Raw genomic sequence first — 144179 nt, 5'->3', positions numbered from 1 at the left:
ATTAAAATAAAATGTATGACTAATGTGAGTTTCACAGAAATATCAGCACTTGGAGAAGGTTATTATTTTTTTTTCACATGCTCAATCAATCCTAGTTTTTCTTAGATGTAAGCAGAATGTGTTCTTTCTCCTGGTAACCTTTGATTTGCTTATGGCTATTTTCTGTACCTCCCTCAGATATGGATGGCCACGTGAGCATGGCAGGGCCCAACAGACCACCCTGGGGTCACAGAAATCCCCCTGGTCTCCTTGCTGTCATTTCTTAGTACTAACACCTCTTGCATTCCCCATACCTCCTTCAGTCTAAGATGCAAGTCCATTCTCTTTCCACCCCAGAGGTAATAAGGAGCAAGGCGAGGAGTTACTGGAGCAATGGGAGTAAACTGGGAGGACGGAGTTAATCCCCATGCAGCAATTCTTTGTGCGCTTTCTCTGTATGGCAATGTGTTGCAGTTGATGGATTACTAGACTATGACTGGTAAACTCCATAAAATGATGAATTTATAGTGTGCTTTGGGAGCACAGAGAAAGGAGCAACTATGAAAGGCAGGCTTAGCATGGCTTCAAAGAAGTGATATTTAATCTGGATTTTAAGATTATAATGGTAGGAGAGTCAAGAACATTCCAGGCTGTGTGGATAGCATGTGCAAAGAAAAGTGCAAATACCCTGCTGTGGTTAAAACTGTGTGTGTGTGTGTGTGTGTGTGTGTGTGTGTGTGAATGCACATGTCTGTCTAGAGGTGTGACAAAGGATTGGGGGTCTGATCAGAATGGCAGGCTGTGATTAGGCTGGGAATAGCCCTCAACCCAAGCTATAGAAGTAGTACCTTTATCCGTAAGTTTCAATGGTCTTCAAAAAGTATTTCAATAGCAGTACATGCATAAATTATACAGAATGAGAACAAACATGAGGAGACTAGTTAAAAGCTTACTATAATATCTTTAAACTCTTGGTACATCTTGTAGACTACCCATGTTTCTTAAACAAAACAAAGTAGAGGTGAACCTACAACAGAAGAAAAGGGGCATCAATAGCATCCTGTTTTGGTGACTTAGATTATCAGCGAATCAAAGTGAAATTCTGCCTTTGTTAATGCCCAAACAAATTTAAGACCTAGAACTACATTTTGCTTATTTAAAAGGCCTTTTCATTTAAGGGGTACCTGAGTGGCTCAGTTGGTTAGGCGGCTGCCATCAGCTCAGGTCATGATCCCGGGGTCCTGGGATCAAGCCCCACTTCAGGCTCCCCACTCAGTGCTCTGCCTGCTGGTGCTCTCTCACACTCTGTGTCAAATAAATAAAATCTAAATAAATAAATAAAGGCCTTTTCATTTAAAATAAGCATATTTCATTTGAAAATGGACTTTGCAGCTTAATCTATTGAAAATATTAGTGACCTAGTTCTGCAAAACTAGGATTCTGAAGCCAGTTTCAACGTGATTCCCAGTATGTTCAAGCTACTTAGGGCTCTTATCAGAACTCCGCATCACTGTGAAGGGGTTGCAATTTGGACAATGGGAACTGGCACTGTCTAGAAAGCTGTTGCTATGACCTAACATGAAAAAACAATTATCTTGAAATTTCACTGAATCCATAAAGAAAATTGGGATGTTTGCATTTACAGATTTGTTAATCCCCCAAAAGAGTTCCACTCCCCTCCCTATTCCTTAATCACACCATCTCTCTAATTTTAGACAATTAATAATCAAAGTTTTATTTAACTAGACCATTGCTTCCTCTCAAATCCTAAACTTATTACCAAAACGAGATTCAGGACCCTAAGAAAATTCTCAAGAAATTTTTGCCAAGTGAAGTATTGAGCAGTAAAACAAAATAATTTAAAAGAGAAATTCCGTGCTTTGATCTTCTTGAATCATTAAAATGGACTTGGGGTTAGGTCTTCTCGTTGTCAGACCTGTTCAACAATAATAATAGTTCTCTTCACTTACCAAGAAAACTGACAAAAATCACCATTTATTTCTGTTCCAAATTATGGTTTTATAAAACTTTCATTTTATTATTGGTGAAATACCATGACTAATTAAAAAAAAAAAAGACTCTATGTTTAAATACCACTTTCATTGTAGCAAACATCATCACTTTCTAATGAATAAATCTCATCAATGAAACAAGAACAAAGCAAAATGTCATTCACTTCCAAAACCCTATTCAACCTCCTTTTAAGGACAGAAGTTCTGAGCTCAACACACCTTAACAGTGTCTCCTGGAAGTCCTCCTCCTCCTTTGATCTTTCCTGCAATCTGCATTCCACTGTAGAGGACAGCAGCTCTCTATCCTGAACACAAGATGGAAGCATGAAAGGATGGTGGACTTGGGGCCCAATTCCAGATCTTGGTTCAAATTTAGTCACATACTAGTTCTGTGACCTAAAGCCTGACAATTCTGGCTCAGTTTCCTCAGTGTAAAATGAAGGTAAAAATAACCTACTTCCTACAGGGCATGTAACTGTATATGTGTATTAAGCTATATTCAATAAATACCTTGATCATTTACCTGAAGAAGAAAAGCTCAATGTTCTTACTACACAAAGAGGTCTTGACAACAAAAATCACAAAAGGAGGTGGAAGAAATGGATACAAATATATGTAAGTGAACTCAGCTTCGCAACTATTTTTTCAATGTCACATCTAAAATGAAACTTACAAAAGGAACATCTAAAAAAAAATTAAAATTAAAAATTAGAAAAATTACATGTTAAGCATGTATTAACCAAAAGAAATCCTGTATAGTTACAATAATATCAGATAAAAATAATCTTTAAGGGGAAAAATTATTAGTGGAGAGGGTGTCTATATATTAATAAAAAGTTAGTTCTCCAGAAAGATGTAAAAATACTAAACCTGTATCCATAAAATAAAATACCTTCAAATATAGACAAAAATTATAGAATGAAAAGGAGAAATATACAAATCAACCATCACTGTAGTGAAAGGTTTTTAACATACCTCTCTGTTAATTTAAAGATCAAATAAGCAAAGAGTCAGAAAGTACACAGAATATTTGAAGAACACAAACAATAACCCATGCATTAATGTACATTTATAGAATATAGTTAGAGAATAAACATTCAAGTATACATGGGCTAGCTATGAAAACTGACCACACAAGGAAAGTCTCAATAAATTTCAAAGAATCCTAACATAATCTGCATTCTCTGATCTCAATTATATTAAATTAGAAACCAGGGAGAAGAGGATTTTTTTCAAGCCCACGAATTTAAAATAATTCATGGCTCGATGGAGAAATCATACAAAAAGTCTGAAACAAGGGCATGTGGGTGGCTCAGTTGGTTGGGCGACTGCCTTCAGCTCAGGTCATGATCCTGGAGTCCCTGGACTGAGTCCCGCATCGGGCTCCCAGCTCCACAGGGAGTCTGCTTCTCCCTCTGAACTTCTCTCTCACAGTCTCTCTTTCAAATAAATAAATAAAATCTTTAAAAAACAATCTGAAGCAATAAAAAAAATTACGTACCAAAATTTGAGGAATGCGGTTCAAAGGTAACTGAAGTTAAAACAAATAATCCTTAAACTTGAATGGAACCACAGAAGCCTCAAATAGTCAAAGCAGTCTTGAAAAGGAAGAACAAAACTGGAATTACTGTAATCCTACATTTCAAGATAGTGATCAAAACAGTAGGGTACTGACACAAAAATAGACACGTAGATCAAAATAGTAGAGAGCCCATAAATAAACCCACAATTATATAATCAATTAATCATCAACAAAAGAGGCAAGAATATGCAATGGGAAAAAGATAGTCTCTTCAACAAATGATGTTGGGAAAACTGGACAGCTACATGTGAAAGAATGAAAATGGACACCCTACTTACAAGATACACAAAATAAACAGTATGGAGCTTCCTCAGAAAATTAAAAATAGGAAAAAAAATAAAAATAAAATTACCATATGATCCAGTAATTCCACTAATGGGTATTTACCCAAAGAATACAAAAACATTAATTTGAAAAGATACATCCCTGTATGTTTACAGCATCATTATTTTCAATAGCTAAATTATGGAAGCAGACTAAGTGCCCAGACAGATGAATGTATAAATATACAATGAAATATTACTTAACCATAAAAAAGAATGAAGTCTTGCAACAAATGGATGGAGCTAGAGAGTACAATGTTAAGTGAAATAATTCAGGCAGAGAAAGACAAATACCATATAATTTCACTCATATGTGGACTTTAAGAAACAAAACGAGGGAATAAAGAAAAAGACAAACCAAAAAACAGACTCTTAATGATAGACAACAAAACTGATCATTGCCAGAAAAAGGAGGGTGGGGGGATGGGTGAAATAGATAATGGGGATTAAAGAGTGCACTCATCATGATAAGCACTGAGTAATATACAGAATTGTTGAATCACTGTATTGTACACCTGAAACTAATATAACACTGTATGTTAATTATTACGGAATTAAACAAAAAAGAACAAAGAAAAAAAAGTAATTTAAGTAACCCTTATAGCCATACATGGTTGTTTTTAAAGATTTTATTTATTTGAGAGAGAGAGCACAAACAGGGGGAGCAGCAAAGGGAGAAGGAGAAGCAGGCTCCCCACTGAGCAGGGAGGACACTCATGACCCTGTGATCATGACCTGAGCCAAAGGCAGACTCAACCAACTAAGCCAGCCAAGAGCCAGCCATAAATGTTTTTATTAGAGGAAAGGGGTGAATATAAACAAGAGTCCAACCTAAGAATTTTTTTTAATTAATCTATTAAATATGGAAAAAAAAGAAAATTTAATAGTAAAGATAAAATGAAAGAGGAATAAAATAGGAAATGAAGATATTAATAAAGAGGATCAACTGAACAAAATAATTTTTAATGGAATAGTAAGTTTGACCAATTTCAGCAAGGTTGATCAAGAAAAAATAGAAAAGGCATATTATTAGGAATAAAAGTGGGTCACAATTATTAAGATTATAGTTTTTGGCAATAAATTTGAAAATTTAGGGAAAAATCAAAAAATTCCCTGAGATAGTTAAATTATCAAAACTTACCCAAGAAAAAAAAATCAAGAACTTGAATATACCATACCCATTAAAGAAACTGAATTTGTTTTAACTTTTTTCATAAGAAAACCTCAAGACTAGAGTGCTTCCTGTCCAAGTTCTACCAAATATTTAGTAAGCAACTAATTCCTAAGTCAGTTTCTTCCTGTTATGTTTTGTTCAAGATTTTCAACTAAAACATAAAACCTAAAACCTATTCTGTATTTCCTCAGAAAGTAAACTTCCTTTCCAAGTCTGGCCTATCATACGTAAATGCTTATAACATTTAGAGTTGATTTGTCTATCTTGTCATGTAGGAAATCCAATTTTCTATTTTTTCATATCCACTGCCATTTCTGCCATGTATCAGATTTCCACATATAGGTCTTTTTTTTTTTTTTTAGATTTTATTTATTTATTTGACAGACAGAGATCATGAGTAGGCAAAGAGGCAGGCAGAGACAGAGAGAGAAGGAAGCAGGCTCCCCGCTGAGCTCGATCCCGGGGCCTTGGGATCATGACCTGAGCCGAAGGCAGAGGCTATAACCCACTGAGCCACCCAGGCACCCCGAAAGGAATTTCACTTTTATACACTGAGCTTCATCCAACAACCTTGTTGAACTCTTAAAAATTCTAGTATTTCTCTCTACATTTTATGGGTTTTTCTATAATAATTTCAACCACAAGTAACAAAATTTTTTTCCTGCTTTAATAATATTTACATCTATTATTTATTTTTCCTTATGAGTACTATTCCTGAAATTTTTAATGCAACATTGCACCTAAATTGTCATAGTGGGTATCCTTGTCCTACTACTCTTTTTGAAGGAAAGGCTTTGTGCTTGACATTGAATTAGCTTTTGGTTTACTGTCTGATGTTTGGTATTTTAGATATCCTTTATCAGGTTAAGGAATTCATGTCTATTTCTACTTCCCTAACAGCATTTTACTAAATGCTTTTATATATTTAATATTAAATCTGTTAATGTGGTAAAATAAATTAACTATTTTTCTAATGCTGAACTTTCCTTTTCTGATACAAACCCAACTTGATCATATATTAGCTTTTTGATGGATTCTTGAATTCACTTGCTAATATTTTAGTTGCTACTTTTTCATCTTTGCTCATAAATATACTTAGCCTACAGAGTTTCTTTCTCATACTCTCCTGGTCATGTTTTCATGCCAAGACTTTGCTAGAATAACAATTAGGTTCTGCTGCAAATAAAAGAAACCACTCTAATTATTTTAAGCAGAAAGAAGATTAGGTCCTTATAAATTTGTTAGAAGGGCTGTCAAAACAGGTTTTAGGCTGAGGCTCTAAGACAGACTTCTAGAGAAATCTTGCACAGGTGGTACAAGTTAATTGTTATTTCTGCTACAATAAAAATAACCCACAACAATAGAAGTGATAGTTAAATTTTATGTGTCAACTTGGCAAGGGTTTGGTGCCCAGGTGATTGGTCAAAACTAGTCTAGATGTTGCTGTGAAGTTGTTTTGTAGACATAACAACTACAATCAGCTGACTTTAAGATTACCCTCAGTAATATGGGTGAGCCTGACTCAATCAGTTAAATGCCTTAAGAAGAAACTGAAGCTTTCTAGACACGAATTCCATCTCAACACTGTACCATACATGTCCTGCCCTAGTTTCCAACACATCAAGTCTGCCCTACAGACTTCAGACACAAGATTAACCTCTGTCTGAGTCTCCAGCCTGCTGTCCTGATGTCCTACAAATTTTGGATTTGACAGCCCCAGATACTCACATGAGCTAACTTCTACCAAAAAAAAATACATATCTAATATATATCTAATAAATACTTACATATATCTTTATCATATATGTGTATATATATTATATATCATACATTGCACATATAATACACATATATTACCTTTTACATGTATGCATGCATACATATGTGTGTATATATGGGAATGCAAATGGTATAGTCACTTTGGAAGACATTAGGCAGCTTCTTATAAAACTAAATATACTCTTAGCATATAACACAGAACTGCATTTCTTGGTATTTATCCAAAGGAGTTGAAAACTTAATGTCCACATAAAATCCTATACACAGATGTATATAGCAGCTTTATTCATAGTTGCCCAAACTTGGAATCAACCAAGATGTTCTTCAGTAGGTAAATGGATAAAGAAACTGCGGTACATCCAAACAATGGAATATTATTCAGCACTAAAAAGAAATGAATTATCAAGACAGTAAATGATATGGAATATTTTTGTATTCTTTGGGTAAGCATCTAGTAGTACAATTGCTGGATCATAGGGTAGTTCTATTTTTAACTTTTTGAAGAATCTCCTGCACCCCAATCTTGTAGCAGGATTATCTACAATAGCCAGATTATGGAAACAGCCCGAGTGTCTATCAATTGATGAATGGATAAAGAAGAGTTGGTAGACTCTGGAAAACAGCATGGAGTTCCTCAAAAAGTTGAAAATAGAGCTACCCTATGACCCAGCAATTGCACTACTGGGTATTTACCCGAAAGATGCAAATGTAGTGATCTGAAGGGGCACATGCACCTGAATGTTTATAGCAGCAATGTCCACAATAGCCAAACTATGGAAAGAACCTAGATGTCCATCAACAGATGAATGGATAAAGAAGATGTGGTATATATACAATGGAATACTATGCAGCCATCCAAAGAAATGAAATCTTGCCATTTGTGACGATGTGGATGGGACTAGAGGGTATTATGCTTAGCAAAGTAAGTCAATCAGAGAAAGACAATTATCATATGATCTCCCTGATATGTGGAAGTTGAGAGGCAACATGGGGGGTTTAAGGGGCAGGGAAAGAATAAATGAAACAAGATGGGATTGGGAAGGAGACAAACTATAAGAGACTCTTAATCTCACAAAACAAACTGAGGGTTGCTGGGAGTAGGGGTGTAGGGAGAGGGTGGTGGGGTTATGGACATTGGGGAAGGTATGTGCTATGGTGAATGCTGTGAAGTGTGTTAACCTGGCGATTCACAGACCTGTACCCCTGGGGTTAATAATACATTTTATGTTAATAAAAAATATTTTAAAATTTTTTTAAAAAAAGAAGAGTTCATAGACACACACATACACACAAACACACACACAATGGAGTATTACTCAGCCATAAAAAATAAAATCTTGCCATTTGCAATGACATGGATGGAGCTAGAAAGTATAATACTAAGTGAAATAAGTCAGTCAAAGAAAGACAAATACCATATGATTTTATTCATACGTGGAATTTAAGAAACAAGAACAAATAAGCAAATGGGGGAAAAAAGAGAAAGGTAAACCGAGAAACGGCACTTTACTATAAAGAATAAACTGATGATTACCAGAGGGAGGTGGGTAGGAGGATGTATGAAAGTGTTGAATAGCTATTGAAACCAATATCAGATTATATGTTAACTGGAATTTAAATAAAAACTTAAAGAAAAAGAAAAAGCAATATAGCTTCCACCAAACTCTCCTTTTGGGATACTCACCCTTGAAATATAATTTAATATTATATAATATAATAAATTATAATAAATATAATATAATATATAATATAATAAATTATAATAAATATAATTTAATTATGTGAAATGATTGTATTTTTTCTCTTTTATTTAAATTCTATAGTAAAATTGGTTTCAGTTGTAGAATTTAGTGATTCATCACTTGCATACAACACCCAGTGCTCATCACAAGTGCCTTCCTTAATGCCCATCACCCACTTAGCCCATCCCCCACCCACCTCCTTCCATCAACCCCCAGTTTGTTCTCTATAGTTAAGAGTCTCTTATGGGATCTCCCAGGTGGTTCAATCAGTTGGGGGTCTGCCTTTAGCTCAGATCATAATCCCAGTATCCTGGGATCCTGCTTGTTTAACAACCTGCTTCTCCCTCTCGTTCTGCTGCTCCCCTTGCTTGGGCATGCTCACTCTCTTTCTGTCAAATAATTAAATAAAATCTTTTTTTAAAAAAGTCTCTTGGGGCGCCTGGGTGGCCCAGTGGGTTAAAGCCTCTGCCTTTGGCTCAGGTCATGATCCCAGGGCCCTGGGATTGAGCCCCGCATCAGGTTCTCTGCACAGTGGGGAGCCTGCTTCCTCCTCTCTCTCTCTCTCTCTGTCTACTTGTGATCTCTGTCAAATAAATAAATAAAATCTTAAAAAAAAAAAGTCTCTTAAGGTTTGCTTTCTTCTCTTTTTTTTCTGATATTACATTAATTTTTAATTAATAAATATATTTGCTCATTGCCACCCCCCAAAAAAAGAAGACATGAGGAGTCTTAAATGCATATTACTAAGCAAATGTAGCCAGTCTGAAGAGACTACATACTATGCAATTTCAACTATATGACATTCTGGAAAACTCTTCCACAGAGACAGTAAAAAGATCAGTGGTGCCAGGGATGGCAGGAGACAGAGATGAACAGGCAGAGCTTAGAAGACTTTTAAGGCAATATTCTGTGTGAAATATACTCTATCTGATACCATAACGATGGACAAATATCATCATACATTTGTCCAAACCCACAGAATGTATACCACCAAGAGTGAACTCTGAAGTAAACTCAGAACTTTGAATGATTATGTATCAGTGTAACTTCACTGACTGTAACAAATGTACCATTCTGGAGGTGGGTGTTAAGAGCGGAGGAGACCACGCATGTGAGTGGGGTTATGCATGGGAAATCTCTGTACTTTCCTCCCAGTTCTGCTGTAAACTTGAAAGTGTTCTGAAAAAATTAAGTCTTTAGAAAGAAAAAGAAGTCACAGACTCACCAATCAGGGCAAGAGACTGAATTTTTGTCATAGAAAGGAAAGCCATCTCTCTCATCAGAATGAAGATACGTGATGAGATGAACCAGTAGTATGAACTTGGATAAGACACTTATTCTCTCTAATCCTCGGTTTCTTACTATTTAAAATGAGGACAAATGCACCTAAATCATAAGAATTAATTATATTCAAGCCTCTTGCATTGAACTAATAAAGTGAACTGAACTCAATTAAGCCAAGGTGAAGCTATTCTCAGCAGATAGAGGACCACAGAATTATCCTAGTTGGCATGTTATGTTCTCCTTGTTATTCCTGTACAGGGTCATGAGGCAAGGCTGCTTATACTTCTATGGGACATGCTGCACACATACTACCTCTGGTTAGATTCACTCGATGTCAAGATCAGCCACTATCAGATGCTTCACACAACTGCTGAATGATCAGAAAAGCTAATTTTAAATACACACACCTTTACAGTCTTGTCATGCACTCAGTGATACTCCCTCCTCCAAAGGCTGAGTGCAAAGCCACCATCCCTACCACTTCCTCCACTGGGCCAGCTGACATCTGGAACATCCAGGCAAAATGAGATTCTATGCTATTAAATATTTTCCAAGACAAAAAGCCTTCGGGGCTAGATAAAAACAAAACACAACAAAAAAAGGGAAAAAACAGAATCTAGAAAAAAATACATGAGAAACTGGTTTCTCTCTCTCTCTCTCTCTCTCTCTCTCACACACACACACACCCCTTTAAGCCTTTGGGATTTGGTCACCTTCTCAGCTGTACAGAACCTATTTCTGAATTGAGCACTTTCTCCAATGCTGATCAGAGGCAGATAGCATGCCTTATATCCTGCATATGCCAAGGGCAATGTCAGCACTCAACAAATAAGAAAAATGATGATAAAAAGAGAGGCTAAAACCCTATGCAACCTTTTGCCAATTCTTGCTTTTGAAATTCTAAATTGCATGCTGAACCATATGGTTCCACATACTAGTGGCTTCTCTGGGGAAATGACTCAAGCATACATTTGTCTTTCTGGGGAAGGCTGAGTTTTCTACAAGCCCTCTGTCTTCATAAGCCTACACACTTTTTGTTGAAGGAAAATCTTGTGAAAAGCAGAACATTCAAGAGTCATTAGTAGTCACACTCATAAGCTTTCATACTTACCCACAACCCTCCAAACAGGCCTCCCCGTGGTTACTAAATTTTTCCTCTTGCTGAGATCTCCCAGCATGCCCTAGGTTTATCAAGTAAAGCCAAATATTAAGAGGAAAATCTTGAAAATCCTTCAGTGCCTGGGGTGGAATCAAATCAGACAAGCTCTCCACTCTGGCACCAGCCAGCTGAGCTACAAACACTGACCCAGCCCACGCTGAGAAGACTCATCATGAGTAGAAACCCATAATGTAGCCAGAATACGTTGTAGACTCACAAATGGGGGAAATGAAGTATATAAAACAGTGGGAAAGTTTGCAGAAATAACAGTTAATATTTATTTCAGGCATTCATCTGTACATAGCAAGGTTGAAATGTGTTTTTCCCCCAGCATTTCTTTCTACCCTCAAGGCCTAATACTGGATAAAGATTCCGAAATCCTTAATCATGGCAGCTACACACCATGTCTCAATTTGTAACTAAATGTGCTTTTGCCAAAGTGAGCACTGGACCCAAAAAAACAGTTGACATTAAAAATGAAAAGAAAAAAAGTACTGAGCTGGAGACAAAAATATGGAAGCCCATATTCCTGGTCAAACGAATTTTATTATGCCACGTTTTTAGTGTCTTCTTTATGTATTCTACTTGGTTGCTCAGATTGTGAAGATTACAAAATAAAAATTAAGTGGCTGTGTAATGTCTGACTTGTCAGTTTTTCCACCTGGCATTTCTTTCTTTTGGAGCATTAACCCTGTCTCACAGAGAGGATGCATGAAATATGGAAAGCCACCTATCTATTTAGCTGAATGGGAAGAGTAGAGGGCGGGAAGTTTAGGGGGCTGATTTCTAAGCCCACACCTGCTATTTTATGCTATGTGTCCTTAAGTAAATTGCTATATGACTCCCTGAACCTTACCTGTGTTTAGGCTTTTACAGAAAATGTCATTCTCAATTAAAAAGAAGATTATCTCTGCGATTGCTGTCTCTGAAGGAGAATCTCTGGACATGTCTGCTGAATACCCAAGTCTGAACAAAATGAATGACCACGAGTCTGCCAAATAAAAATGGTGTTCTTGGGAAATGCTGCTAGTTCAGCTCAGAACTCAACCACACAAGTAGGGTTTTGTTTTGTTTTGGTATTTTTGTATGTGACAGAAGGATTTATTTGTACTCCCATGTCATCACAGAAAATGCTAAAACAAGACATGTTGTCAAGAATTAAGATTTAACAAAATAAATAAGTTGGCTTCTTCACCAAAGGTCATTCTTTTCCTAAAAAATCAATTAATTAGCATATAGCATATTATAGGTACAGTTTAGTGATTCATTAGTTGCATGTAATACCATCAAGTGCCCTTCTTAATGCCCATCATCCACTTACCCCATCCCCCCATCCAACTCCCCTCCAGCAACCATCAATTTGTTTCCCCATAGTTACGAGCTTCATATGGTTTGTCTCCCTCTCTGAATTTATCTTATTTTATTTTTCCCTCCCTTCCCCTATGTTCATCTGTTTTGTTCCTTAAATTCCATGATGAGTCTTTCTCTGACTGACTTACCTCACTTCGCATAATACCCTCTAGTTCCATTCACATCATTGCAAATAGCAAGATTTCATATTTTTGATGGCTGAGTAATATTCCATTATTTATATTTAAACACACGCACAACACAAACACACACACACATATACCCACACACACCACATCTTTATGCATTCATCTGTGGATGGACATCTGGGCTCTTTCCCTAGTTTGGCTATTGTGGACATTGCTGCCATAAACATTGGGGTGTGGGTGCCCCTTCAGATCACTACATTTTTATCTTTTGGGTAAATACCTAGTAGTGCATTTGCTGGGTCATAGGGTAATTCTATTTTAAACTTAAGAAACCTCCAAACTATTTTCCAGAATGCTACACGAGCTTACCAACAGTGTAAAAGGATTCCTCTTTCTCCACATCCTTGCCAAAATCTGTTCTTTCCTGATGCCTTTTATTTCTTTTGTTGTTTCTTGGCCATTTGTAGGGCTTCTTTGGAGAAATATCTGTTCCTATCTTCTGCCCATTTCTTGACTAAATTACTTATTTTTGGGGTGTTGAGTTTGATAAGTTCTTAAAGATCTTGGATACCAGTTATTTATCTAATAAGCCCATTTGCAAATATCTTCTCCCATTCTGTAGGTTGTCTTAGTTTTGTTGACTGTTTCCTTTGCTGTGCTGAAACTTTTTATCTCAGTGAAGTCCCTACAGTTTGTTTTTACTTTTGTTTCACTTGCCTTTGGAGGCAGATTCCTGACTCACATTTAGGTCTTTCATCCATTTGAGTCTATCTTTGTGTATGTGTAAGAAAATGGTCCAGTTTCATTCTTCTACATGTGGCTGTCCAGTTTTCCCAGCACCATTTGTTGAAGAGACTGTCTTTTTTCCACCGGACAGTCTTTCCTGCTTTGTTCAAGATGAGTTGACCATAGAGTTGGGCGTCCATTTCTGGGTTCTCTGTTCTGGTTCCAGTGACCCACATGTCTGTTTTTGTGCCAGTACCATACTGTCTTGATGATTACAGCTTTGTAATAGAGCTTGAAGTCCAGAACTGTCATGCCACCTGCTATGATTTTCTTTTTTCAACATTCCTCAGGGTCTTTTCTGGTTCCATACACATTTTAGGATGATGCGTTCCAGCTCTGTAAAAAATGTCAATGATATTTTGATGGGGATTGCTTTGAATGTGTAGATTGCTCTGGGTAGCATAGACACTTTAACAATATTTGTTCTTCCAATTCATGAACATGGATTTCTTTCCCTCAATTTCTTTCATAAGTGTTTTGTAGTGTTCAGAGCATACCTCCTTTACCTCCTTTGTTAGGTTTATTCTTAGGTGTCTTGTGGTTTTTGGTGCAATTGTAAATGGGGTCAATTCCTTGAATTCTCTTTCCTCTGTCTCATTTTTAGTGTATAGAAATGCAACAGACTTCTGTGCATTGATTTTATATCCTGCCACATTGCTGAATTCCTATACAAGTACTAGCAATTTGGGAGTAGAATATTTTTTAAGATTTTATTTATTTAGGGACCCCTGGGTGGCTCAGTTGGTTAAGCAGCTGCCTTCGGCTCAGGTCATGGTCCCAGCGTCCTGGGATCGAGTCCCACATCAGGCTCCTTGCTCGTCAGGGAGCCTGCTTCTCCCTCTGCCTCTGCCTGCCATTCTGTCTGCCTGTGCTCGCTCTCTCTCTCTCTCTCTGATAAATAAATAAAATCTTTTAAAAAAAAGATTTTATTTATTTATTAGACAGACAGAGAGCACAAGTAGGCAGAGCAGTAGGAAGAGGGAGAGAGAGAAGCAGGCTCTCCGCTAAGCAGGGAGCCCAATGCAGGATTTAACTCCAGGACCGTGGGAATCACAAACGAAACTGAAGGCAGATGCTCAACTAAGTGAGCCACCCAGATGCCCCTGGGAGTGGAAACTTTTGGGTTTTCCACATAGAGTATCCTGTCATCTGTGAAGAGTGAAAGTTTGACATCTTCTTTGCCAATCTGGATGCCTTTTATTTCTTTTTGTTGTCTGATTGCTGAGGTTAGGACTTCTAGTACTATGTTGAGCAATAGTTCAGTTCACCAAGGTCATTCTTAAATGAATTTTTTATTTCCCTGCCAGTGCATGTGGATAAAGAATACAATTTGTCCCAGTGCAGCTGATGGTACCCCCTTAATCCACCCTAAATTGTCTGCAGTTTCAACAACCACCACTGCTTCTGTAGTGTCACTGCAAATGTCAACACAGTGAAAGAAGCAAAACTGAAAGTGGTCTGATCTCACAGATCCCCTGGGAGTGTCTCCAGATTACCAAGCATACATGGATAATACTTCGATGTCCACTGTGGTCACATATTAATATAAAGACATGACAACAGCATATTTGGTTTCAGGACAAAGCAGAGAGAAACAAGGAGAGAACAAAAGGGTAGGGATCCATTTTTTAAAACACAAAGTTTCATTCCAGGCCCTAGCATTCAGACATCTGGTTCTATAATATAGATACCTGTATTTTTCCCTTGTTAACAACTTTTTAAAAAATTAGAGTATACTAGCTAATGAAAACATATTACTACATGTCAGTTTCCAAGGGATGATGTAACAAAGAACACCACTGGTATTTCAAAACAACAGACTTATTCTCTAACAGTTCTACAGATCAGACCTCTTAAGTCAAGGTGACAGTAAGACCTTATACCCCCTGAAAGCTCTCAGGAAGAATCCTTCCTTGCCCCTTTCTAGCTTCTGGTAGCTCCCCCAAATCCTTGGTGGTACTTGGCTTGTAACTATATCACTCTAAGCTCTGCCTCTATCTACACATGGCATTCTCTTCTGTGTATTGGTCTGTGCATCCTTTCTTATAAAAACACAATCATTATATGTAAGACCTATCCTAATCCAGTAAAGCCTCATCTGAACTCAGTCACATCTGCAAAGTCCCTTTTTCCAAATAACATCACATTCACAGGTACTGGGGGGTTAGGACTGAATATATTTGGGGGGGGGAGCAAAATGAGCTGTGTGAATTGCTATTAATTTATTATCACTATGTGGTATAATACATTTGTGTCCCTTATTCCCTCTACACTGCATAATAATAATGAATTAACAGCAATTAATGCTTCTCATTTGCTTTTGATCTTCAAACAGAAATATTGGGCAACAGGGCACCTGGGCGGCTCAGTGGGTTAAAGCCTCTGCCTTCGGCTCAGGTTATGATCTCAGGGTCTTGGGATCAAGTTCTGCATCGGGCTCTCTGCTCGGCAGCGAGCCTGCTTCCCCCTTTCTCTCTCTGCTTGTGATCTCTGCCTGTCAGGTAAATAAATAAAATTTTTTAAAAAGTATATTGGGCAAGAAATTTTACCTTTTGAAACCATTTAATTGAGGTATAACTGATATGCAATAAACCACATTTTACAGTGTATAAATTTAGTAAGTTTTGACATATGTATATCCCCAGGAAACTATAACAAGTCAAGATAGTATACATATCCTCACCCTCAAAAGTTGCTATGTGCTCCTCTGTAATTCTTCCCTCTTATCCCTGCCCACCCCTACCTCATGTCTCCAGGCAATAACTGATTCACTTTTTGTCACTATTGCTACTTTGCATTTGTAGAGTTTATGTAACAGAAACATGGAGTATGTACTCTTTTTTTGTTTGTTTGTGGGGCTTTTTAATATTTTTTTAATTTTTATAAACATATCATTTTATCACCAGGGGTACAGGTCTGTGAATCGCCAGGTTTACACACTTCACAGCACTCACCAAAGCACATACCCCCCCAATGCCCATAACCCCACCCCCCTCTCCCAAACCCTCTCCCCCCAGCAACCCTCAGTTTGTTTTGTGAGATTAAGAGTCACTTATGGTTTGTCTCCCTCCCAATCCCATCTTGTTTCATTGATTCTTCTCCTACCCACTTAAGCCCCTATGTTGCATCACCACTTCCTCATATCGGGGAGATCATATGATAGCTGTCTTTCTCCACTTGACTTATTTCGCTAAGCATGATACGCTCTATTTCCATCCACGTTGTTGCAAATGGCAAGATTTCATTTCTTTTGATGGCTGCATAGTATTCCATTATGTATCTATACCACATCTTCTTTATCCATTCATCTGTTGATGGACATCTAGGTTCTTTCCATAGTTTGGCTATTGTGGACATTGCTGCTATAAACATTCGGGTGCACGTGCTTTTTTGGATCACTTCACTTGTATCTTTAGGGTAAATACCCAGTAGTGCAATTGCTGGGTCATAGGGCAGTTCTATTTTCAACAATTTGAGGAACCCCCCATGCTGTTTTCCAGAGTGGTTGCACCAGCTTGCATTCCCATCAACAAGGTAGGAGGGTTCCCCTTTCTCCCCATCCTCACCAGCATCTATCATTTCCTCACTTGTTAATTTTAGCCATTCTGACTGGTGTGAGGTGATATCTCATTGTGGTTTTGATTTGTATTTCCCTGATGCCGAGTGATATGGAGCACTTTTTCATGTGTCTATTGGCCATCCGGATGTCTTCTTTGCAGAAATGTCTGTTCATGTCCTCTGCCCATTTCTTGATTGGATTATTTGTTCTTTGGGTGTTGAGTTTTCTAAGTTCTTTACAGATTGGACACTAGTCCTTATCTGATATGTCGTTTGCAAGTATCTTCTCCCATTTTGTCACTTGTGTTTTGGTTTTGTTAACTGTTTCCTTTGCTGTGCAAAAGCTTTTGATCCTTGATAAAATCCCAATAGTTCATTTTTGCCCTTGCTTCCCTTGTCTTTGGCGATGTTCCTAGGAAGATGTTGCTGTGGTTGAGGTCGAAGAGGTTGCTGCCTGTGTTCTCCTCAAGGATTTTGATGGATTCCTTTCTCACATTGAGGTACTTCATCCATTTTGAGTCTATTTTTGTGTGTGGTGTAAGGAAATGGTCCAATTTCATTTTTCTCCATGTGGCTGTCCAATTTTCCCAACACCATTTATTGAAGAGGCTGTCTTTTTTCCATTGGACATTCTTTCCTGCTTTGTCGAAGATTAGTTGAACATAGAGTTGAGGGTCTATTTCTGGGCTTTCTATTCTGTTCCATTGATCTATGTGTCTGTTTTTGTGCCAGTACCATGCTGTCTTGATGATGACAGCTTTGTAATAGAGTTTGAAGTCCGGAATTGTGATGCCACCAAGGTTGGCTTTCTTTTTCAATATTCCTTTGGCTATTCGAGGTCTTTTCTGGTTCCATATAAATTTCAGGATTATTTGTTCCATTTCTTTGAAAAAGATGGATGGCACTTTGATAGGAATTGCATTAAATGTGTAGATTGCTTAGGTAGCATTACATTTTCACAATATTTATTCTTCCAATCCAGGAGCATGGAACATTTTTCCATTTCTTTGTGTCTTCCTCAATTTCTTTCATGAGTACTTTATAGTTTTCTGAGTATAGATTCTTTGCCTCTTTGGTTAGGTTTATTCCTAGGTATCTTATGGTTTTGGGTGCAATTGTAAATAGGATTGACTCCTTAATTTCTCTTTCTTCTGTCTTGTTGTTGGTGTAGAGAAATGCAACTGATTTCTGTGCACTGATTTCTGTGCACTTTACTGAATTCCTGTACAAGTTCTAGCAGTTTTGGAGTGGAGCCTTTTGGGTTTTCCACATATAGTATCATATCATCTGTGAAGAATGATAGTTTGACTTCTTCTTTGCCGATTTGGATGCCTTTAATTTCCTTTTGTTGTCTGATTGCTGAGGCTAGGACTTCTAGTACTATGTTTAATAGCAGTGGTGATAATGGACATCCCTGCCGTGTTCCTGACCTTAGTGGAAAAGCTTTCAGTTTTTCTCTATTGAGGATGATATTTGCAGTGGGTTTTTCATAAATGGCTTTGATAATATTGAGGTATGTGCCCTCTATCCCTACACTTTGAAGAGTTTTGATCAGGAAGGGATGCTGTACTTTGTCAAATGCTTTCATCTATTGAGAGTATATGGTTCTTGTTCTTTCTTTTATTGATGTGTTGTATCACACTGATTGATTTGCAGATGTTGAACCAACCTTGCAGCCCTGGAATAAATCCCACTTGGTCGTGGTGAATAATCCTTTTAATGTACTGTTGAATCCTATTGGCTAGTATTTTGGTGAGAATTTTCGCATCTGTGTTCATCAAGGATATTGGTCTAGAGCTCTCTTTTTTGATGGGATCCTTGTCTGGTTTGGGGATCAAGGTGATGCTGGCCTCATAAAGCGAGTTTGCAAGTTTTCCTTCCATTTCTATTTTTTGGAACAGTTTCAGGAGAATAGGAATTAGTTCTTCTTTAAATGTTTGATAGAATTCCCCTGGGAAGCCATCTGGCCTTGGGCTTTTGTTTGTTTGGAGATTTTTAATGACTGTTTCAATCTCCTTACTGGTTATGGGTCTGTTCAGGTTTTCTATTTCTTCCTGGTTCAGTTGTGGTAGTTTATGTTTCTAGGAATGCATCCATTTCTTCCAGATTGTCAAATTTGTTGGCATAGAGTTGCTCATAGTATGTTCTTATAATTGTTTGTATTTCTTTGGTGTTAGTTGTGATCTCTCCTCTTTCATTCATGATTTTATTTATTTGGGTCCTTTCTCTTTCCTTTTTAATAAGTCTGGCCAGGGGTTTATCAATTTTATTAATTCTTTCAAAGAACCAGCTCCTAGTTTCGTTGATTTGTTCTATTGTTATTTTAGTTTCAATTTCATTGATTTCTGCTCTGATCTTTATGATTTCTCTTCTCCTGCTGGGTTTAGAGTTTCTTTCTTGTTCTTTCTCCAGCTCCTTTAGGTGTAGGTTTAGGTTGTGTACCTGAGACCTTTCTTGTTTCTTGAGAAAGGCTTGTATCGCTATATATTTTCCTCTCAGGACTGCCTTTGTTGTGTCCCACAGATTTTGAACCGTTGTGTTTTCATTATCATTTGTTTCCATGAGTATGTACTTTTTTTTTTATCTGGCTTCTTTCACTCAGCATAATTATTTTGTTATTTGTCCATGTTGCCACATGTATCTGTGGTTCCTTCCTTTTAAGTGCTAAATGGTATTTCATTGTTGGATGTACCACAATTTGTCTGTTGACCTACTAATATAAATCTGGGTTGCTTCTTGATTTGACTACAAATAAAGCTAAGAAAAGAACTTTCAAATCTCTGAAATGCAGGAATTTTTTTTTTTTTACAATATGCTACGAATTTTATTTATTATGGGTCTAACAAAATATTTGTTGTTCTAAGTAAAACTAAGCCTTTGTGGTTTCCAAGAAGCTTGGGTTTTCCACTGGTATGGACTGGTAAGCCTTTTGTAAAGGAAGGCATGATAAATTAAGAGCCAAAAGAAGCTAATTTTCTCTTTAATAATCCTACTGTTAAGAACTTAGGCTAAAGAATCAATTTAAAAAAGAGAGAAAAAGAAAAGGTAAGCTGATGAAGATAAGTTATTCAGACCTCTCTAGAACAGTAAAACTCAGCAATGATCTAAACATATAATAAGGAAATATTGAAAAAACATGAGAGTGTTTTAAATATAACATCTATTCAAAAAAGCACAATATAAAATTATGTCTGGATTATGATTATAACCATATAAAATTCATATATGTTTGTGGATGAGGGAACTTAAATTATTAATGTGTTATAGTTACATAATTATGAATAATTTTTTACAGTCTTTATTTTTGTCATAAAACTTGTATAATAATAAACATCAGGAGGAAACAGTTGGCTGCTCTTAAATCACTAAACCTATAAGCTTCCTCTCCTTGCTGATATGCAAAGCTGGGTGTATCCATCTGACCCATTCTCTATCATCAGTGAAACAAAGCAGGATATTGTCAGAGGCCCAGTCTAATCTACCTCAGATGTATTGCTACACTCAGACAGAACCGGGAGGCTTGTGTTAGAAAGTCCTCTCTAGGGGCGCCTGGGTGGCTCAGTCCTTAAGCATCTGCCCTCAGCTCAGATCATGATCCCAGGGTCCTGGGATCGAGCCCTACATCAAGCCCCATGTTGGGCTCCCTGCTCGGCGGGAGGCCTGCTTCTCCCTCTCCCATTCCTCCCGCTTGTGTTCTCTCTCTCACTGTGTGTCTCTCTGTCAAATAAATATATAAATTCTTAAAAAAAAAAAAAAGAAAGAAAGAAAGTCTTCTCTACTCTGGGAATCTTTTTTCAACTGAAAGCATATACAGATAAATGAAAAAGATGGAAAATACCAAGTTGTGATGAGGTCTCATCTACCTGCTGGTGGCTGTATGATTTGGTTCTACTGCCTTGGAAAATTGTTTTGCATTTTCTCATAAAGAACCTACTGTATACATTATGGCCATAAATCCCCCTTCTAGGTCTATACCCAACAGAAATGCATATATATGTTCAACAAAGATATGTACTGGTATGTTGACAGCAACAGTATTTGTATAGCCCCAAACTGGAAACTATTCCAGTGCTCATCAACAGAGAGTGGATGAAAAAAATTATGGTAGAGACACACATAAGACACATAAGAATCCCTAATGACAAGTGAATGAACAATTTACAATTACATATATTCATATAACTGAATGTCACAAATGTTGAGAAATAAGCCAGATGCAAAAGTATAAATACTATACAATTCCGTTTAATAAGTACAAAGCCAGGCAAAATTAATCCATGCTTTTAGGAATTAGGATAATAGTTGTCTTTAGAGGTAGAAGGGGAGATACTGAAAGGAGCATAAAGAGACTTCTGGGGTGCTTAGCATGTGCTATTCATTGATCCAAATGCTGATGACATCAAGTGTGTTCAGTTTGTAGAAATTCATCAAGCTATATATTTATATGTACTTTTCTGCAATGTATATTATACTATAATAAAAGTTCTTCTGTAAAGTCAATAAGTATTATCAAAAGCTTTGAGAGTGTTACCAGGAGCTTTCTTTTTTATGTAGACACTGAAAAGAGGCCAGTTGGCAGAGTTAGGATAGTGTTGTGAATTTACAATGAACTAGAATATCAGGGTTATATAGCACAGTGCATCTGGGGAACTTTGTAACCAGCCAGGAATGGTTATTGCTAGTCACAGAGCTGAAAGCTCTCAATAAATTTTGTTTCCTCCATTGCACACTGTCTGATGATTGGCAAAGAAATAAAATATAGAATCAAGGAGGCCAGAATACCCTCTGTGAGAATAAAATCTATTGCCAATATGGCACACAGCTGCACCTCCATCCAAAGTTGTACAGTGCTGATGAGAGGTCCAAGCTGCTATATGAATTGGAAAGCTAGTGTACATCCCTTTGCCAGAAGCACAGTTAGAAAAAGCAAACAGAAAACATGCTTTCACTAAGTTTCCCAAAAGAAGGAAGGAAAACTCTTCTCCAACCAAGAGAGGAGAGGAGGGAGGAAGGGTATCAGCTTCTCATCTGGCTAAAGATCAGCTCCAGGAAGCACAGGAGAAATTGTCTATCTGCTTGAAGAAGTGTTATTTTTCCTTAGTCCTCACTGAATGTCCAAGAACTACTGGGTTCTTGGAAGTTTATATAGGGGAAGTAATGTTGACCACACCTTAAGTTACTGATCAATTTCAGCATCACTTAAAGTAGGCTTACCAATGTTCTATTCTTCCTAATGTGATGCAGCAAGAAGCAGCCCACCACCAGCTGTTTGGTATTCTTACTCCAAGAAATGAACCTGAATCTAGTCAATTCTTTATATTCAAGCATCTGAAGGAAACACAGGGTAGAAAAATGGTGTTAAATGACATTATAAAGATACCGTAAACCAAATCTAGAAGGTGGGAAATTCTACAAGGAAATTAACCTGGTTTTCTCAATAAATAGAGGCATTAAAGGGGAAGGGGAAACTTCCAAATTTAAAAGAGATTTATAAGCCATATCAGGAAAATGTAAGGCTTGGCATTTGAATCCTCATTCAAACAAGCCAACCATAAAAAAGACATCTTTGAGGAAATCAGGGGGATTGACCATAAGCTGAATATAAGGTAAATTTAATGAACTATTATAAATTTTATTTTAAGTGATAATGATTATAACGGTTATGTTTTTTAAACATCTCTATTAGTGACTCATACTAAAGTGTTTATCTGATAAAAAATAACACAAAGTGTAGCTTTCCTTAAAAATATTCCAGCAAGGGGCACCTGGGTGACTCAGTGGATTAAAGACTCTGCCTTTGGCTCAGGTCATGATCCCAGGGTCCTGGGATCGAGCTCCACATTGGGCTCTCTGCTCAGTGGGGAGCCTGCTTTCTCCTCTCTCTCTCTCTCTCTGCCCACTTGTGATCTCTGTCAAATAAAAATTTTTTTAATATTTCAGCAAAAAATAAATGAAACTACTTTAAAGTCAGGCAGAAATATAAAATAAAATAAATTGGCAATAATTGTTGAAGCCAGGTGATGGGCAGTGGAGATTCATTATATTATTTTCTCCATGTTTGTGTATATCTTAAATTTCCCATTTTTAATTTAAAAAATAATAAAGGAATAAATTAGAGTTCTGACAATTGGCCTGGAGCAATTTTCATGATTTCTTATTGAGTGAAAAGAGCAAGAGGAAGTAAACTGCATATAGCAATATAATAAACAACCCATTTCTGGAAAATGATGACCTGTTTTGTAATATATACACATATGTATTTTACATACATGTTATATAAATACACACATAAACACATATGTATATATAAACATATATGTATATATAAACACATATATGTATGTTTACATGTGACTTTATAAGATGAGTACTGAGAATTATTTGCAAGGGCACAAGCTAAATTATAAACATGGAGTAGCTGGGGGTATAGGCTGTTATGGGTTGGGAAAGAGTAGAGAAAGCTAGATGAAGAAAAATACTTCACTTTTTTAAAAAAGGCATTATGGGGGCACCTGGGTGGTTCAGTCATTACATGTCTGCCTTCGGCTCAGGTTATGATTCCAGCGTCCTGGGATTGAGCCCCATATTGGGCCCCCTGCTCAGCAGGGAGCCTGTTTCTCCCTCTGTAGCTCCCTCATGCTTGTGTTCCCACTCTCGTTATCTCTATCACAAATAAGGGGGTGGGATTATGGACATTGGGGAGGGTATGTGATTTGGTGAGTGCTGTGAAGTGTGTAAACCTGGTGATTCACAGACCTGTACCCCTGGGGATAAAAATATATGTTTATAAAAAATAAAAAATTAAAAAAAAAAAAAAAGTCATTATGCAGCATTACCTTGGTACCCAAACCAGACAAAGACCCCACCCAAAAAGAGAATTACAGATATCCCTGATGAACATGGATGCAAAAATTCTCACCAAGACACTAGCCAATAGGATCCAACAGTAATTCAAAGGGATTATTCACCACAACCAGCTGGGATTTATTCCTGGGCTTCAAGGGTGGTTCAATATCTGCAGATCAATCAACATGACACATGACATTCATAAAAGAAAGGACAAGAACCATATGATCCTCTCAATTGATGCAGAAAACCATTTGATAAAATATAACATCCTTTCTTGATTAAAACTCTCTATAGTGTAGGAAGAGAGGGCATATACCTCAATATCATAAAAGTAATCTATGAAAAGCCCATAGTGAATATCATTCCCCATGGGGAAAAACTGAGAGCTTCTCCCCTAAGGTCAGGAGCATAACAGGGATGTCCACTCTCACTGCTGTTTGTTCAACATAGTACTAGAAGTCCTAGCCTCAGCAATCAGATAGCAAAAAGAAATAAAGGCATCCAAACTGGTAAAGAAGAAGTCAACTCTGGCTCTTCACAGATGATATGATCCTCTATGTGCAAAACCCAAAGGATTCCACCCCTATATTGCTAGAACTCATACAGGAATTCATCAATGTGGCAGGATATAAAATCAATGCCCAGAAGTCAGTTGCATTTCTCTACACTAACAATGAGACAGAGGAAAGAGAATTCAAAGAATTGACCCCATTTATAATTTCACCAAAAACCTTAAGACACCTAAGAATAAACCTAACCAAGGAGGTAAAGGATCTATGCTCTGAAAGCTACAAAACACTTATGAAAGAAATTGAGGAAGACACAAAGAAATGGAAAAACATTGCATGCTCATGGATTGGAAGAAAAAATACTGTTAAAATGTCTATGCTACCCAGAGCAATCTACACATTCAAAGCAATCCCCATCAAAATATCATTGACATTTTTTACAGAGCTGGAACACATCATCCTAAAATGTGTATGGAACCAGAAAAGACCCTGAGGAATGTTGAAAAAAGAAAATCATAGCAGGTGGCATGACAGTTCTGGACTTCAAGCTCTATTACAAAGCTGTAATCATCAAGACAGTATGGTACTGACACAAAAACAGACACGTGGGTCACTGGAAGAGAACAGAGAACCCAGAAATGGACGCCCAATTCTATGGTCAACTCATCTTGGACAAAGCTTGGACCGGTGGAAAAAAGACAGTCTCTTCAACAAATGGTTCTGGGAAAACTGGACAGCCACATGCAGAAGAATGAAACTGAACAATTTTCTTACATATACACAAAGATAAACTCAAATGGATGAAAGACTTAAATATGAAAAAGGAATCCATGAAAATCCTAGAGGAGAACACAGGCAACAATGTCTTCGACTTCAGCTGCAGCAACTTCTGGCTAGACATGTATCCAAAGGCAAGCAAAACAATAGCAAAAAAAAGACTTCAAGATAAAAAGCTTCTGCAGAGCAAAGGAAACAGTCAACAAAACTAAAAGACAACCTGCAGAATAGGAGAAGATATTTGCAAATGGGCTTATCAGATAAAGGGCTAGTATCCAAGATCTAAAAAGAACATATCAAACTCAACACCCGAAAAATAAATAATCCAGTCAAGAACTGGAGAGAAGAAAGGAAAAGACTTTTCTCCAAAGAACACATACAAATGGCCAATAGATAATTGAAAAGAATGCTCCACATCACTTGGGATCAAGGAACTACAAATCAAAACCACAATGAGATATAACCTCACACCAGTCAGAATGGCTAAAATGAACAAGTCAGGGAACAACAGATGTTGTTTGTGTGTGTGTGTCTGTTTGTGCACCTCTGTGTGTATATGTATAAAAACACAATGAAGTACTGCTCAACCATTAAAAAGGATGAAATCTTACCATTTACAACAATGTGGATGGAACTGAAGGGCATTATACTGAGCGAAATAATCAGAAAAAGACAATTATCACATGGTTTCACTCATATGTGGAATCTGAGAAACAGCACAGGGATCATAGGGGAAGGGAGGGAAAACAGAATGGGAAGAAATCAGGGAGGGAGACAAACCATGAAAGACTCTTAACTACAGGAAACAAACTGAGGGCTTCTGGAGGGGAGAGGTGTGGGGGGCTGGGGTAACTGGGTGATGGGCATTAAGGAGGGCATGTGATAGAATGAGCACTGGGTGTTTTATGCAACTGATGATTAACTGAACTCTACAGCTGAAAGTAACAATGTACTATATGTTGGCTAACTGAATTTAAATTTAAAAAAGACATTATGCTATGACTCAGTGCATGGGTTTGTATGAAGTAATATAAATGAATGTACTTCTACATGTACAAAGAAAGTTGTTTTTAACTTAAAAAAATACCAAAATCTGCTCACATTTCTGGAACTCAGTTCTGGCACTGGAGCCTAGTGGCTCTAGTGAAACTCTGCAAGTCTGCGTGTAAACTAGGCGAGAACAAACCATGAGCTCTCACGGCGATGTGCAGTGAGCTGAAGAGAAGCAAATAGAAATGGGTGTGTGGTAGGGTGCTTGGGACGGGGGCTGACTGGAAATCAATACTTCAAAAATACACCAAAACACTCACCACTGTGGTGTAGTCATGGATGGCAAGGAAACAAAATGAAATGTCAGTTGAGCATACAAGAGAGAAGGAATATCTTTTTCAGAGCCCAAGTGTCAGGCAGAATGGGCACTAGCATGAGGTAGTATTAGGGCAGAGGGAAAGCACTGCCCTAGGAATCAGAGGCCCATTGTTTACACTTCATCTTGCCTCATACGCATACCAACTACATGACCTTGGAAAAGAAACTTGACTTATTGGCCCAATTTCTACACATGTAAAAATAAGAATAAAAAGAACACCTCACCTGTGATGATCAGATGACAGAATATGCATCTAGTTTACTTTAAAAAGGGCTGTACATTTGGAAGTGCCAAAAAGATTGCTTGCTGCCCCCATACACATATGTACACACCTCACCATTCATACATACATTCCCATAAATATACACAACTGACATATATAAATGCTGTATATATATATATAAGTGTGACAGCAACAAAATGTTCCTCCCCACTTACAGATGGGAAGGCCATGGCTTAAAGGCCTCAAAAAGCTAAAGGTTATGTAGTAACCAATTATAATGCTATTGGGATCTAACATGAGATAATCAGACTTTTTAAGTAGTCTCTTTCATAGTTATTAAATATTATTTCTGATCTGAAAAGGGGTCTGTAATCCTTGACCTGAAAAACTTCTAAACCCAGCTGCTGTGGACTAAATTATGTCCACCCCTAAAATTCCTATGTTGAAGCCCTAACCTACAACATGATGGTATCTGGAGATAGAGCCTTTGGGAGGTAACTGGATTCAGATGAGGTCACGAGGAGGGGGCCCTCATGAGGACTAGTGTCCCCATAAGAAGACAGCCCAGGGAGCTTGCTCTTCCACTCTCTGCTATGTGAGGACACAATGAGAAGGCAGCAATTTGCAAGCCAGAAAGAAAGCCCTCGTGGGGAATGGGAACCCAAACACCTTGATCTTGGACTTGCTAGCCTCCAGAACTCTGAGAAAATAAGGGTCTGTTGTTTAAGCCACACAGGCTGTGCCATTTTGTTACAACAGCCCAAGAAGTCTAAGACACCAGGTCAGGGTTCTCTAAATGAGCCTTTCACAATATTCTGAACTTCCCACATCATGACTCGGTCACATTGTATGGTTAGTGCCACTTCTAGCTGTGTGGCCTTGGGCACGTGACTTAAAGCTTCCTTGTGCATCTGTTTCCTTTTCCGTGGGATAATAATGGAAGCGAGCTCAGAGGACCTTCCCTCGTTGTGTTGTCATGATTCTGTGATAAAATACATGACCTCACCTAAAAAAGTATCTGGCAAGTAGTCAACCCTGAGAAAACATGAGAAACTGTCATTGTTACTGTTATTTTTTATTGTTGCCTGTCTACTTGGCTGAATTAGAAACTTCATAAGGGCCTAGGGACCTTAATTATCTTGCTCTCAATTGTTACCCTAAGAACAAAGATGGTAACTCAGCCATAAATAAAAATTTGCTAAATGAACAACTAAAGAATGAGAAAAGAGAGAATGAGTCAGTGCGAGGGAAAACACTTCCAGGAATTACATACCTATAAATAGAAACAAAAGCCTATTTTCTCAGAGATTTTAAGCAGAAATTTATAAGTTGCAATTTAATTGATTCAACACACAGCCAAAAAGATGAGGAAAGAACAGTATAATATTCTTGTGCATAATAAAATACCCACCACAGAATGGTTGGGGGTGTGCTCTGTCCCAAAGCCCATTAAAGCTGCTTGAACAACTGCCATGTGGATTTTGGTTTTTCATTTAATTTTAATAAAATATTTTACTGGAGGAAGTTTGGGGTATAATAGCAATGAAGTGTGTCTACTGCTTTAGGTGACATTTCATTTCATTTCTGGACACGTATGGAGATGAATGTACTAATCTTAATGCCTGGGAATTTGGGCTGCTGGTTATCTAAAAGTGAAATGTCATGTACAAAAACTTATTTTTTATTGTTTAATATCCAACCGTCTGCCCAGCAAATCAGAATGACAAAAACAATAGCGATTTCAGGACAGAGCCCCCGCATGCATTATACAAAATGCATCTCATTTGGAACTTCGGTCCTACTCTTGATGAAAGATCAATGAAAGTGTGAACTTTAAAATATTCCTCATTGCTTCCTGAACAAGGGTGATTATGAGCCTTTAATTTTGTTTTGACTGAAATCATAAAGCAAAGGCAGGAATATATTGCAGAGCTGAAGCCACACCATCTGCATAAACAAGCCATATCTCTAGGCAAACCTTTTATAGCCTAAATAAGTCTAGAAGACAATGAGAGCAGTAAGTAAGTTAGATTTAAAAGTGAGATGGTGATCTGTGGCTCAAGGAAGTCGGAGCAGACAGCCTGTTCGTTCTATTACCAGGACCATCGTTGACAATTTTTCAACCTTATCACATATCTCAAAACCTCAGAGCATAATTCCCACCCTGGACTAAATTGCTTAAAGAAATTTAGCAACATCACTCTCCTTTGAAGGACAAATAAGTTGCTCAAATGCATAACTTAGTCTCCCCAAAATAAGGAGGGAAGAAAATGCTCTTCTGGCCCATTCTCGATAGCCTTCGATGAGACAGCCAAGATGAAGCTCCCCAGAGATTTCTTACATGACTGTTTATTTTGGACAATACCTACCTGTCATCTCTGTCAGACACCCCCCACCCTGCCCCACACCAATCCTTATGGAAAAGGATAAAAGAACACATTCATGAAATCTTCAAGCACATGTGCTTGGGGAGGTCAAGTCACGTTGGAGGGAGAGTCCCAAAAGTTTATTTCTCCTCCTCTGAAAATCCACAGTGGCTATTCCCTGGTGGTTCCAGTATCAAACTTCTGAGCTAAGCTAATTAGATAACATTTTGATCATTCTGCTTAATTTCCTTATGAAAAGGCACTCCTGCATTTTGCATATATTTGTTCAACAGTATTACCTTGAAGCTCTGGCCATGCCACATTGGGGATCATTTCAAAAGATGTATTACCTTCTCTCTTCTAGTGACACTTCAGGTCTCCCCTTGGTACCACCATTTAGACACCTGGCTTTAAATAATATCTATATGCTGATGACACCAAAATGCATATCTCTCTCCATCCCTGACTTCTGCTTCAGTTCCAGACTTTTATACCAAATTTCCCATTTGATGTCTCCATTAGGATGAAGAGCAGGAATTGCAAACATAAGGAATCACAAACATAAAAACAGCACTCTTGATTTCCATCTTACACTTGTTTCTCTTACAGAAGTCTGCTCACTTGCGTTTAGGATTCATCCTTGATTATGCCTTTCTTTCTCCATCAGCAATCCCTGATAGCTGTTCTCTCCAAAATAAAGAATAAACAAGCAAAACATAAATCAATGTGAATTAACCAAGTGGTAAGTGTCATGAAAGACTAAGAAATAGACTGATATGAGCGGAAGGAGTGAGGTCCTACTTTTGATAGGCAGCAAGGAATACCTTTTAAGGAAGGTGACAATTCCACCATCTGGATTTCTGGTTGCAGATGTGCATGGAAAGATCTCAGGACCAGCCATTCCAGCAGAAAGAAGAATGATACTAAGGCAAGAAGGAAGGCTGGTTTGGCTAAGGGGAAATGGGGAAAGTACCGTGAGCTCTGGAGGCAAAGGGAGATGGGAATCAATTTATATAGGTATTTTAAGCCAAAATCAGAAGTCTGGAGTTATCTAAATCCAGTATCAAGTCATCAGCAGGCTTTAACTTGGAAGGTGACTTGATTTATTTCATTTTTAAAAGATCACCCACGATCCTTGGGCAACATGAACCGAGTTCTTCCTCACCCCTCCACTGCCATTACCACCATAAGAATGCCAAGTATAAGGACAGAACAATAGTACAGAATACATACTCAACTCAGAAGAAGGAAAAAGGAAGGGAAGTGGGAGAAAGAAGGAAGGAAGAGAGCAAAGACAAGAGGAAAACCTTAAGAAAGCAGGATGAAAAGAAAACCCAAAAGCAGAGTAGTAATTGTGACTACTGATTAGAGAAGAGCCCACAGGAGGCTGGGTCTGCAGAGCCCGCCAAGAAGCTATGGGTAGAGGCTTTACCTTACATCGGGAAAAGGAGATAATGTCCTAGGGCAGGGAGAGGCAGGAAGCTAAAGAAAATAAGAATTCTGCATAAAGAAAAGTCCTAGGAAGGACTTCCTTCTCTGGAGAGAGAGGACTAGAAAAATTTTACCCATCAGCTCAATAAAGGGAAAAAAAGCTTACAAATTGCTGGGAATCTGGGTGGAAAACAAACAAAATCTTTCATGAAATTGAAACCCAACACCAGATATGGTATTAGAAGTTATAATGCCCAAGGAATATAATAAATAAAAAGGAGAATATTATCAAAACCACTCTAGTACTAGGGATCCCCTGAAGCCCAAGCAAAAGTAAATGCAAAATTGAGCCACAAGGGAGTACGTGACTTACATGGGAAAAGCAATCCCAGTTTAAAAGAAGCTTGCAGTAAAAATTTACAAAACCCCCCAAGAAATGAAATTACTTGAAGGAGAACAGCAGACACAACCATTAGTAGATTTAACACCACATGTTCTACAGTAGCTGACAAAATACTCTGAAAGAGATCATAAGATCCAAAACTAAACTGGAAGAGCTGAGAACTAAGAAAAAAGAGACAAGTCAAAAACAAACAAAACACATATTACCTTTAACTTAAAAAAAAATAGCTTTCCCAAAACAATCCACAAAACAATGCTAGAGGCCTCAGACTTCCTGAATTCAAAACGTATTACAAAGCCAATAATTGAAATAGTGTGGTAGTGGCATAGAGATGACATACAGACCAATGGAACAGAACGGCCCCTAAACAAACCCACAAATACAAAATGCTAACTGATCTTTGACAAGGGTGCCATCACTATACAATGGGGAACGGACAGTCTCTTCAAAAAATGGCACTAGGAAAACTGGATATCTACAAGCAAAAGAATAAAATTGGATTCTTATCCTATACCATACACAATAATCACTCAAAATGGATTAAAGATTTACATGTAAGGGCCTGAAACTATAAATAAAACTCCTAGAATAAAATACAGGGGAAAACCCCTGGCCCGACTTATCAAAAAGAAAAGAGAAAGGACCCAAATAAATAAAATCATGAATGAAAGAGGAGAGATCACAACTAACACCAAAGAAATACAAACTATTATAAGAACATACTATGAGCAACTCTACGGCAATAAATTTGACAATCTGGAAGAAATGGATGCATTCCTAGAAACATATAAACTACCACAAATGAACCAGGAAGAAATAGAAGGCCTGAACAGACCCATAACCAGTAAGGAGATTGAAACAGTCATTAAAAATCTCCAAACAAACAAAAGCCCAGGGCCAGACGGCTTCCCAGGGGAATTCTGCCAAACATTTAAAGAAGAACTAATTCCTATTCTCCTGAAACTGTTCCAAAAAATAGAAATGGAAGGAAAACTTCCAAACTCATTTTATGAGGCCAGCATCACCTTGATCCCAAAACCAGACAAGGATCCCACCAAAAAAGAGAGCTATAGACCGATATCCTTGATGAACACAGATGTGAAAATACTCAACAAAATACTAGCCAATAGGATTCAACAGTACATTAAAAAGATTATTCACCACGACCAAGTGGGATTTATTCCAGGGCTGCAAGGTTGGTTCAACATCCGCAAATCAGTCAATGTGATACAACACATCAATAAAAGAAAGAACAAGAACCATATGATACTCTCAATAGATGCTGAAAAAGCATTTGACAAAGTACAACATCCCTTCCTGATCAAAACTCTTCAAAGTGTAGGGATAGAGGGCACATACCTCAATATCATCAAAGCCATCTATGAAAAACCCACCGCAAATATCATTCTCAATGGAGAAAAACTGAAAGCTTTTCCGCTAAGGTCAGGAACACGGCAGGGATGTCCATTATCACCACTGCTATTCAACATTGTACTAGAGGTCCTAGCCTCAGCAATCAGACAACAAAAGGAAATTAAAGGCATCCAAATCGGCAAAGAAGAAGTCAAATTATCACTCTTCGCAGATGATATGATACTATATGTGGAAAACCCAAAAGACTCCACTCCAAAACTGCTAGAACTTATACAGGAATTCAGTAAAGTGTCAGGATATAAAATCAATGCACAGAAATCAGTTGCATTTCTCTACACCAACTGCAAGACAGAAGAAAGAGATATTAAGGAGTCAATCCCATTTACAATTGCATCCAAAACCATAAGATACCTAGGAATAAACCTAACCAAAGAGACACAGAATCTATACTCAGAAAACTATAAAGTACTCATGAAAGAAATTGAGGAAGACACAAAGAAATGGAAAAATGTTCCATGCTCCTGGATTGGAAGAATAAATATTGTGAAAATGTCTATGCTACCTAAAGCAATCTACACATTTAATGCAATCCCTATCAAAGTACCATCCATCTTTTTCAAAGAAATGGAACAAATAATGCTAAAATTTATATGGAACCAGAAAAGACCTCGAATAGCCAAAGGGATATTGAAAAAGAAAGCCAACGTTGGTGGCATCACAATTCCGGACTTCAGGCTCTATTACAAAGCTGTCATCATCAAGACAGCATGGTACTGGCACAAAAACAGACACATAGATCAATGGAACAGAATAGAGAGCCCAGAAATAGACCCTCAAATCTATGGTCAACTCATCTTCGACAAAGCAGGAAAGAATGTCCAATGGAAAAAAGACAGCCTTTTCAATAAATGGTGCTGGGAAAATTGGACAGCCACATGCAGAAAAATGAAATTGGACCATTTCCTTACACCACACACAAAAATAGACTCAAAATGGATGAAGGACCTCAATGTACGAAAGGAATCCATCAAAATCCTTGAGGAGAACACGGGCAGCAACCTCTTCGACCTCTGCCGCAGCAACATCTTCCTAGGAACAACGCAAAAGGCAAGGGAAGCAAGGGAAAAAATGAACTACTGGGATTTCATCAAGATCAAAAGCTTTTGCACAGCAAAGGAAACAGTTAACAAAATCAAAAGACAACTGACAGAATGGGAGAAGATATTTGCAAACGACATATCAGATAAAGGACTAGTGTCCAGAATCTATAAAGAACTTAGCAAACTCAACACCCAAAGAACAAATAATCCAATCAAGAAATGGGCAGAAGACATGAACAGACATTTCTGCAAAGAAGACATCCAGATGGCGAACAGACACATGAAAAAGTGCTCCATATCACTCGGCATCAGGGAAATACAAATCAAAACCACAATGAGATATCACCTCACACCAGTCAGAATGGCTAAAATCAACAAGTCAGGAAATGACAGATGCTGGCGAGGATGCGGAGAAAGGGGAACCCTCCTACACTGTTGGTGGGAATGCAAGCTGGTGCAGCCACTCTGGAAAACAGCATGGAGGTTCCTCAAAATGTTGAAAATAGAACTGCCCTATGACCCAGCAATTGCACTATTGGGTATTTACCCTAAAGATACAAATGTAGTGATCCAAAGGGACACATGCACCCGAATGTTTATAGCAGCAATGTCCACAATAGCCAAACTATGGAAAGAACCTAGATGTCCATCAACAGATGAATGGATCAAGAAGATGTGGTATATATACACAATGGAATACTATGCAGCCATCAAAAGAAATGAAATCTTGCCATTTGCAACAACATGGATGGAACTAGAGCGTATCATGCTTAGCGAAATAAGTCAAGCAGAGAAAGACAACTATCATATGATCTCCCTGATATGAGGAAGTGGTGATGCAACATGGAGGCTTAAGTGGGTAGAAGAAGAATAAATGAAACAAGATGGGATTGGGAAGGAGACAAACCATAAGTGACTCTTAATCTCACAAAACAAACTGAGGGTTGCCTGGGGGAGGGGTTTTGGGAGAAGGGGGTGGGATTATGGACATTGGGGAGGGTATGTGATTTGGTGAGTGCTGTGAAGTGTGTAAACCTGGTGATTCACAGACCTGTACCCCTGGGGATAAAAATATATGTTTATAAAAAATAAAAAATTAAAAAAAAAATACAGGGGAAAGCTTTGTAACATTGGTCTTGCCGATGATTTTTTGGATATGACAACAAAAGAACAAATAAACAAGTGGGAATACACAAAGGAAATCACCAACAAAGTAAAAAGGCAACAGCCCACAGAATGGAAGAAAATATGTGTAAGCCACATATATGATAAGGGGCTAATATTAAAAATATATAAGGGACTCCTACAACTCTAGCAAAAAAGACATTAACCCAATTATAAAAATGGATGAAGGACCTGAATAAGCATTTTTCAAAGATGGCCAACAGGTATATGAAAAGATTCTCAACATCACTAACCATCAGGAAAATGCATTCAAAAATCACAATGAGAGTACCTCACATCTGTTAAGATGGCCATTCTCAAAAATCAAAACAGAATAACAAAAAATAACAAGCACTGGTGAGGTTATGGAGAAGTTGGAATTTCTGTGTGCTATTAGAAGAAATGTAAAACAGTACAGCTGCTGTAAAAAACAGTATGGAGGGTCCCCCAAACACTAAAGACAGACCCACTATATGACCCAGCAATCCTATTCCAGGGTATTTATCCAAAGAATTGAAATCAGGATCTCAAAGAGATTATCTGCACTCCCATGTTCATAGCAGCATTATTTATGACATACAAGAGGTGGAAACAACCTAGTGGCTGGGAACAGATGAATGGATAAAGAAAATGTGGTATATACAAAAAAAAAAATGGAGAATTATTCAGCTTTTCAAGAGAAAGAAATCCTGTTATATGCACCAAGGAAGTAGAAACAATCATCAGAAGTTATTATCAACAGTTATATGCCAATAAGCTTAGCAACCTAGATGAAATGGATGCATTCCTGGAAAACTATAAACTCCCAAAATTGAACCAGGAAGAAATCGACAACATGAATAGACCAATATCTAGTAACGAGATTGAAGCAGTGATCAAAAACCTCCCAAAAAACAAGAGCCCAGGACCTAACGGATTCCCTGGGGAATTCTACCAAACTTTCAAGAAGAAATAGCACCTATTTTCCTGAAGCTGTTTCAAAAAATTGAAGCAGAAGAAAAACTTCCAGACTCTTTCTATGAAACCAGCATTACCCTGACCCCAAACCAGGCAAAGACCCTACCAAAAAGGAGAATTTCAGACCAGTATCACTGATGAATATGGATGCTAAGATTCTCAACAAGATCCTAGCAAACAGGATCCAACAGCACATTAAAAAGATTATCCACCATGATCAGGTGGGATTCATCCCTGGGCTGTTACAAGGATGGTTCAACATTTGCAAATCAATCGATGTGATACAACAAATTAATATGAGGAGAGAGAAGAACCACATGGTCCTCTCAATTGATGCAGAAAAAGCATTTGACAAAATCCAGCATCCGTTCCTGATTAAAACGCTTCAAAGTTTAGGGATAGAGGGAACATTCCTGAACCTCATCAAATCTATCTATGAAAGACCCACGGCAAATATCATCCTCAATGGGAAAAAGCTTGCAGCCTTCCCGTTGAGATCAGGAACAAGACAAGGATGCCCACTTTCACCACTCTTGTTCAACATAGTATTAGAAGTCCTAGCAACAGCAATCAGACAACAAAGAGAAATAAAAGGTATGCTTCAAACGGATTAACTCTGAGGACAAAATGCTGAGTGAGATAAGTCAGGCATAGAAGGACAAATACTGCATAATTCTACTTCTAGGAAGTACCTAAAACAGTCAAACTCACAGAAGCAGACAGGAGAATGGTGGTTGCCAGTGGCTGGGGGAGGGAGGAAGGGGGAGTTACCGTTCAGTGGTTATAGCGTTTCAATCATGCAAGATGACAAAGTTCTTGGACGTTTTCCATACAACACTGTGCCCATAACAGACAATATAGTGCTAGGCACTTAAAATTTTGCTAGGAGGGTAGATTTCATGTTACATGTTTTTTAACCACAATAAAAGGTATCAGAGGGAAGTTTACATTTTAATAAGCTGTTGTATTTCAAAAAAAAAGTTACAATTAAAAAACTCTATGAACAGATTATAGCAGATGAGAACCAGCTCAATAGAAAATCAGGAAACCCCAAATATATGAGGAAATGACACAAACTGCAGCACAAATACATAGGAATATAAAATATGCAGGAGGGATTAAGAAACATAGAACATGAGGAAAAGCTGGATATATATCTAGTAAAATAACAAGAGAGAATGGTGAAAAAGCAGTAATTCGATCTGACCAATCACAGAATTCTGTTCTGGACATAAAGTGTGCTCCAAGGGTGAGTACACACTGACAATTCCAAATACTGATAGGGTAGATAGATGAGGTTGGGAGACATCTTTTCAGTGGGCTGCAAGATACAATGTCAGGAGCAGGTACTGTGTGACTTGGGTGGTGGTAGAAGAATGTGCAGCAAAGGATCGCAACCTTTTAACTCCTTAGCTTTTTTCCACACCTATCTTTCTTTATATAAGCAATATGCAGGGCGGGGGAGCTCTAAAACCAAAAGCACACACATAGGAGCACCCACTGTGACCGAGATGCTTTCCTAGGCAGTGGGAATAGAGTGAGTAAGACCTGATCCGTAGAGAATCAGAATGTCAGCGCCTGAAAAGGGCTGGGACCCACGCCTCTTGATGTCTAGTTCAGAGCTCCTTCTGCTCTGTCTTGCTCCCTCATATTTCTGCAGCACTGTGTGCCAGCCATGACAATGATTGAGAGCTAAATAAAGGTATTTTAACCTCCTCTCGACCCTGGTTTGAGTTCCTAAGGAAACGAAATACACCAGCCTCCCTCCGGTAGGGAGGGCAGCACTCATCGCATTCTTTTGGCAGAAGCTTCTCATTTGGAATGGCTTGGGGGTCCCTGGACTCTTTGAAAGGATTGGTGAGGATGAGTGTCTGTGTTTTATGCTTGTTGTGAAAAATCCTCTGCTCACAGCCTAAGGGGAAGTAAGGCTGTGTGCAGAGTGGGGGTCAAACAGTGCAGGCACCTGGGCGTGCTGGACCCTGCTGCCAGGCAGCCCTGGACGGTGGCAGGGCAGCAGACAGAAAGATCACAAAGGGGGTGGCAGAAAATGGAAGGAAACACTGCAAAATAAAGAAGCCCTGCCACCCTCCACCCTCAACAAAAGGCAGAAATAATCTGTGTAAACCCTTCTGCATTTAAGGGAAACCTGAATGAAAATTCAAGCAAATCCGCTCAAAAGATTTCTGATCGGGCAGTTCCCCCTCCAAGGCTGTGAAAAGAAGTCGTCCTTTCTCCTGGCAACCATGCCTTCAGCTCCACTAGAGCCAGGGTAGGTGACTCCCCATGGACTGAGGGACAGCCTTCATTTAGAGCTGCGGTCTGGGATGCTCCCTCTTGCAGCATTTGTGTAGGATCTTGCAAGTGAGTGGTAGTGCTGGTAGCAACAGCAAGAATCATGGTGGCATAAACTAGCCAGAACGGGCTCGGTACACTTCCAGGGGGATGACCCATAGAGGGGGGGGGGGATCCCTCAGAGGCCCTGTCAGGACTGCAGGACTATCCCTGCAGCTGCCCCAGCTGTCAGCCCAAATCAGAATTGCTTCAGATGAAAAGTGGCATCTCAACATGGCCACGTCCTCTTCCCAGGGCCCCATGTCCAGTGACTTGTTTTTGTGGAGAAGGAGAAAGGCCTGGGCCAGCTTCAGAGCTCCCCATGGGGTTGGTCTGCATCGAGGCTGCCTTCTCCTTCCACCCTGCTGCCTCCCTTCCTTCCTCCCCCAGAGCTTGTGGTCTCAAGAGCACTCCCTACAAAGTCTTGCACATCAATCTCCTCCTCAGACGTGGCTTTCTGAGCAGCTCATGGCCTCCAACCAGTGCCATTTGGTGCTTTCACTTTTGACATTAATACATCCGGTGATCCATGAGACACATAGGTAGTGAATGATTAGATCAGAGGGTGCCCAGAGGTAATCTAACTGGCTTCGCCCAGTCTCATCTAGACACCATGTGTGCCAGATTCTGTGATGCCCCAATGCCTCTTTGAGGGAGGACTTGCTTCCCAGATGTGGGCAGCACAAGGAACAGCCAGCCTCTACCTGTCAGCTCCTTCAGGGTCTGCTCAGCTGTAGAGAACAGCTCCCACTGAAGGTCATGCACCTTCCAGGACAGCCCACACTGAGTAAGAAGTGGGTGTGAAAGCCCAGCTACTTGGCCCAACACAAGACACCACTGAGGGGAAGAGCTCTCATCCATCTGGGATGATGATGAGAGAAGATTTGGTGCTGCTGCCTCTGCTGGCCTCTTGATACACCAGCCAGTTATAGGGTGATCCTTGTCTTAATTTGAGAGATGCCTAAAGTCAGCAGGCCATCATTTCAGGGAAGTCAGTGGAAAACCAGGGAAGTTTTAGTCTAGATGTACATGAAATACAGGTAACAGACACAGAGCAGTCCTATCACATATTGTATGGAAACAAATCTAAATGCTCTTGCTACAGTGGTTTTAACATTAATGGTATTTTGTATGCATCTATAATATTAAATTTTGTTATTATTTGGTAACACTTTAAAAAATGGCAACAAATATTTTGGCATTAATTTGTTCAAAAAATCAAAGGGATTATATAATAGAAAATTAAATACTCTACTTGTGAGAAAGTTGATGACAAACCTATCAATTCCAAATGCTGATTGACACTTTTCATCTACTATGGGGCCCACATATCACTGATCCCACAAAAACCAGAAGATGAAAATCTGCTTAAGTATCTGTATTAGCTCCCTAGACTATGCTGGAATACAGTGCAGTTGTGGAAAATAAGCGGGAAAGAGAGATTTTCATTTAGGTCAAATAACTGCTGTTCTAAATCAACTTTATTCTATTAATTACTATCATTAATTTATTGATTTCTATTTACTCTATTAATCAATTTAATAAATTAATTTCATTCTATTTTTCTTGTGCACACACAAAAAGTATAGACAGATATTAACATGCTGGCTCCACGGGCAGAAAATCATTTTAAGTAATTAAATGATGCCATTTTTATATAAATGTAATCAGATGCCACCAACTGAAAAACAGTTATTTTCAATACTGATTCCTTTTTTCACATTTTAATTCATGGTACCAAAGTAAAGCACTTGGGATTTTATTCTGTTGAAGGTAAACATCTGACATTACTAAAAGTGAGATGCCATTATAAATTCAGTTAAATGGGGTGTCTGGGTGGCTCAGTTGGTTAAGTGTCTGACTTCAGCTCACATCATGACCCCAGAATCCTGGTATCAAGCCCCACGTCAGGCACCCCACTTACAGGGAGCCTGCTTCTCCCTCTGTACCTCTCCCTGCTCATGCTCTCTCTCTTTCAAATAATAAAATCTTTAATATAGGAAAAATAAACTCAGTTAAATGAATCCCTGCTGCTGTAAATTCAGTTCTTAGTCCAAACTAAAGATAAGCTCCCCTTGCATAATAATTCAAGCACATTTTTTCTTTTAAGAGAGAACATACACGCATGCATACACAGGGGTAGGAGCAGAAGGAGAGGGAGAGAGAGAATGCTCAAGCAGACTCCTTCTTGCAGAGCATGGAGCCCATCATGGGGTTGGACCCCACATCCCATGAGATCATGACCTGAGCCTAAACCAAGAGCCCGATGCTTAACCAAATGAGCCACCCAGGCACCCCAAGTACAAATTCTGATGGAACACAGTACCATGGTAAAACTACATTTTCTCTAAAAAAAAAAAACAAACAAACAAAAAAAAAACCAACAACTTATGAGGTAGAAATGTGCTCGGAATTGGGTGTAATACAATGTAATCTACACTTGCATTCATTTCAAAAGAGTAGCACTGGCTACAAGAGTCTATAAATATTAGTGTGTGTGTCTACTTAGAATAACTTAACTATACATTTTTTTGTGAAAAGTCTGCTTCTGAATACAAAGCAGTATGTATTTTCTCTTTTGAAAGAGGATTTTTGAAAAATTTGAGCCTTGTCGGTGTTGAACTCTTGTAACTCTCATAACTGATGATGGTGTTGAACGCTTTATAAACGAGCCTTCTAAATTTGGGTCATATTTCTCCAAATCAGTTTTGGAAAATTTGTTATCAACATTTTCAGTGAATGGAAGATCGAACTTCAGTTTCTCAGAATCTCAGCAAACTGGCATTATTGGTAACAAGGTTTAATAACAGCAAGACACTAAAATTAGTTCCCACAAAAGCAAGAAAAGAGTGAACAAATTAAATAATGACAACTCAAATGATGTGTAAGATTCAATTATTAAATTCTGTAATTACATTTGGAATATCCCAATTTGTAGAAAGAATTTTTTTTTTATTAAGTTCCTATCTTTCATTGTACCAGACTAGGATAAAATCAAGAATTAAATTTTTGCAAAATATAAACTTGGCAAAATAGCGACAGCTAACTTGACAAGCTCTGCCTTGCAAAAATATTTTTTGAAAAAAGGTACTCTTAATGAAAGCAAAAGTACCCTTGAAACTACAATAGAATTAAGAATATCACCCACTTAAAATTAATTCTGATCTTATTAAGTATGGTACAGAAAGTACAGTCTCCAACATAATATAGTCTACAGAAAGGTTAATTGAAAGTTGAACTCAAATTTGTTAGCCATAAAATGCAAATTTAAAGAAAAATTCAGGTAATTTTTTTTTGTAGTTTAAATAGCAAGATCATATGGGAGGAAAAAAGCCCACATCTTCAGAAAAATACAGTGCCATGGTATGTGAGATAAATGTGTTTTAAGGAACTAATTTAAAGGGGTGAATAATGATTCTGATTTTTTTATGTTAACTTTTCAATATAAAGCAGTTTTAAAGTTTATTCTAATGTACACACAAAGAGGTTATATATTTCAGGAAAAATTATATTTAAGTAGTTCTTGAATGTAACTTTTACAGTTCCATCAACATAATGAAACCACTTTATCAGTCATTAAATAAACATTTCAAAAATATGTAGTTATTTTTAGTACCTCCTTTCACTCTCAAGAGAGTGTTCTGGTTTGAATGGTAAGTTCTACCGTCACCTTAATTACAAAGACATCAGGCTCTTCACACTTCAAAGAAAATGAGTGTTCTCTAGCTCGCCTTCTAAGGTCTTCTTCTAAGATCAAAGGTTCCCAAGATGTGAAGTCCTCTCAAAAAAAATATTAACTCTCTTCCCTAACGTTTTTAATGTACATAAGGATTTCTTTGGAAACCTATTACAAAGCAGATGCCTGCCCCTGCTCACAAAGCCCAGGATGGAACGCTGGAGTATTTTACCCAAGACCTCCTGTATTTTACCCAAGACCTCCTCATCTCCCCAAAAGATTCCTGGAGATCCAAACCACACTTTGAAAAATATACCTGGCCAATTCTCAAATCAACTTCTAGAAGCTTTTATTGGCTTGGAGTTGAAATCTACTCTCTGAAGTCCCCCCCCCCCGCCACCCCCACTAGTAAGAATAGCCACAGAGAAGGAAAATGGAGCTTTCTTCCTTGTGATGGACCTTCAGATATGGGGAGACAACTATCATCCATTTCTGGACATATCTCTTCTCCAACCTAATTACTTTAGTTATTTCAACTCTTCTTCAAAACATAAAACCTACACAACATAAATTCATATAATGTTATTGAGAATATAAGCTATTCCAAATAATAAAGATAAGGGTGATATGGCTCAAAAATAAAGTGAGTGGAAACAAAGATTTTAGCTAATGGTAAACTCAACAGGAGGCCACTGTATTAATCATTACAAGAAGAAGAAAGAGCAGGAAGATAAATAGGGTGGAAGAAGAAGGAAAAAGAGGAAAAGGAAAAAAAAATCCCTCCCTCTAGCTGTTGGTATCAAATGAAATGATGCTGATTACTCAGACATTCCCCTAACACATTCCAGTTTCTATTTATACTTCTTTGATCAAATATCTCCCACTTCCTGGAATATGAGCTGTATTCCTCCCCCAAAGCAACTATTTTCAAAACCATTCATCTTTCAAAATTCAGCTCATGGATTAGGTCCTCAAGCACCCAAGGAGAATTTACTCCTCCTCCCTCTGTGCACCCACCGTCCCCAAAGAGCCCTACACGTCACCATACCCATCTGTTGACACATCTCTTATGGCATGTATACCTTCGAGTATGCTATATAACTTAGATATTATGTTCATTGCTAGTCATCTGTCTGTACTCTACTATAAGCTTCATGAGGGCATGGCTTTGGTTTTATTTAAAACCCTATCGCCAGTACCTGAAAGAGTGCCAAGCGGACATTGGACCACTTAATATTTGTTGAATAAACAAAGAACTAAATTCATGTTTTTCCCTCTACCTGTAAGAACTATAGGGCAAGAACTATGTCATATTTATCTCCCTAGATAATATAACATAGTATGCACTAAACAAATTTTTATGGAAACAGAAAAGAAAGGAAAAAAAGAATAGATTATTTGACAACTGTAAAATGATGACAACATTAAGTACTTATAGTGCTAAAGAAAGGGATCACATACCAGACAGATAAGCTGGGTCTATCAAAGGCATCCTTGAATGTTCATAAAATACCTACTTATACATGTAATAATGCATTGGATATGGATTAAACTAGGTATTTAGGCCCTTTCTAAATCTGGATTCCATAGTTCCCAGGTGTTAGAATTAACCTATCTCCAGCCAGTTTGCTTTTCTCCCTTTTTCCACCCTCAAAGCTCCCCCTCCTTAGGTGGGTAAACTCACTAGCATGTTTTCTCCAAGCCCTGCACTATAATTCATTCAGAGCCAGAAACCTGGGCTCATTTACAGCCAATGCATGCTTTTGCAGAATCTCTTCATCCATTTTTTTTTAATTTATTTATTTTTTTCAGCGTAACAGTATTCATTGTTTTTGCATGCAATCCATGCCCTCTCTAATACCCACCACCGGGTTCCCCCAACCTCCCACCCCCCCGCCCCTTCAAAACCCTCATATTGTTTTTCAGAGTCCATAGTATCTCATGGTTCACCTCCCCTTCCAATTTCCCTCAACTCCCTTCTCCTCTCCATCTCCCCTTGTCCTCCATGCTATTTGCTATGCTCCTTGGGTTTTAATTCTTCTCTTAACACTGCTCATTCACCCTGCTTAGTCCAAAGACAGCTCTCCTTAACAGAGAAGACAAGAGAAATGGGAGGAAAGGAGTTCTGCTTTCTTCACATTATCCATCAACGTCACACTATTGGCCTGAAGCAACCAGCCTCTTCCTTCTTGTTCTTACTCCAAAGTTAAAAGCCCTCCATTATCTGCCCTTCTCTTTTTTTTCCTCAAAGGCCTCAGAATACTCTGGCCTTTGTTCCTTCTGTTCTCTGTTACTGGATCTTGCCTTTCTTTCACATAATCTTTGGCAACAGGACTCTCTTTCCATTTTTTTCATGCATGCCCTTTCCAAATGTGAGTTTCTCAGAAGAGAGTGCTGCCATGTTAGCTCTAGAGGCCTTCACTTTTCATCCTCAATATGAACAACATGTGTAATTGCAAGGATAGACTATAATTCTGACAGCTCACTCACCCCTTTGAATCCCCCCTTCAATAGAATTATAATCATCTTTTCTTGAATTCATTGAAATCTGCTTTCTCTAGGAGTTTGAGTAGTTGTCTTAGCATTCCAAGCCTTCTTTCTGCTCGGCTAGCAGAAATCCTAAAATGATAGGACTCTTCCTCACAATAGTCCCATCACTTCCACGCTACCACAGGAGGGCGGTATAGGGGGCCAGAAAACCAGGTACTTCTATCTAACAATGGTCTCTTTACAATATACCAAGGGACCAAAGTAGATGGCAGTAAATAAAGTGGATTGCAGTAAACTGAAAGAAAGAGGACAACTACTAAGATACTGTGAAAATATGACAAGTCCTACCAGTAAGTTCTGTGAGGATGAGCAAAGACTATTGAGTCATACAAGAGTTGATGGTATTCTATAGTCAGAGGTGTTCTATAAAATGGTGATTAAGTAGGGAGGAGGAAGAGTCAACATTTTCAAGGAAAGAAGACCAAGAGCATTCCAACTGTTTTAGTGAATGGTAGAGCCCAGTAACCTAGTGGTTCTCCTTCCTTTACAAGATGCTACAGCTGAAGGCATTGCTGGTGATCAGCAGGCATTAAAAGACAGGTTTGACAACATCATTTGCCAGCCATTTGGTTTGTGCCAGCAGCAAGTTTACCTGGTCTATCCTGACTGCTCCGTCCCCTGAGGACAGAAACTATACCACTTATCTCTATGTCTCTACAGACTAGAATATAAATACTGTGTCTAAATTTATTTCTGATTTTTCCCAATTCATAATGTCCAATTTCAAATATCCCTCTTCTCTGTCTCTGTCATCTCAATACTAAAGCACAATTTCCGCTCCATTTTGGCACCATTATGGTTTCTAAAATATAAAAATTAAAATGTCTAACCAGTTCATAATACAGGGTTGACCACTCCTGTAGCATTTTGTAGAGAACAAAACAGTCCTCCCTCTGAGGACTGACTGAAAAATTCCTACAGGTTGGCTGTAGCAGTGTTCTTTGGGGAACAAAAGAAGGGCGGCCCTGAGCACATGCACACAATTCTGAGTGGCAAAGCAAAGGGGTGGTAAGCAGCTTGCTGGGGGATGTGAGTGTTGCAGCACCAGTACCTCTGTATCCTCTGCTCCAGAAACTGGCACAATGACTTGGCAATCAATATAATGAAAATGGTCCTCCATTTGCCCTTATTCGCCTTTAAAAACCCTCACTGTGGAGCATATAATTCTGTGAGGAAAAAAAATATCTTTTTTTTTTTTTTAAATCCCTTTTAAGCTCTACTCTTAAAGGGTGGACTATTCAAAAAGGAAAGGATTCCAACACAGAGCTTCCTCCTGAAAAAATGCCTAACATGTACTTATTCTCCCTGTAATCCTTGTGGTAACTTGAAAGACATAATTTTTCTTCCTCTTGTAAATGTACCAGACTGCATCCCAATCTTATTTCATGCACATCTGTACAAAGCTAGCTTCTATATGCACTAGTTCACAGGGTTAAAAAACAAAAAAATCCATAACCTCTTTATGATTTCCTTCTACCTGCTACGGTTCTAACACAATGCCTGCTACCGCCTTTGGCAACCTCTTCCCTAGGTCCAGCTAATCATCTGTTTAATATCCTGAAAGTTAAAATTAAGCCTCTAGGCACTATCAATATGATTATGGGTTAAACTAAAATCAATACAAATTTTCAGTTAGTTCCCAAAACTTTGAATTTTAACTTAAGGTCTTCGTTGTCTTATAAATGCCAAGAATTTTATTTTGGAAGAATGTATGTCCACATTATACATACAATGTAATTTCCCCCAAGATGTTTTCTGAAAGACAACCAAGCCTTCAAGTTAAAAATAAGCTGACCGAAAAAAAATAAAAATAAAAATAAAAAATAAAAATAAGCTGACCGAATTTTGTAACATCTAACAAAATCAATGTGAAGGAAAAAATGTTGTTAGGTTTTCTACTTCAAGTGTTCAGGGAATATAGGAAAATTCTCGCTACTGGGAAAGTCCATAAAACAAATGTGAGGGTCTATGCTAGGAATGGAATAAATCACCTGCCCCATATCGTCAGTAACCATTCCCGGCAGTTTTCCATTTTCCTAGGATGAGTCACCGGGTGGGCGGCAGCTTTGCGCGTTTTCAAACCTATCCTCACAGAACCTGCTTCTCGGTTCCGGTTCAAGATGGCGGCGAGGAAGAGCCAGCCCTGGCCTCCTCCGCGGAGCACACCACACTACCCCCGCGCAGAGAACCACCGGTCCTGAAGTGGAACGGAGAGCACACGGAACGCCATGGAACAGCCGCAGAGAGAACAGCCCGAGAGATGGAGACCTGGTAAGGAAGGGAACCTCCATTCCCACTCTGCCAGCGGCACTGGGGAGGGAAAGGGGGGGGGGGGGGGGGGGGTGCACAGAGAATCAGGAAAAGAAAAAGCTGGGGTTTAAAAGAACTAGCAGAGAAAAGAGAAAAGCTACATCTCTGCCAAGCGGTGGAGGAGCAATAGGAAAGCCGCTCCAGCTCAGAGGGACCGGAGAAGGACACCATTTACCTTTGTCAACCTACCTTACAAGCCCAGGCCGGAGCAGGTCGGGGACACAGCGAGCAGCCGGTCGGACTTCCCTCTCCCCAGGGTCGGAAGCCCACCCCCGCCTGGTCATGACGCGGCACAGATGAAGACGGCGGGGTTTTAAAGGGCTCAGGAGCTGTTGGAAAGCTCCCTCGCTCTCCACTTTAAAAGCCCGGACCCAAGCAGCATCTGGGTGCTGCAAGGGGTGCCCTCGGGCGCCATAATTAGTGGGTCCCCGTACCATAACTGGCGGGTCAGATCTCTAAAAAAGCTTGCAGCCTTCCGCAAGCCCAGGGTGTGCGGGCCCACACCTGCCCCGGTTGCGCTGTGGCACAGAAAAAAGGCCAGTGTTTAAAAGGGCCAAGGAAGTATGGCAGTGCTCCCCTCTCCCCACCGGAAGAACTCAAGAGTGGAGCTGGGTGTGACCACCATAGAGGGTGGGCCATTATTAGAGGGTCTAGTAGTCCCAGGGACCTTGGCAACTTCAGCAAGTTCAGGGCCCTCAAGCCCATACCAGCTCCGTTGCGCTGGAGCTTGGGGAAAAAGGCCACAGTTTAAAAGGGCTGAAGAACTGTGCAAATATTCTCTCCCCTTCCGACTTAGAGGCCCAGAGCCGAGCAGGATTCAGCTCATTGTGAGCTTGGGACCTCAGTGTGCCCACGGCCCACAAGCCCACACCAGCTTCCCTATGATGCTAGGGCACAAAAAAGCAAGCAGTGATTTTGTTGGGGGGGGGGGGTTAAATTTTACCTTATTTTATTTTACTTTTTAAAGTTTGTCTTTTATTGTTTGGGTATGGGGGGGTGTTCTGGTTCTCTTTCTTCTTTTTTTTTTTTTTCTGTTACTATTTTTTCTTTATTCTTTCTGTTAAAAAGCCACAGTTTAAAAGAGTAAGTAGCGTATACAGTCATAGGTGCAGCCAGGCAGCAAAAATCACAAAGCACGCACAGTCTACAGGGGGGACATCATACACAACATCACTTCTTCACCTGTAAAAGAAGTAGCCATTTTGCCTAGTCCATAGAGCCAAATACAGAAAGTGGAGCAAAATAAGAGGCAGGGTAATATACTCCAAATGGAAGAATAAGGAGGGGGGGAAAACCTCAGAAAAGTAACTAAATGAAACACATAAGCAATATGCCTGATAAACAATTTAAAATGATAATCATAAAGATACTCATTGGGCTGGAGAAAAGAGTGGAAGAACTCCTAGAGACCTTCAGTAAAGAGGTAAAAAATATTTAAAAGAACCAATCAGAATTGAATAACAAATTAAGAAACAAACAAAAAACCACTAGAAAGAATCAGCAGTAGATTAGAGAATGCAGAAGAATGTGTCAGTGATCTGGAAGATAGGGAATTGTAAAGCACACAAGCTGAACAGCAAAAAGAGGAAGGAGGAAAAAGAGGAACACTAAAAATTGAGGACCGATTAAAAAATCTCTTGGACACCATGAAGTGAACAAACATTCACATTACAGGGGTCCCAGAAAAACAAGAGAGAATGGTGTAGAAAAGTCATCTGAAGAAATAATAGCTGAAAACTTCCCAACCTGGGGAAGGAAACAGACACCCAAGTCCAAATATCACATAGTTCCAAACAAGATGAACCCAAGGAAGTCTGCACCATGGCACATCCTAATTAAAATGTCAAAGGTTAAAGATAAAAAGAAAAATCTCAAAAGCAGCAAGAGAGAAAAAGTTACCTACTAGGAAACACCTATAAGACTACTATTAGCTGTTTTTTCAGCAGAAACTTTGCAAACCAGAACACAGTGGTGTGATATCACACCATATATTCAAAGTGCTAAAGGAAAAAAACCTACAACCAAGAATACCTGGCAAGATTATCATTCTAATTGGAAGGAGAGAAGAGTTTCCCAGACAAACAAAAGATATAGGGGTTTATCACCACTAAACCAGCCTTACAGGAAAGGGACTTCTTTAAGTGGAAAAAGAATTGGCCATAATTATAAGAAAAGGGGATATAAAATATGATAACATATGCATAAAATGTGGAGAAGGGAGTAAAAAGGAAGAGAAAGGAAAAAAATTTTTTAACTTTATTTTCTTTTTTTAATGTGTTTGAATTTAAATGACCATCAAACTAATGTGGACTGCTATTTGCTTAGGATGTTATATATAAATTTCATGGTAACCACAAACCCAAAACCTGTGATAGATACACACACACACACACACACACATATACACATATAAGAAAGCGAAACAAAACACTGTAGATACTCATCTGTCACAAAGAAAGAGAATAAGAAAGCGGCAAAGAAGAATCATAGAAACAGAAAACAGGGGCGCCTGGGTGGCTCAGTGGGTTAAGCCTCTGCCTTCGGCTCAGGTCATGATCTCGGGGTCCTGGGATCGAGTCCCGAATCGGGCTCTCTGCTCAGCAGGGAGCCTGCTTCCTCCTCTCTCTCTCTCTCTCTGCCTGCCTCTCTGCCTACTTGTGATCTGTCTGTCAAATAAATAAATAAAGTCTTAAAAAAAAAAAAAAAAGAAACAGAAAACAAATTTTTTAAATGGCAATAAGTATATACCTATCAGTAATTACTTTAAATGTATATGGACTAAAAGCACCAATCAAAAGACACAGAGTGGCAGAATTGGTTAAAAAAAAAAAAAGACCCATCTAAATGGTGCCTACGAGAGACTTACCTAGACCTAAAAATGCATATATCCTGAAAGTGAAAGGATAGGAAAACATTTACCATGTAAGCGGATGTGAGGGGGAAAAAGGCAGGGTAGGAATACTTATGTTAGACAAAATAGACTTTAAAACAAAGACTGTAATAAAAGTCAAAGGGATTACAATGATAAAGGGATCAATCCAACAAGAAATTCTGGAGCACCTAAATATAAAGCACATAAAGCAAATATTAACAGACATAAAGAGAGGAACTGATGGTAATACAATAATGATAGGGAACTTTAACACTCCTCTTACATCAATAAATAGATCATCCAGACAGAAAATCAGTAAGGAAGCAATGTCTTCGACACAATAGCCCAGATGGACATAGAAGATATATATAGAACTTTCCATCCAAAAATGACCAAATATAGATTCAAGTGCACATGAACCATTTTCCAGAATAGATCGCATATTATGCCATAAAACACACCTCAATAAATTGAGACTGAGATCATACCATGCATCTTTTCCAAAAACAACAGTATGAAAATAGAAATAAATCACAAGGAAAAAAACTAGAAAAAAACTAACATGTGGAGACAAAACAATATACTAAACAACCAGTGGGTCATTGAAACAATCACAGAAGGAAAAAAATACATGGAGACAAATGAGAATGAAAATGGTTCAGAATCTCTGGAATAGAGCAAAAGCCATCCTAAGAGGGAGGTATATAGTAATACAGACCTCCCCCAAGAAATAAGAAAAACTTAATCTAATCTTACTCCTAAAGGAACTACAAAAAGAAGAACAAATCCCAAGATAAGTAGAAGAAATAATAAAAATCAGAGCAGATATAAACGACGTAGAGACTAAAAACACAATAGGAAAAAAAAATCAATGAAACCAAGAACTGGTTTTTTAAAAAGATAAAACTGACAAAGCCTGAGCCAGACAAATCAAGAAAAAAAGAGAAAGGCTTATGATAATACTATGAAAAATTATATGCCAACCAAGTGGACAACCTAGAAGAAGTGAGTAAATTCCTAGAAACATACCATCTTCTTCCAAAACTGAACCAAGAAGAAATATAAAATCTGAACAGACTGATTACATGTAACAAAATTGAACTGGTAATTAACTACCAAAAAATAAAATTCCAGGAGTAGAGGGATTTACAAGTGAATTCTACCAGGCATTTAAACAAAAATTAATACCTGTTCTTCCTGGACTATTCTAAAAAGTAAAAGGGAATTCTTCCAAATACATTCTATGAGGCTAGCTTTACACTGATATCAAAATCTAAGACACCACATACACAAACAAAAACCACAGACTAATATCCTTTATGAACATAGATGCAAAAATCCTCAACAATATTAGTAAATCTCATACAACAATACACTAAAAAGATCATTGACCATGATCAGGTAGGATTCATTCCTAGGGTGCAAGGATGGTTCCATGTTCACATATCAACATGATATATCACATTAACAAAACAAATGATAAAAACTATATGATCATCTCAATAGATGCAGAAAAAGCATTTGACCAAATACGACATCCATTCATTATAAAAAAAAACTGTCAACAAAATGGGGTTAGAGGGAACATACCTCAACCTAGTGAAGGCCGTATACAAAAACCACGACTCGGGACACCTGGATGGCTCAGTGGGTTAAAGCCTCTGCCTTCGGCTTAGGTCATGATCTCAGGGTCTTGGGATTAAGCCCCGCATCGCATCGGGCTTTCTGCACAGCAGGGAGCCTGCTTCCCTTCCTCTCTCTCTGCCTGCCTCTCTGCCTACTTGTGATCTCTGCCAAATGAATAACTAAAAAAAATCTTAAAAAAAGAAAAACGCAACTAATGTCATCCTAAATGATGAAAAACTGAGAGCTTTCCCTCTAAGGTCAGGAACAAGGCAAAAATGTACACTCTTCCCACTTTTATTCAGCACAGTACTAGAAGTCCTAACCACAGCAATCAGACAAGAAAAAGAAGAAAAAGAAAAGAATCAGACATATTGCTAAAGAAGTTAAACTCTTTAACATTTGCAAACAACATAATACTATACATAGTATCCTAAAGATTCCACCAAAAAAACTACTAGAGTAATAAATCCATAGAATGACAGGATACAAAATTAATAACTCGAATTCATAGTATGTCTATACATTAACAACAAAGTTGCAGAAAGAAATTTTTTTAAAAACTACTGAAAATTGCACCAAAAATAATAAAATACCTAGGAATAAACTTAACCAAAGAGGTGAAAGAGCTGTTCTCTGAAAACTAGAAAACACTGATGAAAGAAATTGAAGGTGACAAAAGTGGGAAGATATTCCATGCTCAGACTAGAATTAATGTTATCAAAATGTCCATATTACCCAAATCAACCTATAGACTCAGTGAAATCCGTATCAAATACCAATAGCATTTCTTCACAAAACTAGAACAAATAATACTAAAATTTGTATGGAACCACAGAAGACCTTGAATAGCCAAAACAATTTTGCAAAACAAGAACAAAGCTGGAGGTATCATAATTCCACATTTCAAGATATACTACAAAGGTATAGTAATCAAAACAGCATGATACTGGCACAAAAATAAACATATGGACTAATAGAATAGAATGGAGAGCCCAGAAATAAAACCATATTTATATAGCCAATTAATCTCTGATAAAGGAAATAAGAATGCATAATGGGAAGAGACAGTCTTTTTAATAAATGATGCGGCAAAAACTGGATAGCTACATATAGAAGAATGAAACTGGACTACTTTCTAATACCATACACAAAAATACACTCAAAATGGATTAAAGACCTAAACATGAGACCTGAAACCATAAGAATTCTAGAAGAAAACACAGGCAATAATTTCTCTGACAATAGACACAGCAATATTTTTCTAGATCTATCTCCCAAGGCAAGGGAGACAAAAGCGAAAATAAACTATTGGAACTACATCAAAATAAAAAGCTTTTTCATGGTAAGGAAATTACCAGCAAAACAAAAAGACACCTTAATGAATGAGAGAAGATATTTACAGATGACATATCTACTAAGAGGTTAGTATCCAAAACATATAAAGAGCTTATACAATTCAACACCCAAAAAGCAAAACCAGACCAAAACAAAACCAAGCAATCCAATTTAAGAAATGGGCAGAGGACCTGAGGAGATATTTTTCCAAAGCAGATATATAGCTGGTCAACAGATACATGAAAAGATGCTAAGCATTATTCATTATCCAGGAAATGCAAATCAAAAATTAGATACCACCTCACACTTGTTAGAGTGGCTAAAATCAAAACACGGGGCACCTGGGTGGCTCAGTCAGTTAAGCATCTGCCTTCAGCTCAGGTCATGATCCCGGGGCCCTGAGATCGAGCCCTGTGTCAGGCTCCCTGCTCAGGGGGAAGCCTGCTTCTCCCTCTCGTGCTCTCTCAGTCTCTTGTCACATACATACATACATAAATTTTTTTTAAAGATTTTGTTTATTTGTTTGACAGAGAAATCATAGGTAGGGAGAGAGGGGGGAGCAGGCTCCTCACTGAGCAGGGATCCTGAGGCGGGGCTTGATCCCAGGACCCTGAGATCATGACCCGGGCTGAAGGCAGAGGCTTAACCCACTGAGCCACCCAGGTGCCCCCATAAATAAATTCTTTAAAAAATAAAATAAAAATACAAGTAACAACAAGTGTTGGTGAGGATGTAGAGAGAAAGAAATCCTCAAGCAGTGTTGGTCAGAATGTAAATGCAGCAGTCACTGTGGGAAACAGTACCAAGTTTCTTAAAAAAATTAAAAATAGAAATACCATATAATCCAATAATTCCATTATTGGGTATTTACCCAGGGAAAACAGAAACACTAACTTTGAAAGATATTTGTATGTCTGTGTTCACTGCAGCATTATTTACAATAGCCAAGACATGGAAGCTAGCTAAGTGTCCATCAATAGACAAATGGATGAGGAAAATGTGATGTCTATGTGTATACGCACACTATGGAATACACATATATGTACATATACATACATATACTATACAACACACACATACACATACACATACTGTGGGATATTACACAGCTATAAAAAAAGGATGAGATTATGCCATTTGAGAGCAATGATAGACCTAGAGGGTTTTATGTTAAGTGAACGAAGTCAGACTGAGAAAGACAAATACCATATAATTCTACTGATAAATGGAATCTTAAAAAACAAAAGTGAAGGGGGTGCCTAGGTGGCTTGGTTGGTTGGCTGAATGGCTCTTGATTTCAGCTCAGGTCATGACCTCAGGGTCATGGAATCAGACCCCAGATCAGTCTGATCATGGGATCAGACTCCTTGTCTGGCTTCATGCTCAGTGGGGAGTCTGCTTCTCTCTCTTTTCCTCTGCCCCTTCCCCTTCTCACTCTCTCTCTTTCTTAATAAATAAATACATCTTGTTTAAAGAGTGAATCAACAAAAATCAGAATCAGAACTATAAATACAGAGAACTGATGGTTGCCAAAGGATAGGGGTATGGAGTTGGGCAAATGGGTGAAGGGGAGAAGGAGATGCAGGCCTCCAGTAAGGAAACTGAATGTCACTTAAGTTACATTTTTAAAAATTAAAAAAATCTGTCAACATAATACCAAAAGGAAACCACAAAGGACAAAGATTGTTATATCCAAATACATAAATATTTAAAACTCAATACTAAGTTAAATAATGCTGTATTAAAAGGTATATAAAAATTAGAGTATTTACAACATAATATCTTTACATAGACATTTTACAAATCAACTGTACACACACACACACACACACACACACACAAGAAGATAAAGAATGACCAATAAATCTATTAAAAAAAAGAAGGATTAAGCTCTCAAATGACATTTTTCACTTAGCATATAAGCAGTGATTTACAAAGCATGGACAGTATTAAGTATAGGGAATGCTTTTGGTGGTAATAAATATTTGTGCCACCTTTTGGGAAAGTAATTCAACTATATATATATTAAAACCTCTATAAATTCTAATTCAAGGTGTTTGTCCTTATCCAATCATTAGACAAGTAACTATAAGGATTTTTATTGCAGGGATTTTGATATACATACAGATAGAAAAATATCTAGAATGGGTGCCTGGGTGGCTCAGTGGGTTAAAGCCTCTGCCTTTGGCTCGGGTCATGGTCCCAGGGTCCTGGGATCGAGCCCCACGTAGGGCTCTCTGCTCAGTGAGGAGCCTGCTTTCTCCTCTCTCTCTGCCTGCCTCTGCCTACTTGTGATCTCTGTCAAATAAATAAATAAAATCTTTAAAAATATATATTTGAAAGGGTACATACCAAAATAATAACTGTGGTTGACTATAAATAACACCTGAAAAATCGCTGGTTTTGCCTTTTTATTACTCATCTGTATGTCTAAAGTTTCTATAACACCTATTTTGTAAGAATTTGTCTCATGTATATTCTCTTTTTCAGAAGAAGAAAGCACTTCTAAAGCATAGACATTGTGATGGAAACTTTGAGATTCCTATCCAAAGTTATCTACAAGTCAAAATTTTATTCCAGTTGATTCAACAGGACAGATTAAATGTGAAAAGCAAACAGTAGGCTCCCTTACACAGCAACTCTTGCTTCTTTTCTGCATCCTTTCACCCACATAGAGAATTGTTCAAGAAAGATGTTTACAACACCATACATATTCTAGATAATTTTGGCCATAGTCACAATTTTCCATACATGTACAGTGATTTTTTCCCTTTTTTAAAGAGACCAGGTATCTAAACAAAATCTTTGGGGGGACATGGGTGGCTCCTGGGTTAAACCTCTACCTTCGGCTCAGCTCATGATCTCAGGGTCCTGGTCCCACATCAGGCTCTCTGCTCAGCAGGGAGCCTGCTTCCCCCTCTCTCTCTGCTTGCCTCTCTTCCTACTTGTGATCTCTGTGTGTGTGTGTGTGTGTGTGTGTGTGTGTGTAAAATAAATAAATAACTCTTTTAAAAAAATCTTTTTTTGGGGGGGAAGCAGGATATGGTAGGCAGTAGAAGGGAAATTAATGCCCGTTGTCCTGAGATCCACCAATGTAAAAAGACATCCCTTTACCCTTTATCAGCTCCTGATTACACACTGGGAAATAGCAGCAAGTGAGGAATGCTGGGCCTACACACAAAAAAACAGAACATGACTGTGGCCTCTGAGGTAGCCAGAGTGGCAGGTGTAAGGCTGAAATGGCTGCATGCCACAGCAGTAAAATGCCCACAACATTCACACATTTATGATCATTTTGGTGATGCTTCCAATCCAGGCTGAGGGTTTGGAACGAAGATTTCAACAACAAAGATTTCAAATGGACCAAACATATTAGTGTCAACAGCACTAACGCAGCTTCAGCAGGCAGGAGAGAGGAAAACCAAGCGTATCTGCATTTTATTTACTCCAGAGAAGCTAGCTGAGTGCCATCTGTTCTCAGCCACCCACCCCTACCCAATGCAGCCCTATCTGTCCTACACCTTTGTCCTGCTTCTGTGAGCCCCCTCAGTCTCATCCCCAGAACCTAAAGTCCCAAGGCTTCCCTGAATACACATTTGGAAAGTTCACTTCAACAATGACTGGTAACACAGAAGATCTCTTAATGCTGCAAAGTATTGAGTTTAGAGGAGAGTTCCACAAGATGGTGGCATCGCAAGATCCTGACCCCACATTCTCCCAAGGACCCACCAAATATACAGCTACATATGGATTGTTTTTCTCAGAAAAAGATGAGCACTAGATGAACAGCCTCGCTACAACAAGAGATTAGAAGACCAACACTGAGATGGGTAGAAGTAGAGGCACAATCTCAATGAAAACTCCACCCCCAGCTTGAAACACAACATGGATCTCATCAGTCTGGCACTTCTGCTGGAAAGAGAGGTTGGTGCTCATGTCAGTCACCCCAACCCCTGGGACCTGCACCAGAGTGATGAGCTCCCCGCCCCAGCCAACATCTGACTTAGAAAGTCAACAGGGCTGACATCCAAGGGACCCAAAGTGCTGTAGGAACCTGAGACTCTCCTTTCAAAGGACTTGACAGAGTCTCATCTGTCCCAAGACCCAGCAGAAAAGCAGCAGTTTGATAAGCACCTAAACTATATGTAAAGGACATTCATTTACTAATCTAGAAGCATCCACTAGAGGGGTAGAGGACAGCTGAAATTACCCCCTGGAGATGGAGGTACTACCAGATGCCATTTTTGCACACTTCATCTACCCTGCTAGCAGAGGTGGGTGAGCCTGGACACAGAGCCCTCCCACCACTTTGCTATGACAGGGGCCAGGGTAGTAGCACTATCTTGCTGCCTTGCTGAAGCCAGCAGCATAGGTGGCTGTAGCATTCCCCTACTCCCTGACTGAGGCAGGCAAACTTGAACAGTGGCAGCACTTTCCTGCTTCCTAGCTTAAACCTCTGAAGTGTGGAAAGTTGCAACACTTTCCCCATTCCCTGGCTAGGGCTAGCAAGTGTAGCAGTCATGGCATTCTCCATCTCCCAAAATAAAGCTGGTACACTCTGTTGCTGCATTTCTGAAGCTCCTGGGCACTTCCAGTTAAGATATTTTCCTGCTGCTTTACTGAAGCCAGAGAGTATGCCCCACCCCCTATATTTTCTACCTAGCTAAAGCCAATGGGGGCACCCCAGAATGCCCCTTAATCACCTGGCCCTGGTGTCTAAGGAGGCTTGCATTTGTGAGCTTCACAGGAATGTAACAATCAGAAAGACAGTTCTTGGAAGGCCACCAAAGCCCAGGGCACTGTATGGACAGAAGACTAAAAAAAATAAAAAATAAATAAAAAAAAAAAAGACACGACTGTAGTCTTCCAGTGAAAAGGTTTATTTACTTAACCTGGAGCTTCAGCCTGAGGGACAGGCTTCCAAAATAATTTGAGAGAATGTTTCCAAACTCATTTTATGAGGTCAGTATTACCCTGATACCAAAACCAGACAAGGACACCACAAAAAAGCAAAATTACAGACCAACATCCCTGATAAACACAGATGCAAAACTTACCAACAAAGTATTAACAAACCAAATCCAATGATACATTAAAAGGATCATACATCATGATTAACTGGGATTTATTGCAGCATGCAACGGTGGCACAACATCCACAAATAAATTGCAATATACCACATTAATATAAGATTAAAATATGACCATTTCAATAGATGCAGAAAAAACATTTGGTGTAATTCAACATCCATTCATGATAAAAACTGATGAAAGTGGGGACAGAGGGAATATATATAACCATAGCTAATATCAAACTCAATGGGGAAATACTTAGAGCTTTTCCTCTAAGACCCAAGACAGGAAAAAGATGTGTACTCTCCCCACTTTTAGTACTAAAATAATAACTAAAGTCCTGTCCGGAGCAACTAGGCAAGAAAAAGAAAGAAAAGACATCCAAATTGCAAAGGAAAAAGTAAAACTGTTACTAATTTGCAGATGATTTAATACTATAAATGAAAAACCCTAAAGATGTTACCAAAAAAAAAACTATTCTAATACATGAATTCAGTAAAGTTGTAGGATACAAAATTAATACATAAAAATATGTTGCATTTCTGTACACTAATGATGAACTAACTATAAGAGAAATCAAAAAAGCAATTCTGTTTACAATCACATCAAAAAGAATAAAATGCCTAGAAATAAATTTAACCAAGGAGGTAAAAGACCTATACATCGAAAACTATAAGATACTGATGAAAGAAATTGAAGGTGATACAAATAATCAGAAAGATACTCTGTGCTCTCAGCTGAGAAGAATTAATATTATTAAAATGTCATACTACCCAAGAATCTACAGATTCAGTGCAATCCCTGTAAAAATCCCAATGGCATTTTTCACAGAAAACAAATAATTCTAAAATTTATATGGAGCCACAAAAGACTCCAAATAGTTGAAACAATCTTGAGAAAGAACAAGCCAAGAATATCATGCTCCCTGATTTCAATTTATATTACAAAGCTATACTAATCAAAACAGTATGGTATCAGCATTAAAAACAGACACATAGATCAATGGAACAGAATAGAGAACCCAAAAATAAACCCACATATATATGACCAATTAATTTATGACAGAGGAGGTAAGAATACACAATGGGTAAAGGACTGTCTGTTCAATAAATGGTTCTGGGAAAACTGGGGAGCTACGTGCAAAAAAAAAAAAAAAAAGAAAAAAAGAAACCACTATCTTATAGCATACACAAAAATTAACACAAAATCAATTAAAGGCTTGACTATAAAACCTGAAACCACAAAACTCTGAGAAGAAACTTCTTTACAGTAAACTCCTTAACATCAGTCTTAGAGATTTTTTTTTTTTAATCTGACTCCAAAGATAAGGGAAACAAAAGCAAAAATAAATGGGACTGCATCATACTAAAAATCTTCTGAATAGTAAAGGAAACTAACAGAATAAAAATGCAATCTAGTGAATAGGAAAAGATATTGCAAATCATGTATCCAATAAGGGGTTAATACCAATATATATGTAAAGAACTACAAGTCAAAAAAACAGTCAAGTTAAGAAACTAGCAAAAGGGGGCACCTTAGTGGCTCAGTTGGGTAAGTGACTGCTTCAGCTCAGATCATGATCCCAGAGTCCCAGGATCAAGTCCCTCATTGGGTTCCCAGCTCAGCCGGGAGTCTGTTTCTCCCTCTGCCCCTCTCGCCTCTCATGCTGTCTTGCACACTTTCTCTCTTTCAAATAAATAAATACTTTAACAGAAAAAAAAGGAAAAAGTGGGCAAAAGATCTGAAGAGACATTTTTTCAATGAAGATACACAGATGGCTGACAGGCATATGAAAAGAGGCTCAATATCACTAATCATTAGGGACATGCTAATCAAAACAGCAAGAGATAATCACATTACACCCATCAGGCCATTACCAAAAGACCAGAAATTCGCGTTGGCAAGGATGTGAGGAAAAGAGACCTTTGTTGGTAGTAGTGATGTAAATTAGCTCATCCACTATGGAAGACAATGTGGAGTTTCCTCAAAATTTAAAAAATAAAACCACCATATGATCAATTCCACTACAGGGTATCTAACTGAAGAAAACAAAAACGCCAATTTGGAAAGATATAGGTACCCCTCTGTTCATTGCAGTGTTATTCACCATTGCCAAGATATGCAAACAATGCCTAAATGTCCATCAGTGAATGAATGGGCTAAAGACAATGTGGTAGATATGTATAGTGGAATACTACTGAGCCATAAAAAGAATGAAAACTTGCCATTTGTGAAAACATGAATGGAACTTATGGTAGTATTCTAAGAGAAATAAGTCACACAGAGGAAGACAAATACTGCATGGTTTCACTTATATGTGGAATCTAAAAACAAACAAAACCCAAGCACACAGATACAGAAAACAGAATAAGAGTTGCCAGAGAGGTTTTAGAGAAGTAGGGGACTGGGTGAAGGGGATGAAGGAACACAAACTTTCTATTATAAAATGAGTAAGTTATGGGAATATAATGCACAGCATGGGGAATATACCAAGTATTATTATTTTAACTTGCAAGATGATAGATGGTAACTAGGCTTCATTGTGATCTGTTTGCAATGTATACAAATGTCAAATCACTGTGGTATACACCTGAAACTAATATAACATTGCATGTCAGTTAAATGCCATTTTAAATAATAGTATTAAGTTTCTTAGCTGCAAAACTATTTGCTCTTCCAGCCTTCATTCTAAGACTAAATGTAATGCTCTTCTATATAACATGGAGTTGGGACTAGAACATAAAGCATGGGAAAACCAACCTCTTGCACTCTCAGGTCTATAACCAGGTAAGGGCATAAAAGTAGAACAGGAAAGCCTGCTGAATTAGCTATAGGACATAGGGTGCATAGAGAAAAGACAAGTTTCCAAAACACCTAAAAACCACATTGTATCCATATTTCCATTTAGTTGATTTTTATACAAACCATGTCCTTTCAGGCAATTAACTGGCCCACTATGAAAATCCAGAGGAATAGTATTAGTAAGTAAATCAATACCAAAGGCAGATCTAATAGTGACTGCAGTCCTACATTTGATCTACATAGACTATAAAGAATATAAAAATGAGACCCATCAAAAGAGAACAACCCAAGAGCTTTTCATTAAAAATAAAAACCATTTATACAGAAGTATTTCAAAAGGTATTTATGAATGTATTTAAAAGAGTATAAAAGATTTATTTTTTTCTTTTGTTCAAGTTTGTACCCTGGATTAAGTAGAGCTTAATCTAAAAAATGCCAAAGCTTCCCCCAGCGTTATCTGAGAATTACATAAGAATTAGCTGCTTTGAGAGATAAGCATGTAGCACCCATAACTCTTGCAAACCCAAAACTATCAAATTATTCCCTCCTTTTTTATCTTACTAACATTGCTGTAATTAGGCTTCCAATAAGATGTGAAATCAGTGAGAGAAACAGTGTAACATTTCACTGGCAGTAGAAATTACATCTGAGCTCAGCAATCAGATTCTACAAACATGCATCAATAACAACAGGGGAAAACTGGTCATCCCCAATATTTGTTCAGCTGAGTGGATGGGAAACTGAAGTCAAGGTAAAAACAGTGAAGATAAATAAAGGAGTTTTAAGGAAAATCATCAAGTGAGGTCCTTCAAGGTCAGGTGACAAAGGACAGATGAAGTAAATATTTCTCATACATCCTGGAAAAAAAAAAAAAGAACAAAAATGAGTATAAGCAGCAAAACAAATTCAGAGCCTCTATAAGCCTCTATTCATTTTGTAATGAAGTTCCCTCAGAGAACACCCTTTACTATACTGGGCTTAAATGTCTATTTTGTATTTAATGATTTGTCCCAGTTACATGTTTTCATTTTTAAGTCCCATTGCATTTGATTCACAAAATAGTCTCTGTCAACAATGTAATGACTTGTTGAGTGACAGCTCATCAGCTGTGTTCTTAGAGAGAGGTTAACATAGGTCACAAACAATAGTATTCACAAATACTGTCACCTACCTCCATAGTTACAGCAAGGACAGGACAACACAGTGTGAAGCAGAGCAATCTAAATGGAAATGCATGGCGTAGAATGGCATTGTATTATGCAGCAGAAAGGTGACTTCTAAGGGGACCTCCAGGAAGGGAACTAGACTAAATGAGTCCCCTGCACCCCCACCCTGTGCAAAGGGTCAAGAAGTCTCCATCAAACCTCCCAGAATGCTGTGCAACATTACACTTGGGATTCAGACTATTGCTGCTCTAACACTCCAGGAAACTAAAATCTCAGGTTGCCTCATAGGTCATGTTGAAAGTGCAAATGCCCTTGAAGACACAGGATTTAGAGTTTCCACAGCATTTAAGGAGTCTCACCTATTGGTATCAGAGAAAACAGAACTTGAAGTGATTCTTTCAAAGTCCTACCCTAGTTCTATCAAAAAAGAGTAGCAGAGGAGGCTAGAAAACCAAAAAATTTTTAATGTAAAAATAATTTTTAATTATATATAAAGGGATATGCAATTAATGTGATTTAATTTTTAAAAGATTGAAAGATGAAGATCAGTCTGTCTACACAAATACACTTATCAAAGACCTATTTAAGTGTTCATATGATGTTCCAAGAAACAAGGTTTTTTTTTTTCTCTTTGTCTTTCATCATTGTTGTACTTTCTGCCTTCCTCCTTTTCTGCTTCCTCAGCTTTTTACTGATTCCAGTAGTTCCTCCAAGCCCCCTCTGTGAACTCTCTCGTTCCTGGGGGAGCTCAGGTGTCATCTGTCAACTTCTAAATAAATGACACAGTCTAAATACATTCTGTGTATTAAACTTTTGTCCACTTGTTCTTTACAAAACATGTCCAGGGTAAAAATCTTCATATGTGGCTTCTTTCTTTTGTATGGTGTCCTTCATTGAATAGATATTTCATTTTGTATATTTATCATTTCCTTTTGGTTTATACTTTGGATCTTACAAAATCTGCCCTAGCTCAATTTTATAGTCTGTTTTCTTCTAAAATTTGAAAAGTCTTCTTTTCTCCTTATAAGGCTTAATCCACCTGGAGTTGATTGGTTATGATTTCATGTGGGTATTCAACTGTCCCAGTAATATTTGTTGAAGAGTATACTTTCCCCACTGATATGCTTTGCCTTCTGTCATATGTCAGAATTCCAAAAATGGTTGGGTCTGCTTGTGCCAGTTCCAGACTGTATTAAATGTTTAAACAAGTCTCCATACATACTTCTTTATTTTTAGTAGTGAATTGGTTATTCTTGGTTCTTTGATCATAATTTAATGAAATCTGTAGATTATTTGAGAGCTCATTCCTATTCCCATCCCTTAATAAGGTATAACTTCATTCATTTATTCCTTAAGATCTTTCTATAAAACTTTATATATTTTTTAAAGGTCATGGCATTTTTGGTTTTATCTTTTTATTAATTTTTTGTTTATTTGCAATTTATAGAAGTTTTTATATATTGATCCTAAATTTACCAAATTTGTAGTCTTCTTATTTATTCTGATAACATAAATATCAATTCTTTTTGATTTTCTAAGTAGGTTATTGTATCATCTGTGATTTATAAATGTTTCTTTTCCTTTCAGCCTTCACATATGATTTAAAGGAAATGCCTTTAATATATTTCTATTATAAATTTTGCTCCCTTTATTAGCTAAAGAAATGTTTTTTCTATTTCTCCTTTCCAAGTAGCTTTTATTACAAATGAGTACTGAAAATTTTCAAATGTTTTCTCTGTATCTACTGAGATGATCATATGGTGTTTCTCCTATAATTTAGGAGGTAAATCATCTCAGTTTTTTGGTCTTGTTTTGTTTATTCATTTGTGATAAATCAAGCTTCCATCTGAGATAAGTCCAATTTGATAAGGATATATTATGCTTTTTAAAGAAACTTATTATTGAATCTGTCAAAATTTTGTGATTTTTTTTAAGTCTGAATGAGCCTATATTCATAAATTTTTTTTCTGTGTGTGATCATGATTCAGGTTATAGTTACTTGTTTAATTCTTTGGAGATTATTTTCTCTTTTTTCATTTATCTGGAAAGCTTTCTAGACCTCTAGAATAATCTGTTTTTCAAATATTTAGTGAGCTTTTTTCCAGAGATCATGTTTTTTTCTTCCTTGAAGTTCTGTTTTGTTTTTTTTGTTTGTTTGTTTTTTCAAATCTTCTTGGTTGTCTTTGTCACTTGTTTTTGCTCATTGTTTCAAATCCAAAATTTATTACATCATATGTTTTATACATAGCTATTTTAAATTTAGTATCAAAGCATTTCAGTATATCAAATCATTTGGTTCTAAATCTTTGTTGTTTTGCCATCCCTCAGTCACAGCCACCTGTTTCCTTGTGCCTGTGCTAAGATCCAACCACTGTTGTATGCTTGGGATAGATCAATGAATAAAACAATCAAAGGGCCCTGACTGATGCAATATGGAATGTGTATTATACCTTAGAGAGAGATTAAGAGTAAACAGAAAATAATACATACAAGCAAATAATGTTAGAAATGTATGTTAGAAGTTGTGGAGTGCCACAGAAAAAGAAGTGAAGCCCAGAAAAAGGATGGCTAGAGCCAGGGATAAGGGCACAAGTGGCAGCATTAAATAGATGGCCACAGAAATCTCACTGAGGTGAGATTCGAGAAAAATCTCTAGAAAAAAATCATATTAAGAAGTATAGAGGGAGCAACCAGTGCTAAGTCCATAAGGTGAAAGTAGCCAGTTCCTTAAGTTTTCAAAGAGCAGCAAGACAGCTGATGTGGCTGGGAGGAATGAGGAAGAAGGAAGGGCAGTGTGGTAAGAGAACACCAAAGGGATAAAGTGGGGTCTAGATCAAGGAAGCACCTGGTAGGCTACAGTATGGACTTTGGTTTTTACTCCATGTGATTTGAGAGTCACAGGAGCCACCTGAAGACTTTAAGCAAGGAAGTGACAGGATCTGGCTTCTGTTTCAAAGGGATCATTCATATTGAGAATAGGCTGTAGGTGGGTAAGTGTAGAAGCAAGGAAACCATCTAGAAGACTATTTCAAGAATCTAGATGAGCACTAACAGAGATTGGAAGTAGAATAATAGTGGTGGAGGTAGTGAGAAGCTGCTAGTTTGTACATATTTGGAGGAGAAGTCAAGAAGATTTGCTGATGGATGGGTGCCTGGGTGGCTCAGGTGGTTAAGCGACTGCCTTCAGCTCAGGTCATGATCCTGGAGTCCCAGGATCGAGTTCCACGTTAGGCTCCCTGCTCAGTGGGGAGTCTGCTTCTCCCTCTGACCCTCCCCCCTCTCATGCTCTCTGTCTCCCTCTCTCTCAAATAAATAAATGGATAAATAAATTTTAAAAAAGAAGATTTGCTGATGAATCAATTGTGAGTGATATGAGATGGGCTGTACCAATATATAAAAGGATAAAGTGTGGATGGAGCACTCAGGTAGAAGGAATCAAAGGTCAACTTTTAGACATGTTAAGGTTGAGATGTCCATTAGACATGCAAGTAGAGACGTTGAGTGGATAAATGGATATGCAAGTCTAGAGTCAATGAAGAAGTCAAGGCTGGAATTAGAAATGTATGAGTAATAAACATGTAAGTGGAATTTAAATTCATGAGAACAAATGAGGCCACCAAGGTGTTAAGTGAACATAAACTTCAGAAGGTGATCCAAGGTGGATCTCTGAGGTGCTCCAATGTTGAGAGGACAGCAAGATGCAGGGGATTCAGCAAAGGAGAATGAAAAGGAGTAGCCACTGGGATTGGTGGAAACCCAAGAAAGAATAATTCCCCAGAAGCCAAGTAAATATTTTCAGAGAGGAGGAAGTGATTCACCATGACAAATGATGCTGATGGATAACCACTGAACTTTGTAATATGGACATCATTAGTGACCATGACAAGAGCATTATGGTTGGACTGATAAAATCTAGATCACGATTTAAATGAGTTTAAGAGAAATGGGAAGAAAGAAATTACAGACAACTAAAGGATAGAAACCTCTTAAGCTTTGCTTGAAAGAGGAACAAAGAAACAGGACAGTAGCAAGAGGGAAGGGGTATCAATATAATTTATATTTATATTTTATGCTGATGGGAATTTTCTAGTTCAGGTGAATTCAGGAGAGAGAAGAATATCATTAGAACAAAGTCCCCCAGTAGGTAGATAAGAGAGAATCTGGTCCCCAAGGAGAAGCAGACATAGAAGTAAGGATGTCCATAGGGATGTAGAGGTGGGGGCCTGAGGACCTTTAGGTCACTGCTTCTTTCAAGTAAGGGAAGAGCTGATAACCACTTTGGCCAAGACTGTCCTACTAAGGAAACTTTAGCAACCTTCACTCATATCACAAGAAAATGATACTCCTTTCTTTTTATCCATGAAGAATCTAAGCAGAGATTACAGCTCACTCCCATAAGGCCTATCAATAGTCAGGGGTGAACCAGCTTTCCAAACCCTCATTCCCTTAACAGCAGCCCATGTGGTATTCATTTACTCTCTCCCATCATCTTCCCCTCAATCCCAGGTTATTTTTCTAAGTACTCTCTAAATTTTGAGAGTTGGTAAGTAGAGGAGAAAATACACAGTTTCCAAGTCCTGCCCAAAATCCAAGTTTCAATCATGTCTCACAACTTATAAATTCCATGAATGTGGATGTCTTCAAGTCACAATGCCCCATTTTCCACAGGACTCCTACTCATATATTCTTAAGTCAATAATTTATAAATTGTAACTCCTGATACAAAAATCCTGTGTTTTTATTCTTTTCTCTCTCTTACATGTTGTCCCTATTCTGAATTCCATAGTGATACACAAGAGCATACATTATGGATACATATCCAGTAAAATTCTTTGCAAACTTGCCTACATTCAATTATCTTCAATATATATACATTTGTGAGATCTATTCATCAATTTTAACTACTAAATGCCTTTCAAGAAAACATGCATAAGATTTCCAACAGACTTTCTCAAAAATTATCTTTTGCCCATGAAGTATTTATTTAAGGGTGATCTCTAGAGTTTCCAGCAAGCACTTGATTATTTTGTTGTATTTTACCAGTTTAAAGATTTCTATCTGCCCCATTTTTTTAGTAGGTATGTATGCACTTGGGTCTCAATTAAATTATGAAACCCAGTGTAGTTTTGATTCTGTACACATTGCAAAGCCTGCAATTATATACATTCCGAAGATTCAGTGCTGGTTCAATGATATATTGTGCACACAAAACACATTAAACACATATTACGACACAGTTGCAAGGTTTTCTTCACAGAAATCCATAAGGACATTTCATTTCCAAAAAGTGCCTTTTGCTGTAGGGTTTTTTAAAAATCATTTTGTAGTGAAAAATTATATACTGGTTTCTTTGATGTGCTAGTTTCACTGAAAGAATATATTACTAGAGAATGCTTACTATTTTTATATCCGTATTGCACTTAAAATCCTCTTGAAAAATTTTTTTTCATTTGTTTTTGTTGTAGTTCTGGGCAAGGGGTGATAAAAAATCTTTACAGTCCAGGCAATCATATTGAGAACAAAGGGCAGGTGTCATTTTTTATTGTGATTGGCCAGCACTGAAACCAGGACTTTTTCCCTCTCTCTAGAAACTATTGTGGAATTTACAGTAATCATCCTGGCTGACTGCCCATCATACAGCTGAACAGCACAACAAAAAAATAATATCTTGGGAGAAAGCCACAACATATTTTTAAAATTCTCATTGTTTTTACTGTTCAACTTCGAAAGATATTTTTTTAAGAGAAAAGAAAAAAACTCACCCAGCTGTTACCACTATTCGTATTCCAATGGCCTCCAAAGTGCTCAAAGCCACCTGGTTGACTTTTGCCTTGGAGCCGGTCCAGGAAAACATTATTTACCCTTTAAACAATGAAAAATATGTGTAAGTGGAAAGCTTGCTACAGGGTTAAGAGATTTTTGAGAACCTAACATGCTGTATGAACTGTGAGGATTGCTTCCCTCCCTTCAGTTTAGAAGTAATCTGTAGAGACTTTTTTTCACGTTAGCCATATGACATGCTGTTAACAGCCCTTCGCCAGTTGTGACTCCAGCAAGAGGGGACACAGTTCTGAACTCAGAACTTCATTCCTTCATCTTCTACCAGTTCTGCAAGAGCCTTATTCCCCAGCAACCATACCCCTCCAAGACCTGCCAGATGCGAAATCTAGAGGCTGAGAAGAGATGGAAGCTTCGGAAAGACCTGAAAAATGAAGGGGAACTAAAAATAGCTCTGTGGTACTATTGTTGCAATGGAGATGTCCCTCCCAAATGACCTGTACCCCACTGCCAGTCTTGCTAAAGTAAACCCCATAAATGCAAATTAGAAGGAAAATGGGAAGAGATTCATATTAGAAATGGGAAATATTAAAAGAGGGAAGCTCAAGCTCTCAAAAGAAAGAATGGGTATATCCTTCCCTGATGTTTGGTCATACTTGCAGTAACCAATTTCAGAAATTAAGGTTAACACATAGAAGGTAAAACCTTAAGGAAAGGCAAGAAAATGATTATCATCGAGGTCAGAATAAGGGTTAACAGTAGGGTGGTGGTTATATTCTGGAGCTGGCTACTTGAATGTTCACTCTCTAATTAATCATTCTAAATATTTATTTCATGGACTTTCCTATATGTTATAAAATATAAAAAAATTAAAACTTTCCATGGCCACCATTCTAGTCCAAATCACTATCCTCTCTCATCTTGCTTTTACTTCCACTCCCACCCTCTGTAATTCATTCTCCACACAACTACCTTACTAAATTATACAAGGGATCATGCCTTCCTTTTGCTTAAAACCCTCCTATGATCTTCCATTAGTCTTTATACTTTTTTATTTAAATTCAGTTTAATTAACATATAGCATATTATTAATTTCAGAGCAGAATTTAGTGATTCATCAGTTGTGTATAACCACAAGTGCTCGTTCTATAAAGTGCCCTCCTTAATGCCCATCACCCAGTTATCCCATCCCCCAAACACCTCCCCTCCAACAACTGTCAGTTTATTTCCTATAGTTAAGAGTCTCTTGTGATTTCCCATTAGTCTTAGAACAAAATACTGGCTTGTAAAATCTTGTATTTTCTGGCTCCTGCCAACCTCATTTTATCTTACTCTCTTTCTCACCATCTATAATCCAGCCACTTGAGACTCAAGTCCAAACTCATTCCCATTTGAGGGCCTTTGCATTTTTTCCTACACCTAATAATAGGGGATATCTACAATGTGACTGGCTCTTGTCCTTTGATGTTACCTCTTTATGGGGACTACCACCTTCAATCTCTCTCCTCAAAGTACATATCATTGTCTGAAATACTCTTGCTGTTAACTTGTTGACTTCTATTTCTCTTCTCCAGATTGTAATTTCCATGTAGTTAGGGATGTTCTCTGCTATTTTATGCCTATTCCCAACGCCTAGAACAAAACCTTCACAGAGCCTTGTCCTGATAGGTAAGAAGAGAATGAATGATCATCCAGGTGCGTGGTGGTCCCCATATCTGCCTGCTTCTGTGACTACAGCTGCATCAAGAAACCACCAATGGTGGTGAGTATAGGCTGTAAAATGGCCCAATGTCCACAGCTCTCAGTTCGTTCACACACTGTCTTATCATGGACACAGGTGGTACAATTCACTTTTGGCCATCAGTTACTAGGATGACAGCACAGTGGGTCGACAAGAGCCCATAGGTGGTAAAGAGATTGTGTTTTTTCTCAATTCCTATTGAGAATTCAAAGACAAGAAAAAAGTACCAGCTTATAGATTTGTTTACTAGTGTTAGAAAGAACATACATTTTATTGCTGTCAAATCACTGCTCTGGCTTTTCTTCTAAGAGTTAATATGGATAAAAACTACTATTTAAGGATGATTCAAGTTTCAGTAAATCAGTTCAGTTCACTCCACTTTTCAACTCATAGTTCAGATCTTTTCAAGTCCTTGACCCCCGTGCTTTGTCTTTTCTCTCTGAAGTTTCAACTTTCTTCTCTCAGAAAGTTACCATGGGTCAGGTTCAGGTGCAGCCAGGCTCAATCAATATAGGATGCATTGAAAAGCTTGTGAGGAATTCCACAAGCTTTCCGTTACAAAACTCAGAGTTGGGTTTTCTGCTATGTCAACTTCTAAATGGTAGAATACATGTTGTCTTTTTGACTCTAATAAAATTATATACCTGGAGAAAATCTAACTTATGGCCCTTACACACACACACACAAATGAGTGTGTGTGCATGCACACACATATACACAGAGTTAGTGCTGTTGCCCTCCGCCGGAATAGTCACGGATTTTAGTCGTTCAGAGGCTATTGAATGAGTATTTTCATTTAACATGCAAGAGCTTACTTTAAACTCTAAAGGGCAATATAAACATATGCTCTCCTCAAAAACTGACTGAGAACATAAAATATGTGCTCAAAAACTTGATCAGTTACCTCAAAACTGGTTACTGAGGTTATTACCTGGAGAGATTTCCTCTTAGATTAAATTTGCATCTATATTTAACTAGAATCAATAAAAAGAGAAAATAATGTATAGAAAATAAATAACCCCACCAAGATTTAGGTATCCAGTATTATGGAAATAAAGAATGAGGGTTAAGTTTCCCACAAGGAATTAATCCTTTCTACCTCTTACCAAATAACTTGCATTTTTATTGGATGCCCACTGAACATGAATTTCTTAGCCAAGAGGGCCCATTAATGTAACATATCGCACTATCTTTAAGATGCTTAAACCTTTACAATCTAATCAATCCTCAATCCTCAGAAATCCAGAGAAATAACTGGCTACTACTAACAACCAGTGTTAAAGAAATGGTTTTTTTAGTAGAAAGAATTTTAAAGAGAAAATGAGAAGAACCAGGGGCACTTGAGTGGCTCAGTCGGTTAAATGTCTGTCTTCGGCTCAGGTCATGATCCGAGGATCCTGGGATCAAGTCTCACATTGGGCTCCCTGCTCAGTGAGGAGCCTGCTTCTCCCTTTCCCTCTGCCTGCTGTCCCCCTGCTTGTGCTCTCTCTGTCAAATAAATAAAATCTTCAAAAAAAAAAAAAAGTTTTTAGAAAATGAGAAAAACCATAAGAAAAAAAAGGTAGCAGTAATTGCTACCTCTCACCCCCAAAAATAGCCTAACCAATGCATCAGAATTCTGATGTTTTCTTTTAGTCAGAGAAAACCATCTAAATTCACAATTGACATTTTAAAAATATTTTGATTGACTATGTAAGTAAAATAATCAGGTCAAAAAAATATGAGTACCCAACCATAGTTCACAGCTTCAGCAGAATTGGGAGCTTCCATTAACACTCTGTAAATTCTCAATTAAAAAATGAAACCACCACAACTAAAAAAATACACATTAGCAACAATGGGAAGGTTAAACGTATAAGTGACACCACTCAGTTTCAAAAGAATTTGCTCTCTTAGATCATGAAACCCTTTAAATTCTTCTGAGATTCTCAAGCACATTGCAATTAACTCAGATAAACCAAGCGCCCCCCCCCCCCGGAAAATCCTAGAATAATGATAGATATGGAGGTTATTAGCAATGGCTGAACATCAACATGATATTTTACTGGGTACTCTTAATGTCTGATATTAGGAATAAGAGTACTTACAATGTTAAAAATTGTTTAATGGTTTCTATTTTAAGATATTTTTCCTAATATGTTAGTCAATATAAAATAGTTCTTGTCTGACCTTTCGTATTCAAGTATGAGTATCTCACCCTCTATACGAATTCAGTTATTACTCTAAAGTTGTGTACAAATAGTAAAAGATCATCTCAAAATAATGATACTTTGTCCCATGGGAGGCAAATTAAGTGTCACCTAAATAAACACATAGCTTGACAGCATGATTCTGTTTTCTAGTATGAATTTTTGCCACCTCCCCAGAAAAGCTGGATATTTTATGTCTATGTATGAAAAATCAGCTAGTGTATGTGTATGTATATGTGTATACATATATAGCAGTTGTCATCCTCACATACATAACATGCCCCAATAATATAAAGTTACAAAGGTAATATAGATTCCAAAACCATACTCAGTATGATTATAGTACTTTCTTAAAACATTGCAAAAACTTTATAGGTAGTTATTTTAATCAAGGATGCTTATTTTATTAGCCATTTATACCTCCTGTGTTCAGCTTGGTGAGTTTTGGTCCTTTCTTCCTCCTGTTGCTGTCGCTTAAATTCCAGTAATTCACTCTAAGAACAATAAAAAATTTAAAATATGGCTTTCAATTAACATCATTGTACATAAGATACCCAAATCAATTACATATTTAACCTGAGATGGTATACTATTTCATTTTTGAAACTTTTACTTAAGTACCATTTCCATGTGAAATTATGTTCTTATGTAATTAGGTAGCAAAAATAATTGTACCTTAGTCAAACAATAGCTCTGGGAGTATAAAATTGTAAGATTAAAACGCCAATGTGCATGCTCAAGATATTGGACTAATAGGTACAACATACACAGAAGAAAATACAATATAAGTCAAACTCACCTATGTCTTCCAAAGAAAAATCAAATCAGTTCTTCAAGAAATGTCACACAATACTATTTCCTGGTATTTCTCTAGCATTTCTTTCCCAACGAATGTATAGCAACTTACAAATAAATGCTGATCTCAATTCTGTAGTGAAACTCCCTTAGTAAAATATCCTCCCTCCTGGAGAATAATCAACTTACCTATTATTGACTAGTTACTTCTAACATCAGCGGAACTTTGGACTCCCTGGAGGGGATACGTTGCTTCGGTGAGATCATGTTACTACAACTAAATCTCTGCGTCTGACATTCAGATTATCACCTTCAACTTACTCTGTTTATGGTGTTAAGCCAAAGAACTAGGTGCTAGCATTTCTCTAGTATTCAATTGCCTTCCTTGAAGCAGACTGATTTTTTAACCTCTTTTCAAAGACAGGAAAAGGCAGAGGGATGAGAATTACCAGAACCATGTCATAAATTAGGGCCTGAGTCAGAGAATTTTCTAGTGGAGAAAATACTAATAAACACATGCCAACACGTGTATTTTTTTTTTTAAGCACAAAATGTCCTTGATAAAACGTATAAAATAGGGGTTCCTGGGTGGCTCAGTGGGTTAGGCCTCTGCCTTTGGCTCAGGTCATGGTCTCGGGGTCCTGGGATCAAGCCCTGCATCAGGCTCTCTGGTTGGCAGGGAGCCTGCTTCCTCCTCTCCCTCTGCCTGCCTTTCTGCCTACTTGTGATCTCTCTGTCTGTCAAATAAATAAATAAAATATTTTTAAAAAATAAAATAAAATTATAAAATAAATTCAAAGTTCAGATTGACATTTTATTTTTTAACTTTATTTAAAGGCCTTCTAACATTCCACCATCCCCAAAACAAAGAGACAGGTTTCATATACTGTGATATTACAAATATATTACTCATCAATCCCTAAAGCACATTATTTAATTCCAGTTACTATCTAGCACCACCACCAAAGGAAAAAAATCAGCAGGTTTTCTAAATAAATTAATATTCACTCAATCATTGTATGGGCATTTATGCAGTAGATGCCAAGCCTTGTGCTAGAGACTCACTTTCCTACAATGGCATAAAATAATTTTATTTTATTTTTTGTCACTAAAATATATGAACATAGTTTTTAAAAGGCTACCAAGTAAGAGAGCTACTTATTAGTACTACCAAACCTTACACTAAAATAAAAGAAGTTCCTATCCTCCCCCATTGACACCAAAATCACTTTCAGTTCATGTGTGTGGTTTCATCTGTCAGTTACCTCTTTCTTAATAGTATGTATATTCTATTTCTTAACTTTGAAAAAAGATACTATCTTTTGCCTTCCTACTGTGGAAGATTTGGGGCTCTATTACAACCCCCATCCCAACCCCAACCTCCCTTCTCACTATATCACCATCCTCAGCCCTCATCCTTACAGTGTTTTCCAAAGTTCAGTGGCAAGGGAGGGGCTCCAAGGGTCCTACGGCTTTAGACTTCCAAGTCTTTAGACTTCCAAGTCATCCTTGTCTCTTCAACACCAGCCCTCAAAGTAGCTGGTACCCCAGTTAAAGAACTGCATTGGGACTGCTTCAACTCACAACTTACTACTTCTTGCAAATAAGTTTGGGCTTTCCCTAGCTCTGTGGTTCAGCTTCTGAAATTCTGATGGTTCCTTTTCTTTGCTGTAGTCTCCAACCTGTTATTTTGCTCTTACTGGGTTATGGCTTTAAAAGAATTTTGGTGTGGGTGGGGAGGGGTTGCTCCTGGGTGGTGCAGTCTGTTAAGCTTCCAGCACTTGGTTTTAGTTCAGGTTGTGATCTCAGGGTTCTGAAATCGAGCCCTATTTGGGAGTCCAGGCTCAGTGTGGAGTCTGCCTGAGATTCTCTCTCCCTCTCCCTTCCTACTACTGCTCATGCGCTCTCTCTCTCTCTCTCTCCCTCCCTCTAAAATAAATAAATAAATCTTTAAAAATTTTTAATATAAAAATAAATTTTATAGCGATCTGAGTTTTTTCTAAGATTTTATTTATTTATTTGACAGAAAGAGAGACAGCAAGAGAGAGAATACAAGCAGGGGGAGAGGGAGAAGCAGGCTTCCCACTGAGCAGGGAGCCCCCATGTGGGGCTCGATCCCAAGACCCTGAGATCATGGCATGAGCTGAAGGCAGATGTTTAATGACTAAGCCACCCAGGTGCTCCAAGGTCTAAGATTTTAACTTAAAAGATGGAGCCACAGGAATTTTCAAAGGAGGCATGAGTGTATTTATTTATAGGTGTAGAGCAAGAAAAGTTCAGAAATCATAAAGGAAAATGATTGATAAATTTGGCTGTATGAAAATTCAAAGCTTTCATTGGGAAAAATAGCTTAATAGCTTAAACAAAATTAGAAAACAAACTTAAAAACTTTTTGTAACACATATAGACAAATTCAATTATTATTTCACTCATTCAACAACTTCTGACTGCTTATTATGAGCCAGGCTTGGATCTCTATGACAGGGATATAATAATGAACAAGATAGAGGAGAACCTTTCTCCTTAAGAGTTTCTACTCTAGAAAAGAGGAAACCCCAAAACAAGTGAAAAATATATCCAGTTGTAATCCTATGTGGAGGATTAAACACACTGATGTGAGACTCAGTTGCTATTTTAGATGAAGATTCTGGGGAGGCTTGAGGAGGTGGTTAAGACCTCATATAAACTAGTGAGAAAAAAACAACCACCAAACAGAAAGGACCAAAGAAGAGGAAGGAAAAATTCACAAAGTACAGATTGCTTATAAATTCAAAATGGTCATGATACATTCACACACAATCAAAGAAATAAAAATCAGAACAATGAGATAAAATTTTTCAATCATAATGGAAAAAAATTAGAAAAGATCAACAGAAAAACAAGTATAGTCAAGCACTTTTGTGGCATACCTAAATTAGTGAAAACTGATTTCGTTTTTGGAGGACAATTTGGCAACAACCAGCAACATGTAAAATGTACATGTCTTTTGTAGAACTGTTCAGAGATACACATATAGGAATAGTTACAGTTGGATATATTATCATTATTATTATTATTATTGAATTATGTAAGTTCACTATTGAACTTACATAATTGAATTTTTGAAAAATGTAAGATCAAGAGTAAGTCTTAGTGTCCATTAATAAGGAACTGTACCAGTAAGTTAAAGCATTTACACAATGGAATACTATGCAGGAGATACAAAGAATAAGGCAGATGGGAGAGAAGGGGAGGCACCAGTAGAGGGATCACTAAGATACATTAAGTAATAAAAGTTTCAGAGAACAAATTGAGCATTTGCCAGAGAAGAGGAGGGTGGTGGGTTGGGCAAAATGGGAGAAAGCTTCCAGTAATGGAATGAATAATCATGTCACAGGAATAAAAAACAAAGCATAAGGAATTCAGTCAATGATATTGTGATAGTGATGTATCAGGACAGATGGTAGCCACGCCTGTGGTGAACCTAGCATGGGTATAAATTTGTTAATTTACTAAGTTGTACACTTGAAACTAATGTAACATTCTGTGTCAAATACACAAAAAACTTCCCCTGAGACAAATAGAGGGGAAAAAAAAGTAATTTCAGAGCAGTTTTCTTGGGACTATTCCATATAAATAGAAAAGATACATGCACATTGATTTCAACTTTTATATACAGATGTGTATCACATTTAAAATAATTTTATAAAAAACATACACCAAAATGTTAACTGTAATTATCACTGGGGTAAGAAGCATGGAAGGTGGATAGGCAGGGCAAGCAGCTTTAACACCGCATGTAATTCTTGCTTTCTAACTTTTGATCCTTGTGCTCACATTACTTCCTCATACCATCAACAGAGGTTTCTCCACATGGGAGACTATTTCTCATTCTTTATATTTTCCTCTTTTTAAAAATCTTAATAAATACATAGTTTTTCATATGTAAAGATGTTAAAAAGCAAAACGCTCCATTAGGAAGCCAAGAACTGCCCAGTGGGAAGAAAAGAGGACAGGGAGAGAGTGACACACATTATCCTATGACAGAGTAAGGACAGGGAGAGGAGAAAACCCAGAGCAGGGCAGAAACCGGGACAGAGCTGATGAGGCATCACCATGCAGGAACATCACTCCAGATGGCAGAGGGGAGGCTCTGGCAATGCCGCACTCAGGATTATTATTCTGTATCTAGCAAAGCATATTTATTAGAGAAAGGCTGGTTTTCCTTTGGTAGCACGAAGGATAATTTCAACTAATTAATTTGTTCTGCTGAATTGACAGCCATTGCAGATGCGTCCGCATGCCTTATAAGCATATCCTTGGTTCATTTACTGGTTTTTCATCCAGAAGTGCAATATCTAGTTGGACAGATACAAATAAGTTGTTCTGGTTCCAAGGACTGAGCTTTGGACATTAAGGAAATCAAAACACTTTAAACAGGAGGAATAGGACGCATAGCGTCTGAGAAACCATCAAGCCTGTCCCACTCAACACGAATTTGTTAAGCACCAACTGTTTTCTAGACACCTGGATTCATGCGGAAGGTACAGATGGAAATAGACAGCTCCACTCTGACGGAAACCATAATGTAATGAGGGAGACAGACGCAGGTACAACTCCAAGACGAAGCACAAAGAAATGTACTGCTGAACACCAGTTCAAACAACAGGACCTGAGGCTACAGTGGAAAGGGTGCAGAGAACCCAGGAGCAAATTGTTGTGCAACAGTATGCCTGGGTCATGAAGGCTCCCAGAGGACAGAGACCATGTCTTCTCGCTGCTTTCCACATCTCGCTCCATTCAGACAGAGCTGCCTTCAAAGAGGGCACTGAAGTAATAGGATAAAGTAAGATAACATCCTGGAGATGCTAAGAGCAGAATCTTCTGTAAATACTGCCCAAAATGGGATCGGTAAATGTGACAACACAGCAAACCATGCCTCTGCCTTGGCTCACCCCTCAGGTAGGGTTGCTGTCACTAGGGGACAGGCTGCTTGGCTGGGGAGCTACAGGAGGTACCAAAGATCAGCACTGGCGCCCAAGCTAACAACAACAAGTAGAGAGCTCACCATTTCCTGCCCGAGGTTGTAGAAGGCACTTCTCTGTGGTCCAGTGTGCCAAAGGGTCAACCACATGACAGCCAGGTCTGTGCAAGCAGGACACTGGAGAAACCTGGTGTGGCCAGAGTGAAAGGGATGCCCCAGAGCATGGCTGTCATGCAGTCACTGAAGAGTAAGAGAGGGTCATTTTGAAATCATGTCTGAATCCCAGCGAGGGGTGTTCCCACATGGTTCAGCTTGACTGCTTCATGTAAACATTAAAGTGTCATCGCCTGGCTAGGATAAGCTTCTCCCAGGGGAGGATGGTCTCTCAACTCAAGAGGAAAGGATAGTGGAAGGAGAGTTGATGCCACAGATGTTAAAGGACCCCTTTCTTTGAATGCTTTTTAATACACGAGGGGAGCTTTATGGGAGGGGACAGTTGAGAGAAGTCCTGATTTGGGGGCTCCTCACAGCAATATCTTTGCCCAGAAGGACAAAGATGGATTCACTAAGGAAAAAAAGTGGAAAGCACTTCAAAAAATTAAGAGGAGACAACCAAGTCAAAAGAAGGAAATATTAATGGGTGAAGTAGGGGAGTAAAAAATAGCATTATTAATGTGTGTTCTCCATTCATTAATTATTTTAGTTCTACCATTTTAATATATAGAGAAATGGACTTCCAGCTATAATAATCATTGAATCCCCAGCTCTCTAGCTCCCAACCCAGAAATACATCCTATCAACTTTCTTCTTTTATCTTTTAAAGATTTTATTTATTTATTTGACAGAGAGAGAGAGATCACAAGTAGGCAGAGAGAGAGGGGGAAGCAGGCTCCCCACTAAGCAGAGAGCCCAATGCAGGGCTTGATCCCAGGACCCTGAGATTATGACCTGAGCCAAAGACAGAGTATTAACCACTGAGCCACTCAGGTACCCCAACTTGATTCTTTTAAAAAAGATTTCTCCTGAAAATTACTTATTCATTGTGGAAAGTATAAAAAGTACAGAAACTATAAAGGAAGACATGGAGGCACCTGGGTGGCTCAGTTGGTTAAGCATCTACCTTTGGCTCAGGTCATGACCCAAGGGTCTTGGGATTGAGCCCCAAGGCAGAATCCCTCTTCTCCATCTCCTTCTCCCTCTCTGCCCTTCCCCCTGCTCATGCTCTCATTTTCTCTCTCTCAAATAAATAAAATCTTTTTAAAAAATAAAAAAGTAAAGGAAGACATAATAATCACACATAAAATCTCTCTACCCAGGAATAACATGTCAATTTCTTCATTTCTTGATTTTATACACACAGATTATAACTTCTTATCAGCAGCTCAGGTCACATTTGTAGGCTTACCACATGCCAGCCACTAAGATAAACTTTCTACAAGCTTTTCTCTCATTTGGTCCTAGAATCAGTATCATGAGGTAAATAACTATCATACATAATAAGGCTTAGAGGGATGAAGTAATTTCCACAGAGCACAATAAGAAGGGGCATGTTTCAGAACTTGCCTGGAGTCTATTTTATAATTTTTTTTCATTGTTATATAGGTGATCATATGCCTGTATCATTCAGACACAGTAGCAGTTGCTGCATGGTATTCCAAACTTCAAAATCCTCAATCCTCTATCCTTGAACAAACTTTCAAACCTTCCAGTAATATTTTTTAAAAACCACAATGTTATATGTACATCTTATGTACATTTCTGATTTCTGATTATTTCTGCAGAACAAACTTAGACCTTTTATATCTAATACTTTCACATTTTGGAAACTCTCATTTGATGTTGTCAAAGAGTCCTTTTCAGTTCACTTCTTACAAACGGCAGTATGAGGGTGTTTGAGGTATTTTTTAATAGCTAATTCTGTATACTCTCCTTGCCCCAGCAAACACACAAATTATTATCCATATTTTTGTAAAGCTTCTTATTTAATTTTGTGATTATTCTCATGGTTGAAATGTAGGAATAGTTTTTCAAACCACCTCATTCCCCTGAAAATCTTATTGGAATTGCACACATCTCACAAATTAATATGGATAGAACTACAGTTACTACAATATCGAATCTTACCACGCAGGAGCAACATCCATCTCTACATTATTCAAACTGACACTTACAGATAATAGGAGATTTTGGGAGTTTTTTTGGCTTGTTTATTTTTTTAAAAATTGAACACTGCGTTTACATGGTTGCAAGTCACATATGCAAGTTACATATCTTTTTGATAAGGCCTTTTTATTCCATTTTATTTTTTAATTGATGTTTGCTAATATTTGAGAAAGTTCTTGATTCCTGCTGTATTTTTAACTTTTTAATTTAATTCCATTTGTTCTAATCATTTTTCAGTTGATTCCCTCAGGTTGTGCAGGCAAATTGTTCTCACCCAAAAATAGTTTTACTTATTTTCAGTAATTAGAAAAGCTCCGTTTTTTGTTTTTTTTTTTGTCCTATCAAGTTGGTTATGATAACTCCCAAATCTTGTTCCATACTGTATTAAGAGTTTTAAGTTAAAAAAAAAATAGTTTTCCATCAAATAACTTTACAAACTAGGTTAGAATTTCCAGGTCCGGATACTGGTTGGTAGTAGGAGTTGAAGATGTCCTAATATTGTTCACTGCTATAGTATTTTACCATTGAGTTAATGTCGGTTATTGTGCAGGATAAGCTGCCTTCACTATCCTTTATGGTTCATGTTCTGAGTTCTTAAATTGGATGCTTAATTCATTTCTTTCTTAATACTGATTGGATTTAAAAGTTATGATTCTTCTTTTCTGATTCTTCTTTTCTGACTGCATGTATCTTAACACAACCTTTTAAATTTCTAGTTCACCGTATTTGTTTTTGTTATTTTTAAATTAGTAACAGAGATTAAAATTTATCAATGCCTTTTTTTTTAATAGCTAAAGAGGAGGTCCATTGGATTTTCTTTCATGACCTATCCTGTAGTGAAAAGATATAAAAAGTTATAATATATAGTCAGTCACCTTCACATTCCTAGAATAAATCTTACTTTGCCTTGGTAAATTAGTTAAGAGGAAAAAATACCATTAACTAGAATTTTCTTTCAAATTTAACCTCTATAAGTTTCTATGTGTGTGTGTTCTCTTTATCAGGCAGTGACATCTTGGAGAGTACAGTTCAATATTAATTCTAAATTACTTCATCTTTTCCTTGCTCTGAAACAACCTTAAAGCAAGTTGTTCCTAAAGCATAGGAAAAAATACTGTTCCTTGAAAATCCCAATGAATTTTCTGTAAAATTTTCCAAGTTTAGCTTGTTAAGGGAGAATACTTTAGAAATCTCTTTAGAAAGAGAAAACTTTAGAAATCACTTGCATTTTCATTTGTCTTTATTTGTTTTAACTCTGAATCATTTGAGTTTTATATTTCCCTGTAAAATCATTCACTTAATCCCCATATTTGATTTATTAGCATAGCACTATCTACAATAATATAAGCTTAATCTTTTCCAAATCTATGGTTCTGGCTCCTCATTTCTAATGTTGTGTATTTGCATTTTTACTGATCTCTTCTTGATTAGACTTGCCATAGATTTGTTCATTTTGTTGACCTTATCAAAAAACAAGCTGTTGGATTTTTATAACAGCTGTTTCTTGAAGTTATTATTAATTTCTGTTCTTATCTTAATTACTGCCTTCACTATCCTTTATGGTTCATGTTCTGAGTTCTTAGATTGGATGCTTAATTCATTTCTTTCTTAATACTGATTGGATTTAAAAGTTATGATTCTTCTTTTCTGAGTACAATGTCTCAGAATACAATTTTGTACGCATTCCCCATAAAATGCTCTCATAATTTTTTATATATTCTATAATAATTTTCTTTGTCACCCAATTATTTCAGTATTCTCCTATTTTTTGGCTTGTTTTTACTTTCCAAATGACTATAAAAAGTGAATAAACATGCAAAAAGTGCAACTGGCCTATTGGAAATCTATTTAAGTTTCTGAATAGTAGAAAAGAGACAGGATAAATTACACAGGGAAACAAATGTGCAGGATAAGCTGAGCTGAGTTAGCTGTGCCTCTGAAAGAGCTCTGAGAGGTAATACTGAGGTAGTCATGAAAAGGATGAGTTGGAGAAGTTCATTGAGAGCAGCTTGGCCGTGGGCTCTTTTTCCTCCCACACTTGCACTACACAGCAGACAGCCCAGACATGGGCCACTGGGTAACCAGTGAATGGAGGAGGGATATCTGGGCTCAGAGAAACAGGACAGTGTCCCAGGTACCGACTTGACTAGAGGAGAAAAAGAGGCTACTACTCCCAGATGACAAGCTCCTAAATACCTCATTTGGCAGCATGCCCAAAGAAACAAGATGACCAAGAATCATATAGTCGAGAAAGAAAATCACAGGAGATAAAACTTTAAATGGAAAGGGAAAAAAAGTTAAAATGGTAAACAGAAAACTTTAATGTTTGTGTAATTACCATCAATGAAGAAATCAGAAAGAAGATGGTGCTTATAAAGCATAATATTGCTGTGAAAAAGTCAGCAGTCTTGGTAAATAAATTCAATACAAGTGCCAAATAAGCAGAATGGAAACTTATGAAATAAATTAGTAAGCAGGGTGATCTAATTAAAGATTTCTCCCAGAATGTAATGAAAAAGGCCGAACAGATAGAAGTATAAGGAAAACAATATGAGATTTAAAGAACAGTTCTCAGACTCCAAAATCTATTTGCAATTAAATAGACCAAAGGTCATACAAGGTCAAAAACAAAACACTGAAATTTCTTACCACTAGGGAGGGGAGGAGAGAGGGAAAGACAGGAGAGAAAAGAAGGAGGAAAGGAAAAAAAAAATTGAACAGAAAAAATTCAGAAAGTCAAAAAAAACAGAGAACAGAAAACAAGAAAGAAAATATAGCTAAAAAGCAAATTAAGCAGCGAGAATTTGTACAAATGCACTAGTCATCACAATAAGTGAGAATATATTAAATTAAAAGGAACCATGAAACGGGGTAAAAGGAAGAACAGCTACTTTTGTCACCAGAAATATAATTTAAGACAAAAGACACAGAGAGGTTAAATTAAGTGATGGAAAAGGAAATCGCTGTATAAATTCAGACAAAAAAGCTAAAAGAAAATATTAGAATCAGACAAAATAAAAAGGCAAAAAAAAAAAGAAATCAAGCTGAAAATTATTAAATGGGAAGACTAGTATATTTCATAATGGCAAAAATCTGTACTGAACAACAGACTTCCATTAAGTCTCATTGGTTGGAACAATTTCCTGTGCCCATAGCTAAGTCAGTTAACAGTTGAGGAGAATGGAATACCCACGAGCAGTTAGACCCTTTGGGAATAGATCCCTGGGCCTTGGATATGCCTGCCTTCTCTGAAACATGGGCTATGCTAAGTAGGATGTATACATGAGAGAAAAAAAAAAGAACCCAGGGTTTTAGGAGAAAGGTAGGTAATCAACAGTATTCAATAAGCCACCCTGAAGTTATCACAATGCGCAATTTCCTTCTTTGCAGCATTAATTACTGCAAAGTGATTGGTTGCCATAAATTAAAAATGCAGTTGTTTATTTCTTTGTCTCCTTTTAATTGTCTGTCTCCTCCATTAAGAAGCAAACTTTGTGAAGATCCCTGACGTCCTGTTCTTCATTGAACCTCTAGCATCTTGCAAAAGGCTCCAAATATAGTAGGAGTTCAATACATGTTTGTTGATAGGATGGATGGTTGGATACTGGGACAGATTACTCTGAGATAGATCCACCAGGAAAAAAAAAAAAAGCTAGAAAAGGAAAACTTCAAACTGATATTAAATACTGTTACAGAGTTACAGGGAGATGGGGATTGCAAAATGACCACTGAATTGAATGATCAGAAGGAGTTTACCTTTGGAGAGGTTTCAGTATGAGCACTTCTAAATATAAATCAGAACATAAGGAAGAAAGGGCAAAATTAATAATAAAGATGTGATTATAGTAAAATTACCTTTGTCTTTTTTTTTCCAGTAGAAACAGAAAAAATAGTATCTCTAAGGATAGCAGAATCAAGGAAGGGGTTATTTTAGAAAAGCAAGAGTGAATGTATTTGTTTGCCACAACAAAAATGTAGTCAGATGAGAAGAACATATTGAGTATATAGGAGAAAAGGGGAATTATAAATAAGTTTTTGTATGAAGAGAAAACTGAATTAAATGTAAAATATATATAGGCTAACCTTAAGGAAGAACTTACTGTGTCCAGAGATCAGAGTAATGAAAGAGTGTGAAAGAGATACACAAAGCAAAATAAATGTGCTATCACCTCAACTTAACCTAGATTATCTGCTTATGAATCACTTCATCGTGGGTATTCACTAAGTATTTGTTGAATGACTGAAATAAATAAACACATGAATAGATGTGATGTTATACGTCTGGGTTTGTTTGTTTTTTTCTGTATCTTCTTAGCATAAACCTGATGCTTGTTTTCTTAAGCTAAATCTTAGAAGTGATATAGAATGAGAGACTCTACCAATCAGGAAATGCCTTCAGAGACATGTAAACAACAGACTGAACAAAAAGGAAGAGAAATAAAAATAAGGTAACTACCCTTCTCTATTCTACTGTTATTGAAAACTCTAATGATGGGATTATGTGTATGCCAAAATTATTCATTTTACTGAAAGCTACAGTAAGTAAAGGGAAATAATTTATGCAAAAAATATGCTCAATCAATAACCAGAAAATATGTATCAATATTTGTCTAACTCTAGAAGAAAAACAAGATTAAGAAATAAAAAGCTTGATTTTCACTGTTTAAAATAACTGCTCAACCTGAAAATTAAATCCCAGATCTGATTTTCTAATCTGTTGAGCATTCTCTTTGTGAAATGTTCTACTTTTAATGGTTTTTACGTTGTAAATATTCCACCAAACCTTATAAAGTACTATTTAAAATTCACTAAAAGTTGTTTTTATATAAGTATATCTTATACCAACTTCACAACATTCTCCTCAGTATCTAAGTACCTCAGGACTGGATATTAAGTTAAAAGGTCACAAAAATAGACTAACATTTACATGTCACTTCACAGACTTATTGAAAATAAAACATGAGTGTATATTGGACTTAGCTTCTACATGCTAATTGCTTTAGAATCTTACTATATTAATTATTAAATTGTGGATTTCAATATGAGGCCTTTGGCAAAACAAAAAGATGTTTTAAAAAAAACCATAAAGGAATAAAAATTTTTCTTGGTTTCTTCATTGTTTACATAGTAGCTCAGTAACTAAATTTACTACTTAAATTATTTCTTCCAGTGATTTAATTATTATCTGCTATGCACAAAGCAGTTGAGTGACACAAGTCCTCTATAAGATATGCTGATGGGAACAATGAGTAAGGGCTTGACCATTGCTGGAAGGAGGATAGCACTCAAAAGGGTCAAATTATAGCAGTGCCAATTAGTTACATACAGTCTATTTCATAAAGTGATTTTACACATAATTGCTATAATAAGTTATGTTGTACAGCAGAGACATAAGGAAAAATTTTAAATCAACTCAAAAAAAATCAAATGAGAGTTAGAATTCAAGTTAATTGTATAAAAAGAAATAAATTTGAGAGATATTCTGGAAGAAATGACAGGATTTATCAACCACCAATACGGCAAGAGGAGAAGTTGGAAAATGAGAATGATGGGGAAGATAATGGTGTCCAACTACCTAAATAATTAATTTTGTTCTTTAAAAGATATGGAATGAGGGGCGCCTGGGTGGCTCAGTGGGTTAAGCCTCTGCCTTCGGCTCGGGTCATGATCCCAGGGGCCTGGGATCGAGTCCCGTGTGGGGCTCTCTGCTCAGCAGGGAGCCTGCTTCTCCTCATCTCTCTCTCTCTGTCTGTCTCTCTGCCTATTTGTGATCTCTCTCTCTGTCAAATAAATAAATAAAATCTTTTATAAATAAAAAAAAATTAAAAAACAAAAGATATGGAATGAAGTGGTACCATAGAGCTAAGCACTGGTGTTCATTCTCATCCCATGCTGAGGAGCTTCTGGCCCCATCTGAGCAATGTATAAAAGGCAGGTGTGACCATCAAGTCACAACATTGAATGTTTTCAGTTCTCATGCCAGAAATTTTATATTCTAATGCGAATTGCCCTTTAAGCACTGTTCTTAGGAGGCTCTGCATTCATTTCACTCATTTCTATTCTCAAAACATTTGGAATACCTCATATATTTGTGTACATGTATAGAGTATCCTTGTTTTATGGGTATTTTTAGGTGAATATTTAAGCTAGTTTCATAACATTTTATGGCTATTTGTTATGCATTATAGTATTCTCTGAACACTATAGTTTCCTATGTCTTTGGGTTGAAAAATGACAGCAACATTGATATATTCTGTAGATCAGAAGTTCATGAGTATTCGGTTATCTTCTGAATTACTGGCCCACCTATAGCAGATACACTCCAGCCCCCTTAGGAAGCTAAGTACCATGAGAGTTGACCACACCCCATCATATTCTTAAAATATGCCCAAATCTCACTTTTTATTTTTAATGCTTTTTTTAAATAATTTTCATGTATGTAAATTTTTTTGTTCAGAAATACCTTCAAAATTATCTAGTACTACAAGCAGATAATTAGCAGTGACTAAAAGTTCTTATGAGTACCTTCTGATGTTGTTCCTCCTTCATCTTTTGCAATTTTTTGTTTTCTTCTTCCTTTAGAGAATCCTTATAAGCCCGGCTTCTGGCCTGTAAATGTATAGGAGAAAAAAAAAATCATAGGGAAAAGCATTGCCACAATATACTAGTCTGCCTACCACAGGACTGGTTCTAATAACTCAACCTCTACACCAAGCATACAGTAAGCTCTCCATAGACACTTGCTTATGGAGTGATTTATGCATATGTCTGAAGATGTCCCAGGGGATATATAAAAACAAGGCTAGTATATGCATAATCATCCAGCACATTTTAAAGGATGATCTAAATGTTTGTTTAATTAAGCTTAGAAAATACCCCTCAGAGATAATCAACATAGTTTATTCTTCTAGTTGTAAGGATTTGAAAAACATATTTAACTTTCCTCTATTTCAAGTATATTCCAACTAACATCAATTCTAACTAGACTCTGGTAAGCAGAGAGCATGGCGATGAAACTGACTTAGAATAAGCCCATCAAGGAGGAGGAAAATCTATAGATTTTACCTCATTTACAACAGCACGAATGCATTAAATCGCCAGGCATTTATTTTTAGTACTTTATTTAACCCTTAAATTCTATGAAGTAGATTTTATCCTCATTTTGTGGATAAGGAAATGGACTTGGGTATGTGAACTAATTTGACCGGACCACAAGGCCACAGTGGAGTTCCAGTTGCAGCTCGTCAGACTCGGAAGCCCTGATTCTGCCATTCTCCTCCTTGCCTGGGCTGTCCCTCCTTCAGCCTTTCCCACTCCTTTGCTGCTCAGCTAAAATGCTGTTGTATTCAACATATAGGGAACTCAACTAAGGCCTTACACATGTAAATGTGGGCCCTGCCTAGGAAAAATATTGCTCTCAAATAAAGCTATATTCTTCTGTAAATTATATAGACTCCAAGTAGCTGATCAGTTAATCTCAGAGACAAGCAACAAAGACAGTGACTTTCGAAGCACTGACATACCTACTGCTCATTAATGGTAGCCTATTAAATAGCCTGTCAGCTGGTGATTGATACCATAACATTCCAGAGATGCATTTCTTTCTAAGTCTTTGCATCCTTCATCGGTACCTGAAGCTCATTTTTATTTCTGAGAAGGAAAACAAAGGCTGTTCAGAAGCACAAGGGTCATTACTTCTGGCTGAATTAGAGCCTCAAGGGGCCTTGTTGGGAGAAGCAGCACACACAGTAGGATGCCCTCTAGTCCCACTGACCCAGCATGACAGGGTTTCACACACTGGCATAGTGACCGTGCCTTCTGGAATTTATGAGATTTCAAGTATATTGTCTGTTCATTTGTCGTATACTTTCTTGGCTCACAGTGATTTGTAGCCCACCCTCTGTAAGGTAGAGAGGGCAGCCTGATAAGCTAATATGTAGGAAATGCCATTGTTCCCATAAAACTACCAGCAGCATCAGGGCAGCATACTACGTATTTCAGGCCTTGTTCTTTGGACTAATAACCCATAAAGCTTATGAAGGCTGCCCCCCACTGCCTTACTATAATTTTTCTTCAAGCACTTCTTAATTTATTCCCCCATTTTCTGTCACTATAAAAACCTACATTCCATCAAATAATAAGCACTTGCCAGGAAGGGAGAGAGGCCTTCTACAGCAGTACTACTACATCTGGAGTGGAATTCCAGATGTGTTCAGGAAGCCCTCACACATTCAAACCCTGCTTCATTAGACAAGCAAAAATATCCTAGGATTTTCTCTTATCTAAATCCTAAGCACAAGAGAACTGTGATAAGACACTGAAGGTGGAGAGTTGTTCTCTAATGAGTGGTTCTCTTCTTTTTACTTAGAGAAGGCTAGCCTTTATCACAGATATTCCATATAAGACCCGAAAGAGGAAAATGGACCAGGGACACACATCTTCTACTCAAGAGATTAAAAGGAGTAATAAAATATTTAGTTAAAGCAGATATGATGGTTGAGTGAGAAATCTAAATTCTATTTGTATAATTTCCTTTTAACATAACCACTTTATTGGCCTTTTATCAGAATAGGGGTCCTAGTTTTTCACTCAGAAAAAAAAGACAGGGATTAGTCACAAAGTGTCATTTATAAGGCCACAGAAACTGGGAAGTCACATGGCTCTTCAACTATGAAGAGTTTAAAGTTACTTGGAATCCTAATTCTTGCTTACCCAGCTGTGATTCCCAGGCAGAACAGGAAGTTTCTGTTCAAAAATAATGGGGGAGGGGGAACTTTTGATCACAATTTTTCTTAGTTCTAAATCCTGCAACTTCTGTCATTGTATTCACATGATTTTTCTATCACTAAGTATTAATATAATATCAATACTAAATTTTTGTTATTCAACCAAAATATACATTTTAACTCACCCTTCCCCAAAAGCTATGCTTATAATACATATGTTCAATAAATAATATGCAAGCCACTATGTGTAATCACTTCATAAGACATGATATCAGACCTTAAGTGATCAGAGCCTGGTGTGGAAGTCAGACAAGATAACTGATGATTACAGTGCAGCATGATGGGTATTATGACAGAAGAAGCTAAAAGGACATTTAATTAAACTGGATCAGAACACCTTCTTGGGGCATCTAGGTGGTTCAGTAGCTTAAGTGTCTGCCTTCAGCTCAGGTCATGATTCCAGGGTTCTGGGATGGAGCTCCAAATAAGGCTTCCTGCTCAGCAGGGAGCCTAGCCTGCTTCACTCCCTGTCTCCTGCTCCCCCTGCTGGTGCTTTTTCTCTGTCAAATAAATCAATAAATAAAATCTTTAAAAAAAAAAAAAAAAGAAAGAAACAAACAAACAAACAAACAAACACCTTCTCAAAATGGGTTGACATTAAGTTGTGTTTTAAAGAGTGAGTAGGGGAGCACCTGGGTGGCTCAGTCAGTTAAGCGTCTGCCTTTGGCTCAGGTCATGACCCCAGGGTCCTGGGATTGAGCCCCACCTCAGGCTCCCTTCTCAGCATGGGAGTCTGCTTCTCCCTCTCCCTGCTTGTGCTTTCTTTCTCTCTCTGAAATAAATAAATAAAATCTTAAAAAAGAAAAATAGCGAGTAGGAATCAGACGAAGCAGGGGGAAGTTTACTGTGTGAACAAATGAAAAATAGCATGGTATTTGTTTGTTAGGGCTGCCATAACAAAGTACACAGTCTGGGTGGCTTAAATACACAGAAATTTATTGTCTCACAGTTCTAGAGACTGGAAGTTCAAAAATTAAGGTATCTTTAATGTTGGTTCCTTCTGAAGTCTTGGAGAGAAGGATCTAGGCCTCCCTCCTTGGCTTGTAGATAGCCATCTTCTCCCTGTCTTATCACATCATCTTCGTGGAATACACATTTGTCTCTGTGTCCAGATTCCCCTTTTATAAGGACACGTCTCCTGTTATATTACAGCCCACCCTAATGACCTCATTTTATTTTGATTATTTCTATAAAGACTCAATCTCAAATAGTCACATTGTGAGGTACAGAGGGTCAGGGCTTTAACAAATGAATTCTGGGGTGGGCAGGGAGACCACAGTTCAACCCGTGACAAGCATTAGTTTTCCATTTCAAGATGGTGGAATAAATATGTTTCTGCACCATCCTTCTCTCAAAAATTACCCCAAATAGAGGAAAAGATGAGTCAAACTCTACATTCAGAAACCAAGATACATCTGTATTCCCAGACAAAAACCTAGGAAGATTAAGAAACAATAAGCAAAAAGAGGAAAAGAGCGAAACAAAGGACATGCTGGCTGGCTGGGATGGAGGATACCCACAAGAAGCCGCTTTTCTCCACAGAGTAACACGAGGGCCCAAGAAGGATGCAACAGCTGGTGAGGACGACGGATGAAAGATAGGAAAGTGCCTCTGTCTGCTCCCACCCTGGAAATTCAGCCAGTAATTCTCCCAATTCTGACAGTAAATCAGAAGGGTATTCTCTGGATAAACTAAACCAGGCACACCTAGCATGGAAGCTCATGGTGGTCAAACCCCAGATGCAGAGTGAAAGGACTGTATAAAGTCCGGGATACTGAGTAGTGAGCTTCCAGACTCCCTTCTTCAAAGTTATCCTCTGCTCCCTGCTCTGAGTCCTCTGAGAGCCAGAAGGTGATATTTTGTCCATGAAACAAGAACAGGCTGCTATTATTTTTTAAAGATTTTTATTTATTTGACAGACAGAGATCACAAGTAGGCAGAGAGGCAGGCAGAGAGAGGAGGAAGCAGGCTCCCCACCGACCAGAGAGCCCGATGCGGGGCTTGATCCCAGGACCCCGGGATCATGACCTGAGCCGAAGGCAAAGGCTTTAACCCACTGAGCCACCCAGGCGCCCCAAGGCTGCTATTTTTAAAAAGCAACAAAGAAGAGAGAAGCTCCTGGAAAATAAAAATATCTTCCCTCTCCACAAAGGCGGCCAGTAAAATATTCAGAAGATAGTTAAGAAAATGTGTGAGATAACAGAAAACATAAATGTGCACACACACACACACACACATACACACACACACACACACACACACACACATGCACACATACATCTCTGCCCCCATTCCTGGCACAGATATCAACAAAGGTTTTAACCTTTGTAACTTCCTAAGTGATAAGAGCATTAGGAGCATCTCTTGGGTTCATATTTCTTTGACTCCATCCCTTACACAGGGCTCCTAAACCCATATAAATTCCTAAGTGTTAAGAGCATTATAGCATCTTTTTTCCAGTGAGGCTTGCTGGATGGACTACTGGATGGGAAATGGTCACTAGAAAGACCAAGCCATGATTAGACACTTGGAATTTCCAGATCTGTCCCCTCCAAACCTCCAGAAAGGGGAGAGGGGGTGAATATGGGGTTAATTATTGATCATGCCTATGTGACAAAGCCTTCACAAAATCCCAAAAATATGAGGGTTCTGGGAATTTCCAGGTAGATGAACACATCCACACTGGGAGGGTGACCATATCCCAACCCACAGGGACAAAAGCACCTGCAGCTCAGAACACTCCCAGACCTTACTCTTTGCATCTCTTCATCTGGCTGTTCATCTGTATCCTTTATCAGATCCTTTAATAAACTGGTAAATGTATGTAAGTGTTTCCCTTGAACTAAGCCATTCTACAAAATTAAGGGAACCCAGGAAGGGGGCCATGGGAACCCACAATTTGTAGCCATGCTGGACAGAAGTTATGGGTAACCTAGGACCTACTACTTGCAGTTTGGCATCTGAAGGAGAGGGCAGTGTTGTGGGACTGAGCCCTTAACCTGTGGGAACCTCCAGGTAGATAGTGTCCGAACTGAGTTAAACTATAGGACCCCCGACTGTTGTCACAGAATTAGTTGGTATGAGGCAAGCCCCCACACATCTGTTGGCAGATGTGTGTGTGTGTGTGTGTGTGTGTGTGTGTGGCAGTCATATGACAGGAAAGGAGACACTCAGGAGGGAAAGGACTGGGGATTTGTCTAACCCAATATGCCAAGGAGGAGAAAAAAAAAAGTCAAAGATAAATTAAAGGAGAAAAATATTTTTTTTCCACAAAGAAGAAAATAAATCTTAGGATTTCAATAATAAGAATTCCTTAAAGAACATGAAGGGAAATGAATGAAAGAAATGACACAAGAAAATCTAGAAAACCTAGAACTAGAAATGAGTTTCCAGACTGAAAATGAATATAAATGACCCTCATACTAGGACACATCATTTCAAAATTACAGAATACCGATTGGGGGTGGGGAAGGAGATATTAAAATATTTCCAGGAGAAGCAGGGTAGAGCCCTTATATATAAGGATTGAAATTCAAATAGCCTTGGATTTCTCAGGAACCAATACTCAAACGTAGAATAGCAATGCCTTCAGAATTCTGAAGGAAAATTATTTCTAATTTGGAATACTTACCAGAAAATTACAAGCTAAGTGTGAGGACTGAATAAAGATAGTTTCAGAAATGCAATGACCTGAGCATGCTTCTTCTCTGGGGAGGCCACCAAATAATATGCTCCATCAAAACAAAGAAATAAAACAGGAAAATAGAAAATAGGAAACCCAACATAGGAAAACAAATAAGAGCAATTCCCTGGATGACCTTAAAACAGCGAGCCTTATCCTAGGCTACACGTTAGAATTACCTGGAGAGCTTTAAATGCCCTGAAGCCCAGGCCATAATACAAGAGGATCTCTGAGGTTATAACCCAGGCATCAGTGAATTTTAAAACACCCCCCAGGTGATTCCCATGTATAGATGAGGTTGAGGACCATTTTGTGAAAGGAAAGTCCCAGAACAACAGCTGTGTAGGAGGCCAAATGAACAACCGGTCCAGGTTAAGGCAGAAGAGTGCTGCAAAAGGGCTGGTTCCAGGAGGGAAAAAAAAACAAAATTGACAGGTTATCTCACAGGAACAAAATGGAAAATTGTGCGGAAATTTGCACCAGAGACACTTGTTGGCACAGTAAAAAAATCTGAAGGAGGGCAGTCAGATGTTCAGAGGAAACTAAGCAAATGTTAAAACACAATTTTTGAGAAGTCATAAAAGAAAGAAAATGCAAAGTATACTAACTGGATTGACAGTGAGAAAAGAATTATGTAGCCATAGTAAGAGAAAGCATGAAATACTGAATTTTAGGAGAATGGAAGGGAAGGAATAAATTAACAAAATCTAAACTTAATTAGTCAAGCAATAGTAATCTATACATTACGAGATACATGAATCCAAATAACAAACAGCTAGGAGAATGTGATAGAATGAATAATGGCGCCCCAAAGATGTTCACATCCCAATGCCTAGAAGCTGTGAATGTCACCTTATAGCAAAAGGGACTTTGCAGAAATGGAGGATTCTGAGATAGAAGAGGATCCTGGATAATCCATGTGAGCCCAGTGTAATCACAAGGGTCCTTACAGGAGGAAGGCAAGAAAGTCAAAGGGAACTGACATAAGATGAAAGCAGAGAGTAGATGCAGCCACGTGCTGAGCAGCCAGAGTGTCGGTAGCCAAAGGGAAGCTAGAAGAAGCAAGGAACGGATTCCTTGAGCCTGCCTCGAGCCTCCAGGAGAAGCTAATTTAGCCCCTTCATACTCATTGCTGACTTCTGACGTCCAGATCTGTAATGGAATAAATCTGTGCTGCCTTAAGCCACTAAGTTTGCAGTCATTTATTACAGCAGCAATGGGAAAAAATTTTTTTTGAGCCACAACTGACATTACATTATATTAGTTTCAGGTGTATAGCATAATGATTCAATGTTTGTGTATACTGCAAAATGATCACAATAAGTCTAGTTAATATCTGTCACCATACATAGTTACAAAGTGTTTTCCTTATGACATGAACTTTTTTTTTTTTAAAGATTTTATTTATTTATTTGACAGAGAGAGATCACAGTAGGAGAGAGGAAGGGAAGAGATCACAGAGAGAGGAAGGGAAGCAGGCCCCCTGCTGAGCAGAGAGCCCGATGTGGGACTCGATCCCAGGACCCTGAGATCATGACCTGAGCCGAAGACAGCGGCTTAACCCACCGAGCCACCCAGGCGCCCCTATGACATGAACTTTTAAGATCTACTCTCTTAGCAACTTTCAAATACACAGCCCAGTATTGTTAACTAGAATTACATACAAGGAGTTTAAAATATTGGGAGTGGGCATGAGATGGAAAAGGTGGAAGGGACACATGTCGTTCTTTAAGTGTTGACTTTTTAAAAACATGTGGCACATGAATAAAAGTTTAACCAAACTGCACTAGGACTTCCAAGGAGCGGAAGTGAAAGGAAATGGCTGGAAAGATATGAGTTATGGAGCAGTGCCCCCAAACGTTAATGTGTACACAAGCCACCACAGACTGTTAAAATGCAGCTTCCTATTCAGGTCTGGAGTGCGGCCTGAGATTCATCAAGGCCTCCATAGGCTCCCAGGTGATGTCCATGCTCCTGGTCCATACCCCACACTTGGAGTAGCAGAGACCTAGATTCTGTGCAGAGAAAGGTATCATGCAGGGAGGGAGGGGAGCAGAGGGCAGAAAAGGCTTTGTGTTTAAGCTAAAGAATTTTGACTTTATCTTTAATGATACAGGGAGCCACTGGGCAGTGGCTAAACAAACTGAGACTTTTTACATTATTATTCTCTATGGAGGAGGAGGCCTGAGACAACCAAGTGGAATGGAAACCATTTCTTGTATAACCGGAAACATTCAATGTTAATGTTTAGGGAAGGCATGTTGATGCTGGGACTTCTGACCACACACACACACACACACACACACACACACACACACAGAGTACAGAGAACTGTATCAATCCATGTGTAAGTAAACACTGCATCTGTTGTCTGAAGTTCTTTTGAGTATCAAAGGAATTTTCTTGTGTCTTGATGGAATTATATAGTATTTATTAGATTCCCACCTGCCCATGGAAGATCCACATTTAAGGAAGTATGATAAGAATAATTTCTCAGAAAAGTTGCATTATGTTAAAAAAAATTTTTTTTAACTTGAAACCTTGCCGCTCATCACATCCCACATAAATGGGTACCACACAGTGCTCACATTCCATACACTGACCATAGGTGAGGCAAACTGCTGGTGTCTTCTCCCCATGTCACAAAAGTGCCCTGTGTACATGCAGCTTTCCTAAAGTGTTAGAAAAGGTTCTGCTGAGCATTCTCAGAGGCATTCTATGCATATGGATTAGACAGAATGAGAAGAGTACAATATGGGTAAAAAAAATCACTTAAAAATATATTGAACACCGGGGCGCCTGAGTGGCTCAGTGGGTTAAGCCTCTGCCTTTGGCTCAGGTCATGATCCCAGGGTCCCGGGATCGAGCCCCGCATCAGGCTCTCGGCTCAGCCAGGAGCCTGCTTCCCCCTCTCTCTCTGCCTGCCTCCCTGCCTACTTGTGATCTCTCTGTGTCAAATAAATAAAATAAAATCTTTAAAAAATATATATATATTGAACACCAACAAATTATTAATAGTTTGGTGTTGAAAGGGGAGCAGCTATTGAATGCAGCTCATAAAGAACCATCCCGGGGGCACCTGGGTGGCTCAGTGGGTTAAGCCGCTGCCTTCGGCTCAGGTCATGATCTCAGGGTCCTGGGATCGAGTCCCGAATCGGGCTCTCCGCTCAGCGGGGAGCCTGCTTCCCTCTCTCTCTCTCTCTCTCTGCCTACTTGTGATCTTTCTCTGTCAAATAAATAAAATCTTTGAAAAAAAGAAAAAAAAAAAAAAAGAACCATCCCGGGTCCAATGCTGCCCTATATTGTCTATTAATAGCTCTGAGGATCGTGTGACTAAGGCACTAATCAATCTACAGAAAACACAGCTCTGGGAGAGATGAGTCATGTTTTGGACAACAATATTAAAATTCAGGATGATCTTGTTAAATTGAAGAAACAAGCTAAAAAGCAATTGAGCAGGCACACACAGTTTTGCCAGGTGTTTCAAACCATAGGATTCGGGAAGCCCTCAAACAAAATCAAGACCATCCTGGCAGCCAAGCACCTAGTTGATAAAGCTATCCAGTTGCTGACTTCCCTTCCCTCCCTCACAGCCACAGGGTATCTGGATAGACATCAAGGACTGTCCCTACACAGGATTTAACTCTACTACCTACAGCTACTCAAGTCTCTCCTCTATGGCCCTGCAGTGAGGGAAGGAATGACAGATGTGACAGGATTTGTGGCAACTCTAGACTTGGAACACCATATTAGAAGTGGACCAAAAAAATAAGAAACATTTCAACTTTTGTAAGAGCATAATGACTTTTCCCAACAAGTGCCATAATGTGTTCTTGACATTTTAAAACATGATCACTAAAGGAGGATGGAGAAGATGAAGATCAGGTTTCTCTAATCTCTTTTTTACATATCCAAACCCTGGAAAAGTGAACACTCTAGAGAACTTAAATCCATCTTTTCTTTCAACTATAACCTCTTCCCAGAGGCATCCTTAATTACATTTACTTTTGTGTCCCCAGTTAGCTAGTCAATAACCAAGGCCCTGCCAACTTGACCTTATAAGTGGTTTTCTGACCTATGCTCTATTATCTCCATCCTCCCACCCACTGACCTACTTCATGTCTTCATTATTCCTCACCTGGACTAATACAGAGCCTCTTAAAGGCCTCTTTATTCCTTTAGAGCCATCCTTCACATGGTTACCAGTATGATTCTGCCGAAATATAAATCTGACCTTGAACCTTCCCTGAAAATTTTTAGTATCTTTAGCACTCAAAGAATGAGATCCAAGTTTTCCAAAGCATCATACAAATGTTTCACTGGGAGCACCACAGGATTCCCATGTGAGGCATTTCTGGATGGTCTTGATGTCTGGAGGATGCTACTAGCATTTTGTGCTCAGGGGTAAGGGATGCCACACATCCTGCAGTACCCAAGACACCCTAGAGAATGAACTACCCCCACCCAAACTGCCACCTGACTCCCCTCATGATTCCTGCATCCTTCTTCAGCCTTCTCTAGAAGAGTGAGCTACACAACTCTTATTCCCTAACACAAGCTGTGCATTTTCTTGCCATTATGCCTTAATTCTTGCTTTTATGTTCTACTTCCTGACACCCGGAATGACTCCTCATGTTACTGACTCATCCTTTAAGCTCTAACTTTCTGTTATATGCTCTACACTCACCTGTCCACTTTATAACTATGGTTTTCTCCTTCACTTAACAAAAGTCCCTCCAGGCAGAGACTGTATGCACTTGGTAGACCCTATGTAAACATAAAAATCTGAAGGACAGAAAAATAGATGGATGACTATGTGAGCTCAAAGGCTTTTCAGAGGCTGAAAGGTGCCCATAATGTAGATAACAAGTGCGGCATTGTTTTATAGTTTGAAGGAAGCAACAGTTGAAGTCAAAGTTTTAGATCAGGTCATCTGCCTTTAGTCCCAACAATCTATGATATAAGGATACTCTATGCCCTTAGTCCTCATTCACTAAATGCCTCTTTACAAAGTACCAGATGGCAATCCTGCATGGCATCCCACTTACCCAAGTTGAAGACTGTGGGTCATGAAGAGCAATTTGATGGGTACTTCTGTCTGGCAACTCTGCAGCCAGTCTGCTCAGGAACTCAGCAGTTTTGCTAGAAGAAACACAAATAGATATTAGTGCTTTCATGAAAATAGAAATATTATTTATTGTGCCTTTGGATACTAGCGTAGACTTTTATTGGGTGATGACTGAAAATCTCCTGAGTAGAACAAAAGGTGAGTTTGAGTACAAGGTAGTATAGAAAACCAAAACAAAATGCTATTGCAAGACCACATTGTTGAACAACGTTAAAGGTCTGAAAAAATATAAAATTAGGTTTGTGGAATATGAACCTATGATTTCATATTTTCTACTTCAAGTACCCTGACATGGAGATAAATGCTCTCTCAGATTCCACAGCGTGGGGTTCTAATTTCCCTTCTGAGCATTAAAGCTTGACCCTCAGACTTCACGAAAGAGCTGTGGTACAATGGGTCCCCTGTGACTCTCATTCCACACTGGTTTTACATGGCCCTTGATTCACTGTCTCCTCTCATTTCCCTCATGGCTTTGACTACTCTCAGGACACATAGTCCCTCCAATTCAGTAACTCTTTTTTTTTTTTTTTGAAGATTTTATTTATCTATTTGACAGACAGATCACAAGTAGGCAGAGAGGTGGGATGGGGGGAGGCAGGCTCCCTGTGGAGCAGAGAGCCCGATGCAGGGCTTGACCCCAGGACCCTGGGACCATGACCTGAGCCAAAAGCAGAGGCTTTAACCCACTGAGCCACCCAGGCGCCCCTCCAATTCAGTAACTCTTAACCATATATGGATCATGGACCACCTCCCTTTGGGATTCTGAAAGCAAGGATGAACGCTCTCTCTCCATACACACACATACACATGCATGCATGTGCGTGCATGCGCGCGCGCGCGCACACACACACACACACACACACACACACACCCTTCACATTGATTTGTACCTCCCGTGGAACTTAAGAAGTGCTGCTGGTCTAGCCTGCATTTCTGATATCTCTTTTTAGCTCAGAAAGATTGGCCTAGAAATATTATCATCAGTTTTAATAAGAAGTTCTTTGATTTTCCCCCCAAAATCCCAAACCATTGGAGGCACCTGGGTGGCTCAGTCAGTTAAACATCTGACTCTTGCTTTTGGCTAAGGTCATGATCTCAAGGTCATGAGATGGAGCCCCAGGTCAGGCTCTACACTCATCGGGGAGTCTGCTTGAGATTCTCTCTCCATCTCTCTTTTCCCTCTCCTGCTCTCCTTTTTTCTCTCTCTCAAAAAATAAATAAATCTTGGGGTGCCTGGGTGGCTCAGTGGGTTGAAGCCTCTACCTTCGGCTCGGGTCATGGTCCTAGGGTCCTGGGATCGAGCCTCGCATTCGGCTCTCTGCTCAGCGGGGAGCCTGCTTCCTCCCCTCTCTCTCTCTGCCTGCCTCTCTGCCTACTTGTGATCTTGGTCTGTCAAATAAATAAATAAAATCTTTTAAATAAATAAATATTTTAAAAAAAGAAAAAAACCCATCACCCCAATCTCTCCACTCCCCTATGTCAGGCAAAGCACACTAGAATTATTTCCTAGCCCTTACCTCAGTGACTTTCCCATGCTGCCTACCATTGATCTCTATTCCTTTGTCCTTTCCTATTGTAATTTATGGGATTTTTGCCACCATATTTCACATTCACATCCAGATACCTCATAGAGGCCTAATTTATATTACATCTGCCTTCCTCCTTCTCTCAGTTATCCCTCTTCTTCCCCCTAATATTTTAGGCCTACTGCTAAGATCCAGTTCATCAAGCCCTTAAGATGTGGTCATCAAAGGAAACATAACTGGTCTGGTAAAAACAAATGGCATCCAGTGGAAGGAAAAGTCAAAACAAGGAATTCAAAAGTAAACAGAAATGCCCACCTCACTTCAAATAATTACTTAGATAGAACATGGCATTTGAACAAGGTCAGAAGCTTAAGCTAGGAAAGGAAGAGCATAAAGTTAAGCGACGTACATAACCCTGAGGAACATAAGGCTTCGGCAGTTGAGACAAACAGCCTCTCCATTTGTCTAGGATTGCTTATCTTGCCCAGAATAGACAAGGAGACTAATGAAGTCGCAGAATCTGGAAGCTGCCCCACTGTCTCGGGGCTTTATGAAGTCATCAGTCAAAAGTGTTAAAAGAAGAGAGTTGCCAGAAGTTTGGATGAGATTTCTGAATATCCTTAGCTGAATTCAGACATAGGAAAAGCAGTAAAAAAGAAACACTGTGATAAACAACGAAGGAACTTCAGGCCAAGTTGACTGGCCTCCCTGCATTGTGTACTAATGGTTGCATCTTAACTGCTAGTGCCAAGTACTTAACTGCAGAGCCAATCACTAGCCATGGCCTCTCTGCCAATTATGACTGCCCCACTTATACCACAGGATTAAATCATAATGACAGGGCCACAGAACTGTCACAGGAATGCAAGTTGGGGTCTGTGCAGAATGCAGATTATTCCCAAAGATTAACTGTATAAACAAGCCAAGTTCCAAGCTACTTATTTCTCTACTATTAGTACCATGCCTACATATATAATTTAATTACCATATATTGGCCAAAACTAAATTGGGATCCTGGTAGGCAATTGTGGTCATATTTAATAAAAATAAAATATACAACCTCCTTGAAGGCAAAAAGTAGGAGAATCTCCTGGTGGGAAGTCTAACAAGACTAAGAACCCCAGACTGCAGCACTGAGTTACATTTCCCTTGGTGTTTCTTGCCCTTTGTCATTCATGTGACTCTGCCACCTATCAAGGGGAATGACCCTCTTTTGCTTTATCACTCTAACCCAAGCATAAATAGATCACTCCTTTCATTTATTCTCTACAGAACTGATGGAAGGATTACCAATAACTCAGACTTGACTTAGAAGATTTTGTCCACTCATGTCCAACTTAAGATCTTCAAGGGTCGTTTCTGCTTGTTTTTAGGGTGATTCCTCTGGCTTATCCTAAAAGGTATCTTCAGGATAACCTCACTTCAACATAACTCAGTTGCAGTAGAGAATGCTAAATGTCCAAACTCATGTTCTCCTCTTCTAGTCACACAACTTGACTACATTTCCTGGTCTTCCTTGCAGTTAATTTTGGGCACAGGGTTGAGTCTTGACCAATAGAACATGAAAGGGCATGATGCATACCCTTTCCAGGATTAACTAATTACAAACTTCTTATACATGCCCCTCCATACATTTCTCTCCTTCTGGCTGGCTGGAGTAAAGATAAATCCCAGCACAAACTTGAAAATTGTATGTAGAAGGCAGGAAAGCCTATATTGGCTCAGTGCCTGACTATATGAGTAAAGAGGGCCTCCACTCAAACTTGTTCACCCATGCCTTAAATGAGCAAGAAAAAACCCCATATTACTCAATCTATATATATTTTAAAGTCTATTACATCCCCTAGAATACCCTTATAACACAACATAAAGAAATATACAAGAGAATCATTTCTTAATTCAGGTGATCAACTCCAAAAGTATAATTTAGTATAAGAGCTGAGGAAAAAGAGGGGGGGAAGAAAAGATTTTGAAGGATTCAGCTAGGCAGGTTAGGTATTTCAGAACCTTAGTTGGGGGAGGAAAAGGTGGGAAAGGGGAAGAATCTATTCATCCTTGAGCTTTGTCTTCTTGTCAGTTCTAGAAGCTACTACCTAGGCCCAGAGTATATAAAAGTATGATAACCTTCCAGATGCTAGGGAGGGTGTCTTGCAAAACACATCCCTTTATAAATTGTTAATGGAAGGGAAAATCAGTGTTACCACTTCAGAAAGTAATTTGACAATACTTAGTAGAGTTGAGTATATGTGTCATGTCTAAATGCCTACTCTAGAGAAACTCTTATATAGGTATTTAAAGACAACCTGAACAGCATCACTTGTAAAAGTCTCAGAGATAGAGAGAAGGAAGATAGATTGAGCCAGGTGTGGGATGGGGTGGGAGAGATGAGAATGGAAAGGAAAAGGGAAATGAACTTGATCTACATCAAGAATCAATATGGTTCAGTTCCAAAAAACAGTATCCAGTGGGGGAGAGGGGGAATTGTGAAAGTATGATACAGTGATCAAAATATCTGAAGGACGCAAAACAATATTCTGAATATATGAGTGGAGGGGGCTCTGTGTTTTCATATATATGTAATAAAATTGGAAAAATACACATGATGAGAAAAAGAAAAGCAGCTCAAAACATCTGGGAACTTTTGATGGCTGCATAGTATTCCATTGTGTATATATACCACATCTTCTTGATCCATTCATCTGTTGATGGACATCTAGGTTCTTTCCATAGTTTGGCGATTGTGGACATTGCTGCTATAAAAAATTAAAAGTCAAAAAAAAAAAAAAAAGAAATAATGAATACCCATGGCCACACACAATAATCAAGTCTGGAAAGGGTCTAATGCTTAAGTCAACACTATCAAAGTACAAAGAGTGTTCAGGAATGATTTCCAAAACTATGAAATAGATTGTTAATGTCTAACATACTAGATTCAATAAACTGAGCATTAAACAAAAAAAACAAAAAAACATCTGGGAACTGTTCTAACACATCTACAACTCAATGTTATTACAAACTAATCTGACTAAACTATGTTGTTCTACTAATGGACAAAAATGGTCCCACAGAGCATCCATTTCACACAAGTATATCTCACAAATTACCAAATATCCCCCATCTTGATAAATGAATGGCAACTTCCTCATCAATTACAGCTTTATACTCATCTAGCCTGTCCTTCCTATAGGTAAGATTTACGGAGACACCCATAGAATCATTCCCACGTGCTGACAACACATAACCCAGATCAATCCCCTGCTTCTTTTTTTTTTTTTTTTTTAAGATTTGATTTATTTATTTGACAAACAGAGACACAGTAAGAGAGGGAACACAAGCAGCAGGAGTGGGAGAGGGAGAAGCATGCTTCCCGCTGAGCATGGAGCCCGATATGGGGCTCGATCCCAGGACCCTGGGATCATGACCTGAGCCGAAGGCAGATCTTAATGACTGAGCCACCCAGGCGCCTCTATCCCCTGCTTCTTTAGACCCTTCCCAGCAGGGAACCTGCTTCCCTACCCCCCCACCCCCGCCGCCTGCCTGTCTGCCTACTTGTGATCTCTGTCTGTCAAATACATAAATAAAATCTTTTTTAAAAAATGAACCACATGTAAGCAAAATCTTAGGTATGACTTTAGTGGTTGGTACCTATTCTCTGTGATTTTGAAATGTTTCTCAAAAAGAGAAAAAGCATACATACCACTGTGGTGCTTTTTGGGGAAAAGCTTTACACGTGCCATTCTAGGTTCCTCAGAACAATAATTTCCAAAGTGCCAATAGGAAGACCTGTGTGAGACTAGCATCGTGAGAATCACCTGTCTTGCTTCTTGGAACTTACTGGATGCAAGACTTGGACTTTCTAATTCAGCATGCCTGGAGCAGGATCTGAGTTTGTTTCTCAAAAGCACCCCTGGTGATCTTGAGAACTACTATAGCCATACAGATGGATATTTAATATGCATAATTCTGTTAGGTCCATGTGATTCTGACTTAAGATTAAATCATGCTATAACACACATTTGAAAACAAAACCTCAGTGTGTCTTAGAAGCCATTCTATAGGAGTACTATCTAATAATACATTCTTCCTATCTTTCACAATAGTTTCACAAACCTGAACTTCCCCACCATGAGGTTTAGGTGAGCAAGTAATCATTGTTACATTCACATCGCCTGCATTTGTGCAGGCAACAGATATTTCTTTAGTCTCTGCTTTGTGCTTAGTAATATGAGTTATCAGATAAACTAAACAGATACAGTTTTGCCTGAGTCAGTTTCATGTAAGTGGGTACGAACAAAAAGCATTCATATAAGCACTCAGAGCTAAATCAGGGGGGAAATTTTTGAGGATAACAGGATATTAGAATAGTCCGAAAGAATCTCCCCCAGTTACAAAGGGAAAAAATAACTTTACAGTGGAGATTACCACAACCAAGTATTGAGAGTTAATATCACCAATAATGAGGACCTCAACAGCACGTACCCTCTGGTATGATGCTCTGAGGACACGGCATCACTTCTTAGTTTTCTGAAAATTAAAACCTCAATCTGATCATAAAAAAAAAAATTAGATAAACCCAAATTTGAGGTACATTCTACAAAGTATCTAACCAATACTGACTGAAAGTGTCAGTGTCTTGAAATGTAAGGCAAAAATGAGGCACTGTCACAGATTGGAGGAAACTAAATAGTCATGACCGATAATTATATTATGTGATCCTGAATCAGATACTAAAACAGAAAAAGAACACTAGAGTGAAATTCTGATAAAGCCTGTAGTTTGTAGTGCCATATCAATGTTAATTTCCTAGTTTGATCATTGTACTATGGTTTTATAAGATATTAACATTAGGGGAAGCTAGAAGATCTTACTCAAAACGCTATATTTTTTTTGTAACTTTCTCTTCACTGAAAACTATTTCTTTTTAAAGATTTTATTTATTTATTTGACAGATAAAGATCACAAATAGGCAGAGAGGCAGGCAGAGAGAGAGAGAGGAGGAGGCAGGCTCCCTGCTGAGCAGAGAGCCTGACATGGGGCTCCATCCCAGGACCCTTTCCTTTACAAATGCCTTTAATTCTCTCCCTCCTCTTTCTCAAATAAAGTCAACCATCTGCTTTCTCTGCATGTGTACCAGAACAAGTGAATCAAACTTGAGGAAAAATAACATATCAGGTGTTTGGGGATGGTAGGCATGGAGGAGGATGGAAGAGCGGTGGGACAGATTGGCTTCACTTGAAATTCACAAACACTGACGTCACTCTAAACTGAGCCCACACCAGCTCCTGCCTGGACTCCAGCAGTGATGTTGCCTCTAGCTTCTCCATCTCTATTCTTGCCTCCTCACATCTATTCTGGACACAGCAAATGATAATCAACCTCTTAAAAAGAATAACAAAGCTTCTGAAGGTTTGACCCCAATAGCTTAAATAAAACCCAGACTGTATGCCATGATGTGCATGATCTGTCTGGTTCCTGCCATCTTGGCAACTTCAGGATCTGTTGTTCCCCATTTCAACCCCAATATACCTGCTTCCTTTCAGGTTATGGTATACGCTGTGTGCTTTTCGCTCAGCCTTGGGCCTTCTTCCCTGGTTTTCAGCAGAGCTCATTCTTTCTCGTGATTCCATCTTCGGTTCAAATGTCATTTTCTCAGAGATTCATGCCTTCCTGATCATGCTAAGGAGATTCTCCCCTCCCAGTCCCAGTATTCTTTTTTTTTTTTTTTAATTTATTTGAGAGAGAGAGTGAGAGAGAGAGAGAGAGCATGAGAGGGGAGAAGGTCAGAGGGAGAAGCAGACTCCCCATGGAGCTGGGAGCCCGATGTGGGACTCAATCCCGGGACTCCGGGATCATGACCTGAGCCGAAGGCAGTCGCTTAACCAACTGAGCCACCCAGGCGCCCCCAGTCCCAGTATTCTTGATCACTTCACCACTATGTTCTGTCATAGGAATTATAGTCTGTTATCCTATATATTTCTTGGCGAGCTTGTTTATCATCTGAATTTCCACATTTGATTATGGGGCTTTATTTGTTGTATTCATGATACATACCTAGAACCTAGTAACCTAGTAACCTGGTATAGGGCTTTGCCAATTTTTCTAGAGTTGCTTATTCTTATTGAGTTGCTTTTCTTATTACTTTGTGGAGTTCTTTGTGAAGTTAATACTTTGTCCATTACTCTTTGAGGCAAATATTTTCTCCTAGACTCACTTGTAATGTTCTTCACTGTGTCTCCTACCATAAATATTTTCTGTAGTTAAATCTGTACTTTTCCTTATAGCTTTTGAGTTATGTGCTTGACTTAAAATTTCTAAGAACATTCTTCATTACATTCTAGTTTTGTTGGTTCAATACAATTTGTCAAAAATTGTCTTTTTGACACTGATTTGAAAGAAAACTTTTATCAATCGCTGAAGTCCTAAATACTAAATGCCCATATATTCATGGGTCTACTTGTAAATTCTTTCATTGAGTAGATTTATTTATTACAATGCCAATAACACCTTATTACTACCATACTTTTTTATTACATATATGATACCTGGTACAATAAGCCTCTCCCAAGTCCCTTCAATTTTTCATTTTTAAGTTTATCTACTTTTTTAGTATTTTCTCTTTAAACTTGGTCTATCAAATTCCATAAAAGCCCTGTTCAGGAGAAATATTATCTTTATAATATTGATTTTTTTTCCTTTTATCATAAATGGTCTATATTTATTTTCATCTTCCTTTAAGTATTTCATTTATATAGTATCTATTTATTAGACTTATAACTACCTGTTTTACAGTTTAGATGATTATTTTAAGTGGGGCTTTTCTTTCATATTTTATAATGAGCTTTTGATTGTGTATAAGAAGACAAATACTGGGGCACCTGGATGGCTCAGTGGGTTAAGCTGCTGCTTTCAGCTCAGGTTGTGATCTCAGGGTCCTGGGATCGAGCACCACATGGACTCTCTCCTCAGCAGGGAGCCTGCTTCCCCCCTCTCTCTTTCTGCCTGCCTCTCTGCCTACTTGTGATCTTTGTCTGTCAAATAAATAAATAAAATCTTAAAAAAAAAAAAAAGACAAATACTTGCCTATTGGCTTTAGAGCCATTCGTTTTCGTTGAACTATTTGTACCAGTTCTAGTAATTTTTTAGTTGATCCGTCTGGGATGTTTTAGACAATCAGAGACACTTACCCCTTTCTAAAGAGCCAACATTTAGGCTCTTTATTTCTTTGTTAGAAATAGAAAAGGTCTCTAGTTGCAGGTCAGTAATAAACAAGGACTCTCATCATCCTGTTCCAGACTTCACTAGGGGAAGCTGGCTTTCTTCCTAGAATTTCAAAGGAAATCTAACAACTTCTTTGAAGGTTTAGTAGAACTCACTGGAAAAAACCCAGCTGGGTCTAGGGTCTTTTGTAGGTCAAAGTCAAACTACCTTTTCCCTTCCATTTATAGTTTTTATTCTATTCAGGCTTTAAGCCTAGTTGTACATATTTGCCCAGGAAAGACTTTTTTTCACCCAGATTTCCTCATTTAACAATTAGAAGTAGGACATAGTATTTTGCGCCTCCAGAATTTTGGTTATACTTCCTTTCTTGTCCTTGTAGTTCTTTTTTTTTTTTCTTTTAAAATCAGACAAGTTCAAAATTTGTATGAAGTTTTATCAGAATTTTTAAAACTTTAGTGTTTGGGTTAATTTAATAAATTAACCCAACCCAGATGATAAATTCCTCCTCTACCTTATTAAAAATCTTTTTCCATATTACCCTTCCATCTCTTCTATCACTTTGTATTTATTTATTTTATGGTTATAATACTATCTTAATAAAATGCTTTGGATTATTCTACTTCGATTTTTACTAAGAGCTTTTAAAACTACATTTTTTAAATAATTTTGTTGCCACATTCTATAGGTTTTAACACAGGATACATTAGAATTTGTATTCCTTTATCCCTAAGTAATTTATAATTTCAGTTTGGGTTTCAATTTGTAGGTCATTTAGATAAATGATAAGAAAAAAAGTTAAAGCTTCTTATTGCTTAATTTCTAACTTCATTAGATTTTTCTTAGGAATGGTGCTTTCTAGGATTTGGGAGTATTTGGGGGGCCTGAGAAACTTTGAAATCTTAGTCATAGCCAATTGTAGTTACAAATGTCAGTATTTGTAAAGAATATGTTTTGCTTTGTTTTGTTTTGTTTCAAGTAGGCTCCAGTGTGGAGCCCAACATGGGGCTTGAACTCATTACTCTGAGATCAATACCTGAGCTGAAATCAAGAGTCAGACACTTAACTAACTGAGCCACCCAGGCACCCCAAGAATATATATTTTCATAAACTATGTACAGCACTTTATAACTGTCTATATAATCATACTGAGCCACTGTTATTCAAATCTTCTATTCCTTTATTTTCAACTCTTGTTTTGCAGCATCTCTTGTGGTAACATATGGCCAGAGTTTCATCTTTTTATGCAATCCAAGAGCACTTCTTTTAACAAGGAGATTTGGCCTATATACCTTTTCTGTGATTGCTGACTTATTTATAAAACTTCTGCTCTCTTTTCTGCCTTCTGTTATAATGATCAAATTTTCATTGTATTTCATTGTTGTATTTTTCTCCTAATGTTTTTATGTTATATAGCCTATATATCCTGTTATATATCCCATCATCCAGTTATATATCCTATATCCTATCCTATTTGTACATCTAATTAAACACATAAAACACGTATTACTTAGTCTTCCATCAATATGTAGAATTCATAAGCCTTTCCTCATGCAAAGAAAAAAAAATACTTACGTTACTTCCTGTCCCCCTCTCTTCCTTGTGCCTTTTCTAGCACTAACATCCTCTTGATATTAATTTGATCACACTGATTCTTAATTAAAAAAGATAACAATCCATCATATTCTTGACTATAAATGTCACTATCTTCTTTGTTCACAATTATTCTGATATCTTCTCTCTTCCTTTTTCTTGGATTCATTATTTGTTTGACAGGAGCTGGTTTTGTGGTAATTTTTTTTCAGGAATGATCTTAGAACTCAAAGGAAAGTGATAAAGTTGGCTCTGTAGCTAGCTTGTCTCTAAGGTTGAAGTGGGGCACATATGCCCCCAGGTACAGTATAATTTCCAGAAGCACTTCCTGGGCTCCACAGCCTTAGTAAATCTCTTCTGTCAAAAAAAAGTTCTTAGGCTCTGTTCTGGGAACAAAGGCCCAATCAGCTGGTCCCTCTCTTCTTCCTGTGCTGTCTTTATTTCAGTTCCATTAGACTCTGTCTAGTTTCTCCCTCCAAGCACAATACTAGATGTCTTATATGGTTATATTGATTAATCTTCTTTTGATTTAGCAACTTTTACTAGTCCCACCCCATGCTCTTCCTGAGGAAAAAAAGGCTAAAGGAGTTAAATAATGCTCAAGCTAGTGAGCAGGTGGGTTATAGTTTGAGCCCAAGTAGTCTCACCCCAAATCTGCCCTCACAAGAAGAAAACCTTTGAGAGTACCAGCTTTCAATGACAAGATAATTTAGTGAAACTAGTTTATAAATAAGACAATAGTCAACTTTCATCTTTTACCAAGCATTAATTACATATTGAGAAGGCTAGAAGCTGTCCCTGACATCCAGGAGCTGGCATGGCACTCAGAGTTAGGCCTTGGTATGCTCCTTTTGGAAGCAGCTTCACGTAATATCAAGATCAAAAAGGTCATTCTGGGGTGGCTGGGTGGTTCAGTGGGTTGAGCCGCTGCCTTTGGCTCAGGTCATGATCTCAGGGTCCTGGGATCGAGTCCCGCATCGGGCTCTCTGCTCAGCAGGGAGCCTGCTTCCTCCTCTCTCTCTCTCTGCCTGCCTCTCTGCCTACTTGTGATCTCTCTCTGTCAAATAAATAAATAAAATCTTTTAAAATAAATAAATAAATAAAAAGGTCATTCTGCAACTGTGATGGATCCTGACCAAAAGAAGAGCACTCCTTAATATGTCTGAGCAGACACAAGAACCTCCTCTAAACTAATGTGACCAGATACCCCCAATTCCTAGCAAATTTGTGTGACTGCCACTTCTTTATCACTTACCATTACAATTAATTGCTCAGGTCTTGCTCCTTTTAGGTAAGATTAAGATACCTGCCTCCTGATAACATTGAACGCAGAACAGAGCCCTACTTCTTCAAAGCCTCATCCTGTCACCTGATACAGACCCAAATCCTAGCATGGTCTGGTGTCTTCTTACCAATGGGACCCAAAGTTTTTCCCACAGTGTGGCTAGGCAGTTTGGAATTCATCTAATAAGAAAGGGGAAATAATTGAGGCTTTTAGAATAGGGTAGAGACATGATTAAAGTTGTGTTTTAGGAAATGGAATCTGATAAAACATGTAAGGCAACCAAAAGAAAAAGACAGTGGGCAAAGACGGTAATGAAGCCATTCCAGTAGTCCAGGGGACCACAAGGAGACAGAAGCCATAATGCAGGTGGCATGTGATAAATACCTATATGAAGGTGGTAGCAGGGGAAATGAAAATGAATTAACATGCACTAGGACATCTATAGGAAGAATCAATAGTGGGTAGAGATTTTGACACAGTATTAACCATCAGCACTAGGCAGGGATCCTCTCAGATCAGATTTCCCATTAAATATTCAGTCTTATTCTGAACAAAATAGATAGGAGCTTTTTGTATCTATAAGTTCACTTCATTAGCATAAGATAGAAAGTTATGAATAGGATGACTTTGGATTCACCTTACTAGGATTATAAAATGTGAAGTTGGATTTAAGCCTACCATATGGATAAGGGATCGATTTAGCCCTTAAGTGTCTTTTGGAAGCTCCCATGAAGGGCATTAGAAGTTTTGTGAGCATATTAGAAGGCAAACTTGGGGCCTAAGTGTGCATATTCAGCAGACCTGCCTGGATCCTCCACTCTAGGAAACTAAAATAGACGAAGATGTGCCTCCTAGGAGTTAATCATACTATTATTCAAATGGAAATAAAAGAGATGCATGGTTCTAGTGGTGGAAATGAAGTAAACTTCCCACCATTGCAACAGACAGGCTAAGCTCAGGGTGGTGCTTGACACTTTAGGAACAGGAACGTCCTGTTTTGGAATGAACTTGGTTCCAAGAGCTTTTTCAACTGGGGTTTTAAGAACTGAGTGCCTTCTCCCCTACAAATATTAGAAATAGTATCTAGGAATAGAGTACAGCCCAGAGAGGTCATGAAAGCCCACGGACCCTATAGTAAATTTAACTGTGGTACTAAACCCACTGTTGGACCTGGAAGAGGATGGCATTCAGATATGATGAAAATCAGAGGAAGCTAACATACTTCCTCAGTTTTTTGGCTTTTTTTTTTTCATCTACTATAGGCAAAATTTAGATCTTGGTGGGAAGAAACATATTCATTTACTCCCATCCTACGTGAGCCCCATCACTGATTAAATAGGCTGATAATTCAAACCTATCTCTACATCTATCCAAAAGACATTATTAGAAAGATGATTACCACCCTCAAAATAAGCTACCATTCAAAATTATAAATGCTGAGATTTTACTCAAGTGTTTTAAATCATTTAAATCCCAACATCCTCCCTTTGATATATTTTTTTAAAGGACAGCCAAAGGCTTATTAACTATTACTTCAAATGCTCAAATCCACCAGTAATATTGATTAATAGAAAAGGCCATCCTGAAAAGTGCCACATTTGACTTTTTATAAATAAGTAATTAGAGAGAGTAAAAATAATGGTGAAAAGTACACCAGGGTTAGACACCTATTTCTACCCTCTGCTTTCATGCTCAAGAATCCTAGAACTAATTCTAAATTGTGAAATGAATCTGTCCCCAGCCAGTGTAGCAGACTTAATGCACCATTAATCTGGTCTGCTCTCAGCTGCCAATTGAAATAGTCACAGTCATTCGATTTTTAAGGAAAAGACAGTACTGCAGAAGTACATTCCAGAGGTCTTTTCATAAAAGCCATCCTGTGTGCTCCATCTGCACACGCAATCTGCTTGTGTATTTCCAGCCAGCTTGCATGGGCAGATTAATGCGTACAATTAGAAAGCAACCTCACAGGCATTCAATAAACTGCCTTCATTATTACACTCAGGAGAGTCCCTTTGGATGTCAATAAAAGCCTAGTTTTCTGCCTGTTAGCTAAATAATTGACAACACTAAAAATAATCAGAAGCAAATGAACAAAGTCAGGAATAAGGTGTTAAAAAAGAGCACATTAAGATTCTCATGGTGGTGCCCCAGGATGCTATCAGGAGCTTTTTCTCCAGCAGCCTGGATTTACAGTCTGCTCAAGTCCATGGATGTACTTCTGTACAAAAAAAAAAAAAAAAAAAAAAAAACACAAAAAACAAAAACAAAAAAAAACACCCACCGTTCCTGGTCTGCTATTTGAACCACATATCACAGCATGCTGAAACTAGCAAGGACATGAGATATTGACTAGTTTGAAAGAATTTCTTACCTGTGTTTCTATTTTGTGTTGCTTGGTTTGACAGCTTCAGGAGAATCTAATTCTTTTGGTGGTGGAAGGGGGCATTGGGGAATGGGGAATAGCCTGGTGGGTCTGATGAAATTTTTGTGTTATTAGAATTCAAACAGCTCCCCTAGACAATTTTTGAACCATCAACCGATTATAAGAAGGTATGATAGAGGTTTGTGATACAGAGAGTAACCATGTTTTCCAAGAAGTCCCTTTCATATTCCTAGCTATGTAATGATCATTCATTTCATGAGTTATTAGTCTTTCAATTTCAAAATAGTTCAATACAAAATATTCTTTAAAAAAATCACAAATTGGTTTTTTTTTAAGTTTCTCAGCAGGCTTTAAAAATCAATTTGAGATACTTCTCACTTTTAGTTAACTTCTTTTTCCTGGTTAACTGGGACTTCATGATAAGCAGAAGAAAGAGCATGAGTGAAATGTGCGTGTAATTGAATTCAGCTCCACTGATGGTATAGGAGGTGGTTGAGGGTAAAACTTTTTTTTTTTTTCCTTCAGAGAAAAAGTGATTGATCTCTAGTATTTAGTAAAACACAACTCAAGAAGGTGGAGACTATGAAAGAAAGGTGATTGGGTGACATAATGTCCCATTTCCTTTAGATTATAACAATCTCTCATCCTTCAACTTACCATGTTTAAAACTCTCCAGAGAATGGGCTTGTTCAAATTCCTGGTCCTGTACCTGGGACCCCCTCATTGGTAAGCAGCTCTTCCCTTCTCCAGTGAAACTTGGATGATGTAGGATAAATACATTTGTCTTTATTGTCTCTCTAGCCTACAGCCACCCTCATGGCATCCCCTTATCTCTTTCAACTCCTCTGGTTGACCTAGAAATACTCTCATTAACCCTCTACCAATGAATAGAAAAAAAATAATATATTAACAGCCTTGATCTACTACCTCCCTCCTGCCATCTCTCTCTAAGACAATTTCTCCTGGTGGGTAGATTCCCACCAGTTCCCTCACCCCCATACAAGTTTTAGAAGAACAGTGGGGAAAAACAAGCTATGGATTTTATGACTCAAATAAGGGCAATGCATATTTTAACTTAAAAAAGATAATGTCAAAAAAAAAAAAAAGATAATGTCACTCATTGGCATTTCTACCCAACCCATTCCGTCTCCCATTTTCTGGCCTGTGTAGCAGAGGCCCAAGTACCTTTGTGCTAAGACACAAAGTAAAGCATTGAGAAACTTCTTCCCACTCCTCCCTTGGAAACTTAAAGCAAGAAAGAGCTGCTTAGGATAGAGACAGAATAATTGCAGTGGAAAACCAGAGGATGCGACATACATTAGGTTGTCATATATGCTCACCCCAACATTAGGATGATCTTATATTCTGAAAATGAGGTACAACAATGGGAAAAGAGAACAGGACAGTCAGATAATCCATCCGAAAGTGGAGGCCAACTGCCACTTCTGGGTGGGACCAGAATGGTCTCTACATAACAGTCACTACAAAATAGAAATTGTCTGATCCACTCAACAAGGATCTCTGCACAAAGTTTCATTTCTGTCTCCACAAAATTCAGGCACTTGTATATGCCATTTATGTAAAATATTTTATTTAATCCTTATAAATGGTCTATGGGAGAGATACTGTCATCCCTATTTAAAAAAAAAAAAAAATGAGGTTCCATACACTGTCCAAGGTCACAGCTGGGGATTGGAGCTAGGACTTTGAATCCAGATATGCTTGGTTTTAATGCTACCACATTTGGAATTAACCTATGTTAATTTCTAGGGGGTGTATGTATATAGTCTAAAGTTATAATAAAAAATACAGGTTTTGGCTTTTTCTGTTCTTTTAAGCACCTTACAGGTCATCTAGCTACTTAGAGTTAGGACAGGAGCTTATCTTTAAAGCCTGTATAACGGAGTAGATTACCTACATCATATAGCACATTTTGCCCTATACATAGTAGCTGTTGATATTCACAAGTCTTACTAGAAAAAGTACCTTGGTGGATGACCACCAATTGGGAATTTTGCCAATAATTGCTAAATTATTCCTCAATTTTTGTCTATAAAAATACAAGTGTGACTAGTCCTCAGTACATTAGATAAACCCCTGGTTAGTTTCAATTCTGCTTGGGTACTTCTTCTCAAATATCATCTTCCTTATATGAGTGTTTTGAAAGTCAGTATTATCAGAAGTACCTTGGATCACCAAAGAATAAGCCATCCTAGTTATTTACAGTGGGGAATTTCTCAAATTTAGCAGTAGTATTTCAAATCGACTGACTACTAAAGAATACTCTGTGAACCTCAGAACCTCACTTACATAATGACAGAGTTTAATTACATAATATAATAGCCAATAATCCAATATCAGAGGTCCTAAAAATCAGCTAGAATTTAAAAGCAGAATAAGCATTATGCTTACAAAGGTACAAAGTTCTGAAAGACACAAACTTACTATTGCCGGTGCTCTCTAAATGCTTCTCTTCTGAGGTTTTCTTGAAGCCTTTTTTTCTCCTCTAGTTTATTGCTCTGAAATTGCAAATATCAAAATGCCACCTGTTAGGGAAGCTTTAAGCAGAATCATGGTGTTAAAGTTACCCAAGGTCCAAAATCCTAAGGTTCAAGTGGCCCCAGCAGTCAAAGATGGTACCTACCAGGGCTTCCAAGATGTGACCTCTCAACCCATGGGCACTGTTTACTGGAAGCCAGGAGTCCCCAGATTCCTGCCATGGCTCCCTCTCCCAACTTGACTGGATAATCACAGAATCATTATTCACATTTTTATTCTGTAGTTCAAATGATGGCAACGTTTATATTTTAAGAAGTGTTTTCAAGATGGTTTAAGGGAAACATGAAATTTCCACAGCAAGTATGTTAAATGAAAATTATAAGAAATTATAAGAAATGGCTAAGTAGTTCATAAAAAACACATTCCACTAAAGCATTCAGAAAGATTTTCAATAAGCCAACTCAACTCCCTCCTGACTTAGAATCAGATATTTAAACCTATTGAGAGACTGAACAGCAAATGTCATAAAAAATGTAATGGAAAGAGTTATTTTTTTTAATTCATTGTTTGGTGAATCTAGAAACAAAGGACTTCATATTTGATATTACTGTCACCAAGGACCTGGCATATTTTAATCCAATGCAAATAACCCTGGAGCTTTTTGTTCACTATGACAGAACTGTCATTTAAAAAAAAACTTGCCTATGGAAAACAAGTGAAGTTTCTAGAAAGCAAGTTTAATGTGGAGCTGAAACAACACAGGGGAGACTTGAAGTTTTAAATGAATCCGAGGGAGACAGCAAGCGGCTGGGTTTGCTTTAATGAAAAGAGTTGGATTTGCCTAGCAGGAAGACCTGTGAAAAGGGAATAATGGAAATCTTCACTTCTAAACCCTGACGTAAGTTTGGCTCCTCCATCTTTTAAAGAAGGGGAAAAACTGTTGATGTTGTTCATTTAAAAGTCTCCATTCACACAGAACCACTTACTAGTCCCATTTTGAAAAGTAAAATGGAGGTTTCAGTTTCAGAAAAAAAAAACAAAGAAAATTTACTACAAAAAGAATCAATTATAATACAAAGCAATTGGATTTTTAATGAAACAAGTTCTAGGAAGCAAACTAACAGAGAATTATAAAGCCAAATCAACTGGCTCTCAACCTAGAAAAAAAAATTCCTGATTCATGAGGCCAAAATGATCAATTGTGATGAGCCCCTACATCTCTGGAAAAAAGCAGGGGGCAATAAAATGCAGCAAGCAAGCAGGAAGGATTCATTAAACCACTATTAGGAATGCTACTTTGAAAATGGTGAGAAAACCACACAAGCATCTGGAGACCAGGGCCGGGTTCCTTTAGCAAGGTCAAAAATTGGAAACCCAGTTTTGATCTCTTCTCTAAAAGATTATCATTGAATTCAACTCAGTAGCTAAATTCTGTCCAGAAAGGTTTATCAGTTAGAAGTTGATGGAGAAGTATTTTGCAAAATAACCAGCATAGTTAAAAAATTATATTCAATACCTATTAATGTAGGAGCTATTTATTATACTAATCTGAATACTTACATTTAGTCATACTATTTCTTTCTTTCCATTTAATAGAGAATTAAGGAGTCATCCAACCCCCCCCCACACACACACACACATGCAAAATATAAAATATCTAGGGGCTCAGTTGGTTAAGTGTTCAACTCTTGGTTTTGGCTCAGGGCATGATCTCAGGGTCATGAGACTGAACCCCACATGGGGCTCCGTACTGGGCATGGAGCCTGCTGAAGATTCTCTCTCTCTTCTGCCTGTCCCCACGGTGCATATGTGCACATATACTCTAATTAAAATATTTAAGAGCATGGGGTCTAAAAGTAAAAATTATGTAACCAGCTCCAGATCCACCATCACTTGAATAACCTTCATCAAATCATTTAATATTACTAAATCTCATTTGTTAAACATTTATCAAATGTCTGCTTGGTACTGTGGTAAATGCTGAGAATACAGATATGGACAGAACAGTGCCTCCTCTGGAAAATTTCAGAGGCTAGTTGGGAACACAGACAAGAAAGCAATGATGGCAGTATATAAAATATGTTGGAGGATAGAGGTTTGCAAATAATATGAACAGAGAAAAAGTACAGAAGTAGGTCATCAGGAAATGTTTTCAACATTTCCACAAACATTAATTTAGTGTCCACTAAGTGGCAGACCCCATCCTGGGCACAGGAGCCAAGTTGATTAATATTCAGAACGTGGTTTCTAACTTCGGGTTCATGAGTGAACTCTATGTTAAAAGTAGGCTAATTTGGGGGCACCTGGGTGGCTCAGTGGGTTAAGCCTCAGCCTTTTCTCAGGGTCCTGATCACAATCTCAGGGTCCTGGGATGGAGCCCCATGTCGGCCTCTCTGCACAGCAGGGAGGCTACTTCCCCCTCTCACTCTGTCTACTTGTGATCTCTCTCTCTCTCTCTGTCAAATAAATAAACAAAATCTTAAAAAAAAAAAAAAAAAGTATGCTCATTTTTACAGAGAGTGGGTTCATCCACAGCTTTCTTCAGATTCACCAAGCGGCTGGTGACCAAATTGAAGGATAAGAACCATGGACTAATGAGAGGTAGAAATCCAAGACAGAGAATAATCTTAGCAAGTTTTCCAGGAAGAGGAGCTGATGGGAGCAGGGCTACTCCACTCCATTACACAGGTTGCTCATTACTCGGTGGGGTGGGGTTGGGGGGGGGGCAGCAAAGGAATTGCAGAGGCTAAAAGAGGGCTGGCATTCAGCTCACCAAGCCCTAAATCCCAGCACAGGGTGCTTCAGCACAGTGTGGGCCTTTTTCTATGAACCACAAAAGTACTATCAGTCACCAACCTGAGCACCCACAAAACTGACTGGATGAAGAATCCACTTCTAATTTGCACCACGGCAGTGATGAGCAAGTAGGGGCCCTGGGTAGGAAAGGGATGTTCCCATAACTTGCAATATTTTCAGTAAACAAAGGCATGAGAGAATAAAGCTGTTTAGGGAACCCTAAGAAGCTACTGAATAAATTGAAAGGTGTTTGTAGTGACATGATGGAAGATAAGGTCGAGAAAATGGGAAGGGGTGGTTATAGAGGAATTTATATGCCAAGTAAAGGAGTTTGGACTTCATTAAAGGCCATGATGAGACACTATGTTATTCTAAGCAGGAGAGTAAGCAGCTCACTCCAAAAGCAATGTGGAGAATAAACTGCAGGAAGGACCACAAATATAAAAACCAATGGAGTGGTTCTCAGAGTAATCCAGGCCATAAATTATGAGTCCCAGATTAAGGCAACAGGGGCAGAGAAGGATCAGCAAACTCTCAAAAAAATGCAGGGAACAGAAATAATAGGAGAGGGGGAAAAAGATAATAGGAGATAGACTACATCAGTGAAGGATGAGTGAGGGGGCAAGAAGGACTAGGACAGGAGGATGGCCATTAAGAGCAAGAGAATGAACAGAAGTTTAGTTTTGAACCTACTGGATTTGGGATCTACTTGTGGTACATCTAGAGAGAAGTATCAAGCATACAGTAGAATGCATGGTTCTGGGATTCAGGAATATAGGCTAGAGATACAGATTTCAGAAATCACCAGCACAAGCAATAACTAACCCTTAAATGTGGAAATGTGAGGACTTTCACCTAAGACTATGGTTGGACAGGTCCAGATAGGACTGGGATAGAACATCCATAGTAAAAAACATGTGGGATGGGAGAGGATCTGGAATTCCAGAGGGGTGGACTTCGAAGGACAGAGTACTTAACAGCTCCAATATTACGAAAGAGTTTAAGCAAGCTAGAAATTAGAGTCTCCATTAGTTGGTTTTTTTTTTTTTTAAGATTTTATTTATTTATTTGACAGACAGAGATCACAAGTAGGCAGAGAGGCAGGCAGAGAGACAGGAGGAAGCAGGCTCCCCACTGAGCAGAGAGCCCGATGTGGGACTCGATCCCAGGACCCAGAGATTATGACCTGAGCCGAAGGCAGAGACCTCAACCCACTGACCCACCCAGGTGCCCTCCCCCATTAGGTTTTCTAAATTAAATCAGTACCTGTAGAGTACTAGAGACAGAAATCAAACTCAGCCCACCAAGGAACAATTAGAGGTGAGAACTCAAAGGCTGAGCAGGTGTCTAAGCCAGCTGCACCCAGCATCACCTAAGGGGCATTTTTAAATACAAGAGATTCTTTGGTTCAGGTGACTTCTACCAGTTGGCCCATAGACTGGCATTTGGGAACCAAATGTGGTAGAGAGGCTTTTGAGCAGTTAAGCCAGGATACTTGGCAGGGAGGAGTTGAAAGCAAACCAGAACAGAGGGGGACATTTTGTTTTTAAGAGAACTGAGTAGGATTATATTCCAAGAGACAGAACGGTTGGGGGGCAGGAAAGTAACAAGAAAAAAGGGAGCTTAACGGTTGGAGCAAGAAGGTTGCTGAGGAGATGGAAGGGAAGAAGAGATAATAAACACAAGTGGAAGAATCCATCGTAGCAATGAACACAAGCACTTTCTTATTCCTCCTGAGATGGGGTGGGGGGTAGAAAGAGCAAAGGAACAGTACAGAAACAGAAAAATAAAGGTTCTTATGGCCTGACACTTTTTTCCCAAGAAGGTAAGAGAAGAGATCATGACCTGAAAAATGAAAGAAGAGGGTAAGAGGTGAGGGGAGGAAGACCTCGGTAATTAGAGGTGGGCCGGGCCTACAAAGTGAAGCACTACACTGAGGGCATCGTTAGAGACCCAGCTGAGAGGGACGCCCACAATCTGCTAAGGCAAAAAAAGAAAACCCACAAAAGCACATGTGTTTGCTTTCTCTAGCAATCTCATTCAGAAGGGTTTAGTAAAAATGAAATAATTGAACTTATTCGTGTGTAAAATAATTCTTTGCCTTCCACACACCAGCTTGATACAATAAAGTCAAATGAGATAGTGTTAAAGCACTTCGCTACATCTATAATTAATTAGGTTAGGACACCCCAACTCAGTGATTACTACGTGCTGGGCATTGTAGGAAGGCCTTTGCACATATTGTATCCCTTAAGCTTTCTGTTCCATTATATTATTATTATTACACCCTTTTTACAGATAAGGAAATGGACATTTTTCCTAGTTTATAAAAACAATATTGCAATAAATAATAATAATAATGCAATAAGTGTGGTTTTACCCTGTAATCTTTCTTAAACTGTTAGCCCTGGCTGCTACTTGCTTCCTAGAAACAACAAATGTGATTCCTTTAAAAATATGTATATGTATGCATCTCTGTATATGCGTACATTCTTTTCTACTGGTTAGTTCGTACTTCACTACATTGCATTAAAACTAACTAACAGGGCCGCCTGTGTGGCTCAGTTGGTTAAGCATCTGCCTTCAGCTCAAGTCATGATTCCAAGGCTCTGAGATTGAGCCCCATGTGGGGCTTCTTGCTCAGCAGGGAGCCTGTTTCTCCCTCTACCTGCCACTCCCCCTACTTCTGCCCTCTATTCTCTCTCAAATAAATAAGTAAAATCTTTTAAAAAAAAGGACTTTAACAGTGCTTCTCAATGTCTGCATAAAATACCATGACCTCCAGTGTTCCAAATAACTATCAGCTTTATGACTTTATAGTTTACTAGAAAAAAAGAAGGAAAGATCCCTGGCTGGTTTCCTGGCCTTTCTGAGGTCAAAAGGTTCTGAGTATTAAATGAAAGTATTTATAAACTATATACCACTGTATAATATTATTTCGAGCATAAGTAGATCAAAAACAGAATAAGAGGAATCCAGGAGGTAGGGAGGTCTTTAACATGGAATCATAAGATTTTCAGGTTTCAAGTGTGTGGGTATTATGAAAGCCTAGGGAGGGATATCGAATTATTACCTAATCCACCAATGTGATTATGAGGGAAATCATGGTGGAGGTTTACTCCCACAGCACAAAATCCAGATAAAAAGCTTGTTGTGAGGATTTGTGAAAACCTGTGTACTTATCCTGCAAGATCCAGCCAGCAAAGAAAGTGCATGTACCTGGTAGGCTGCCTTGGTTTAACTACTTTCTTTCACTCTGATGTTCTAATATTTTAGAGATATTTTCTCTGTTTTATAGATTTCCAGAAATAGAAGCTAATACATGATCATAAAACCGCATAAGTTGTATTAGTTTCCTATCATTGCTGTAACAAATAACCACAACTTAGTGGCTTCAAATGATACAAGTTTACTCTAGTCATCTTATACCTCTGGAAGTCAGAAGTGCAAGACAGTTTCTCTGGGTTAAAATCAAGGTATCAGGAGGATGACTTTTCTTCTGGAGGCTCCAGGGGAGACTCTTTTTTTGCCTTTTCTAGCTTCCAGAAGCCACCTACATTCCTTGGCCCATGGTCCCTTCCTCCATCTTAAAGCCAGCACTGGCGGGCCAGATCTTTCTCCTGCTGCCATCTCTTCTGTGCTCCATCTCCCGCCTCCCTCTTACATTGTGATTACAATAGAGCCCCCTGGATAACGAGGGGTTCTCTAGTTGAAGGTAAGTTGATTGGCAACCTTAATTCCACCTGCAAGTGTAATCCCCCGACCTTTGCCAGGTAACATAATATATTCCTCGGTTCCAGGGATTAGAATATGGAGGGGCAGGATAGGTCATGAATCTGCCCACTACATGGATTATAATCTAGATTTAAATCAATAAGCCTCAGACATAGTATATGCCAGATACTTCATGAAATCTTTGCCTCTCTTAGCCCTCAGAGGCTTGGCTTTGGAATGTGTGTTGTACGGGAAGGTGAGGGAGGCCCTCTTTCACTTAGGATTGAAGCAGCGGTGTGCTGATAAACTTAGAAGGGGGAGGTTGGTTTGTAGCATTTACTGATTTCTGTGGTGAAAATACTCCCACAATGGTCAGTTTGAAGTTACCAAGATGAAGTCCGGGAGCACATATAAATAATGTCAACATATCCTAGTACAGGAAATAAAAGTTTGGTGGAGTATCCAAGCACCCTTTCCAAATTTCCCCTTGACCTATAGGACTGACTTGTCCTGAACCCATCAACGTGACCAGATGCTAAAGAGCTTGCTGCCTTTCACACCCTTGTTCTTTTTAAAAATCAAAGACCACTCACATGTGCTAGCAGGGAATACAGTTTACTCTCCCCTCACTCACATACAGGTTGTGACTAATTAAAGACCTGCGTTCCGTGGTGACTCCCCCTGGGAGAGGAAAAACTGAAGGGCAAGGGGGGTTAAGACCACAGACCAAGCTAGGGACTCTCGGGTGGCAGTAGGCTGCTTGGTTTCTACTTGACCCAGAGTTCCTGGACAGTAGCCATTTGCCTGGGGAGGAAGGTGGTACTTTGCAGGCTGCTGTCCACATGTGTGTCTGCTGTGCACTTTAAGGAATCAGTGCTCCATAAGTACTGCTATTATTGCTTCCCTTGGCCATTTCCACACTGGCAATGTGAAGGATGCCATTTCTAGATGGCTAATGTCCATTTTTCTTTTATCTGACACAAGCTACTAGATAGGCTCACACTCAGTAGGAAAAGCCACAGATTTATATTCAACAGGAAGAACTAGGTCCTGGTGGCAGCACAGGGCAATTAACCAGAGAAATCAAGTCCGTGGAAGGACCAGGGTAGGCTGCTCCTTATCTTGTTAGGAAGCTTATATTAATACTCCTCAACTTTTCTGTGCACAAGAATCAACTGGGGAGCTTATTAAAATACAGGTTCTGGTTTAAAAGGTCTCAGGTGGGGTCTCAAAATTCTGCATTTCTGACAAGTGATGCCTATGCTGCTGGCTTAAGGAACACATTTTGAACGGGAAGGACCAACATATCCATGTTCTCTCCCCATCTTTCACTTTTGGATAAAATTATGCCAATAATCATTACAGTTATCACATTAGAAAAGCCAACCCAATTAAGATTCTGTAGTTAATGATTGCAATACATCTAGTGTTATGGTACAACTTGGAAAGAGGACAATGTTGCTTTTACTTAACGTGAAAGAAAGCCACGTCGGCCACGAACATTTCTGAATAGTGTACATTATTTGACCCTGGGAAGAAAAGAGCTATTAATAACCCACAAGCCAGCCAATTATGGTATTAAATGACCACTAATACGTGGCTCTTAGAAGAAATTGCAACACAATAATTCTTCAGGATCTGCAAGCCTCTTAATTCAATTCCTGGTGATGACTGGATGACTTTCTTAGTTCCATCTAAAATGTAGACAGACTACGTAAAAATAGGACACCTCTTCTACAATCACAAGACCAAAATGTGAGGCTTCCTTTGAATAAAAAGGAACGAGGGGGGGAATTGGATGAAAAAGGATGGCGAATAGGGAAGTAGAAAGACCAATACAAATGCATTAAAGGTTAAAAACAAATTATTGTAATAAAAATCTTTTCAGGGAAGGTATAGTAGCTGATCAATTGGAAACAGATTGCCAAATCAGATTTTGTAAGCAGAAGTTCTTACACTCTTTTGTCTTACACTTCCAGCATTACATTAGAGTTCCTCCCATAGAAGTCCAGTCTAATCTCCGCACCAGCGCACACATCTCCCTCTACAGATGCTCCCAGCCATGAGAGAATGGGATGAGGTAGGGCTTAGTGTAGGGGCATGGCAGGGAGCTGCCCAAGATCATACAACATAACTGAATACCTTATAAGAAAGGTGGTCTGCTTAGCAGCGAGGTGGACAGCAGAAAAGACTCATACACTCGCATGTGTCTTATAAGCCATCACCTTCTGGCTTCATTAACTCCAACTGGTAAAAACATCTATTGCTTGGTAACCAGGCTTAAATTTTGACCAACACTCGGTCTTTAAATTTTTTTTAAAGATTTTACTTATTTATTTGACAGAGAGAGGGCGAGAGAGTGAACATGGGGGCAGGGGGAGCAGGAGGCAGAGGAAGAGGAAGAAGCAGAGTCCCTGCTGAGCAGGGAGCCCAACATGGGACTGGACCCCAGGACCCTGGGATCATGACCCGAGCCGAAGGCAGATGCTTAATGACTGAGCCACACAGGTGCCCCCAACACTCGGTCTTTAAAAGAGAAAAAGAAAGGAAAAGAGGGAAAGAGAAAGAGACAGGCAGACAGGCAGGCAGACAGACAGCAAGAATGTTTCCATGACTTAAACTTGTTTCCATGACTTAAACTTGCAGCAGATGCCACTCTCAGTGGGAAGTATCATGAACCAATGTCCATGCCTCTCATACTCAAAACCTACTACAGCTCAAGACTTCGCAGGGAATGGGAAAAGGAAGAGAGGTGGGGGTAGAACAACACGACATTCTTGTTCTTCTGCAGCAGAAAAGCATTTTTAAGAGATTTTTTTGCCAAACCCCAGAAAGAGTATCAAAACTAAAAACATCACTTTCACTCTGAGGTTTAGCATAGATCCTATTAGTAATACTGAAATACAAATGCACACTTTTTCTTTTAACAGGAAGAGAGGTAGGCTCACCTATTGAATTCTCACCCCAGAAAATTCCAAATTTAGATATAAACATGGCAGTGCACTGACTGCTTTGTTATTAACTGCTTTGTCTTCTGGTCAAATACACAGCCCCTACCTGGATTGCTTGCTTGGAAGGTGAGAGGATGTGTTCACTAAGAACTCGAGCCCTGGGACGCCTGGGTGGCTCAGTTGGTTAGGCAGCTGCCTTCGGCTCAGGTCATGATCCCAGCGTCCTGGGATCGAGTCCCACATCGGGCTCCTTGCTCCGCAGGGAGCCTGCTTCTCCCTCTGACTCTGCCTTCCACTCTGTCTGCCTATGCTCGCTCTCGCTTGCTCTCTCTCTCTGACAAATAAATAAATAAATCTAAAAAAAAAAAAAAAAAAAAAAAAAAAGAACTCAAGCCCTGAGGCCAGTCTGCCAGATTTGAATCCTACTTCTGTTTATTGGCCAGGAGCCCTTGGGCAAGTTATATATCCTGTCTGCCAGTTTCCTCATTTGTAAACTTAAGGTAATAAGAATAACATATACTCATAAAGTTGTTGTGAGAATTAAATGAATTTGTATATGGGCAGTGTGGAGAAGAGAACCTGGCAAGCAGAAAGCCTTCCATAAACGGCAGCGCATCATCCTTTCTACCATCTGACCTTCTCTCTCTGAATTGCCTTCATCTTTTGCATTTCGGCTTCTTCTGCTTCCTTCTTGATTCTTACAGATTCTTCTCTTTTTAGCTAAATTGTATTGAAATTACAGAAGACAAAAAACAGTTACTATTTTTCAGTCTGAACCTCTGGAACACAAAATTATGATGAAAGGCAAATTACAGTATTGTTTGGGCTCTACCTCGCCATGATTATAGGCTGGTGCTTCCAGCTCCTTAGATCACAGAGAATGGTCAGGCTGTATCCCCTGCCTGTGAAATTAATCTCTTGTGTTTCTTCCTTGGTCTCTGTCTATCATCCCACCCCTCACACAGGTTGGGGGGAGGAAAGATCAGATAATATTTCCTTATTATAAAACTCATAGAGTTCCTTATTTAAAAAAAAAAAGGTCACTAGCATCTTAAATCTTTTTACGCTACTTTCATGACTGGTATTGGTTAAACAAATCCATGTCCTTGGAATAAAACATCAAAAAACAGGGATGCCGGGGTGGCTCAGTTGGTTAAGCAACTGCCTTTGGCTCAGGTCATGATCCTAGAGTCTGGGGATCAAGTCCTGCATTGGGCTCCCTGCTCAGCAGGGAGTCTGCTTCTCCCTCTGACCCTCTCCCGTCTCGTGCTCTCTCTCTCTCTCACTCTCTCTGTCTCTCAAATAAATCTTTAAATCTTTAAAAATAAAATAAATAAATAAATAATAAATCCTAAAATCTTTTTAAAAAATATTCAAATCATGGTAGAGTTAAGCTATAAACAACAAATCCCTTTATCAAAGGTCCTGCTGGCTGATACCTATGGCTTGGATAAGAATTCTAGATATTTTTCTCTTCACTTCTCACTTCTTGATTTCTTTGATTGTGAGAGTTTCCTCCTGCAATCGACTTTAAGGTTTTGTTTTTGGTAAAGGTACTATATTGTTCCATGGCTATCAAAAGTGCTGGTACTCAAATTCCTTGCCAAAATTAAACTAAAGGAGATGGAATCTGACCTTTTGCTGGTATTTAGATTGCCTCAGTTGGAGTTGTTGTTTCTGTCTGACTTCAGCCTCTGATTGGCTTCCACCTATGGGGAAAAAGTCACAAAGGTGAAACACGAATATTAAGCTAAAATGTCAGCCTTCAAAGACTAATTAATACATGATAAGTCTACAGCGTGAATTTCTTTAACATTTCCATGTCCCTGGAAATAAGGACATAACCAGTTTTCTTCCTAAGACATTAGAGAATGGTAATTTCTTAAAAGAGAAACAGAGCTGCTCAGCCTATGGTGCCAAATTCCTGAAAGAAGAGGACATTCTCACCAAGGTTTTAAATCATATATGTATTCAAGTCTTCACTTACACTGAAATTACACCTGAAGGCCCATGCTAAATAATAAGAAATAGTGCCTACCTTAGAAATTCTAGAACATTCGTCCTGCTTGAGTACGACCATTCCTTAACTTACTAAGGATGATGATCAGTGATGCTTTGTTTTTCTTTTTCTGACTCTACTGCCCCATATTCTAGTAGCAAAGTATAGGAAATCCTCAGAGGTCTTGCCACTAGGCAAATACATAGTCTTTATAATCCAGTTTTTAAAACTATAATGGGAATATTTTAGTTAGTAATTGATTATTAATCCATACTATTTATTATTGTTTCTTTAGGTATTCAAGAGAAAAATATAGATATTAGATTATCTGCCTGTTCTCTCCTAAACCTCAAATAATTTGGGGACAGAAATTCTTGCAGCTTGACAATCATCTAAGAATTGCTGCTAAGGGATTTCTTAGTGTTTATGCAAGCTTGGCATGTGTATTATAAAGATTCCTTTGAAATGATTCTCTGGTGCTTTGGTCACTAAAAGTGTCAGTTCTCTGAAAGATTCATTCACACAGAAGAAGCATTAAAACAATTTGCATTCACTGTAGTTTTTGTAATTGAACTGATAAAAACACCATAGAGACATTTCTTCTGAGTCCCAAAAGAGATATAAGGTCTGTTTGGTTTGGGCCCTTCAGTCTCTGTTGTGGGGGACTGGGGAATAGGAAAGAAACAGCAAGGGCTATTGAAGCTTTTATCTAACGTTACAACCACCATCAGCCTCTCCCAGAACTATTCCAATATTCTAAACGGTAAAGGAATAGGGGAGGAGTTGATGCCTAAGTCAGATGCCTAAGAATTTGAAGGTTTTGTTCAAAACTCGTCTCAAAGTTTGATACATTCTAGACTTTTTTTTTTTTTTAAAACCCAGCCTCCTTCCATGCATATAGCCTTGATCATTCCTAGATGTATCATTAACATAAAGCTGCAGTGAGACTCACATTGCCTAAGGCCCCAAGATAATAGACAACAACTGCTACAAATTCTAAAGTGAGGGACCTGGCTCTCTGCAGGGGGGTAACTGAAAAACAGTTTGGAGAAACTTAACTAGCAACTGCCTTCAGCCTATAAAAGAGGTTGGATAGGTCAAAGGGAGGTAGAAATCAGAGGAAAGAGGTTTTTCTGAGTTCCACTTTGTCTGTGTGTGTATTTGGAGAAGAAGGAATATTCACACCAAGACAAGCAAGAAAGGTTTAATGGAAATTACTTGGGGGAACTCAATCTGCGTCTCCAAGAGACTGAAGTACCTAGTGGCCCTTTACCTAGAAAAGTCAAAGCCTACATGCACCTGGCTGCTGTTAGGTGGCTCCTTAGGTCATCAAGAAGAGGTGGCTACATTGCAAATGGTCTGCAGTCCCAGAGTTTGGGGGAAGAAAGGATCCACAAGTGTTTCCTATGCTCCCAATCTGGGATGTCGTGAAAGAGACCACCAATCTAAAACTTTCTTAAAGGACTTGCCCACGTGGGCCACCTGGAGGAATACTGCAGCCCTACAAAGACAGTCTCCCTGCTAAGAGCCAATGGTGAAGCCAAGCAAACCAGCAGGAAAGTATGTCATGTCTATCAGGGAAATCCAGGTAAGAGATAGATGGCAGGCAAAGGGGCTCTGAAGAACCCCAAGAACCCCCGGGGTGAGAATCCCAGTAAGGATTCACCAAGACATTCAGAAACCAGGATCTGTACAGTACACATCCTACCTCTCATCTCTCTCTCTCTCTCCTCCTTTGACCCAGGAGGGGTCAGAATCTGGGAGCACGGGAGTCAATAGAGGAAAATTCAGCCATGTCCTGTTTCCTTTGCTAGTTTTCTAACCAGAATAGTCCTAAGCTGGAGCAGGGAAGAAGCTTTAATCTCCAGGAGTAACAATTTTTAGTACTACCTAAGACTGAACATTAATTACTAAATGACACTGTTTAATGCCTAGAATTAGCTGGACAGCTTTCATTTGAGAAAGACCAGTAAGATCTAATTTCTTCCAGACAGCATGGGAAAAACTAGTCCCATACCAGGTTGAGGGAGTCCATTAGGAAGGATAAAGTTGTTTCTTGTGATGCCCCTCAAATGTGGCTTACTCAGCATAAAGGTGACACTTGAGATTAACCATTTCATGAAATACAGTGGAATGATGGTAATAATACCACTATATTCACCCATTAAAAAATTTCCAAATTGGCTTATTTTAACCTACATCCTGCAAAAACTACTTTTCTAAAACTCTTGCAACAAGTAGCCCCTGACTTTGAGGCATTTGTATTCACTAAATCTCTGGGAGCGGTGTATCCAGCACCTTTCAGTTCTCAGATGCTGCCAGAAGAGAAAAGAGAAGAAAGCACATGAGTGATTCCCTTTAGGTGGCATCTCTGTCGAATGATTCAACCACCAGGCAAAGGCAGCCCACACAATTCATCACACTGGCATACACTCCAGAGTCCCAAAGGTCTCTCTACCTGTACAATGAAAAAACAGCTAGTCTCTTTATACCCACCACCGGGTCCCCAGTTCATTCTCATCTTCCTTTTAGAATTGAATCGCCATTCATTTTTTTTCCCATTAGCATTCAATACTGCCAGGATTAATATGCGTGTGCTAGCTTTTACTCCCATCCTGACTAGTGCTATGACAAGGCATATGCAGCGCCCCAGGTAAGCTTTCTTCAGAGCTGATCATCTAAGAGGCTCTAAATTATTCAGCAATTAAGCCATCACTTTATTCCCACGTAACTATGGCATCATACGTTTGCTTCTTGCAGAAAATCAGAAACAATAACATACCAGTATACCTAAGAATTTCAGTTTTAAATGCATTTCCATTCCAAGAAGCATATTAACCCCAAAACCTGTAACGTGCATCCAAAGACAGGTGTAGGCAAGGCGCTAACAGGATCCCTGGGTGGCCCGCTCCTACCCAACTCAGGCACCTGGTTTGCTGGCTTACCCAACCGCCGTGGTGCCAGGTTAACGGGCTTCGCTCTGTGTTGCTCCTTCCACTTCTCAAGACTCTCCAGCTCTTGCTCAGCAACTAAGCCAGGTGAGAAATATCAAATCATCAATTATTAGAATGTGAAAAGGAAACAGGTCTCTTGAAAGCCCAAGGAACAAACAGCAGAGGGCAATTAACTACATGTAAGCACAAGAGGACAAAATATCCAGAAAAGGAAGCCACCCCTTGGAGTCACCCTGCCCCCACACCCCCTCACACCACCCTGCCGGCACTTTCTCTCCATGAAAATAAACTGAAGGTTCAAATTTGAAAAAGAAAAAAAAACCTGAACTCCTACTAAAATAAAGGAGTTTAGTTTTTCCTCTCATTCTGGCAATTTTAAAACCCTATATCAAATTAAATTTAATTTCCTCTAGAGAATGTGTGCAAAATGAGAACCTCCTTATGTCGATAAGAACTCTTCACACCTAGTAAACATATCTCCAGAGAATCTGATGCCCATACTACCTTTATTTTAAATGTCCCCCATGCTTACTGCAACTAGGAGGAGTGAGGGTTTATGGGTTCCTTGGGCTGGATACCACCAGCCAGAAAGCTGCCTCGCTTGATGGAGCGGTGCTATTTCCCCAATATACCCGCTGTGTGACAGCAGGGGGCACCAGAGAAACTAATTCCGTTCTTCAGTGCAAGTCTGACTCTACCCCTTAGACCTGATTGTCTCAAATGTCCATATATGGTAATTTTTAAACATTAGAGGAAAAAAAATACCAAAAAACTTCGGAAACATCCCCAAATTCCAGACCACACTAAGTCTTAAATTCCTGGAAAGTATTGAAATCAAAAGCTTGTAAAATGCCAAAATCTTTAAGGAATCCATTGGTCACCTGCTGGCAGTACCCACAATTACTCTGCATAGTTGTGATTATTGTATTTGGCGCTGATGCAGGTGTACGACCTAGGGTGCTACCTGTCTGGCGGAGACCCAAGTCTCTAATTTAGAAACCTGCTTTCTTGTTTTGCCTGTAGACCCATTCCCAGCCACAATATTAAATTTCTTACCAAGATCTAATGAAAGAGAGCACAGAACATCAAGGCTAGCCCCACAGCTTGACTTGAACAAGCCTCCTAACATCTTTGTGAACTAGCGGAACTTTAGCTCTCCATTTACCTCTAAGACATAATGCTGTAACTTTTAATGACAGCATTTATTTTACCATAAAACTTCAGTCAAATATGTGACACACCCAGTAGGTACAAGGAGCACAAAAATGAGTACAGTGTAACCCCTTCCCTCAAAGAGATTGTAATCTAGACAAGGAAACTAAGGTACACCAATAAAAACAGCTGAGGGTACACAGTGGTTAAAGAAAAATTCCATTAAGAAGGGATGGGACAAGACAGATAAAGACAGGGACAAATTAGGTCATGGTGCATTTTATATATAATTCCTCTGCTCCACAGTGTTCATAGTCCTGTAAGAGTATCTGTAGTCAGCCCAATTTCCTGGGAACTAGGTAGATTTATTGGCAAAAGATGTGGGAAAGTTTAAGCCCCATGGAAATCTAAGGTTTATGATTGCACTATAAGTTCTGCTATTAACACAGAGAAACAAATTTAGAAACACTAATAATAGAATAATTTTAAAAGGTGTAATTAAAGCAGTTAAGTTAAAAAAGAAAAAACTTGATAAGATCTAGTGAGTCTGTGTCTATACAAATGAGAAAATAAAAATACTACAAACCTAAGTAAACCAATCCTACTCTATTCAGAAGACGGGAAGCATTCTGAATGTTGACTGAATAAATATACGTACTCCTTTTTATCTGATTTCTTCGGTTTTCATTTGGTACTATCATGGTATATGCACCTGGGCTGGAACGAAGAGAAAAAACATTGATTACCATGAGAAAATACTAATGCAACATGGGGACTTAAGTGGGTAGAAGAAGAATCAATGAAACAAGATGGAATTGGGAGGGAGACAAACCATAAGTGACTCTTAATCTCACAAAACAAACTGAGGGTTGCTGGGGGGAGGGGGTTTGGGAGAAGGGGGGTGGGATTATGGACATTGGGGAGGGTATGTGCTTTGGTGAGTGCTGTGAAGTGTGTAAACCTGGTGATTCACAGACCTGTACCCCTGGGGATAAAAATATATGTTTATAAAAAATAAAAAATTTAAAAAAAATAAAATAAAATAAAAAACACATAAAAAAAGAAAGTAACAGCATAAAATGTTTAGAACAGGGGTGCCTGGGTGGCTCAGTGGGATAAAGCTTCTGCCTTTGGCTCAGGTCATGATCCCAGGGTCCTGGGATCGAGCCCCGCATCGGGGCTCTCTGCTCAGTGGGGAGCCTGCTTCCCTTCTCTCTCTGCCTGCCTCTCTGCCTACCTGTGATCTCTGTCTGTCAAATAAATAAATAAAATCTTTAAAAAAAAGAAAATACTAATGCATATAAACCTCTAGACATTCTTCCTGCTCATATATTTATGATCCTCACCACCAAATAGGTACCGTGGAAGATAATCTTCTTAAGGCCCAGCTCTGTTCTCTGGAAGCTTAGGAACTAGTTGTCAAAGTAAAACGAACGCATACGTCCAAATACGGAAATACAAAGCAGCCCGTGAAGTCCGGCAAGTGCCTGCTTCACAGCTGGCTCTTGGTAAACTGTCCATGTAGGGATCCATTGTTCTTCCAGGTGGCACTTGTGGGCAAGTCGCTTTGAAAGGGGTTGAGATGGGCATTCTCTGCCACTCTGACCCACACTGGGGGTACAGATAACATTCCCACATCCTTTGACCAACTGGAAACACAGGCCGTTTGTAATGCAGCCACCTTCTCTTCATGACCCTTCTGATTGGCTCTCTGGCCACAATCTTGTGCTTTGGAGCTTTGACTCTTCCAGGCATGGGTCCACTAGGTCCCTGCTTCTCCTGAGGTCACAGGTAGAACATAATCAGAGAAGGATCCCTGAAGCATTTTAATTCATGGGGTGGGGATCGGGGAAGACTTCACTTAAGGAAAAATACGCAACACTGAGATACCAGGAAGCTGTTAAACTTGAGGACAGAAACTTGACTGATCTGTACACACCCAGCCTCGGGCACAATGCCTGGCACGAAGTAGCTGCTTGATGAATGTGGGCTGAACTAAAAGGAAATGATGCCACAGACTCAGTCTGTACCTCTGTGGAGATTGGGGGGGGGGGGGAGCTCTTCTTTGAGATGATGCCTGGGGTCCCACAAGAACACAAATACTTCACAGAGCAGAAATCCAGCGTGGCAACAGACTGCAGCATACGTGTGAATCCAGTTTTAGGGGAAATGCTACAGATAAACACAATCAGCTTATAAATGTAGGGTTTTGTTTGTTTGTTTTTTAAAACGGACACTTCGAATTCTCTCTCTTCAACACAGAATGTACCATTTCAAAGGACAAATTAGCAAAGATTGAACAGCAGAGGCCGAAGTGCTGATTAACAGAAGTCCTTTCTTCCTTATCTCATTATTTTCCTAGCTGCAAGACTTTAGCCTGCTTCAAACTGGGCTTTAATTTTAGACTTGTAAATGGGGACGTGTAAAACCACCTTTGCATGCAAATGGGGCTGCAAGATGTCCAATTATTTAATGTATATCAGCAGACATTGCATTTGTAGCCTCACATGCATACGACGTTATGAATACAAAATTAGGAGGCTGCTACTGGAAATGAATCCCTTGTCCACTGCAAATTCTTTGTTCACCCTAAGAAAGATTTTTCACTTCTCAATTGCCAGCACTTCATAGGATCTTGGGAGCTGCAATTCTGTGGGTAATAGCTTCACACTTGAATATGATGCAGGGGTGAACCGTTGTACAGAGCCTTAAAGATGAAGCACAAGATACTGGATTTAAATGTCAGCCATGACATGACTACACAGTCCTCAGTGTCCACTAACATTCGCCATTCCAGGGATTTGACTCTACAAAGATCAGTCGTTCTCAAACTTTAGCATCCCTCAGAATCACCTGGGGGTTCTTGCTGAAGGGCAGAGTTCCTGATTCAGGAGGTCTGGGGTGGGGTTTGAGAACTTGCATTAACAGTTCCCAGGTGATGTCCATGTTCTTGATCTAGGGACCACAATATGAGAACCATTTATCTAGGTCAAGTTATCCTTGAACATTTGGATTTAAGGGAACTTAGGGATTAAATCCCTGTTAAAGACAGACATTAAATCATCTACCAAAGGTCATGGGGTCAATTAAGTGATGATGCTTAGACTCAAACCCCGGACTTTTGTCTTAGACGTGTTGGGCATCTGTAGCTAACTCTTCAGCTCAACACAGAAAGCATACAGTAATAATTGTCATTTAACTCCACCCTCTTGATAGACTTCCAAAGTAATCTATTTAACTGAGCACCTATTTATGGACTTGTGTTAAGGGGCTTTCGAAGAATGAGGGGAAATACAAAAAAAAAAAAAAAAACCAGACAGCAACCACTTTAACAGAGCTTAGACCTTAATTTGGAACAATTTATGAAGCCACAGGAGCACAGCACAAGAATGCCCAAAGAAGTGTCAAAGTAGGATGATGTTAAGTAGAGATCCAGGGTCAGGGAGAGTCACAGAGGCCCCAAAGGGGTAGAAATTTTCAGAGAAGGATAGCAAGCTGAAGTTTAAAAGACAGGATCCAAAATGGCAAAAGAAGTGTTTCTTCAGAGGCACTTTACTAACAGCTGCTTCAAAGAGAATTTTCCAAATTCCATAGGCTTCGGGTATGCAAATTTTGTGAAAGATTTGGAAAGAAAAATCAATCCGTTTGTAAAAGATATTACTCTACAATATCTAATCTGGATAAGTTTAAGTCTGATAACAACATACTAGAATCTTTCGTTTTAGGATGAGAACTGCAGTCAAACTATTGCAATACACATAGTCTATAAGTTCCCAGACGCAGGGCAAGACCATGAAAAGAGGGACAGAATTACCCAACCCTAAATTCAGAGCCTTTTAATTGAAAGCATTTTAACATAACCCCAGGCTCAGTGACAGAGGTCCCATTAATAAGTGTTTCATATTAGAGAATTCCTTAGCAACCATCTCAGCAACACTTTCTTGGCTGAACATGCCAAATCTGAAACAATAGTTAGAAGAAAGCATGGCAAGTAATGGAGATTCTATTCCTCTTACTTGCTATAGAAGGAGGAGCCTACATCTGAGGATCTTTTTTTTTTCTTTAATCATGTGTCAGAATGTAACGCGCTGGTAGATCCAAATATTCGTCCCTTCTCTCCTTGCTTTTTCTTGACATGAATAACAAGTATAATTTATTCATGTTTTCAGCCAATTAGTTTCCACCCACAGCAAGGGCCTCTGCTGTTTTAACCTGCATGTCTTCCCTTTCAACAATCTGACTCTCAAAGATGCTGATCTAGACAAGCCCAACCTATCTATATTTAGTATTCTCAGCATTTTCTGATAAAGCAACATTCAAGTCACTGAAATAAATGTATATCTTTGAAAATTAGTTTCCTTAATTACCTCATTGAAATTTAATGAAATATCACAATTTGTAAGATTATTTTCATTTTCCAACAGCACACATCCAGGAGAAATACTGAGAGAGAACATATAAAGAATAGCACAAGACAAGAGGAAAATGTGTTCCTGCACCATAATATATATATATATATATATATATATATATATATATATATATATATATGAAAAATACATTTAAGGAATGTTTTTCCTGTGAGGTCTCTCCTGAGCTACACAACTATTTCTCTCATGTCCATTCTTGCACAATTTTTATAATGTCTCATCAATAAGCACTCTATGAAAAAATGTTATGCTGAAGTTATGAAAAATATCTTGGCTGGCTACAAGTATTACATAAATATATCCCCTGGTGTGTACAAACTACAGCAGATGTAATTTAAATTTCTAATTAGGAACAACACTGGTTTGACTGAAAAAGAAACATAGTCAAGAGCAAAAATTCAGAAAGAGGTAGGAGATTGAGTAACAAACACATCTTTCCAGGCAGAATAATAGACATGTAGTCTACCATCCTACAAAAAAAAAATTAGTTTCAGATTTTCATAGTTCAAGAAAATCTTAACCTTGCGTGAACTTGAAAAAACAAGGATTTTTTTGATTAATCAAAAGCACTGGATAGAGAATTATTTTCTAGCTATGTCTTTCCACACTGGTTTTTGTCTTATGACCTTAATATGAGCATCTGAAGTTTACTGTTTTTAGCCAAAATGAGTCAAAACTTTTGAGCCATTCAGGTTGCCAAAAGTTCTTTATTAAATAGACCACATTTCCTAGAAAAACAAAAACAGGCAAGATCAGGCTGAGCAAATCATCCTTAACCACTAAACCTATTCCACCAACCCTGATCCAGCACTCCACAACTCCAGTGTAGAAGGGCTCATGAATTCTTTGGTCTCACAACCTGCAGAGCCCAAAACATTGTGTACACATCCAAGAGGCTGATGTGAAGCAGGTCAGTTTTTAATTCACAGCTTCTGTTGGACAGTTCAGTAGATCCCCAGAGGGCTGAACAGACACCCAGTGGAAAAGATAAACAAGAGATTACAGGTCATCAGCACCTTTGTTCATAGGATAACTTCATGGAAAGTCAAAAGAGGTATATACATGCACACATCTATCCATCCCAGCACTCATATGTAGGCTTATGACTTAATGAGATGTGGTAAACTTATGCAAATTAGAAAAATGTGTCCCTTCTTTCAAGTGGAGGTAACCATACACTAGGCCACACAATTTGGTATATATTTCAGCTCCAAATTATTCCCTTAGCTAGGCAAGTTTGTATGGTTATCAACCTGCACAACCATACAGGGTAGACCTTAAAGATGTCACACTTCATCACGTAAAACACTATCTATACACATAAATGATAAAAGCTGTGAAGATAGCAGGAAGGATTCACTCTAAGGATACAAAGAATATATATGAAGCATAGTATTATGGAGACCATCTTTAAAAGGCCAAAAATCAATGATGGGAGTAGAGATGGGTTAGTATACCTAACCAATTGTTAGGTATACTAGCAAAAATGCATAAAGTTGCTACTTTGGTAAAAATAACCACAAGGAATACCTATTTTCAGAACATAGAGATATCACATCTGGGATTTCTTTTGAGCCTACTTTCAAACTAACCTTAACCTAACAAGCTAACCTTAGCCTACTAGTGAGCTATTACTCACTAGTATTACTATTAGTATATATCACTATATTACTATTAGTATTACTATTCACAGATGCTGGGCAAAAGACATGAGATTCCTGGGCCAGAGACTAGTAAGATTTTATTACTCATGCCACAGCACAGAGCCTGAGCATCAGCATATTTATGTCTATTCTCTCTGGCTCCTGGGGGCAACATGACAGATGCTGCACATGCAGCGTGTTTGCATGGCAGGTGAGGAACACAGCAGAGCAATCCACCGTTTTTACAACAGACGGTAAGCAAGACTGGATTCCGTTCTGGGGAAAGCTTACCTCATCTCTCAACATTCCCAGCTACATAGCAACCTTGAGGAATAGTCCACATGAAAAAATGGTCTGGTGTGGTGCCTTGGCACACCCCCGAAGACATATAAAAGTGGAAGAGGCCCTAGCAGGGCTGTCTTTTCCAACAAGAGAATATTCAGGATAAATGCTCTTTTAAGAATGGCTTTGTGATAAGGAAATTTTCGTTTGCATATTTACCAAATGGTTGTACATTTTCTATTATTATTATTATTATTAACAGACTAAGATCTGGTTATGTCCCCATGTCTTAAGCATTGCTCCTCAAGATGATTTATAACTTAAAAGACAAAACCAGGGACGCCTGGGTGGCTCAGTTGGTTGAGCAGCTGCCTTCGGCTCAGGTCATGATCCCAGCGTCCTGGGATCGAGTCCCGCGTCGGGCTCCTTGCTTGGCAGGGAGCCTGCTTCTCCCTCTGCCTCTCCCTGCTATTCTGTCTGCCTGTGCTCTCTCTCCACCCGCCCCCCGCTCTGATAAATAAATAAAATCTTAAAAAAAAAAAAAAAGACAAAACCAGAAATGCAAGACATGAGGGATTTATATCTAAATTTCTGCATAGCACATTTGAAAAAATTCACTTTTTATTTGATCCTGAAAGAAACATGCTTATAGATGAAAATGTACAAAAATATATTTTTAAATATTGAAAAGTCACTTATAATCCTATCCCTCAGAAATCACAATTGCTGTTTTTGGGGGGGGGGGTGTTTTAAGATTTTATTTATTTATTTGACAGAGAAAAAGCCAAGCAGGGGGAGCAGCAGGCAGAGGGAGAGAGAGAAGCAGGCTCCCTGCAGAGCAGGGATCCTGAGGCAGACTTGATCCCAGGACCCTGGGATCATGACCTGAGCTGAAGGCAAATACTTAACCAACTAAGCCACCCCCAATTACTTTTATTTGAGTGAATTTCAGTCCAGTCTATATTCTGTACCTATTACTACACAGCTGCAATCATATCTTAAGTCCAATTTTATGTCTTCAGTTATAAATGGTTTTCCCAACTATTCATGTAACAAGCTTAATTTTAAACGGCTACGTAATACTTCACAACATGGATGCAGCATAATTCAACCTCTCACCTAACTATTTCAGTTGTTTCAGTTGTTCACTATTACAAATAATCTTGCAGGATATACAAAGCATAAAAATAAAGCTTGCACACAATATTATCCAGAAGATAACTCTAATAGTCCTCTTAAATCAATACTCTGAACAGTAATGTGGACTATATTTAAATTTTTCTTCCTTACATATCCCATTTGCATTTCTGAAATCCCAGAAACAGTTTGATGAATGATTAATGTCTGCTCTTATTTTTGACTCTCCTCAATTCTCAAACTAGGAAAGATGCTGGTTCTATCCAGCCATTCATTTTCACCTTCTCCTCCTAATGGCTGGCACCTTTATACTGTTCAGATTGACCTGTTCAGATTGACAATGCACCCAATCAAAAGACTATCATCCACAACCTTTTTTAAAGCTAGGTATGACCCTGTTATTAAGTTTGGGAAATTGAAATGTAAGTGGAAGCTATTGAGAAGGATTTCTAGGAAATCTCCCTCAAATGGAGACAAACAGGAAATGGCTTTTCTGTTGCATTCCACTTCCTGGAAGACTAAAGTGGTAGCTGGTGTTGAAGCAGCTATCTTGGTCAATGAGGCATTGAATGCAGAAGACATGCATCAGAAATGGCAGAACAGAAGGACAAAAGCTATCTGGTGCCCTGTGACTATAAAACCACTGTATTAGTGGTAATCTGTTACCAAGCTGCCTGGTTTTATTTTTTTTTTTTTTTAAGATTTTATTTACTTATTTGACAGAGAATGAGATCACAAGTAGGCAGAGAGGCAAGCAGAGAGAGAGAGTGGGAAGCAGGCTCCCTGCTGAGCAGAGAGCCTGATGCAAGGTTCAATCTCAGGATGCCAAGATCATGACTGGAGCCAAAGGCAGAGGCCTGAGCCACCCAGGCACCCCACCAAGTTGCCTGGTTTTAAACCTTAATTCTATTACTTTCTAACTACAATTTTGAGCAACTTACTAAGTTTTTCTATTTTTTCACCTGTGAAATGGGGATGACAGCTATGTATGTCTTAGAGTACAGATATAAAGTCCTCAGAAGAATGCTAGGTGATAAATGTTCTATTATGGTTGCCTGCTATTTTTATAAACCCTAAACTAACTACCCTCACACCTATTTCATAGGTGAGAAACAAAGCCATCTATGCTTAACATATCTATTATATGTAATTGTAATATAAGAGTTATGTATAACATATATATGATCCCTCTTTCACCATATGTAATATAACCTAACCCTAAATCACAGTACAACTCCTTTTTTTAATTTTTTTTTATTTTTTTTATTTATTTGACAGACAGAGATCACAAGTAGGCAGAGAGGCAGGCAGAGAGAGAGAGAGAGAGGAGGAAGCAGGCTTCCTGCTGAGCAGAGAGCCCGATGTGGGATTCGATCCCAGGACCCTGGGATCATGACCTGAGCCGAAGGCAGCGGCCTAACCCACTGAGCCACCCAGGCGCCCCAGTACAACTCCTTTTTCATGCTGTGACTGAATTTCTTCTTTGTTCCGTCTTCCACAATGTACGTGATTTAGTTTTTCTAATTGTCTTTTTACAACCCTGTTTCTCACATTTGTCTCTAACATCTGTATCCTAGTTCCTGATCCTTTTCTTTGATCTGTGTCTTAGGAGTAATAAGAACCACTGCATGAAACAAAGTGTTGTTGATAAATAGCTCATTAAAGATTAGCAAATAGTCTTCTGTAAAAGATAGCATGGTTCTGAGCCCAGGTTTTTTTCCCTAAATTATTTATTGAGCTAGAATATACTTAGGACAAACTGTACATATCTTAAGCACACAGCTCCATGACAAACTTCCTTTTAATTTCTCCAGATTCCAAAAGAAAAAATAAAAAAAAGAGAGGGGCATAATGAACTTTAGAATATAATCTGAAATTACTTTTTCCCCAATTTTTTATCTTAAATTTTAAGCCTACAAGTAAAATTCAAATATTAATAAAATGAAAACTCATATACTATTTACCTATATTTACCAATTGCTCATGGTTGGTCACATTTCTTTCACTTTCCTTGTCTTTATTTTTTTCTGAATCATATGAAAGTAAGCTGCAGAGTCAGTAACATAACGCTGAATACCTCAGCATGTATGTCCTAAGAACAAAAATATTCCCCTACTTACAGGTTAAAAAAAAAAAAACAAAACTATCACACCCAATTAATATAATATTTACTCTATATTCAAATTTCTAAGTTGTTCCAATGTTCAGAATATTTCTCCCTACCCTCCCACCGCATCCAATCACAGATCACAATGCCTGTTGTTTGACACGTCTCTTTAGTGGATCCAGGATCATCTCCTTGACTTTTTCCTGCCTTTCGTGACTAATATTTCTAAAGAGTCCAGATATGGCGGTTGATTTTCTGCGTCAGCTTCCTCCAACAGGATACCCTGGTATCTAGCTAAAGGTGATTTCTAGGTGCATCTGTGGGAATGTTTCAGAAAAAGGGAAGCATTGGAATCCATGGTCTGAGTAAAGCAAGTGGCCCTTCCTGTTGTGGTTGGGCATCATGCAATCCACTGAGGGCCTCAACAGAACAAGGAAAGCAGAGGAAGGTTAAAACCAGGTTAAAACCTGATTGGCTGAGCTGAGACATCAATCTTCTGCCCTTGGTACTCCTGGTCCTTGGGCCTTCACACTTAGAAGGGAATGTATACCATAGACTCTCCTGCTTTTAGGATTTGGAGATACACACTGGCTTTCCTAAGTCTCCAGCTTACAGATGAGAGATGATGGGACTTCTCAGCCTTCATAATAATGGGACCCAATACCTGATAGCCTTATAATAAATTTCTTTATATATATATATGAAATAATCTTATATATAAAAATATGTATAATATATATTATATATCTATATAATTCTCAAATGTTTTATAACATATAAAATATTATATATAATGTTTATAATAATAATCTCTTTATAATATGAACATATCTTCTCCTACCTGTCACCTTCTATTGGCATAATGGCCCTAAGACTTTCTACTTGGCATAAAGAATCAAAGATCACAACTTAACACTTTAAATATAAAGATGTCTTCATATCAAACTATTTGAAGTGGTCATTTCTAAGGATTATAATCACAGGGGACTTTTACTGTCTATATTATTTTTGTAATGTTTCAGTTTTTATAGCAAGCAGATATAACTTTACTTTTACAATCAGGGGTAAACATTCCAAAGATTTCTGGTGTATCTAAGAGGCTGTGTTGTTTAGGTCCTCCGAAATGAAGACATCAAGACAGCATTAGATATGTAAGAGGTTTTTTGGGAAGAATGCTTGTGAAGGACCAAAGAGGAATGAGCGGGGGTAGGCTGTGAAAGCCTTAATAACAAGAGCAGATTTGATACCTGTGAAAGCAGAGAGGGGAGAGGGGTTGAGTGGGAAAAGCCTCAGACCACTGTACAGGTCTGAGAAAATCCTAAGATAGTTCAATGTGGAGCTTTCTGGTGAAAGTTGCCCAATAGAGAAGTTTCACCTGGGCCAGGAATGGGCTGACTCTAGTACCCTAGAATGTTCAGACACTGGCTGGAAGAATGCAGAATCAGTGTGCTCTCAGAACAAAGGGTGTAACGGACAAATGGCTTACCGCTGGGGCTGTCAGTGGACTGGGCTTCCCACAGTAAGTTCTTTTGAAGGAAATCTGGGATAGCAAGTTTCCCTGGGCACCACATATGCTATATAAACTTCTATGGTATAATAAAATATAAAAACTTAGTCTTTGTCCCTGGTTCCTGGCACAGAAATCCAAAAACCCTTGGGATTCCAAGTGATAAGAGTGTTGATTATATGTTAATGAGATAACCCCAGAATATTTCAGGAGCCAAGCTATTTGCCAGAAAAATCAACCCTATGATTAAAGGGTTAGAACTTTCAGGTCTACCCTTCTAACATCTCTGGGGAGGGGGGAAAGGAGCTAGAGACCTAGTTCAGTGAAGAACTCAGTGGCCAGTGGTTTAATTGGGCTAGAATAAATATTGGGCTGTGTAATTGGGCTAGAATAAATATTCTTCAATAAGGACTGAGTATTGGTGAGCACCTCAAAGTGCTGAGAGGATGGCCCACCCAGATAGGGTATGGCGGTTCTGTGCAACATCCCACCCCAATATCTTGCCCTGTGCATCTCTTCCACTTGGCTGTTCCTAAGCTGTACTCTTTATAATAAAGCTGCAATCATAAGTAGAGCGGTTTCCATGATTTCTGTGATTCATTCTCGTGAATTATCAAACTAGGGGAGGAGAGGTCATGGAAACACCCACATCTGCAGTCAGCCGGGCAGAAGCGCGGGTAGTCTGGGGACCCCCATTTGTGGCTGGTGTCTGAAACAGGGGCAGTCTTGTGAGACTGGGCCCTAACCCACGGGGTCTGTGCTAACTCTGAGTAGTGTCAGAACTGCACTGAAGTCAGTTGGTGTTGAAATAATGTATGACCGTTAGCAAAAACCCCACCCAGCTCCTAACTATCCTGTAGACTGCAGCTCGAGCATCACTTCTTGGCAAGCCTTCTGCTCCCAGGGCTAGCTCCAACCCTGGCTTCTCCTTGTAGGGCAGATGAAGAGTCACTCCCGTAATTACCTAATCACTGTCTGCCCCATCGATTTAGACTCTAAGCTACATTAGGGCTTATCTTCTGTTGAGTAGTTACTTGTTCCTCAATTTTTAATTAAATATCCAGGGCTGGAGATCCTCTTACAGGTTTGTTGGGAGGTCTGAAAGAGAATATATATAACACACTTCCACATACTGAGCATTACATGTGTTTGCTATTATTGTTGCTCATCTTTAAGTCTCTTCAGTTCTTAGTATAAAGTAGGCTACAAATATGTTCATTTATATATGAATTCAATTCATCTGATGTAAATTTAACTGTATAGCAGAATTCCACATTATAGGCTCATTTTCAGAGTATCTTTTTATTGCCTGTAAACAGCATCAAGCGAAAGGGCCACTTCTAGGCATGATTATAGACTGGCCTCTGAATGAAGTGAACCCTGTGTTGCTCTCACAAAGAAGAGCCTATTGCCCAGAATTGAGTAAAGTCAGGTGAAATCCCCCTTCCAGAAAAACCCACGCTTTAATCTTTTATTTATCTGGATATCATAGAAGTCAGTTGTGAGATACTTACCAAAAAAAGCAAAATATTGAAAGGGAAAGTGTTACTTTGGATTTGAAGTATATATGAGCTTCTTTCTCTTTAAATCTGTGTAGATGGCTTATGATATTGAGGGCCAAGAGAAAATCACCCACTAAAAATAACTGGGAGAGCCGATATGAATTAGCACTTATAATTACTTAAATCCAAATATAGTCAAGAACACAGCCTTTGCCTTAGAGTCTATTAGAGATTCTCATAAATCATTTAGAATTTTAAAAGATTGCCTTAAAAATCTCTATTTATATTTATATGTAAGTAGGTGTTTTAAATCAGTGTATTTTTTCAAGGTACAAACACTCCACTTCAGGATGACAGCATGGTAGTTGATCAATAAACATTTGTTAAATGAATTCAAGGCTATCAGCATCCAAAGACATTTCCTTTCCACCAGGCATAACCTTACTCTTTATTCATACACACACAAAAATACAAAGAAACCCTCAGAGGTTGGTATTATCTCATTTTAAATAATGAGGAAACCGAGACATAAAGTAGTTAAGCACCCTGTTGATGTTCAGAGAAAAATAATGGCAGAATCAGAATGTGGACCCAATATTATGCCTAGCAAAATAAGTCAATCAGAGAAAGACAACTATCATATGATCTCCCTGATAGGAGGAAGTGGAGATGCAACATGGGGGGTTTGGGGGGTAGGAAAAAAATAAATGAAACAAGATGGCATCGGGAGGGAGACAAACCATAAGAGACTCTTAATCTCACAAAACAAACTGAGGGTGGTGGGAGGAGGGGGGTTGGGGGGGGTGGGGTTATGGACATTGGGGAGGGTATGTGCTATGGTGAGTGCTGTGAAGTGTGTAAACCTGGCGATTCACAGACCTGTACCCCTGGGGCTAATAATACATTATATGTTTATTTTAAAAACATAAATAAATAAATAAATAAATAAATAAATAAAAGGATGTGGACCCAAGTGCCTTGGTCCTTAAAGCCGAAGCTGAAGCTGGTGCTCCCACACCTACACTAGTGCTTCCTAATGAATAAATGGAGGGATGCATACAATAGAAGGTTAAATCTCAATCCTTTAGCATGTAAATAAACTCATATTGAAAGTGAGTAAATGAAGGCTAAGCACTTTTTACTTCCTTTTTCACTTCCCATCAGAAAAATGCTGTAATTCCTCTCCAAAAATTAAAAAAAATGAATAAATCGAGAGACCTGGGTGGCTCAGGTGGTTAAGCCCCTGCCTTCAGCTCAGGTCATGATCCCAGGATTCTGGGATGGAGTCCCACATCAAGTCTCCTTCGCTCTCTGCCTCTGCCACTCTGCCTGCTTGTGCTCATGCTCTCTCTCTTTGACAAATAAATAAATAAAATCTTTTAAAAATGAATCAATTAAACTCCCTTTAAAAGAAAAAGATTTGGGGCGTCTGGGTGGCTCAGTGGGTTAAGTCTCTGCCTTCGCCTCAGGTCATGGTCTCAGGGTCCTGGGATCAAGCCCCACAACCCGCTCCACACTGTAAGTAAGGGTTCTTGCATACAGCACCTAACCCAGGACAGGACTCCAAACCTTACAGTCACTCTGGACCTCACCAGGTCTCACTCCTACCAAGTGGTTTATCTGGGAACTTTGTAGAGATGCAAAAGTGCTCCCAGAGGCAGCATTTGGACTTCTATCCCCTAACACATTCCCTCTCTGCTCCTACCCTGGCATCATTTAGAGTCCTGATTTTTGAAACCAGGAGGGGTAAAAATTCTTATACTAAAGAGTCTGAGTTCTGGAGATACCTGGAAAGTTAGTAGGAAGTGCAGGCGATTTCTACACACGTCATTTCAATACTGTAGCCAGCCACAAAAATCAGAAAAGCAGAGTTCTTGAAAGGAATCAGAGCTCAGATAGTTAGTAAAGACCCGCAGACTGGCACACTCAATTTATAAGGCAATTTCTGAGTGCTTTTTGTGTAGGCAAATAAGGTTACCTTCACCCAAAAACCCTGCCACTGGGCCCCTGTGGTTTCAAACTCCAGTGATTCAGAAAGTGCTTGTAGGTTTGAGGTCTGGGCTCCCGCCCCCAAAACCGGTTGTTAAGTACTTACACCCGCTGGCTCTGGAGCCCCCGGCTTTCCCGCGCAGGGCTCTGGGGCGCCACCTCCAAACTGGGTCTGGGACCTTGCAGCCGGCCTGGCTCCGGGGGCCGCCCAGGGAGGTCCCGGGTCAGGCGGGGGGCGGGAGAGGCGCCGAGCCCAGAGCCCACCACCCGAGTGCGGGTGAACATAGCTCTGGGTCCGCGGGTCCCGGGCGCCCACTGCGGGAGGGACGCTTAGGGAGTCTCGAGATGCGATTCCGAAGGGCAAGGCAGCGGTTTTAACAGCTAGAGTTTCGATTTCCCGCTGCCAGCTGCAGCTGCGCCCGCCCCTAGGGACTTCCCCACTGAAGCTCTATCTGGCGCCCTCCGACCTTACCGCAGGGCACAGCTCCCGAGGCGCCACCCTCGCCGGGTGGGGAGTGCCCCTGGCTGGGTTTAAGGTCCCAGGACCACCTCAGAGCACAGTAAAGAGAACCGTCATCAGCCACCGACACCTCGTGAGCAAGTGGCCACAAGGGAATGAGAATCCTGAAAGATTTAGGGACTGTTTGACAGGTAACCCTAATTTGTGGTTACTGCTGGATATCCGAGACCGTGAACAATATATTAAACTTTGGACTCCAGAGATCAGGTGAATTAATAAAATCAAACAAAATTTTGCCTTTTATCAGTAATGACTGCTGTTTGGTTATTGTGCAAAATACTTTGAAGTTAAAGGAAGCTGTAAAGTGAAGTCAAAAGTCAAAGGAAACCCACAAGAGAAGCAAGCCCCTGTTATTTCTCCTGTTACCATGGCGGCATTAGCATTTGTTTACGTATCTCCAGCAATACAGGTCAAGGGAGGCGAGAGATGTCTCTCATTTTTGTATAGCAGGCATTAGGACACTCAGGATCAACCCAATACACACTGGAATCATGGGAGAGATTTTTACAAATATGGATGCTAAGTCTTACCTCCAGACCTACAGATACAGAGTCTTGCAAATCCATATTTGAGAAAGTGCCCATACCCTAGTTGAATGTCTTGCACAGACCAGGTATGTAATCAATAT

General features: G+C 38.7%; 1 protein-coding gene across 3 annotated transcripts; it reads right to left on the bottom strand.

Moving 5' to 3' along the window:
- Positions 1-60301: 60301 nt before the first annotated feature.
- On the bottom strand, positions 60302-143446 carry EPSTI1 (epithelial stromal interaction 1). 3 transcript variants are annotated; one of them, XM_059377767.1, is made up of 11 exons: positions 143138-143444; positions 129093-129151; positions 127274-127357; positions 123965-124038; positions 122966-123049; positions 112815-112888; positions 96285-96378; positions 85294-85377; positions 71268-71341; positions 66902-67001; positions 60302-60830 (listed from the first exon to the last, which is right to left on the bottom strand). In XM_059377767.1, the coding sequence occupies exons 1-11, from the start codon at positions 143314-143316 to the stop codon at positions 60822-60824; spliced, it is 915 nt and encodes a 304-aa protein (XP_059233750.1). In that variant the 5' UTR covers positions 143317-143444; the 3' UTR covers positions 60302-60821. The 3 variants fall into 3 exon arrangements, with proteins under 3 accessions (XP_059233750.1, XP_059233749.1, XP_059233751.1); XM_059377766.1 differs by lacking the exon at positions 60302-60830 and having other exon boundaries at positions 66878-67001; positions 143138-143446; XM_059377768.1 differs by lacking the exons at positions 60302-60830; positions 122966-123049 and having other exon boundaries at positions 66878-67001; positions 143138-143446.
- Between the last annotated feature and the right edge of the window lie 733 nt (positions 143447-144179).

The sequence above is a fragment of the Mustela nigripes genome, chromosome 15 (assembly GCF_022355385.1).
Source record: "Mustela nigripes isolate SB6536 chromosome 15, MUSNIG.SB6536, whole genome shotgun sequence".
Classification (NCBI taxonomy): domain Eukaryota; kingdom Metazoa; phylum Chordata; class Mammalia; order Carnivora; family Mustelidae; genus Mustela; species Mustela nigripes.
This window is presented reverse-complemented; position numbering and strand designations above follow the sequence as displayed.

What these genes read in the sequence shown, in the direction of transcription:
- EPSTI1 (XM_059377766.1), bottom strand. Translation starts at nt 143,316, where the DNA reads ATGTTCACCCGCACTCGGGTGGTGGGCTCTGGGCTCGGCGCCTCTCCC. An exon ending in AAGAAATCAGATAAAAAGGA is followed by an intron (nt 127,358 to 129,092) that starts GTACGTATATTT and finishes CACCTGGCTTAG; the next exon opens with TTGCTGAGCAAGAGCTGGAG. An exon ending in ACCCACAGTCTTCAACTTGG is followed by an intron (nt 85,378 to 96,284) that starts GTAAGTGGGATG and finishes ATACATTTACAG; the next exon opens with GCCAGAAGCCGGGCTTATAA.